This window comes from Prionailurus bengalensis, chromosome E1 (genome assembly GCF_016509475.1).
Source record: "Prionailurus bengalensis isolate Pbe53 chromosome E1, Fcat_Pben_1.1_paternal_pri, whole genome shotgun sequence".
Classification (NCBI taxonomy): Eukaryota; Metazoa; Chordata; class Mammalia; order Carnivora; family Felidae; genus Prionailurus; species Prionailurus bengalensis.
In genome coordinates, this window is record NC_057347.1 from 13,077,029 (window position 1) to 13,198,924 (window position 121,896).

The 121,896-nt window shown below is 52.1% G+C and overlaps 3 protein-coding genes across 9 annotated transcripts; all 3 read left to right on the forward strand.

Moving 5' to 3' along the window:
- Positions 1-26,094: 26,094 nt before the first annotated feature.
- Positions 26,095-60,597, forward strand: ATP2A3 (ATPase sarcoplasmic/endoplasmic reticulum Ca2+ transporting 3). 4 transcript variants are annotated; one of them, XM_043583373.1, is made up of 21 exons: positions 26,098-26,403; positions 36,258-36,275; positions 36,559-36,641; positions 38,150-38,254; positions 38,443-38,581; positions 38,873-38,953; positions 39,045-39,130; positions 40,714-41,178; positions 42,732-42,820; positions 42,995-43,097; positions 44,362-44,493; positions 44,887-45,012; positions 46,203-46,421; positions 46,537-46,872; positions 48,881-49,101; positions 50,021-50,223; positions 50,814-50,899; positions 54,774-54,907; positions 55,328-55,445; positions 55,951-56,068; positions 56,420-56,580. In XM_043583373.1, the coding sequence occupies exons 1-21, from the start codon at positions 26,286-26,288 to the stop codon at positions 56,563-56,565; spliced, it is 3,126 nt and encodes a 1,041-aa protein (XP_043439308.1). In that variant the 5' UTR covers positions 26,098-26,285; the 3' UTR covers positions 56,566-56,580. The 4 variants fall into 4 exon arrangements, with proteins under 4 accessions (XP_043439307.1, XP_043439308.1, XP_043439306.1 ...); XM_043583371.1 differs by lacking the exon at positions 56,420-56,580 and adding an exon at positions 59,123-60,597 and having other exon boundaries at positions 26,099-26,403; XM_043583370.1 differs by lacking the exon at positions 56,420-56,580 and adding an exon at positions 59,120-60,597 and having other exon boundaries at positions 26,100-26,403.
- A 5,289-nt stretch (positions 60,598-65,886) lies between these two features.
- On the forward strand, positions 65,887-82,147 carry P2RX1 (purinergic receptor P2X 1). The gene is made up of 12 exons (XM_043583374.1): positions 65,887-66,508; positions 75,356-75,503; positions 75,796-75,867; positions 76,310-76,379; positions 76,628-76,724; positions 77,025-77,105; positions 77,365-77,506; positions 79,245-79,372; positions 79,782-79,872; positions 80,300-80,365; positions 80,709-80,810; positions 80,922-82,147. Exons 1-12 carry the CDS (start codon positions 66,372-66,374, stop codon positions 80,985-80,987), a joined length of 1,200 nt encoding a protein of 399 aa, XP_043439309.1. The 5' UTR covers positions 65,887-66,371; the 3' UTR covers positions 80,988-82,147.
- A 4,111-nt stretch (positions 82,148-86,258) lies between these two features.
- CAMKK1 (calcium/calmodulin dependent protein kinase kinase 1) lies at positions 86,259-121,380 on the forward strand. Of its 4 annotated transcripts, none has more exons than XM_043583376.1 (16): positions 86,259-86,402; positions 93,767-94,168; positions 95,108-95,155; positions 95,603-95,656; positions 96,054-96,105; positions 96,361-96,494; positions 96,929-96,965; positions 97,760-97,781; positions 98,983-99,071; positions 102,278-102,477; positions 104,428-104,481; positions 105,263-105,336; positions 107,093-107,180; positions 107,402-107,530; positions 109,662-109,765; positions 112,659-121,380. In XM_043583376.1, the coding sequence occupies exons 2-16, from the start codon at positions 93,809-93,811 to the stop codon at positions 112,729-112,731; spliced, it is 1,518 nt and encodes a 505-aa protein (XP_043439311.1). In that variant the 5' UTR covers positions 86,259-86,402; positions 93,767-93,808; the 3' UTR covers positions 112,732-121,380. The 4 variants fall into 4 exon arrangements, with proteins under 4 accessions (XP_043439311.1, XP_043439310.1, XP_043439313.1 ...); XM_043583375.1 differs by lacking the exon at positions 112,659-121,380 and adding an exon at positions 110,433-111,411 and having other exon boundaries at positions 86,263-86,402; XM_043583378.1 differs by lacking the exons at positions 97,760-97,781; positions 102,278-102,477 and having other exon boundaries at positions 86,295-86,402.
- The last annotated feature ends 516 nt before the right edge of the window (positions 121,381-121,896 follow it).

Sequence of the window (121,896 nt, forward strand, 5' to 3'; positions counted from 1 at the left end):
AACTTATCAAACTCAACACCCCAAAAACAAATAATCTAGTGAAGAAATGGGCAAAAGACATGAATAGACACTTCTCCAAAGAAGACATCCAGGTGGCCAACTGGCACATGAAAAAATGCTCAATATCACTCATCATCAGGGATATACAAATCAAAACCACAATACCACCTTACACCTGTCAGAATGGCTAACATTAACAACTCAGGCAACAACAGATGTTGGCAAGGATGCAGAGAAAGAGGATCTCTTTTGCACTGCTGGTGGGAATGCAAGCTGGTGGAGCCACTCTGGAAAACAGTATGGAGGTTCCTCAAAAAACTAAAAACAGAGCTACCCTACGACCCAGCAGTTGCACTACTAGCCATTTATCCAAGGGATACAGGTGTGCTGTTTCGAAGGGACACATGCACCCCCATGTTTAGAGCAGCACCATCAACAATAGCCAAAGCATGGAAAAGAGCCCAAATGTCCATCAATGGATGAATAGATAAAGAAGGTGTGGTATGTATATATATATATATATATATATATATATATGTATACACACACACACACACACACACACACGATGGAGTATTACTCAGCAATCAAAAAGAATGAAATCTTGCCATTTGCAACTACGTGGATGGAACTGGAGGGTATTATGCTAAGTGAAATTAGTCAGAGAAAGACAAAAGTCATATGACTTCCCTCATATGAGGACTTTAAGAGACAAAACAGATGAACATAAGGGAAAGGAAACAAAAATAATATAATAGGGAGGGTAACAAAATAGAAGAGACTCATAAATATGGAGAACAAACAGAGGGTTACGGGAGGGGTTGTGTGAGGGGGGATGGGCTAAATGGGTAAGGGGCACCAAGGAATCTAGTCCTGAAATCATTGTTGCACTATATGCTAACTAATTTGGATGTAAATTCAAAAAAAAAGAAAAAAGAAAAAAGAAAACAACTTAAAATAAAAAAATAAATTCCACATATGAGTGAAATCATATGGCATTTATCTTTCTCTGACTAACTTATTTCACTTAGCATAATACTCTCTAGCTCCACCCATGTCATTGCAAATCGCAAGATTTCCTTTTTATGATGGCTAAGTAATATTCCATTGTATATATATCTACTACATCTTCTTTATCCATTCATTAGTCGATGGACATTTGGGCTCTCTCCAAAGTTTGGCTATTGTTGATTATGCTGCAATGAATATTGGGGTGTATGTACCTCTTTCAATCTATATTTTTGTATCCTTTGGGTAAATACCTCGTAGTACAATTGCTGGATCATAGGGTAGTTCAACCGTTTTTAGAATTGCACCAAAAAAAAAAAAAAGATACCTAGGAATAAACCTATCCAAAGATATGAAGTATCTGTACTCTGAAAACTATAAAACCCTGATCAAGAAATTGAAGATGACACAAAGAAATGAAAAGACATTCCATGCTTGAGTTGAAAGAACAAGTGTTTTTAAAATGCCTATACTATCCAAAGCAATCTACACATTTAATGCAATCTCTATGAAAATATCAACAGCATTTCTCACAGAGCTAGAACAAAGAATCCTAAAATTTGTATGGAACCACAAAAACCCTGAATAGCCAAAGCAACCTTGAAAAAGAAAAGCAAAGCTGGAGGTATTGCAATCCCAAATTTCAAGATATACTACAAAGCTGTATTAATGAAAACCATAGGGTACTGGCACAAAAATAGACACAGATCAGTGGAACAGAAGAGAAAATCCAGAGATAAACCCACAATTATAGGGTCAATTGCTCTTTGAAAAAGCTATAAATAATTTCTAGTGGGAAAAAGAATGTCCCTTCAACAAATGGTGTAGGGAAAACTGGACAGCAACATGCAAATGAATGAAACTGAACTTTCTTATACCATACACAAAAATAAATAAAAAATGGATTAAAGATCAAAATATGAGACTTGAAACCATAAAAATCCTAGAAGAGAACACAGGCAGTAACTTCTTTGATATTGGCCATAAAACTTCTTTCTAAATATGTCTCCTGAGGCAAGGGAAACAAAAGCAAAAGTAAACTATTGGGACTACATCAAAATAAAAAGCTCCTGCACAGAAAAGGAAACAATCAACAAAATTAAATGGCAACCTATGGAATAGAAGATATTTGCAAATGACATATTTGATAAAAGATTAGTATCCAAAATATACAAAGAACTTGTCAAACTCAACACCCAAAAAGTAAATAGTCCAGTTATATATGGGAAAAAGACCTAGCATTTTTAAAACTTTTAAAAAATGTGTATTTATTTATTTTGATGGGGGGAGGCAAAGAAAGAGAGAGGGAGGGAGAGAATCCCAAGCAGGCTCCACACTGTTGACCCAGAGCCTGACACAGGACTTGATCTCATGAACCATGAGATCATGACCTGATCCAAAATCAAGAGTTGGACACTAAATCAGCTGAGCCACCCAGGCACCCCTAAATAGACATTTTTCCAGAGAAGACATACAGATGGCCAACATATACATGAAAATATGCTCATCATAACTTATCATCAGGGAAATGCAACTTAAAACTACAATTAGATATCACCCCACACCTTTCATAATGGCTACAACCAACAACATAAGAAACAACAGGTGGGGCGCCTGGGTGGTTCAGTCAGTTGAGCAGCCGGCTTTGGCTCAGGTCATGATCTCGAGGTCCGTGAGTTTGAGCCCTGCGTTGGGCTCTGTGCTGACAGCTCAGAGCCTGTAGCCTATTTCGGATTCTGTGTCTCCCTCTCTCTGACCCTCCCCTGTTCATGCTCTGTCTCTCCCTGTCTCAAAAATAAATAAAACGTTAAAAAAATTTTTTTTAAAAAGAAACAACAGGTGTTGGCAAGGATGTAGAGAAAGGGTATCCTTCTTGCACTGTTGGTGGGAATGCCAACTGGTGCAGCCACTCTACAACACACTATGGAGATTCCTCAAAAAGTTAAAAATAGAACTACCCTGTGATTCAGCAATTGCACTGCTAGATATTTACCCAAAGAATACAAAAATACCAATTCAAAGGATACATGCACCCCAATGTTTATAGCAGCATTATCAATAATAGCCAGATTATGGAAAGAACCCAAATGTCCATTGACTGATGAACATATAAAGAAGATGTGGGAGATTATATTTATACATAACCGACTGAACCACCCAGGTGCCCCAAGAGACAGACTCTTAACTGTAGAGAAGAAAACTATGGTTACCAGAGGGAAGGGGGGGATGGGTGAAATAGGTTATGGAGTGCGTTTGGTGTGAGGAACAGCAGGTAATGCATGGAAGTATTGACTCACTATATTATACACCATCTGCAGCTAATATTACACTATATGTTAACCAATTGGAATTTAAATAAAAACTTAAAAAAAATTTTTTTACTGTTTATTTTTGAGAGAGAGAGAGACAGACAGACAGACCATGAGTGGGGTGGGGGATGGGTAGGGAGAGGGAGACCTCCAGGTTCTGAGCTGTCAGCACAGAGCCCGACCGACGCAGGGCTTGAACTCATGAACCGTGAGATCATGTCCTGAGCTGAAGTCGGATACTTAACTGACTGAGCCACCCAGGTGCCCCTAGATAAAAACTTTAAAAAAAAATAGGGGTTCCTGGGTGGCTTAGTCGGCTGAGCATCTGACTCTTGATTTTGGTTCAGGTCATGATCCCAGGAATGGAGCCCCATGTTGGAGTCCATACTGAGCATGGAGCCTACTTGGGATTCTGTCTCTCTCCCTCTGCCCCTCTCCCTCTCTCCCTCCCTCTCTCTCTCTAAAAGCAAACAAAAAAGGAAATCAGAAGAGATTAATTGTAAACTAGGAAAAAATTAATAAAACACAAAATGGAAATCAATAAAACTTATAATTAAAAAACTCCTAGTGCTGTTTCAAAAGTAGAAATTGACTTAAGGCACATTCTTGAGTTGTTTTTGCAGGACTAAAACTATGCCTCAGGGTTAATTAGGTTAAAATGTTCTCCAGGAAGACCCCCACTTACTCCCCATCTTCACAGGAATGTTAACCTTATATTTTAGAGGCAAACAGCAGAAAGAGCTCTGGAAAGCCTAGACCAGTTTGAGCTTGGCCACCAACCCACACCTGTAGGGGTGGATCATGGAGTGTCAGTTACCTGTTATTCATTATGGTGTTTAAATCTCTGTCCAAAATTTAACATAACATACAATGTGTGTATAGGCATGTTTCCTTAAGATGCATGTGCGACCTTATGCCTACCTCTATATATGATGACAAGGCCCCCCTTTCTGAATATTCACCATAACCTTAAATAAAAGAAACCCACTTGCCCCTGCTCAGGGAGTCATGGCTTTGGAGGTTATCCCTGGGATGTCTTTATTTGTTGCAAATAAAGTTTCCTTTGTGTGACAACTTCACCTGGTGTAGTCTCTACCTGTAACTCACCAAGGAACAAACTCATATTAGTTAGAAAACAGTTGGAGTAATTCCCACAGTGAACCAGTGTTAAGGACACTGTTGGCAATGACATAAACAGTCTGAGCATTAGGTGCCCCCCCGGCAAAACCAGACTTCAGGCAAAATATGTGCATCTGTGTAGGATTGTGTATCTGTGTAGGATATGCCTTGGATTTAGGCATATGCCAGGTGCCCCCAGTAGTCTGCTACTATATGCCCGGACCTCATCTAACGTTGCCCTGTTCCAGGTCCCTGGCTACTCTGACCTGTGAAACTGACACCTGTACAGACACACCCTGTCAACTGCCCATGAGCAGCCAGGGCCCTACAAGCCTACGGATATAGGGCCTATCTGCAAATACCTGCATTGCCTTAAATGTGAAGGGTGCTCACCCCTGAAATTCTCTTTGAGGCAGCCACTGAGATGGGCGGCAGTCAGTTCCCAAACAGTGCTTACTGTTCGCTGAAGTCCCAGGTTTTTGCATCAATGAAGGTTCCCAGATATCTCTTATTAAGGATACCATGGTCAGCACACTAGAATCAGCACTTGCAGGGCTTCTAAATTCCTCCAGCTCTGCCTTTGGAGGATATGTACATTTATGTGGATTAACACCTGTAAATAGGCATGTGCCATGTGTCCCCACTAGCTCTCTCCTTGTGAACCAGCCTCTCCAGAGAGACTCGCCCTATACCACACCCCTGGCTACACTCACCTACATGGCTCATGCATTGGCAAGAAACACCCTATCAACCTGCTGAGAGTACCTAGGAGGCCCTCCAAGCCTGTGGAGCTTAGGCTGGTCCCAAACCACCTGCATAGCCTCCAGGCCAGAGGGAGCTGTCCGCCCAAAAATCTTTCTGAGATGGCACCTTTCAACTGGCCAAGCTCAGTCCCCATTTTGAACGGCTACCTGAGGAGTCCAGGGCTTACCAGTAATCAAGGCTCCCAGGTATCTTTCAGTGAAGGATACGCATGTATCCCAACAAGCTGCATCCTGGCAAGGCAGAGCAGACTCATCCATCCACCTGTACCTTTAAAGAGAATATGAACTTTTGTGTTGGATAGGGCTTGGAATAGGCAAGTGCCTTGTACCCCCAACAGCCCACTCCCAAGACCCATCTTTTCAGGACACTTGCCCTGTTCAGGTCAGTTCTCCTACCTAGTGCCGACAAGGCAGTGCAGTTGCCTCTAGATTAGCCTGCAGGGGTAATATGTGCATTCGTATCAACCAAAGCTACAAATGAGACAGATATCAGGTACCCCCAAAGAACCTGCTCCTGTGACCCAGCCTCTTACTACAGCTTCCCGGTTTTAGGTCCCCATCTTCCCAGACCCTAGCCTCCCCGACATGGGTAGTCTGTGCTGTATCAGTTGGCCTTTGTCTGCCTGGGTCCTCCAACATGGTGGAGCATAAACCAGTCCTCAAATTTTGTAGAGCCTCCAGGGCACACCTCCCAAATCTCTCTCTTTTTTTTAATTTGTAAAATATTTGTGTGTGTGAGAGAGAGAGACAAAGTGTGAGTGGGAGAGGGGCAGAGAAAGAGTGAGAGACACAGAATCGGAAGCAGGCTCCAGGCTCTGAGCTGTCAGCACAGAGCCCCATGAGGGGTTCAAACTCAGACTGTGAGATCATGACCTGAGCTGAAGTCAGGTACTTAACTGACTGAGCCACTCAGGCACCCCTCAAGTATCTCTTTAAGGCAGCATTTCAAACTGGGTGTCTCTTATGGAGCAGGATAAAACTTGCAGTGAGGCAGTTGCCAGGTGCCCCACACAGCTTGCTCCTATATGTCAGCCTCCCCTTCCAGCTGCTCTGCTGCAGGTCCTCTGATGCTCTGATCTGGAGGACCTGGGATAGCCCTTGCCCTGAAGCCGGCCTTGGGCATTTGGGGCCCTCAAGGCCTGTGGAGCTTCAGCCTGTCCTCAACAACTAGGACAGCTTCCTGTGTGGAGAGATTCCACCCCCAAATTTTTTTCTGAGGCTTCAGCTTCAAACTAGCATGAAGTCAGTCCCGATTCGGACTGGTTCTCTGATGGGGTCCTGGGCTTACCATCGTTAAGGCTTTCAGGTCCCTTTTAGTGAAGGACACCCCTGTCAGCCTGCCTGGTGCCACCCTAGCAAGATGGCCCAGATGCCTCCATCTCTATCTGCACAGTAAATATGTGCATTTTTTATAGGTTAGGCAGATTCCATGGCCCCCAAGAGCCTGCCCATGAAACCTAGATTCCCTGAGAGGTTGCCAGTTCCAGGTCCATGGTTCCCATGACCTGCACAGACCACGCATGTACAGAGCACACTCTGTCAGATGGGCTTGGCTGGCAGGGGCCCTCCAGGCTTGTGGGGCTCAAGCCAGTCCCCAGTTTCTTACAGAACCTCCAGGATGGAAAGAGGACATTCCCAGGAAATCTTTCTGAGCCTAAATTTGAAACAGGACTGTCTCTTTTTGGACTGGCTGCCTGAAGGGGTCTCAGACTTCTCCAACAACTAAGTCTCCCTAAGTGTCTTTTAGTAAAGGCTACCCAGGCCATCTTTCCTGGCCCCAAGCTGACAAGGCAGTCAAGATTCCTCCAGCTCTGCCCTCAGGGGGGCATGTTCATTCATGTAGGCTAAGACTTAGAATTAGGTAGATGCCAGTCACTCCAGAGAGGTTGTGAGACCTGGTCTCTCCCTTCAACTGCCCTGTTCCAGGTTCCCTGGCTTCCCTGGCCTGTGCCACCTTTGCATGCTACCTAGGAACCTGAATTACTGGAAAAGCCTGGACCCCATCAGATAGCTGTCTGAATGGGGAATCAATGGTCCCCTATTTAAAACAAAGCCTCAGATTTTTCTGGGGGTGGGCTCTCTCTACCATAGAGGCCACGAAGGAGTCAGAGACTGGCCTGAGTTAGACTACCTAACTTAAGAGGCCAACACATGCACACATTGTCAGCTATCATTGGGCAGCATGGTCCCACAGGGTCATTGTAGAGCGAGGCTGGGTCACAGTAGCAAACTATATGAAGTACCTGGCGTATGACTAATTCCAAGAATTCTCATATCCAATAAAAGACGCCCATTTTAAAAAGTAGACTCAGAATGGCATCTGGGTGGCTTATTGAGTTGGGCATCTGACTTCAGCTCAGGTCTTGATCTCACAGATGGTGAGTTCAAACCCCACGTCGGGCTCTGTGCTGACAGCTCGGAGCCTAGGGCCGGCCTCGGATTCTGTCTCTCTCTCTCTCTCTCTCTCTCTGCCCTTCCCCCCCTCATGCTCTGTCTCATTCTCAAAAATAAAAATAAACATTAAAAAAAGTAGACTTAGATACTTAGATACTTAGATATCCGTGCCCTGAGTCCATTCAAGTGGTTAGGGTCAAGCTAGCACTCCACAGATTTAGAGTGCACCTGCAGCCCGAGGCCAACTGACAGGGCGCTAACTGCACATACCTGGGTACCCCAAGTCTAGATAACCATGGATATGGAAAAGGACAAGTGACTGAAGAGGAATAGTCAGAGTAGAAGGTTACTAAGGAAACACTTCAGAGCCTTGAGTACTGGAAAGCCCTCGCTCAACTCTTGACTGACACAGTGCAGTGGCACATGCATGGGCAGAATAGGTCAGGGGAGCCAGGGACCTAGAACATAGCAGCTGTAAGGAGAGACCAGGCCACAGTAGCAGGCAACTGGGTGTAGCTAGCATATGCCTAGTTCTAAGACTTAACCTACACAAATGTGCATATTTTCCCTGAAGGCAAAGCTGGCGGAATCTGGATCGCCTTCGCAGGGTGGGACCCCATGAGACAGTTAGGGGTAACCTCCAAGAAGAGACACCTAGGCAGCCTTGATTGCTGGAGAAGCCCTGGGCTCCATAGAGACAGCCAGTCCAAATGAGGCCTCACAATCCCTGGTGTAAAATAGCCCACAGAAAGTGGGCTGAAGAGTGTGGCTCTTTCCACCCTTGAAGCCATGCAGGTGGTTGGAAATTGACTCTGGCTCCACGGGCCTGGAGTGTCCCCCTGCAGCCAGCTCACAGGGTACAGACTGCACATGCACAAGCTGCACAGGTCAGGGAAGCCAGGAACCTGGAACAGGGAAATGTGGGGAGGGACTGGGTAACAAGAGGAAACTATTGGAGGTACCTGACATCTACATTTTTCCAGGACTTCACCTATACTATTGGGCCTATTCCCCCTTAGGGCAGATCTGGAGGACTCCAACTGCCCTGTCATGTCAGGGCCTGACCACTGGCCTGGTTAGCAGCCAAAGGAGACACCTGGGAGCCTTGAGTTCTGAAGAAGCTTGCCACCTATCAGGCAACCTGTCTACATGGTGAGTGACAGTCACAAGTTTAAAGCTGTCATGTCAGAATGATTTTTGGTATGTGAACTCCCTCCAACTCAAGAGCTCTGCAGGTGGTTGGGTCTCAGCTCAAGCCCCACACGCCTGGAGTGCCCTGGCTACCCAAGGTTGACGGACAGGGTCAGAATGAGCAGGCAGGTCCAGTAGGCCAAGGGACCCAGGCACCTAAATCAGGGTAACTGCAGGGAGAGGCAGGGTCACAGAAGCAGACACTCGGAGATACAGGACATCATCCTAATTTGAGTCCAAATCTGCACAATGGTATATATTGTCCCAGAAGAAAGAGATGGAGAAATGTGGACTGATAAGGCACAGGTGACGCATCTGTTCACTGCACAGGTCAGAGTAGCTGGGAGACTGGGACAGGGCAACTATACAGAGAGGCTGGGTCACAGGAGTAGGCTGTTTGGAGGTACCTGGCATCTGCCTCATTAGAAGCCTTCAGCCTATAAAAATGCACAAATTTCCACTGAATGCTAGTCTGGAGGCAACAACACTGCCTTGCAATGACAGGAGGGGGCAGCTGGCCAAGGTATCCCTTTGCAAGAGACTCCTGGGAGTCAACTGCTAGAGAAGCCAGGTACCCCATTAGCCAGGCAGTCCAAATGGGGACTGACTGTCACCACATTCAAGGTGCCACCTCTGAAAGATCCTTGGAGATGGGATCCTTCCACCCAGGAGGCTATCCAAATGGTTCAGCCCTGCCAGAGTTCCACAGGCCTGGAGGGCTCCGGCTTCCCCACACAGGGTGGAGGATGCCTATTGCACATGCTTGAGCTGCACAGGTAGCCAGGGACCCAGAACAGGGCATGTGTGCCCAGAGACCAGGCCACGAGAGCTGGACCTTGGCAGCCTAAGGCCCTTGCCTAATTCCAAACCCTATTCTATGCCAACATGCATATTTCTCCCAAGGTAAAGCTGGAGGTGTCTAGACTGCCTTGCCTGGATGGGGCCTATGTGGCTGCTAGGGTATCCTGCACTAAGAGACATCTGGGAGTTTTGATTCCTGGTAAGCCTAAGACCCCATCAGGAAGGTAGCCAGTTCTACTGGGGACTGTCACCTCAGAAAGATTTTTTTTTTAATTTTTTAATGTTTGTTCATATTTGAGAGAGAACAAGTGGCAGAGGGGCAGAGAGAAAGGGAGACAGAAACTGAAACAGGCTCCAGGCTCCAAGCTGCCAGCACAGAGCCCAATGTGAGGTTTGAACTCACGAGCTGTGAGATCATGACCTGAGCCGAAGTCAGACACTTAACTGACTGAGCCACCCAGGTACCTCTCAGAAAGATTTTTATGGGGAGGTCTCCTTCTGCCCTGGGCAGGGTTGGGGGTGCTCAGGTGGAGGTGGTTCAGGACCAACTCAAGGCTCCACCAGCTTGGAGGGCTCTGGCTGGCCCCGGCTGCCCTCAGCCTGCTGAAGAGGTACAAACTGTGCACTCCCAGGCTGCACAATTAAGGGGAGTCAGGGAGCTAGGGATAGGGCAGGGGTCTCAGGTAAGTTGTTAGGGGCACAAGGTATCTGCCTCATTCCCATCGTTAATTCGCGCAAATTAATGTGTTCCTCCGGAGGGCAGAGCTGGAGGAATCTGGTCAGCCTCAAGAGAGTGGGACAGTGTGGGATGGTCTAGCATAACCTCTGGCCACAGAACTCTGGGAGCCTTGGCTGTTTGAGAAGACTCTGGGCCCGATCGGGCATCCAGTCCAAAGGGGGAGTGTCTGTCACCAGTTCAAGCTGCACGAATAGATTTACATTGCATTTTTATTGCAAGGGAGATTCTCTACTTCCCCCAATAACCACATGCAGCATATGCATCTGAGGGTATGGGCTGTCCCTCCAGTATGGGCACTGGTCAAGCTGGTGCCAGATCCCAACACTGCCATATGTGAGCAAAAGTGTGTGACTGCTGCCACCCCATGTGCTTCCCGTTCTGTGGCTGTTTTCTTGGTATTTATGACAAAAAAAAAGTCATCACACAAAGTGTATTGTTTTCATTTGCCCTCATTTATCTGCTTGCTGATAACATTACCTGTTTTCTTCAATACTTGGATTCCTTTCCCCTTTGCCTGGCCTCACTGTTTCACCTTGGGAAAGTCCCTGACCTTTCCAGGCTTCATGTCTCACCTGTGCAAGGCAGAGGTGGGCAGAGATGACTCAGAGGCCCTTTCCAGGTCAGATATCCTGGGTTGTACAGTTTTGTCATATAATATGGGGCAAGGGACAGAGCCAGAGCCTCCTTCCCTCCTCCCTAAGGCAGCGATTCATCAGCACACCTTGCAGAGAAGGTGTGGTGCCTAGGACATCCTTCTTTATCTGTGCTCAAAGTGCCTTTTCCTGCATGATGGCAGGGCAACACCACTAACACTTAAGACATCTGGAGCAGTTATTTTTTTTAATTGAAAAAAAATTAAAAAAAATTTTTTTTTCGTGTTTATTTATTTTTGAGACAGAGAGAGAGCATGAATGGGGGAGGGGCAGAGAGAGAGGGAGACACAGAATCGGAAGCAGGCTCCAGGCTCTGAGCCATCAGCCCAGAGCCTGACTCGGGGCTCGAACTCATGAACCGTGAGATCGTGACCTGAGCTGAAGTCGGCCGCTCAACCGACTGAGCCACCCAGCCGCCCCTGAAAAAAAAATTTTTAACGTTTATTTATTTTTGAGAGAGAGACAGAGTGCGAGTGGGCGAAGGGCAGACATGGGGAGGAGACACAGAATTCAAAGCAGGGTCCAGGCTCTGAGTTGTCAGCACAAAGCCCGATGAAGGGCTCGAACTCATGAAGTGCAAGACCATGAACTGAACCAAAGTCAGACGTTTAACCGACTGAACCCTGCAGGGGCCCCTGGTGCAGTTCTTTATGCTGGGCCTTATGCTCAGGGCTGACACCTCACTTCATAGAGCTACATAACACCAGCTGAGATGGTTTTCTAGTATTATTCCCATTTCTCAGACAGAAAAACAGAGAGCAGAGCCTGTGGATTTTTTTTAATGTTTATTTCTTTTGAGAGAGAGATTGAGAAGGAGAGCACAGGCAGAGAAAGGGCAGAGAGAGGGGGAGAGAGAGAATCCCAAGCAGGCTCCAAGCTAACAGCACAGAGCCCAACACAGGGCTTGATCTCAGGAACAGTGAGATAATGACCTAAGCCAAAATCAAGAGTCGAGCCTTAACCTACTGAGCTACCCAGGTGCCCCTAGAATCTGTGTTTTTAACCTCTACACTGCACCACCTCCTGTTTAATAAATAAATAAATAAATAAAAACCTGGGGCACGTGGGTGACTCAGTCGGTTAAGTGTCCAATTTCTGCTCAGGTCATGAGCTCACAGTTCTTGAGTTTGAGCGGCTCATCGGACTCTCTGCTGTCAGCATAAAGCCTGCTTCCGATACTCTTTCCTCCCTGACTCTCTGCCCCTCCCCCGCGTGCACGTGTGCACTCTCTCTCTCTTTCTCTCTCTCACACACGCACACACACACACACACACACAAATAAATACACATTTAAAAATAAATAAAATAAATAGAAATTAAAAACCCAGTTTGTAGTATTTACAACCCAGGGAGCTAGCCAGAAAGGTTTGGGGGCCAAGATACCAAATGGGATTTTTCTTGCTTGGGTACCACCCATTATCACAAGTCCCAGACCATCCCCATCATCACAGAAATTTCATGTGAAAGGAGTCCAGCTCTTGAGACGTCAAATTGTTTCACTCCAAAGCCCTGTAAACTGGGATGTCACATAAAGTCCCAGGTAGGCCTGTTGTAGGGTACAGCATTCATTCATAAATTAAGACTGTAATTAATCACTTAGGTTCTAAGTGAGCTGTCTTTCTCCCTCTTCCTTTCTTTGTTCTCCCTGGGAAACCTCTGGAGAAGGAGTCAGGTCCTAGGTCTGCTGGCTTCTCTCCAGCTGTTCCATCCGCTGGGGTAACAGGCACCTCCATCAGTTCTGACTCAAAAACAAGGCCACCATTCCAAAGTTGGAGCATAAGGTAAAAACTGAAGATGAGTGAAATTACCCTTGAAACCCTTCTAGAAGGGGTGGGGAGCCAGGTGCCATCACTCATTGGTGATTCCTGCCTGCTAGTTTTCCTGCCAGGCCTAGAATAATCTTGGTTTCTCCAGTGGATCCCACAGCCAAGGCCATCTTTACATCCTGAGGTCCTGAGAGATACTCAGGAGACAGCAGATTCACCCTCTGAATGGCAAGGCAAGTGGAGTCACCCACACCATTTACACCCTTCCTTCCTCTTTCCCTCTCTGTCTACAGAGCACGTGTAAGTGAATGTGGAATATGCTGTGACTTCTCTGTAAGGTCACAGATAGCATTTATTGAATGCTTACCATGTGCTAAGCTTGGTGCTAAGATCCTGTATCAAAGGGTGCCTTCAGCTGAAAGGAGCAGATAACAGATTTCCCAACTGCTTTATATAAGGGCTTTTAAAATCATCTCTCAAAACAAGAAAGGTAGATGGTTAATCTCAGGCTGTTCTATAGCTTGATAATGCCTCCCCTGCCAATATCCTACTACTTAGCCATCCTCAATATGTGGGCTTCACATCCTCAAGCTAGATGCCTCATGGTCATGGATGCTGCAGTTCCAAGCATCCCAACTCTTCACAGGCAGGAAGCAGGAAAAGCAAAGGCTTCATCCTCTGTATTTTTTCAGGAAGCCCCCTGCCGACTTCCCCTCACACCTCATTGGCCTTAAATGAGTTGCATACCCATCCTCAGCTGCCAGGGAACTGGGAAAACCTTCTGGCAAAGAAGAAGGACATCACTGTGATTGGCTTAAACCATTCATGATTCATGCACTACACTGGGCCACTTTGCTACCTGAAACAAAGTCAGGGCTCTGTTAGCAAAAAGGGGACACCTTTGTGGGGTAGCTAACAATGCCATGTGTCTTCTCAGTGAAACTCACAGGAGTCCACTGTGGTGGGCCTTTTTTAAGTTCCCATTTTACAAATAGTGTAACTAAGACTCAGAGCCATTTAGTAACTTGCCCAAGATCCCATAACTGGTAACTAGCGGGGTTCAATCCCAGGTCTATCTCCTGAAAGCACGCTCTTAACTACTGTATACCCTTAGGTACCTGCTTCTTGGGTATATATCACCCTAGGCCATGACCCTATTGAGGGAAGGGACCATGTCTTCATCTTTGCATTTCTGCAGTGTCTTACGATTGACAGAAGCTTAATTGAATTGATTTAAATACAAAATTATTTTGTTTTGATACTTGCTGCTTTGTCGTGTGTTTTAAAACCAAGAATGCAAACTTGCCAATGCTACCTTTAAAAAATACACCTATCTCTTCTTCTGTATTGTTTTTCATTTACCCATACTGGGTTCCTGAAGTCCCGGGAAGAATTCCAATGTAAATATCACCCATGATGGAAATTTAGGGGAAGGAGAGGAGGGTGAAAGACTAATTGAGGCCCTAAAGAGAGTCAGTTCCTCATTAACTATGAAGCCATGGAAAATTCTTTGTTCCCGCCTGTTGGCCTCTTGCCTCCAGGATCTGGGTGGGTATTGCCCTTGGCCAGCTTCCTGGTCAGGTCACAGACAATTGGATTGGAGGGGTGTGTCTTGGGGAACAGGGCAGAACCAGGCTGGCTCTGGGTCCTTGGGAGTGAATGCAAGAAAAGATGGGCCCCGAGCATCTGCAGTCCAGAAGGACTAGGCTGGCCACTCCACATACACTGGCTCACTTAGCACTCCCGATGACCTGTGGGCTTAGGACTACTATCTTCCCCATTTTACAGCTGAGAAAGCTGGGGCTCAGAGAGGTGAGGTCACTTGCCCAAGGTCACACAGTGGAGCTTGGATTAAAAACTAAAGCCCGTGAACTTCTTAGGTGGGGTCCATTCTGCAGTCAAGAGTGACTACTATCCCAGGCACCCCAGAGAGAGTGCTGTTGGAGGCCAAGGAGGTCCCCGGCCCATCCTCGGAGCTTTCACCAGGCCAGTAGTCAGTAGTCACAAGCAGGGGCTTTGAATAAGAGCCAGGTTAGGATCCCAGCCTTACACTGCCTAGGGACTTTAGGCAAGCGACACACTACCTTTTTCTTTCTGTCCATAGTCCAGTGGTTAAAAGCCTGGGCTCTGGGGCCAGACAGCCTGGGTTCACATTCCTGCTCTCCCAGGTACCAATTTTGTGACCCTCACCCCATTGTGAAATTTTATAAAGAAGAGCATAAAGAACCTGCTCTAAAGGCAGCTTGTAAAGATTAAATGGTGTCCTCAGCTCAGTGCCTGGCACCGAGCCAGTTCTTGTTAGGTAGTTCTTTTATCCCCGCCCCAGTGTAGACAGTGCTGTGAGGGGCCCCAGGCAAAGGTCCCCAGCTAATCCCATCCTTCCCTCTGCCCCAGAAGCTGGCTTTGTGAATGAAAGACCCAGGAAGGCCTGGACTGATTTGGTTGCACAAATGAGGCAGGTGTGACTTCAGGGAATTAAACGCAAATGGAACCCCACTTGCAAATTTGGTCATTTTCATGGAGAATGGTTGTTAGAGGTCAAGAGATGGGGCCCAGCTGAAGCTCCCCTCCCATGCTCCCACTTTCACCGTGCAGAGGGTCATCCCGAGATCCAGAGAGTATGCCCAGCATACCCAGCCCCTTTGGAAGTAACCGCACTCACCATTCACACAGATTCCCTTAATCTGCAGGGCCTGGTCTGGGTCTGGGAGGGAGCCCAGAGAAGTAGAGGACATGCCAAGGTCACCTGTAGGGCTGGCGACAGGGCAGCGGGCCTTACCCATGTGTCTGCCCGGAGGCTGGCCACAGCCCAGGCGTCAGGTGTCTTGGGCACAGTGCCCGGTTCTGCCACACGGGAGATCTGGGTGCCTTTGCCAACTTCCCCAACCTCTCTGGGTTTGTGGTCCCCATCTGGGGATCTGGAAGGAACCCAGAGTACTGGGGCTGACTTGGCAGGATTCAATGCCTAGGCTTGGGGCCACAATGACAGGATATCCCCAGGGAGCTGGGCTGGTTGCCACACAGGGAACACTGGGGTGGAGGCTGGCACTGCCGACAAGAGGCCCAAAAAGCACACCGAGGAGACAAAGCCAGGACAGCTGGGCCCTGAGAGGGTAAAGGACAGGCTGGGAGTGCAATGGAAACCACAGCTACAGGCAGTGAGGGGCCCACAGATAAAGACCTAAGTTTCTCCTCAGCCCCTAGCCTGGGAACCAAGGGCAGGACCCAGTCTCCTGCCACTTTGTCCTGATTTTGGTCCTGGGTAGGCAGTGTGAGCAAGTTCCCACCAGGGTTCCTGTGAGCTCCAGATATCATCTGTCCCACCCCTATTGGGACAAAGACCCAGGGTCCTAAGGGAGAGAGGCCTTTTCAGACTCCTATGGCCAGGATGATATGAGGAGGGCCCAGCCTTGCTTGAGGACTTGGCTAGCCCCGCAGCTCAGCCCCAGGCCTGGGGACACCCTCTGGGAGAACCTAAACCAGCAGTCCCTGCTCTCTGCACACAAGTAGCAAGGCCGGGACCCCAGATCAAGGGACTGACTAAGACAAGCCTTGCCCCCAGATGCTCTAGGGCCAACGCCCTTTCCCCATACCAGGGAGCAGGTCTCAGCTTCCAAATTCCTTTCCTTTTGTCTTTTTTTTTTAACTTTTTAAAAATATTTATTTTTAAGAGACAGAGAGAGAGCGCGCGAGCAGGAAAAGGTCAGAGAGAGAGGGAGACACAGAATCTGCAGCAGGCTCCAGGCTCTGAGCCTGTCAGCACAGAACCCAACGCGGGGATGCGGGGCTCAATCCACGAACTGCAGAGACCATGACCTGAGCTGAAGTCGGATGCTTAACTGACTGAGCCACCCAGGCGCCCCCCCAAATTCTTTTCCAAGTTTGTACCTCAGGCTGATGAGCCTGGTTGAGTATAACAATTTACAAGGCAAATAAGGGTTTTGTGTTTTATCTTCTTACAACCCACTACCAGCTGAGTCCCTGCAGGCAGATTGGTCAGACGTGGCCTGGAACAGCTGGAGCCCCCTCCTTGCCAGGCAGGTCCTCTTGCCTCATTGGCCAAGGTGCTGATAGGCATTGCCAAAGACTAGCTGAGAGACTATGCATTTGTGCCAGACGGTGGAGCAAGGAAGGAAGCATACAGCTAGGCGGGAACCCAAGTCCCCATGTGACCCTGGTGGGCCTTAAACCCCTGTCCATACAATGGGAATGCTAACTCTGATACATCCCACCGTGAGAATATCACAGCTCATGAATGTTCTCTTTTACTTTCAACTTGTTTTGTTTCACATGGATTCATTCTTTTACTTTCCAGTATTTGTACCTCATTACTTTTATCTCTTATTGCATTGGCTAGAACCTTGTTCATTTAACCGCCATACATTTTTAAGTCTAGTGGGTACCAAACCAGATACGAGACACTGAGATGCAATGATGACTGCCATAGACTCAGCTTAGGCCTCAGGAGATTCTCAATGTAGAGGGCAACTTTATAATGACCTTCATGGACTGGGCCACCCTCTAGAGATCTTGAGATGATTCAGATACAGCTCCTGTTCTGGAGGGATACAGCTGGATGCTGCAGCTGCGAATTCAGGCAAAAGTGGAGGGGCACACAAACAGGTCACTCAGCAGGTACAAGGTCACTGACTCCCAAGAGGTCAAGGAGGAGTTCTTGGAGAAGGCATTTGAAGAGTGAGGAGGGTTCAGATAGGTAAAGATGAACGAGCTAGTTTCCCAGAACAGGTAACAACATGGGCAAATGCAGAAAGGGAGGAATTCTTGGAGCAAGAAAGGAGAAAATAAACCAATGTGATTAAGTTTAAGGTGTTGAGGGGGCAGGAAAACAAGATAAGGTTGGCAGGCTGAAGAGTTGATCTCTTTCTTTCTTTCTTTCTTTCTTTGAGAGACAGAGAGAGAGAGAGAGAGAGAGCAAGAGCGTGAGCAGGGGAGGGGCAGACAGAGGATCCCAAGTGGGCTCTGGGCTCACAGCAGCAGGCCCAATGTGGGGCTTAAACTCATGAGCCGCAAGATCACAACCTGAGGCAAAGTCAGACACTCAACTGACTGTGTCACCCAGGCGCCGCTGAGGAGTTGATCTTATTCCCCAATAAGACCATAGGAAGCCATGGAAGACACTTGAACAGGAGAGTGTTAGTTAGCATGACTTTTTTAGGAAGAGAAATCTGGTAACAGCAGCAAAAGGAGGCAGGCATACCCTCACATGATATGCTCCCCATTTCCTGAGGTCTGGGGTGTCTCTGCCCACCACTGGGAGAAAGTGGACAACTTCCTCTCCTCAGCCTGGCCAGGGAGATAAGGTGGCAAGGACAGGAAGTTGTCTCACGGAGCTGAGGAGTTGGCAGCCTGGCCAAAGCCCCCACCCCCACCCTGTGCAGGGTGTCCTTGTAGAGGTAAATTCAGGGGAAGGAGGCCAGGCCCCTCAGGCCAAAATGCAACGATCCAGGTGTCCTGGGCTGGGCTGGCTGAGGGGCCCTTGGGTGCCTGCTCTGTCCTGCTGCTGACAGGTCTGCACTTCCCGTGCCCTTGAAGACCAGGTATGCTCCTGTTCCAGGAAGAGGTTCTGGAGTTTTCCTACCTCAACTCTGTCATGCAAACACCCTCCCTGACACCTCCTGGAAACAAAGGTGAGTCAGACCAGATGTCTGCCCTCGAGGGTATCAACAGGCCAGGGAGCAGAGCAGACAATGGACACCAGGGTGCTGTGAGCCTGATGGGGTCATGCGGGCTACCAGAGCCCTGTTGGCCTCACCGATGAGAAGTGGCTTCCAAGCCTTAAGAACTAGTAGGGATCAGCACTAAAAGATGGACGGGTGTTCCAAGCAGAGGGGACGACTGAATAAACAAAGATTCAGAGGCAAGAAACTTCCTATTGTGTGCAATGACCTAGATGTGGCCCCCGTGTGGCAACCATGGGAGGCAGGAAGTAGTGCGGCTGAATGGGGGGCTGGGAAATCTAGATACCCTCTTAGAGGCAAGGTTGAGGGGAGATGACACGGTGAAGGTCCCCATCTTAGAGCACAGGGAGAGGCTGAAGGGAGAGGTTATACAAGTGGCTCCAGGCTAGGTGGGGCTCCGGCCCAGGAGGACTGGTGGGCGTGCTTACATGGGGTCCCCAAGCCCAAAAGATCAAAATAAAAGAACTTGGCATCAGAGAGAAGCTAGCAGACAGGAGCATCTCCCGGTCTGAACAGTTGCGAGCCAGTCTTTCCTGCCCCTCCAGAGGGGACTGTTCAAGTAGGTGGAGGTAGGAGGATAAGACAGTGGACTTAGAATTGGTGCTCAGCAGCAGGGTCTTAGGGAGCCTGGGACACCTGCTGGCTGGGCCTGGATGACGCTGGTGAAGAGGAAATGAGGTTCCCAGGTCTCTAGGGCTGTTTGCATTTTCAGTCAAACCATTTACAAACCAAAGTGGGGCAGTGGCAGGACAACCCCGGCCTCCCTGTCTTCTCAAAGGACTGCACTGCCTCAGTCCCTCCCACAGCCAGCACTGATGTGACAGACGGGAGCCTGAGGCCCAGAGACAGCAGGCACCTCCAAGGCCTCACAGAAAAGCCTACTTTACACAGGCTGTCCCTCAGCCCAGATCACTTTTCCCTCCCCTGTTCCTTCAGATTTCCCCTGTTCCTTCCTCTGGGAGATCTTCCCTGAGCTCCCTGATTGAGAGAACCCCCTCCTGACCATGTGTCAAGACTCTGATGGCCACCCTGCAGTCTGTTTCTATGTGTGGTTAGTTGGGATTAATGACTGAGGGAGCGACCTCAGGGAGAACAGGGGCCATCCCTCTAGGGCCTGGCACTGTCTCTGGTACATGCTGGGTCCTTGTTAAATATTTTAGAAGGAGGGAGGGAGGGAGGGAGAAAGGGAGGCCTTTCTCTGGCCTCATTCAGAGCCCATCAAAAGTGTGCAGGGAGGAGAGCAAATACACAGGACTGAGGTAGCCAAGGAAGTGAGTTTCCCAAGTGGAGAGAGATTTTAGGGAGAGGAGCCTAGGAGAGCAGTCCAGGCCAGGGGAACAGCGTGAACAAAGAGGTGGAGGTGGAATGCACAAGGCCAGTTTGAGGAATTTTGAGACCAGTTTACCTAGAGATGCCAACTGGTAAAGGGCTGTGATTGCTGGGTTGAAGAGTTTGGACTTTACTCTGAAGTAATAGGGAGCTAAGAAAGGTTCATAAGCAGAGGGATGAACTCATGAAACCACCAGCTCAGTCAGGCAATCTGTATATGCAGAGGTAGGTCTGGGAGCGGGGAGACCAGGGAGGAGGCTTGAGAGAGAAGGTGGGGCTTGAGCTCAGGCAGTGATAATAAAGTAGGAGGCAGGAAGAATAGAGCAGGCAGGAGACCACCCTTCTCCACTGGTCAAAGCTCCATTCACCTCGTGCTTTGGGAGGGGCTTCCAGGTAGGTAGACTGGTGGGGTGTTTAGGAGCCTGGGCTCTGGAGTCAGAGTAGCCCAGGTTTGAAACCCATCTGTGTGTCCTTGGGCAAGTCCCCTGGGCCCTCAGAGCCTCTCTTTGTCTAGGAAATGAGAACAGGGCTGGCAACATAATTTGTAAGGCCAGTGCAAAATGAAATGTGGAGCCCCTCTCTAAAAAAGAGGGTGAAGGGGCGCCTAGGTGGCTCAGTTGGTTAAGCATCCAACTTCAGCTCAGGTCATGATCTCGTGGTTTGTGAGTTCGAGCCCCATGTCGGGCTCTGTGCTGATACCTCACAGCCTGGAGCCTGCTTTGGGTTCTGTGTCTCCCTCTCTGTCCCTTGCTCTCTCTCTCTCTCAAAAATAAATAAACATTAAGAAAATTTTTTTATAAAAAAAAGAGGGGGGAATGTGCCATTGTACATTATACATTGTACAAAGCTTTTCCTTCTGCAATCTCTGCTTTACTGGTCATGATGGTTTTTTTTTTTTTTTTGATTTGCTATTTACTCTTCTAAGTAAAGGAAAATGCAAAATTTAAATTATTAGCCTGAATTGTACCATTCATCTTTATTTTGTGCAATGCCAGTTTTAAACGCAAAATTAAGAGCATTTCACTCATGTGTTCAATCACTAAAATGACACCAATTGTATTTCATAGCTGGTGTGTGCATATGTGGGCCCAGCACACTTCCACTGTGCAACTCTGCCGTGCATGCATATATATGTGGTTTGGACCAGAACAGCGGGAATGCTGCACAATACTTACTGTTTTCATTTCACTTCTTGACATGGGTGAATCCTAGCCCTTGGGCTTACAGATGAGTAAGGATATACTAAAAGAAAAGGGAGGGGCGCCTGGGTGGCGCAGTCGGTTAAGCGTCCGACTTCAGCCAGGTCACGATCTCGCGGTCCGTGAGTTCGAGCCCCGCGTCGGGCTCTGGGCTGATGGCTCAGAGCCTGGAGCCTGTTTCCGATTCTGTGTCTCCCTCTCTCTCTGCCCATCCCCCGTTCATGCTCTGTCTCTCTCTGTCCCAAAAATAAATAAACGTTGAAAAAAAAAAAAAAAAAGGGAACTCTGGGTTGCCCTCTCTTTCCCCTTTCTTCTATGGCTTTCTTTCTTTCTTTCTGTTGTTTTATTTATTTTGAGAGAAAGAGTGAGCAGGGGAGGAGCAGAGAGAATCCCATGCAGGCTCTGCACCATCAGCATGGAATAGGGCATCCTTTCTAATTTAAGTGGTTGGCAAATGCTGGGAAGTATCATGAGTGAGGAAGTGTTTCTTAGGATACTATTGCTTTCTTTTTGCTTTTGAAGCAAGTTCTGGTTCAAAGGCAAAGCATGGCCTATCAGGGCGGTCAGCACTCCCACTTACTCAGTTGTAGACATAACACGCTTGCTTTATACCCAGTTTGAGTCTCACTGAACTCCCATGCATCATGAGTCCACCAGAATTCTGAGCTGATAGAGCATCACAAACTCTATATTTGAATGGGACAGCATATTTGGCATAGCCTCTCGGCTTACATACATGCTCTGTTGACTTCATTTACAAAGTGTAAGTTCAGAGATAAAATTATGCAGAATTACGAGACAATGATAGCAGAGCATTAACCAAGCACCGGACCCTGCGTAATCATACACTTTATATGCCCATGTAGCCGGGAATAATTGTGTAGTACTTACCCCAGTGTTGTTGTGGGGATTAAATGAGATGATATGGGAAAAGAACTTAGCACAGGGCCTGGCACATGGTGACTCTTCACCTCAGGTGACAGGCAAGAGGCAAATCAGAGTGCTGGGGCATAGCCCTCAGGCCAGCCAATGAGGCTCTAGGACAAGGCCCAGAGGAGGGACATCTGGGAAACCTTCCTCTGTTGGTCCCATGTTTTTCATCTTCGTTTCTGGCTGCTCCTTCTCCATCTCCCCTGCAAGTCCCTATCCCACTCCTATAAGAGTAAGAGTAATGCTAGGAACCATTTATTGAGCACGTACTATTTCTGGACACCATATTTTACCAACATTCATCAGTTAGTTCCCAGAGCAGCTCTTTAAGGCCATTTCCAAATGGCAGAAGCCCTTACTAAGAAAGGAATTTACTGACTCACGCAACCGAAAAAAAAACAAAAACAAAAACAAAAAACCTAGGGATGGACTGATTGCAGGTAGATGTCATCAGAAATTTGCCTTTCTCCATCTCTCTACTTCTCTTTGTGGTAATTTCATGGGGTGAAAATTCTACTCTCATGGTAGCAATATGGCTGCCAGCAACACCAAACTTACATTGCACCAGATTCACCACCACTTTAGGGACATAATAACAATATTTTCCCTAATATTCTAATAAAAATCCAAGTCAATGGCTCTGATTGGCCGACTTCTGGTCACATGCTTGTCCTGAACCAATCAGTCTCTATGGCCAGGGAGTTATAGGCCCCTCCTTGGCTAGAACAGAGTCAAAGGCCACCCCTAGATCTAGGAAATGGGATCAGTTCTAAGGGAACCACAAGGAATGAGGGAGGAGCAGGGAAGATTCTCATAAAGAAAACCAAGCAAGGAGGATGGATGCTGGGTTTCATCAATCCTGGAAGTGGGTCATCATTATCTCCATATATGGCTAAGACTACCTATTCACCAGACTAGTTTTCTCTTCTTTCTTAAATATATGTATTTTTTATTTGAGAGAAAGAGAGAGAGACAGCACACACGAGTGGGGGAGAGAAGCAGAGGAAGATAGAGAGAATCATAAGCAACCTGCAGGCCCAGCGCAAGCCTGATGCAGGGCTCCATCTTACGATCCTGGGATCATGACCTGACAGGAAATCGAGGTGGACGCTCAACAAACTGAGCCACCCAGGCCCCCCCCCCCCACTTCTTTCTAAGCACAGGTAGACTACATTTCCCAGCTCCCCCTGTAGTTAGATGTGGCCATATGACTGAATTCTGATCAATGGAACTTGACAGAAAATGAGGTCCTCACCTCCTGGACTGCCTCATACACTGATCACCACCCTCCTTCCTCTTTCTCCTTTTGCTGACTGGATGCATGTGAGTGTGGTAACCTTGGAACCACATTGGAGATGGCAGAATCACAGAGCAGAAAGAGCCTGGGCCTCAGTGTCGCCACTCCACCAAGCAGAACACCTGCTTCAGAGTTAACAGGACCGAGAAATAAACTTCCATGTTGCTTAAGTCTTTACACATTTTGGAGTGACCTCGTTACAGCAGTTGACTTACCCTAATAATTACAGATGAACAAGGTGAGGTTCAGAGGGGTGAAGTGCCTTGCCCAAGGCCACACAGCCTGCAAGAAGCAGAGCCCAGATTCAAAGCCGAGCCTACCAGACTCTAGTCACAGCCCTTTGGCTGCAATAGACAAAAACCTGCTCAAACTGTGACAAATAAAGGCAGGTCTATGCAAAGTGCACAGAATTGTGCCTCGTGGAATCTCGGGGAGCCAAGGGCAGAAGTACGGTAGAGGCTCTGAGGAACTTGGATGCCATTAAGCAGTCTCTGGCTCTGCCTCTCTCTCCCTCTCTCTGACACCACATGGGATCTTGTCTCAATATCTTGCTTTGTGTAGACTTGGTTTTCCCTCTACTCTCCCATTGCTGTACTTCACATGATTTTAACTCCTGCCCTCTAACTGTAGTCCAAGCGCCTATGGTCATAGGTCTGGATATAACCTCTGGCTCAACATTTAAACTCTTCGAGAGAGACTTTGATTGGCTCAGTTCACCTGCCTATGGCTGAGTGACTCCTGGCTCAGAGCCCTCCCCTGGTCACTCAGCTGGGAAGGGGGATTACATGAACAGTTCAGGCTGCCTCCCAGGTATCCCTCTTCAGCCCCAAACCACAGCTGCCTTAAGACATCTCTACCTGGAGTCTCCCAGACCCCTCATACCCCTTGGTACCCCACTTGGTGCCAATACACCCCTTGATTCCTCTCCCCACATCAATCTGCTGCTCCCTTACGTCAAGGCTGAACCTCTCTCCCACCCAGCTACTGATGCCAGAAACTTGGGGATTAGCTGGGACTCCTCACTATCTCTCATCACTGAATCTAATCCATTACTAGGTTCAGTCCATTGCAGCCCTGTCTGTCTTGGTTCACACTGCCTCACTTCTTGTCAGGAGCATTGCAGGGTCCCTTCAGCCGCTGCTCTCCCCTTCAAAAGCTCCATCTCTTAATGCTTAAAAAGCCTTCAGTCCAAAATCCAGGCCATTATATGGACAATCAAGGTTCTCAGCATCATAGCCCTGTCTCTCTGACCTACCTTCCTAATCCTGGTGCTCATGCTCCTTATGATCCAGCCATGCTGAAGGATTGAATCACTACCCCTGGCAGACAGCTGAGGTGTCCCACCTTCAACACTGGCTGTTTTTTTCTGACTGCAACACCCTTTTTTTCTCATGTGTCTAAGTCCTTCTAAGGAAGACCTACCTTTTCCCCCATGCTCCAGCCTGGTCTCCTCAGGTGAAGTGAGGTAGGCATGTCTGTTGCCAGAGAGGCAGTAAATTCTGCCAACCATCTATCCTGTGAGAGAGTTCGAAAGAGCTGGGCCCAGATGCCAGGACCGAAGTTCTCAGTACCCGGCAGCTGGGAGGTGGGGAGGATAGACCTGCCCTTTGGACAGCATGCCTGTGACCATGTCACTTTGGCCACCAGCTGTTTGTCCAAGTGCAGATAAAGCATACACTCACTGAGTGTCTCAATGCTTAAGGAGGCATAGTGAAGATCAGACAGAGGAGGAGGACCACATTCTATCCGGGCAGGGAGAGATCAGGAGCTGGGGGGTACACACGGTCGGATAGGGGTCAGCAACCAGGGCCAGGCTGAAAGCTTCTGCTTGTGTGTGCAGTTGCAGTATCTGGAAAGGCTTTCTGGCTGCACAGGAACTCACTGTAGGGTTTAGGGTTTGAACAGCTGGCTGGGTGAGCTCAATCTGGAATCTATGACCTTGTGCAGCCAAGGTGGATCCCAGAGGCTGAAGACAGCAGACGCCGAGGGGGTGGGGCGTAAGAGGGCAGATGGATGAGACTGGATGGCTCTTAAGCTGAAGGGGGTGCCTGGAGTAGACTGCTCTCTGCTCCTTCTTTTGATGGGGTGAGTGGTTTCTGCCTTCCCACAGCTCGATTCTCTGACCTGCAACTCCTTCTCTTGGCACCCCTTAGAGAGGCTAGAACTCAGGGAGGGCTGGAGTGGGGGTTCCTAGGTCCCTCCCCATCCCTGACTCTGGGTCACTCTCCCTGGGGACCCTGGCCAGAGGCCTCCACCCCAGCCCCTCAGGCCTCTAGGGAGCCCCACCCCCACCTTGGCAGATACATTTCCTGCTGGGGTAAGACTGTGAGTCTAAGGTAATGAGACTGATTTTCTTTCTCATACACTGGTTCATCGTTAGAGGTTCGGTTGTATGAGGAATAACCATGCATCGCTGACCATTTGGAAGCGATAAAGAAAGCACAGACATCAAAAGAAGAAAACATCAAGTAATCTCCGCAGTAGTTGCGCTTTTTCACAGGCTTTTGGGTTCTCTCTAGACCCAGGGTCCTCCTTTGCATAGTTCAAGTTCAGGGATAGGAAGCCATTCTATGGACACCTCCATTTTGCAACCCCCCAGGACCCAGGAAGGCTCAAAAGAGGACAGCCCTGAGAATCGTGCTCCGCAGCCCGCCGCAGCTCTCGGCCCTTGGTGGCACCCAGAGCCCTGAGGACAGGGGCTGCGGCCCCTCCCGGACACGCCAGGCGCGCTCCCCGCAGGAGGCCTCAGTTCCCCCTTCCGCAGAATGGGCTGGCGGCCCAGCCTCTGCGCCCCGGGGCGCTGCGGGGGCGGGGCGGGGAGGCAGCGGGCTCCTGGGGCTGCCGGAAGGGGTGTGAGTGCGGGGGCGGGCTCCACGCCGCCCCGCCCCGGGGAGGGAGCCCGGGGCGCTGCATCCTGGCGGGGGCCTCCGCCGCCGCTGCAGCCACTGCCTTCGGGAAAGGTCCCGACGCGGACATGACCTCGCGCGCCGCTCTCCTGGGCGGGAGCTCCCGGCGCCCAGCGCAGTAGCCCCGCGAAGAGGCGGCGGACTCGACGGTGCAGACCGCGCAGAAAACCAGGCGGGCGGCATGGAGGCGGCGCACCTGCTCTCGGCAGCCGACGTGCTGCGCCGCTTCTCGGTGACGGTCGAGGGCGGCCTGAGGCCAGAGCAGGTGACTAGCGCCCGAGAGCGCTACGGCCCCAACGGTGAGAGCGTCGGCCTGGCCAGGGAAGCGGGGACCGCAGTTTCAGTTTACTCCCCTGCGCCGCAAAGGGGAGCGGACCTCTCCGGTTCCAACCCTCGGTTACCGCAGGCGGGCCGGAAGCGAGGGCTCCAGAAACTTCTGCAGATGCTCTTGGGGCACTCGGACGGGCTGCGCGGCCACCTTCGCGTGGGGGTGCAGGGCGGGTTCCGGGTTTAGAGACCTGACTCCTGGCTCCCCGTCCCCAAGCCCAGGGATCTGTCCGGACCTTACAGGCTTTCCACAGCCACTCCCCACCCCATCCACTCCCGCAAGCTTTAATCCACCCCCCTCCGCGGTCAGCGCTGGGTTCCGGTCCCGCACTGCAACCTGCCCCCATTGTGCAAAGGCATTCGCCGACCTCAGCTGACCAGGGACCAACAGGGACTCTAAGACCCAGCCTCCCAGCTGGCCCAAAGGGTCTCCCCTGAGGGCTCAATAAACACCCAGAAGGTGCAATTTGTCAGCTGGCAGCCTTGGTGCCCCCACCCCCACCTTCAGGTCTTCCTCTTTCTGCAACCCAAGGCGGATGTGGCTGGCGGGAGGGAGTCGGTGGGGGCTTTGAACTGCTTAGGCGGGAGACCTACCTCCCTGGGGGTGGCAGATTCAAGGCCTCGCTCAGGGAGTTGCCAGGATAGGCCTTTCCCTCCTGCGTGACCGTGACCGTGACCGGGAGCAGCACCTGACTGCCGCTGGGCAGGGAGGGAGCGTTTATGCTGTTGCTGTTTGGGTGGAAGTGGTATCATTTCTTCTTATCCTCTAAGGAGTTTGGGATTCTCCATCTGCCAAAAGGCACAAGTACCAGGTACTACCCAGATGTGACCCAGGCACACAGGTGGAAGATGGAGGGATCCCCTCCTCAAGTCACTTCCAGTCAGGACTTGCCACCCTCTTCATTCACCCCCAGGGTACTGTGCACAATTTTTGGGATCCAGATGGAAATATACCCCCACTCCCCCAAGTGCAACCTGGACCCACTTTGTTTTAGGACTTGGGGCCTCACCCTTTCAGGGATCCCGGCCAGCCAGAAGGGAAGGTGCTCTGGCCTGAGTGTCTTACTGCTCAGGGATGGCTTGAAAATTACAAAGAGCTGTCAGAAAGGGAGCTTTGGGTTTTGTATTGGCTTATGAAAACCACCTCTTATATAAATATTATCTTTCTGGAGCAGAAATCCTTTTCCAAAAAAATTAGTTGCTATATTTAGTTGAGCTGTGGGAGGAACTAGGGAGATAAATATTATTTAATATCCTCCATTAGTGACTTGGCAGCGAGGGTGTCATTGCTGCAAGAGGACAGGGCAGCAGGACTTTTCCCCCAGCCCTGGGGTGGGGGTGGGGATGGGGGTCAGGGCAGCAGGTCTGGGGTTTCACAGCCTCTTTTGTGCCACTGTGGCCTCCAGCTTGGGAGTCCTGATTCCCAAGGAAAACTGGAGATCTAGCCCTTGGTTCTGCCTCCAGAAGCCCTGTGTGGCCCTAGTCTACATCCCTCTTCTTTCTGGCTCCCATGTGTTCATTGATCCAGGAGAGGAGAGGCTGCTTAAGAAGGAGGGAGCCTTAGTTCTCCCCCATATTATTTTGTCTAGTGAGGGGCTTTGGGAGTGACCAGTCCACTGAGCATCTGTGTGAAGTGATAGATAAGGATGTTGATGTGGTGTGTAGGTCCACAAAGAGGTGGATGTGCTTTTGGGGGGTGGTAAGTAGGAAAAGTTGGGGGGGGCACTGATGGGGTCCCTGGTTCCCTTGTGCTTTGATAGTGGTAATAATAAAAGGTAATGTTCACCGAGCACTTACTATGTGCCAGGCACTATTACCACTTTTCATCTCTTATTTCTTCCCCAAAACAATTCTGTGAAAACAGCTGTTGTCATTCCCATTTTGCAGAGGAGGTAACTGAGTCACCAGAAGGTTAGACAACTTGCCCAAGGTCAGATAATATTTGGTGGAGCTGGTCCTGGGTACCTGTCCCTCTCTAGCCTCCCTTTTTCTGTCTGTAGAAGGGAGTCACTGGTTCTACAGGCCTTGGGCCCCTGATGGTGGCTGTGCTAGGAGGTGGGTCAATTAGGCAGGAGCTATCCCAGCAATGCCCCCAGCCCTCACAGGGCCCTAGAGATCCCTCAGATCACTGATTGGCTTCTTCTTCAGGAAGCATTCTGGGACTCTGGAAGTCCTCAGGTTAGGAGAGGGGAGCCAGCTGCCCCTTCCCGCATCATGCTCTCTCCAACCAGCCCCAGCTGAGGAGGAGTCATCTGTGTTCTGCAGTTTCTATGGGCACTGGGGAGGTCTTTCCCTCTTGGGTAACCTGGAGTGGTGTCTACTCGTGTCTGGGATTGGGCTGACAGAATTTTGAACCTTAGCTCTGCCCCATTCACAGCTGTGCAATCCTGGATAAGCCACTTTTCTTCTCTGTGCCTTGGTTTCTTCATGAGGCCGTAATAGGACCCATGTCTTGGAGTTGCTTGCGAGTGTTTGTGTGCACCAAGCCATCCCTCCTGGTAGCAGAAGAGTCTGGGCCAGGATCTGGGCCGGCTGGGTGGTGGGGTGGGCTAAACCTACAGGTGGAGGGAAACACCCCAGGGACAAGTGTCTTCCCCCACCCCAGGAGTCTGTGCACCTGCAAGGTCGTTAGTGCTGGAAACCACAAGGAAGTCATTTGCTTAAGTCCTGAAGTTTGCAAATTCTGCTGGTAGAGGGAGGAAGGGAGGCTGGAAAGCAGGGGCTGGGGATCCTGTCCTCCTACCTTCTCTAACTCCTCCCTCCTCAGAGCTGGGGGATGGGCCTCAGCAGTGCTGAGTCTGCCAGCTGGGAATGCCCCATACACACAGAACACAGCCTCTCCCAACCCCAGTGAACAGATGTGTCCTCTGAAACCCCAACAGGGGAGTGCACAGGAGGCCCCTGGCCCAGCACCTCTCGAGAGTGTGCCCTTCCCAGCAGGTCCCAGAGGTGCCCAGGACTCCATTTCTTTGGGGGGCTTTCTACATCCTTTCAGTTTATTTTTTGAATAAAAATGTACACACAGTACAACATTCAAAGGGTTAAAAGGTACAGTAAAGTCTCCCCAGACCTGTCCAGCCACCCAGTATTCCCAGGGTCTTGTGTCTCCTTCCCAAGGTATGCTGGGTACATACTCCTTTGGACCCTTATGATCTTTTTCACACAAAAGGGAGTGGATCGTGAGTGCTGTTCTGCCCCTGCTTTCCACGTGATAATCACTCTCGGAGATGGTGCCTTGTGGAGCATCCTGGGGCTTCCTAGTAGCTATGCAGGGTTTCATGTGGCTCTTCCGGTATTTCTTCACCTGGCTTTTGGAGGGCACTGCGATTGTTTATAGCCTCTCCTGTCACACGTCACAAGGCATATTGTTGTCCCCACATCACTTCACACACTTGTCAATATTGCCAAAGGATACATTCCTAGAAGCGGAGTTGCTGCGTAAAACAGCATGTGTACTTTACATTTTGACAGCTATTGCTGAATTGTTCTCCATAAAGTTGCACCTGTTGACCTGCCTGTTTCGTCACCCCTGCACCATTGCCATGCATCACCAGACATTTTGATCTGTGCCAATCTGATGGAAAAGTGTCCTGTCATAGTTTTACTTTGCATTTCTCTGGTTACCAGTCATGTTGGGCATTTTTCCATGTATTTTGGAGCCATTTGATTTTCTTGTGTCCGTGAATGGGCTGCCCATCACCTTTGCTGGATGTGAGCCAAGGCAAGAGGCAGGACTGTGTTGGGCATGTCCTACCAAGCAGGCCAACACCTGAGGGCCCTGGAGAGCCCAGTGATGCGGAAGTCGGGCAAGATCCCAGAAGGTCTGGGGTGGTTCCTGTTCAAGGGAGCTAGGGAAAGGGCTGTAACAGGAACTGGAGCCTTCCATCTGTACACTGGATACAGCGGCCCCAGAGCTGCAGGTGGGAGGGGTGGCTAGATTTAGATTATTGCCAGTCGTGTCTGGGCTGTGACCTTATCTCCTGCCTTCAGCCCGGGCCCCAGTTGGCTGCTGGAACTCAGGAAACCCATGTGTGTGGCCGTAGGAAACTTGGCCAAGGGGTATGGGGCCAGGCAGGAGGAGGGGGTGAGGTCTGAGTGGTCCACCTTGCTGGGTGGCCTCAGGAAGACTTGTCCTTCCTTGGCCTCAGTGCCCTCCTCAGTGCAGACATGGGATCCTGAGATTCCCCTGAAGGCCTTGCAGGATATGAAACGATTCTTGGATCTGAGGAAAGTGTGGTTTCCCTACAGGCATGGGAAGTTCCAGGTCTCTTAGGTCCACCCTAGATTTCATGCCCACTGGCCCCCTTGGGCAGCCTTGGCACTCCCCTGCCCCCACCCCAGGAACAGCATCCCCTCACACCAGGAGCTCCCTGAGGCAGGACCGAGTCTGTCCACACCATGCTGGCATACAGACGTTAAGCAGACCCTTTGCCAGGGTTTTCTACTGCCAGATCAGCCAGGTAGTCTGTAGGCCTCTGCATTTGGGGAGCTGCTTCCCAAGGCCCCCTGGAGGGCAGGACCATGTTGTCCACTCTAGATAGGTCCTAGAGACCCGGACAGGGCCAGGTGAACTGGGTGCGGTCTGCCCAGTGAAGGCGTCTCCCCGATTCTGCAAGTGATAACTTAATTGCCCTGTAAACTTACTTTTGAGGAAGACCTTGGCGAGCTCTTGCCTCTCCAGGCTGGAATCAACAATTTAGAAGTTGAAATACCAGTTTCCAATGTTTTGAGATGAGAAAAAGGAGTCAAGAGGGAAGATCAGGGGAGCAGGTGATGCATGCAGCCTGGGGTAGCCTTGGCCGTATACCCCACTTCTCCTGGGTTCCAGGCTGTGGGTCCAGGGCCTTGACCTGAACAATGGGGCGACTGAGTAAACAATTCTGTGCGGCTCTTTATGGACCCAGGGGTGACTCATTCCCTCCCCGCCCTGGAAGGGCTCCCATCAGGTGGCGGTGACCACAATACTGATGACTAGTAAGAGAAGAGCGGAGGGATGGGTGGACGGGCTTTTCCAAGAAGGCTTCCTGGAAGGCTGGGGTTTAGATGAGGAGCTGCGGAAAGGTAGTCTGCACAGAAAGAATGGCCCAAGCAAAACTTTGGAGGGGAAGAAGCTTTAGCAAAACCAGGGAAGGTAGTGGCAATTCTAAGGCATCTCACTTGGCTGGCAGATGTCCAGGATATAGGAGGATTCTGAAAGGTCAGCTTGGGGCAGATCCAGGAAGGCCCTGAAGGCCATGCTAAGGTCGGTCTTTATTCCTCAGGCCAAGGGGAGCCACCATTGGTCTGTGAGCAGGACAGAGGCAGGGTCATTCACTCATTTCCAAATCTTTATCGAGCACCTTCTTTGTGCCAGGCACTGCTCTAGGTGCTGAAGACACTGCACTTGACAAATTACTACTGGCATGGAGCTTACGTTTTAATAACCAATATTATAGCTAATATTTACTGAGCATTTACCATGTGCCGTGCATGTTGTTTAATCTTCACAGTGACTTCAGAAGTAGTTACTATCATTATCCCCATTTTGCAGATGGGGAAACTGAGGCACAGAGGGGGTTAATTGACTTGTCCATAGCCAAAGAACTATCAAGAGATAGAGCATGACTTGAACTTAGCCCTCTGGACCAGACTCCTTGCCCCAAGCCATGAAGCTTCTCTGATCATATACTCCCTTTTGTCCTCCAGGGCCCACAGGCTATCTTCCAGGCCCCTTCAGGCCAGCCCCACATTGGGCATCTGGGGGCGTGGGCCAGCTCACTGACAGTAGTGACCTAGGGAAGGGGTTGTCTGGGAGAGTCCACCACGTACACTATTTCAGAAGAATAGTGGGGGACTGCATGCCACCGGGCTGACCCAGCTGGGATGCGGAAGGGAATAGCACTTCCTGTTACTGTCTTTGGCTGCAGCCTGCTGAATGGCACCAAGAGGTGGGCAGGGCTGGGGCATTCTCCCCATTTAACAAATGGAGCATCTGACACTGTTGAGGGCTCAGCGCACCACCCCCTCTACATGCAGCCTGAGGATAGCAAGGGGGAACCAGCATCTTCCAGGGATGCCTGGGGAGAGGCTGGGACAGTGCTTTCCTAGCCCCTGGGTTCCCTCCGTGGCCCTAGGACCCGGTCACGTGAAGGGACAGCCCCAGGGTTGTCTGGGGTCTTGGCAGGATTAGAATTTGAAGTAGACCAGGCCTGAGCAGACGGAGCCTAGTAACCATCAAAACACCACCTGTGAGGACAGCAGAGCCTTTGTGGGCAGGGACGATTTTGGCTAGTGGCTCTGGGATCACGACGAAGGGGTGAGCTAGTCGATGGAATCAGGGCACCCAGCCTAACAATCAGGACATAGGATGCCAAGTTTTTTCAGGTGACTTTGGCTAGCGAAGGCAGTGCAACAGGGATGGGAAGGCAGAGCAGCTTAGGAGTCAGCGCAGGAGGTGCTGAGCAGGGGGTCAAGAGCCAGACTACCCGAGTTTAAAATTTTTTTGCTTATTTATTTTTGAGAGAGAGAGACAGAGCGTGAGCAGGGGAGGGGCAGAGAGAGAGGGAGACACAGAACCTGAAGCAGGCTCCAGGCTCTGAGCTGTCAGCACAGAGCCTGATGTGGGGCTCGAACTCACGGACCGCGAGATCATGACCTGAGCCGAAGTCGGATGCTTAACCGACTGAGCCCCCCAGGCGCCCCTGGACTACCCAAGTTTAAAGCTGCCACTTCGCAGCTGTATGACCATAAAGTAGTCATTCAACCTCTCTGTGCTTCAGTTATTTACTCTGTAAAAGGAGAATAATAATGGTATCTTCCTTCTCAGGTTGTTTGAGCATCACAAGAGAGTTAATGCCCAAGAGGATGCATGGCATTTGGCACGCCCAACACTAATAATTCTGCTATAATTATTCTGCTGTGGAGTACCTTCTTATATGGTCAGCATATAGTACCCACCCCATAAAGCACTTGGCACACTGCTTGGTACATAATAGGCGCTCAGTAAATGTGGTTCTTACTAATGTTAATAATGACAGCAGCCCTTCAGGGTGGGAGTGGGTACCCCATCTTCCAAAGAGGCTCAGGATCCCACAGGGAGCCAGCTGCTCGGACAAAACTAGAAGCATGTGCACTGCATGTACAGGGACGGGCAGGGCATCTTCTGTGACCTCGTGGCTGGCTGAGCCTCCCCCAAGGGCAGTGGGTAGGTTAGAAGGGGAACCTTGTGGTAGAGGCCAGGTCTGGGGAGAAGGGGGTATCAGTCAGGATCAGCTAGGTTATGCTGCAGTAACAAACCCCGTATCTCAGTGGCTGAAAACAGTACAGGTCATTTCTTGCTCACGCTGTAGATCTGTATGTCAGTGGCAGATCGTCTGGGGGCTTTGTGTCTCCTGTACTCTGTGATTCTGATTCACAGAGCAGACACGTCTCACGGGTTGCTGGTTGTTGTAGCAGAAGGACAAAGAGCTCCGGATCTTCACTGTCCAATGCTATAGCCACTAGCCTTGTTTGGCTGTTTAAATGTAAATGAATGAAAATTAAGTGAAATTTAAAATTCACCTACTCAGCCACACTAGCCACATTCCCAATGCTCAATAGTTACATGTGGTTAGTGGCTACTGTATGGGACAGTGCAGCTAGAGGACGCTTCCATCATCACAGAAAGTTCCACTAGACAGTACCCTTCTAAATAGAGAGTCTCCTGCCACCAATTTAATGCCCCCGCCCAGAACTAACATGCATCCTTCTTTTTGTAACTTGCACAGGGCCAGAAAGTGCAGTCATACTATGTGCCCGCAAGGTGGGGACAATCAGAAGCATTTGGAGAACAAACGGCCACCAAAGAGTGGATCCTGAGTCGGATGTTGGGTCAGAGAGCAGAAGGGGAGAACTTGACAGATGACTGAGGCAGGCAGAGGGCAGCTTGGGGGGAATTCGAGCTGGTACGTGTGCCCCGGGACAATGCTTCCCAACCCCAGGCCTTGACCCTGCCCAGAAAAAATGCCCTAAGGAGTATGGTAGCCTAAGGGCTACATGCCTGACAGAGGGAGGGGTTAGGGAGACAGCAGGAGGGATTCGGGTGAGACTTATGGATAAACTCCCATTGGTCAGGAACCCTGAACATCCCCACAGAGGCGGGGGGTTCAGGAGTCTCCTGAGTAGAGCACAGCTGAAGCAGGCTGAGGTGTGCCATGAGGTTGGAAATATTCTGTGCCAAGGCTGGGGCATGGCAGACATGACCTCTAATGGACCCCGCTGGATTGGAGAACTGGCCCAGAAAACTAGGCCTGGCCCTCCCCCTGCCTTTCCTGTTCACTTCAGCTAAATAGATCAGAAGGAAAAAGTCTGTTTGATTTTAATCTCAACGCAGGACACTGGAGATTACATTTTCCACGGAAAATGTCAGCCGTTGCCTAAAATAGGACCAGAAAATATATTTTTAGGTTATGTGTTTCCCTCCTGGATTTCTGCATCCCAGTGGGCTGCTTGATACTCTCCACGGTTCAGCTGCCGGATGCCCCAGATCCTCCGAACAGGTGGTCTGGGGAGAGGCCTCCCACAGGGAGAATGGTTGCGGGTATTCGAGCTCAAAACAGGTGGACAGATACAAGGACCTGTGCCAAGAAGGAAGAAGAGGAAGGGAGAGCCAGCCTAGGTTAGAGCCTCAGAGTCCGCGTTGTTGACAAGCTCCCAGGTGATGCCAGCGCTGCTAGCCCAGAGACAGGCCAATGAGTAGCAGGGCTCAGGGAGGCTCAGTCTGGGAGGAGCCTCAGGCCTCAACAGAGCCTGACTTCAGCCCTTAGGGGGAAGCCCATTGGACTCCACCCTTTGAGTCCCAGCTCCTGTCCCTTCCCCTAGACTTACCTACTTGCTCTGTGACCTTGTTCAAGCCACTTTTCCACTCTGGATCTCAGTTCTTGTACCTGCGGAACAGGGTGAGCATTCCTGCCCTGTCTCCCTTTAGACTGTTGGGAAGATTCAAAGACTCCAGGTACTGAGGCAGCCGGCTCGCCTGGAATAAAAGGTCCTTCAGGAAATGGAGGAGATAAAAATAGAGCTTGTAAAGTGACAGCAGGTCCTGGTGGTGTTTGGGAACATCATTCCTCAAACTGTTCTACGGGTCATAGACCAGGTGTGTGGGATGGATCTTCATGGAGTTTGCCCAGAGTGGAGGGTTTGGGGGTGGGGGGGTGGGGGACAAGGTGAGACTCAGCCTCTAGGAACTTAACCATGGCAGGGTGCCTGGGGTGCTGGCTGCTGAGGTTGTGTCCAAGGGAACCCCCAGGTATGGGGGACTCAGCAGGCTGGCTGTGCTATAGACCTTGTCCAAGTATTCCCGGGGGAGCAGGTAAGTCAGATGTAGCCTGAGCTAAAATCAAGTAAAATTTTAAATTTTACTTAATTTCCATTCATTTAAATTTGAGGGAGGGGCTACCTTGCCATGGCCATAGAGGACATTGAACAGGATTGGGCAGCCGTCTGAGAAAGAGCAGTGCAGGGGAGCTATCAACTCACTGGTGACCTTTGGGGTCCCTTCTCTTCAACAGTTTGCTCAGTTTCTCTGTGCAGTGGAGGAGGGTCTAGAAGGACCCATGTCCCAAGGTGAGCCATGCCATACCAGATCTTCCTCAACCAGAGTGGGATGAAGCGAGGGGAGCAATGGAAGCCTCTGTGCTCAGACCATCCATTCTGTGACCTCAGAGAGCAGTGGGGACATCTCTCGACCATCATGGTGGTCTGGGTAGGCATAGTGGGGAGGGACTGCTGAGACTCCTCCACGGCCCCACTGCATAACCCGATTATCTCTTGTCTCCTCATGGCTCCTGTGACTGCCTGGATCCCACAGAGCTCCCAACTGAAGAAGGTAAGGGTTGGGCCAGGGTGGGCTGCAAGGCCACCAGGCAACATTCTTGGGCCATTCACTGTCAGGTTGTAGCCTTCCCTCTCCCCAACAGAGTGAGGCTTTGCCAAGCACCGCCCCCCCCCCCCCCCAGTATTACCCACCTGTGCCTGTAGGGCCTCAGGCTCTCAGTCTTTAAATAGTATGGAGGGAGTGGGCCAGGTGGTCTCTGAGGCGGTGCCAGCTCTGAATGGGGGCAAGTCACTTGGTAAGGAATCCAGGCTTCACCTAGTACTCTGGTTCTCAGGGAAGTCCCTGTGGGAGCTGGTGCTGGAGCAGTTTGAAGACCTCCTGGTGCGCATCCTGCTGTTGGCTGCCCTGGTCTCCTTCGTAAGTAAGGCCCCCGTCCCACAGCATCAGTCTTCCTGGAAGGGAAGGCCAGGTCGGGGCAGTGCTCAGAGGCCCAGGCTCTGAATCACAGGTCTATCCTCTTAGCCATGGGCATCCCTGGACCCCTACACACCTCTTGCCTTGCTCAGACTTCAGCTTCCCTCAAAGCCTGCCTCCCCAGTGGTATTCCCTAGTTGTGACAATCAAATGTCTCTCGGGGTACCTAGGTGGCTCAGTTGGTTAAGCGTCTGACTCTTGGTTTCAGCTCAAGTCATGATGTCACAGGTTCATGGGATCAAGCCCCGCATTGGGCTCTGTGCTGACAGGACAGAGCCTGCTTGGGATTCTTTCTCTCTCTCTCTCTGCCCCTACCCCCTCATGCACATGCATGAGTGCACACATGTGCTGTCTCTCAAAATAAATAAATAAAACATTTAAAAAAAAGTCTCCCTATGTTGCCAAATTATCCCTGGTGGTGGAGAGCCCTTTCCATGGTTCCCAATGCCCCACAGAAGAATTTGGACCTTAACCTCTTACAGCTTCTCTGTGGCTGCTTCTCCCTTTACTCTTCCGCTATTTTCACTGCCTGAAACCCTCCTGGACCTGTAGGATCAGGGGCCCAGGGTGGAGCTGTGGGGGGCGGGGGGGGGGACGGTGATTGTCACTGGTGGCTGAGCAGCAGAAACCCAAGGGTAATGCAGGGAAATGGCCCCCTGGGAGTGGACACAGTTCCTGCTGTTGGCCTTGTGCCCAGCAGGGCCTGGGGAGGAGACCTCATGTAGGTAACATGGAGTGCGGGGCAGCGGGGGCCCAGCTGTATCTGGCCTTCCTGGCAACTGTCCTTGTAGAAACTGAGGACTCCTCCAGAGAAAAAAAACCCTATCTATGCAGGTGCCTACAACAGCTTAGCCAAAAGGGTGCTGATACTCCTCTACAGTACAGATGGACACACTGAGACCCGTGGAGGGGAGTAACAAGTACCCACTTGGGCCAAGAGGTGGGAATGGGACTTTAACCAGGTCTTTTGCCTCCAGGCCTGAACGCTGACTGAAATTATGCTTCTCTGGCCAGTGGACTTCAGGCATTAGTCCGCAATGGGATCAGCTGGGTTTGTTCAAACATAGACTGTTGGGGCCTCACCCCAGGCTTTCTGACTCAGGAGAACTGAGATGGACCCTGAGAATTGCATTTCTAACAAGTTCCCAGATGCTGCTGCTGCTGCCAGTCTGGCATCCCACTTGGAGAACCACAGCTGGGCACGCTGGCAGCTGTATAACCGCCCCTTGTCCTGAAAGTCGGCTGGGTGGGATGTGGGCCATGACAGTCACTAACTGCAAGAGCTGAGTGTTCTAAGCCAGAGCCTCAGAGCAGCCCTCTCCAAGCCCAGGGTGCCCTGGGGGGATCTCTCCCAAAGCAGGAGAGCAGACAGGAGATCTGGGGTGTGAAGGAAACGGTGAGCAGACCCCGGCGCACAGCGTAGCCCCAGCTCACCAACTCTCACTCCATAGGTCCTGGCCTGGTTTGAGGAGGGCGAGGAGACCACAACAGCCTTCGTGGAGCCTCTGGTCATCATGCTGATCCTCGTGGCCAATGCCATCGTGGGCGTATGGCAGGTGGGAGGTAGAGGTGGGCTGGACCCTGGGGTGTCCCAGCTGCTGGATGTGACCGCCACTTGGTGTTAGAGTCCCACTGCAGGTCCTTCTGCTCCTAGCTGTATCCCAGGCCCCAAGGGTGTCATTACAAGGGGTCAGCCAGCTAGGGCCAGTGGGGACAGACCACCTACCTGCCTCATATTCTGCAGGAACGCAATGCTGAGAGTGCCATTGAGGCCCTGAAAGAGTATGAGCCTGAGATGGGTAAGGTGATCCGCTCGGACCGCAAGGGCGTGCAGAGGGTCCGCGCCCGGGACATCGTCCCTGGAGACATCGTGGAAGTAGCAGGTACACTGGGGGCCTCTTTTCATCATGTGATGCTGGCGAGCCCATCCCTCCCTTTGTCCCCATCTTTCTGGCTGTATACACAGAGCAGGGTGGCCGCTGGATCCCTCCAAAGCTTTTTGGCCAAAACCCCGTTGGACAGATATGGAGACTGTAGGCCAGGGAGCAGCACCTATCTCAGGGATCACAGCTCAGGCCCTTGCCTCTCAGCCCCAGCCTTGGTTCCTGGCAGCTCTCCTGGCTTTGCTAGGGGGTGGTGCCGAAAGCCACACTCAGCCAACTCTCTCCCCACAGTGGGAGACAAAGTGCCCGCTGACCTCCGCCTCCTCGAGATCAAGTCCACCACTCTGAGAGTGGACCAGTCCATCCTGACAGGTGAGGCCTGGAGGCTGGGGCTGAGCAGGGGCTAGGTCAGGGGGTGGGGGTGTCTTCACATAAGGCTTCTCATTTCTGATTCCACAACCAGGTGAATCTGTGTCTGTGACCAAACACACAGATGCTATCCTGGATCCCAGAGCTGTGAACCAGGACAAGAAGAACATGCTATTCTCTGTAAGTCCCTGGGGTGGCTGGACACTACTAATAAAAACAGTAACATTTAGATGAATCAGTTAAAGCCCTACAAAAAGAACTTTGTCGATTATTGACAATATGTACAAATTTATGGTATTAGTGATAGCTTGTGTTTACTGAAGGCTGTGTGCCTGGCACTATTCTAAGCCCTTTACGTGTATTTATTCCTCACACTGCTTTTGAAATGAGTACTCTTATTCTTCACGTTTTCCACCAAGGAAACAGGCACAGAGAGGGTAAGTAAATTGCCCAAGGTCACACAGCCAGTGAATGGCAGAGCTGGGATGTGAACTCAGACGCTCGGAGTCCAGAGCTTTTCCTCTTACCTGCTAGGCTTTACCCTGCCTTAATCTATAGAGGGACAGAGCTAGCCTATAATTTCCCAGTGGAGATGCCTCTAGAGAGAAGATGGTTGCCAAAGTGGTGGAGTATGGCAGAAACAGTTCATATCTCAGATGGGAAAACTGACCCCCTAAGGCAAGATGCCAGGGCCCGGTGGTTCTTTTCAGGGAGAGTGGTGGGTTCAGCCATGGTGGGAATGATATGGCCCTGTGGCCTCAGAGGTACTTAACCAGCGAAGGTTACAGGCCGCCCAGAAACAGCCAGAAGCTGAACACAGAAGCCACGATAGGTCAGGCCATTTGGCCATGTCCCAGGGCACCAAGTTATAGGGCTAGAAGACTTCCCCAGAAGTGAACAGAAATGGAGAACACAACATTTGCTCTGAGTTCTTTTTAAGAACTGCCTGCCTAGATGCATGGAAGCCTTGGACAAGCTGCTTTGAGATGGGGAGGGACTTTACAAGGCATGCTCCAGCATCAGCAGCTGTCACTAAGCAGCCTTCTGAGGTGCACGCTCTGGCTAACTGCAGGTCATTTCCTTAGCTGAGGGGCCTGCAAATTGTGTGGGCAGGGGGATGGGAGAGTAGAAGCTGCAATGCTCAGGACAAGAGAAAAGAAACTGAGGTTGCTACTGGCACCTACCTTTTCTCCAGCCTCAGCCCAGGACACCTGTCTGAAGGTGTTTTTAGCCCCCTCAGAGAAGCTCCTTTGTGGGACCATTTTATCAAAGAGGACACAGAGGCTCAAGGCTAGCTAGCCTTTACATCAGGACTTAAGGATTTTACCAGGGCCCTGGGAGTGGATGGACGTAAACTTGTTTTCTGGATTCTTCAGTAAATATTTACAGATTATTTACCTAGGATCACAGTCAGCTTTGGCACTCCTACATGGCCACATTGGCTTTTTATGAATCACATTTTGGGGGATTGGTGTTGTGCTGTGCTGGTTGATCCTATTGTCAATATTGGCCTGGTGCTTCCCCATGCTGGTCACTGGGGACGTGGTGCTGAACCAAGCCCTTGCCTTCATAGAGCTGACACCGTCATCAAGATGACAGCGATAGCTTGGTCCTACATAGCTGCATAATTCTGAGAGCACTAAGGGACACGGAGACGAAAAGCCTAGTAGGGGGATAAGCACCTTACGCCAGCCCGAAGGAGTCAGGGGTCCTCAGCCCTAACCAGGGTGCTAAGCAGCCCTTCTCACCTCTCCCTTGGCCAGGGTACCAACATCGCATCGGGCAAGGCACTGGGGGTGGCAGTGGCCACAGGCCTGCACACAGAGCTGGGTAAGATCCGGAGTCAGATGGCGGCAGTGGAGCCAGAGCGGACACCGCTGCAGCACAAGCTGGATGAGTTCGGGCGGCAGCTGTCCCGTGCCATCTCTGTGATCTGTGTGGCCGTGTGGGTCATCAACATCAGCCACTTCGCTGACCCAGCCCATGGTGGCTCCTGGCTTCGTGGTGCCGTCTACTACTTCAAGATTGCCGTGGCTCTGGCTGTGGCTGCCATCCCTGAGGGCCTCCCAGCTGTTATCACTACATGCCTGGCTCTGGGCACACGGCGCATGGCACGCAAGAATGCCATTGTGCGGAGTCTGCCCTCTGTGGAGACGCTGGGCTGCACCTCGGTCATCTGCTCCGACAAGACAGGCACACTCACCACCAATCAGATGTCTGTCTGCCGGGTGAGTGGCTGCGGCCAGCTTGGGGCCCCACCGGTGTTGCCGTGTGGCGTTCAGCTGGCCGAATTCCCTCTTTGGGCTGCCCCTTGACTGCTCTTTGGCAGCGGATGGAGGAGAGAGCCTGTGGGCTGCCCCATGGTGGGGAGCAGATCCAGGTTTTCCCGGGGCAGAGCAGCTAAGTCTGGCTGGACACGTGTCACTAGAGCCCACATGTCACTGTGGCAGGTCATTGCCTATGAAGCTCAGTTTCTTCACCTGCAGTTTGGGTTTGCAAGCTTTGGTAGACAACCATAAAGGACACGGGAGGGGGTCAAGTGCAGCCTTGGCATCTGAGCCAGGTTCTGTCCTGCTCCACTGTGACTCTGCAGTCAACGCCTGTCACCAGATATGTCAGCTCCAGTGACCTGGGAAGGGCCAGGGCAGGAATTATTCATTTCCTGGCACTCAGTCCCAGATCCTGGGCCTGCTGCCTGCATGCTCCAGGGATTCTGGCTGAGACTCCAGCAGGCCCATGGGGCAGAGGGGTGGGTGGGGTAATGGTGCAGGTTGTGGGCTTCCCACCCCTCTCAGATTCTCCCATCCCCCTTCTCTCACCTCTGCTCCATAATCTGCCCACTGGGAAACTCAGGCTCTGTATCCGAGAACTTGAAGCCCATCAGAGGTTGTCACAGGGGAAGGGGCACCAGCAAGCTTTATATCCTGAGGCCCCTGACCTTTAAAATCTCTAGTAGGACTTCATTTGAACAGAGGGTTCCTTAACTGAAATAAAGATTTGAAAAACACACTATGGGGAAGTTGTAGAGGCCATACATGCTGGACAGGGGGCTGAGAAACGACTTCTCAAGAGTTATGCTGGCTGGAGGGCTGCCCCCTAGGAGCAGGGAGGAGAGCTCAAAGGAAAGGGCATTTAGTGAGCACCTCCTGGGTGCTGAGCTGGCCATTGGCTTGGGAATGTACGGCAAAGCAGTTTCCAGAAAGCAAGAGCTCTCCCTGGCACAGCTGGCTGGCAGACAAGAAAATGGGCTGCCCTGGGAGGGGTGAACCCCCTGACCCTGAAGTGCACACAGGTAGGGGCTGGGTGACCCGGCAGGCCTAAGAGCACACTCTCTAGGAACACCTTTGGGCAGGAGGGTCTCTGCCTCAGAGCAGGCTGTGGGTTTCCTCCCTTGGAGGCCAGGAACTCCTCCTTTCAAAGGGAAGAGAGGGGCAGCTCTAGTGTGACCCCACTCTCTTCTCATGTTACTGGTGGAGAAACTAATGCTCAGGTTCTCAGCCAGGAATCGCATAACAAAATGGGCAAGGACCCAGGCTTTCTGCCGCTCCTTCCAGAACATTAAAGAACCAGCCATAAACCCGTCAGGGGTCCAGAGCAGAGGCCCTGCCTCAGCCTGAACCCTACCCTTAACACTGTATCTCTCAGACCTTGGCAAGAGGGAAGGCCAGTGGCTTTTCTGGGGGCCCAGAGAACCCCACCCTGTTATCAGGCTTTATTCAGACCGGTTGCCCAAGGAGGAGAGAGGTGAGGGCTTGCCTGAGCATGCTTCTACGCTCCCCAGATGTTCGTGGTAGCCGAAGCTGAAGCAAGCTCCTGCCGTTTGCACGAGTTCACCATCTCCGGCACCACTTACGCCCCGGAGGGCGAAGTGTGAGTGCTGGGCGAGGGAGAGCGGGTGGGCGTGGTTTCCTGGTGAGCTGGGCTACACCGGACAGACGGCTCGAGAGTCGTCAGTGGGCGAGGCTTCCTGGGGGCGGGATCAAGAAGCTGTGCGCCTCCCAGGGGCCGGGCCAAATGCCCCGGTACTGAGACCCAGCCCCACAGGAGGCAGGCGGAGCAGCTCGTGCGCTGTGGGCAGTTCGATGGGCTGGTGGAGCTGGCGACAATCTGTGCCCTGTGCAACGACTCAGCGCTGGACTACAATGAGGTGGGCCCCAGCTCCCTTTCGTGACCTCCCTAGTATCCAGGTGCCCAGGACAGACGCTTCTCTGAGTCTCAGAACTCCCAGGATTGGTAGTCCCTTACCCTTTGGAGTACCACACCCCAGGGGCACTGCCACCCCTGCACAATCCCCCACTGCCATTCCTTCCTCAGACTGGCTTTAGAACCAGTGCCCTAAGTGCCTTAGGGCTCTTGGACTGTGGGGGACTGTAATGTAAGGGACTGTAGTGCCAGGGTACCTAGAGGAAGAAATTAGGGGAGCAGGGCTAGGGAGGGTGTTTAAAGTAGAAGGCACAGCCCGAAAAAGGCCCATAGGTCATAACAGCCTGATGTGATGTAGGCATTGAATGCCCTTGACTGCAGCTGGAGCAGTAGAATGGAACATGCAGGAAGACACTCCTACCTGAGGGAAGGACTTGACCACACCAAGTCAGGTCCCATAACAAGCTGAGGACAATAGTGAGCCACCAAAGGGTTTTGAGCAGGAGAGTGATAATGGTGAGATCTGCATTTACGAAAGATCAGACTTCTATGTGAAGGATGGAACAGATAGGGCAAGACTGGATTCAGGAAGTCCTGTGTGGTCCTCCGGGTCAGAGGGTTGCTGGCTGGGGCTTCAGGGAAAGGGGAGAAGGCATAGGTTGGAGAGAGAATTAGGAACAAAACTCCTGGGACTTGGTGACTGGTTAGGTGAAAGAGTTGGAGGATAGCTCCTGGTTGGTGTCCGGGCTGGGACTGTCACTGGAATGGCAAATACAGGGGGAAGGGGAGGTGGCCTGAGGGTCAGTAAGGAACCAAGTCCAACAGGCAGCTTGGAGTTCAGGGGAAAGGTCACTGCCAGGCTGGGCACTGGAAGTCAAGCACATGAAAGGTGGGGGGAGCAGGGAGCGTAGGAGGCCTCAGGGAGAGAAGATGGGAGGGGAGAAGCAGGGACCGGACAGCAGGGTTTAGAAAGAGGAATCTGGGGAAGGAGGCTGGGAAGGAGCATGCGGAGCATGAGGTAGCCGGCCGGGAGAACACATGTTCACTGATGTCAGGGAAGGGTCAGAAGGGAAGGGAAGCATCAGTGTCGGATGCTACCCAGACCTCATGTCAGCTGGGCTGGGAAGGGTCCAGAGGCCTGATGCAAAGGAGGTTTAAGGTAACTGGCCAAGGGAGCTCTAGGGGTCAGGGAGTGAGTGGGAGGTGAGGCTTGGGGGTCCACTGGAGGCTTTCCTGCTCTTCACGCCCTGTACTCTGGGCCCCACCAGGCTAAGGGCGTATATGAGAAAGTGGGAGAGGCCACGGAGACAGCCCTGACTTGCCTGGTGGAGAAAATGAACGTGTTTGACACCAACCTCCAGGCCCTGTCCCGAGTGGAACGAGCCAGTGCCTGCAATGCGGTGAGTAGAGTGAGAGCTCTGGCCACAGGCCTCATAGCGGGGGCTTCTGGGCATCTAGAGAAGGGAGAGAGGAAGGTGAAATCTTGGGAGGCTTCTGGGAGGAGGAGGGACTTCAGACGCTAGTAAGACTTGGCTAGGAAGAAAAGACAGGAAAAGACTGAGTGAGGGCGAGGATTCAGAGTTGGGAAGTGCACAGCATGGTCAGGAAGTGGCAACCTTTTGGCATTTCTCAAGCTGGAGAGGGAGATGGGGGCTTCCAATGCCAGGCTCAGAGGAGGATAGGCACCATCCCACAGGGAGCAGGAGGCTCTTCGTAGGATCGGGCAGCTGGAAAGAAAGCAGTGAGACTTGCTGGCTCTGCCTCTCACATCCTGACCCTCCTGGGCCCCGTAGGTCATCAAGCAGCTGATGCGGAAGGAGTTTACTTTGGAGTTCTCCCGGGACCGGAAGTCCATGTCAGTGTACTGCACGCCCACTCGCCCTGGCCTGGCAGCCCAGGGCAGCAAGATGTTTGTGAAGGTGGGGCCTGCCTAACTGGCCTAGGGCCGCTGCCCATGTGGAGTCCCTGGGAGATCCGATCTCCAGTGTTCTAAAGAGCCAGTGACTGCAGCTGTGGGAGACCAAGGGAGCTGTGAGGCCCACGGTCAAAGCAGCGGATCCAGAACGAGGGTGGTCAGCCTGCCGTGGGGCACTGGGAGCAGGATCTGGTCTTGGTGGAGATAAAGCCGGGGCTAGGCACCAAGGCCTGCCCCTCACCATGGTCCCAGCCCTGGGCTGAGAGGCACTGCCTCACCACATGACCTTGGGGTCACCTTTGCTCTTCCATGGGCCTCAGTCTCCCCATCCAAATGGCAGGATCAAGCTGGAAGGTCTCGGAAGCCTTTCACCTCTGATGAGGGGCATTGAGGTAGTTGGTGCCCATCTTTGGTGCTTCATGTTTTGGCAACTGAGTCCTAGAGAGGGAAGTCTCCCATCCAGACTTTTGCCCATAGCACTGTTACTGTCACTCCTTTTCAACCTAAAGTAGGAATCACAGCCCTAACTTCATGCTGAAGTGGAAGTTTTAACTTCTTTTGAAATGAAAAGGCTTCTGTATTGGGATTCAGGCTACTTTGAAAACTTAGCCACTTTGAAAACTCTCCTCTCTTTTGGGGAGAGGGAGAAGGCATGACAAAGGGCTCAGAAGCTATTCCCAGGCCCGGGGTGAGACCCAAGGTGAGACCCCAAGGCTACTGAGGAGCCTGTCACTCCGTCACATTTTCCCAGGGCCACACCCGCCACCCCTCAGCATGGCTGTGTCTCTGGTCCCCAGGCAGGGCTCAGCCTGCTTCCCGTTGCTGAACCCCCCTACAGAATTGGGATCCTGGTAGCACCAGGTTGGCAGGGAAACAGGGCATGTAGGAGGACTGCCAATCCTATTCCCACCCCCTGCCCCAGAGGCTGTAGCAGACCTTCTCAGCTCTGGATTGGTGGGGGGAGGGGGCCTCCCCACAGGCAGCTACTACCCCCCATTCCTTTTGGGTTTTTCCCAGTGGGGCCCCCTTGGTTTCCACTCTGAGCTTCCAGAGAATGGATTCTGGTCCATGCCTTGCTGTGTGTCCCCTTGGATGCCCTTTTCCCGTTTCTGGGCCTCAACTTCCTCTGTTGGGCAAGAGGGAAAGGAGGGGTCCTAACTGACAGAGTTACCTCTCCCCTCCCCCGTGACGCAGGGGGCTCCTGAGAGTGTGATCGAGCGCTGCAGCTCAGTCCGAGTGGGAAGCCGCACAGTACCCCTGAACGCCACCTCCAGGGAGCAGATCCTCGCCAAGATCCGGGATTGGGGCTCCGGCTCAGACACACTGCGTTGCCTGGCACTGGCCACTCGGGATGCACCCCCAAGGAAGGAGGACATGCAGCTGGATGACTGCAGCAAATTTGCGCAGTACGAGGTGCGTGCCAGGGCAGGGCCCAGGGCTGGGAGCCACGTGTCTCCCTGCCAGGGCCGGGTAGGTAGCAGCTTGAGCGTGGGCCCAGGCCCCACTTGCATCTGCGCCCTCCCTACAGATGGACCTGACTTTTGTGGGCTGCGTGGGCATGCTGGACCCTCCAAGGCCCGAGGTGGCTGCTTGCATCGCACGCTGCCACCAGGCCGGCATCCGTGTGGTCATGATCACAGGGGACAACAAAGGCACAGCTGTGGCCATCTGCCGCCGGCTTGGCATCTTCAAGGACACAGAGGATGTGGTGGGCAAGGCCTACACGGGTCGCGAATTCGATGACCTCAGCCCTGAGCAGCAACGCCAGGCCTGCCGCACAGCGTGCTGCTTCGCCCGTGTGGAACCTGCACACAAGTCCCGAATTGTAGAGAACCTACAGTCCTTCAATGAGATCACCGCCATGGTGAGGCCACAAGATGGGAGCCTAGTGGAGGTGGTGAGGAGTCGGGAGGGGGAGGAGGGTCACTGACCGTAGAGCTTGGAAAGAGCAACCCGTACAACATCTGCCCCTGCTTCATTCTTATTTTTTCGGCATTTTATTATAAAAAGTCTCAAGCACAAAAAGAAATTAAAATAGTTTTTTAGTAAACATCTATAATATCCACAATCTACACTCTACAAGTAACGTTCTGTTATATTTGCTTTGCACATACCTATCCATCTATCCATCCTTAATCCAGCTTTTCTTAAGTAAATTTCGAAGTAAATTGCAGGCATCAGTACACTTCACCCTCACATAATTTAGAATGCATACTCTATCTAGAGAGCAGCATTTCTTCGTGGTTCTATTTTTTTTCCTTTTTGAGGTAAAACTAACATGCAATGAAATGCACAAGTCTTAAGCATAGCATTCACTTGACATGTTTTGATAAATGCAGACACACCTTTGGGTGTCATCCAAACTCTTATCAAGATAAGGAATATTACCATGGAGACATGAAGTTCCCTCATGCACCTTCCCCATCAGGACCCTCTCCCACGACAGGCCATTTTTCCACCATAGATTGTCTGTCCTAGATTTTCACATGAATGGAATCATATAGTATGTATTCTTGTGTGTGGCTTCTTTGTTTTGAAATTTATCCACGTGGCTTTGGGTATCAGTAGATGATTGCTTTTTTTTTTTTTTTAAGCATTGAGTAGCGTTCCACTGTGAGTCAGTTTACTTATCTATTCACCTTTCAATGGACATTTTGTTTGGGCCCAGTTTTTGTTTTGTCTCATTCTTGATTACTAACCTATTCATCAACACTCAGCTGACTCTTGAACCCAGTCTCACCCCTGACCTGGCCTCTGTTGACCTCCAGCCCCCAGTTCTTTACTTTAATGCTGACCTGTGATCCAGTCTTGACCTTGATACTGAGCTGGGCACCGATCTTGACTTGACCATAATTATAATCTGGTTCTTGACTTTATTTTGACCTTCATATTGACTTGGTCCCTGACCTTGAACTTGACCATCTTAATCTGATTTTTACTTTGGGTCAGCCCTAAATGGGCTGCAGTCTTGACCTGCACCCTCACCTGATCCTTGACATTGACCTTGACCTCCAACCCAATACTTTTTGTAGACCTCAACTTTATGTGGCCTCTAATCTTCACCTTGACTGCAATTCCAACCTTGTCTGTGACATCACTCCTGATGTGGGCCATAACCTTGATTTGACGTTTGACTTTGACTTGACCTTTGCCTTAGTCTAGTTTTTTTTTTTTTTTTTCAACGTTTATTTATTTTTGGGACAGAGAGAGACAGAGCATGAACGGGGGAGGGGCAGAGAGAGAGGGAGACACAGAATCGGAAACAGGTTCCAGGCTCTGAGCCATCAGCCCAGAGCCCGACGCGGGGCTCAAACTCACGGACCGCGAGATCGTGACCTGGCTGAAGTCGGACGCTTAACCGACTGCGCCACCCAGGCGACCCGCCTTAGTCTAGTTTTTAATTTTGAGTCTGAGTCCAGTGTTGACCCTGACCTTCACTTTGGCTCCAGCCTTTACCTTAACTATAACACCCACCTGATCCTTTGCCTGGGCCACAACCTTGACCTCATCCCTGACTTAACCTTAACTTTGCCCTTAACCTCAGCTTTGTATTTTATACCACATCCAACCTGAATTTCATCTCTATCCTCATCAGTGACCCACTGTCATCCCCAACTCCACCCTCACCATCTTCTCTGACCTTAGAATTGACCTTCTCTTCAAATTTGTCCTTGTCTGCAATGCTTGGCTTCCCCCTCAGCCTCATACCCCAGCCCAATCTCTGAGCTCATTCTCAACCTCACCATTTGTTTTGTTCAGCTGTCTGCTTCCTTGGGGACATCCCCTGAGCTTAGGGATAGGCTTAGTTGAGAGGAGTCAAGGAGGTGGAAGAGAAGTTTCTCAGGCATGGTCCTACCTACCTTGGCCCCTAGACTGGAGACGGGGTGAATGATGCCCCGGCTCTGAAGAAAGCAGAGATTGGCATTGCCATGGGCTCCGGCACAGCTGTGGCCAAGTCGGCAGCTGAGATGGTGCTGTCAGATGACAACTTTGCCTCAATTGTGGCTGCAGTGGAGGAGGGCCGGGCCATCTACAACAACATGAAGCAATTCATCCGCTACCTCATCTCCTCCAATGTCGGCGAGGTTGTCTGGTGAGGCCCTGCATTTCCTGTTCCCAGCCCTCTGGACCAGCTCTAGGTCACTAAGGAAAATGCCTGTTGCTCGGATGGGGCTGTAGGTATAGAGGAACACATGCCCTGCCCTGGAGACGGCCTTCTAGGACCTCATCTCAAGGAGGGCAGGGCCTTGTCATTCTTCCAGAGGCCTTGGTGCTTCCCGGCCCCCAAGGAGATACCTAAAAAGTCCCTGTCATCCCTCTAGCCATAATCCCCACATTCACAGTTGCCAAGATGGGAGAACTAGCACTGCTCTGGGGCAGTAACGTGTTCACGTGTGTGTGTGAGTGTGTGCACACAGGTGTGTGCAAACATGGCGTGTGTACCCAAATGAAAGGTGTGGGTAGCCATGTGCATGTGTGCTCTTGTGCATCTTGAGGCAGAAGCAGAAGCACAGAGGATTTGTGCCAGCATCTAATTTGTACACATTTAGGTTCACGTGTGAGAGATGCCTGTGGGGGATGGTGAGCACATGTTTGCTTGGACACATGTGACTTCTGTCACCTCTGCTTGTCCGGGCAAGCATGTAGGTGTTTGCTTGTGTTTGTGCGATTGTATGGCCTGTGCTGTATTTACTTCTGTCTGTGAACAAATTGTATGTGCTCAGGCATGCATTGTCCACATGTGTACATGCCCTAGAGAGTAGTTCTGGCCTAAACAGGAGAGGCCTAAAGAGCAGAATCATCCAGCCTCCAGAGCTGAGATTAGGAGGCACGAGTGGTCCAGTGTGAAGCAGAGCCATGTATATGCAAGTCTCACTTGTGCACACACATAAGAACTAGAAAAGTGAGGTGGGGCTCCTGTGAAGACAGTAGGTGAGCTTCCCAGTCTAGAGTGTGAGGAGGAGCTGGGCTCTCCAGTTGCTGGGCCCTAGAGCCTCTGACCCTGGTTCCAGCATCTTCCTCACGGCAATTCTGGGCCTGCCGGAAGCCCTGATCCCTGTGCAGCTGCTCTGGGTGAACCTGGTGACGGATGGCTTACCTGCCACAGCCCTGGGTTTCAACCCACCAGACCTGGACATCATGGAGAAGCTGCCCCGGAACCCTCGTGAGGCCCTCATCAGTGGCTGGCTCTTTTTTCGATATCTGGCTATTGGAGGTGAGTGGGGCCCCAGCCCTCAGTGGGGTTTCAGGAGCTTCCTGAGAGCTTCTATCAGGGATCCTTGCAAACTGCAGACAGTATGACTCAGCCTGGCATAGGCCAAAGGAAGCTGTGTGGGCTCATCTAATGGAAAATACTAGAGCATTCCTCAGGCATGGCTGGATCCAGGCCTCAGTATCACTGGCCTATTTTGGCTCTGCCTCAGCTCCATTCTCGGACAGGTGCTCCTTGAGATGGAAAGATGGCTGCTGCAGCTGTAGCCCTCATGTTTACTCTCTTACAACCCCCAATTCAGCAGAAGAGAGAGTGTCCGTCAGTAATATGATCAAAGTCTCAGGCCTGTTCTTGGCCCACATTGGGCCACCTGCTTATCTCCTAGCCAGTCACCGTGGCCAGGGGTGTGGCAGATGTTGATTGCCAATCAGGGCCCACCACTGTCACTAAGGGTAGGTGCTATAAACCACATGGCTCAGAGAGGGAGAGGGCGGTTCCCTGACAGAAACTCAGGGCATTTTTAGGAAGGGGAAATGGATGCCAGAAAACCACAGCTATCCACTATAGCCAGCTTCCTCCTGCCCTCCTTGCAGTGTACGTAGGCCTGGCCACGGTGGCTGCCGCCACCTGGTGGTTCCTATATGATGCCGAGGGACCTCACGTCACCTTCTACCAGCTGGTAAGCAAGGATGGCCAGGGACTCTGTTGGGGTTATTTCTGAGGTAGAACTCACTGCCCAAGTTGTTGGAGCTCCAGGGGAAAGGGATCCGGAACTCAACGGTTGGCCAATGGCTGTCCCTCCTTACCCCCATACACTTACATAGACATCCACCATCTAAGGAGCAAAGCTCAGAAGCCACTGGAAACCTAGAGATAGCAGCCCAGCCCCAGAGCCAGAGAAGTGGTTACTGCTTCTCCCAGTCATTTGGTTAGGGGGCTGCCAAGGGGCATAAATGCCCAGAAGGATCTTGCCTTTATCAGGGAACCCCCAAAACATTGAGGGTTCAGAGATATGTAGAACTTCAGGTGGAGGGTCAATAAGGAGATTAAGAGGGGCACCTGGGTGGCTCAGTTAGTTAAGTGTCCGACTTTGGCTCAGGTCATGATCTCATGGTTCGTGAGTTCAGGCCCTGCGTTGGGCTCTGTGCTAACAGCTCAGAGATTGGAGCCTGCTTTGGATTCTGTGTCTCCCCCTTCACTGCCCCTCCCCCACCCATGTGCTCTCTCTGTCTCTCTCTCTCTCTCTCTCTCTCTTCAGAAATAAATATACATTAAATTTTTTTTAAATAAGGAGATTAAGAATGGAGGGAAGAATCTGCCAGGCTCTCCCTCCCCACCCCACCCCTATAACAACATGCTTCTCAAGAAAGGGATCCACTGACCTCTTGAAGTCACCTAGCTGGTACATGCCCACCACAGGGCTGGCTTAGCTCAGCACAGCTCTGAACTGAGCAAGCAAGGAGACCCCTCAGCTCTGTCTGTCAATCTGACCCTCTGTCTGGGCATCTCCTTTGCTTGAAAGAACCTTTGCAGTGAATCTGGCAATGTCAGTTTTGGAATTCTCATGTAAAGCTGAGAGCTGCAGGGATTTGGGATCTTTTTCCTCTGAGAGTGTCTGTCTTCATTACCTTCTTGTAGATAGAAGAGCTCAAAAGAGGGACCTGACTCATTGCCCCATCCTGCCTGGGGAGGCTCTGTGATGATTTCAGGCATTCTCGCAGTGTTCGTATCTAGGTACAGTCAGCTCAGGGACGCTTTTCTTGTACCCACCAGCCCTGAAGCTCATGGGCTCTCCTTTCTTGCAGCAGTGCAGAGCATAGGCCCATGCCCTCATCCCAAAGGCTCGTGCCCCCGAGCCCTTGGCAGAAGGCTCGGGCCAACCTCAGGCACCTCTGCTCATTTAGCTCCTGTGGGAGCAGCAAGATGCAGAGCAAGGGCGTGCTCACCATCCCGCTGCTGCCTTCTTCCAGCATTGTCTCAATTAACCTTCTTTATCTATAGATCTCAAATCTCCCAGGATCCCCCTCTCCCCCGCCACTGCGCTGTCACAATGTTTCTTCTGAGCCCAGTCCCAAAATTCCAGCTGGATACCTCCCCTGGGATGTCCCACAGGCCCATTGTATTCACTAAGTCCAAGATCAGATCTATCACCTTTCCCCAGATAATCCCTTTCCTTCATCCCCATCTCAGTTCTACTGCCTCCCTGGTCACCCATGCCAGCCAGACAGCTGGGGGTCATGGTCGACACATACCCCACGCCCACTACGAATTAGTCCCCAGTCCCCTTGGTGCCAACTTCCCAACTGTCCTCAGGTCATTCCATTTCTCATTTATCCATCTGGTTAAGAAATGGCTATTGAGCACCAACTGTATGCCAGGCACAAATTAGTAGTGACCAAGCAGGCAAAGTCTCTGGAAAGAGCTGGGAAGAGCATGGCAGTGGGCGTTCACATTTTAAGGTGAGAAGTGCTGCAGCAGAGAATGCAGGTGTCTCTGAGACTTGGAGGTGGTCAAAGGTTAGACCTAAGGTAGAACTTTCAGCTTCAGATGCTGGAATTTCAGCAGAACTGACTAGAGCCCTCTCCCCCTCCCCCGCCTGCTTGGTTCCTGAAGAAAGCTGTCAAAAATGCAGCAGTGACTAAGAGCACAGAGTATGGAGCCTGGATCCAGGCTGCCCGGGGTTCAAACCCTAGTTCCACCACACACCAGCTGTGTAACTCTGGACAGGCTACTTAACCTCTCTGTATTAGTTTCCTTATCTACAAAATGGATAATAATAGAACTGCCTCAGCCTCATAAGGCTATCAGGAGGATTAACTGAATCAATGCTTGTCAAGTGCTTAGACCAACATCTGGCACATAGCAAGAGCTACGTACAGATGAATTAAGTTAATGAAACACAGAGGAGGCCTTGCAGCATAAGGTAAATAGGAAATAGCCAGAGAGGCAAAGGGAAGGAATAGGCAGAACAGTGGCTTCACCCAAAGAAACAGGCCCCCACCACCACAAGGCTCATGATGAAACTAGGAGACTGAAGTTTCAGCCCGATGTACCTTCTAATCAATTCAGGAGGCCACTCTATGACCCATGACCTGGGGCATAATGTACGCATGTGGCAGAGGCACACAGGTAAAACCCAGAAGGTTTAAACTGGACAGTGTATTTATCTATTGAAACCTCTTAGTGTGATCCTTTTTGTATTTTTTCCCTCTGCACATGCATAAGGATCTAGGCGTGCACATGCCTGAGTGGGAGGTGTGTATACGGCATTTGTATGTACATGTGTACACAGGCCATTGAGATCTGGAAAGGCGGGGGGGTGGGGGGGTGCTGACCACAGTGGCACAGCAGGCAGGGGCATTTGGTCTTCTTGCTCTATGATCAGTGCCAAATAAAAACATGCCAAATAAAAACGGAGCTCGATTTGGGGAGAAAATCCCACTGCTGGCTTAAATGAGATAAGAACCTCCATCTCTTTGTTAAAATAAGAAATCTGACCAAGCCTTAGTCTTTTGTAATTTTTTATCCTGCGTGAGGGAGAAAAGGAAAGTGCTAGCGGCCCCTTCTGGCTGAAAGTCACCTTACCCATATTTATGCAGTGTGGGAAAACAGGGATGTATTTACTGGACAGGAGCTCAGACAGCCGGTCATTTTACAGGCTTCTCTTTGAGGGTTATTTTTACAGCATGTGATTCCAGTTTCTGAACCTTTAGCTTAAAAGATCTCTGTGTTCAGAGGAGAGTCCAGAGAACAAACTTATATTACTAGAGAACAGAGCTGTTTAACAGTTATGAACATTCACACTCATCCCAGTAATGCAAAAGAGAACAAGCCAGAAGTTCTCATACATGGCCTCAGCTCAGCATCTTATCACAGAAGAATCTGTGAGCAAAGTTTATGAACAGGAAGAAAACTCTCCCCCGGGGCCGCAGGGGCAAGAGCCACTTCCCTTATCAAGCCCCGAGAGCTTCTTCTTAATTACGAAGAAGCTGTGTAGTAAGCCTGCACCTAGCAATTCATTAATCCATGTTGTAAGCAAAAGGCAAGTGTGGTAGAGCTCAATTTCAGTGGCAGAATTGGAGGGAAGTATGAGTGGAATCTTATTTAATGGTGATTGGGAGTACATGCAGCCTTTGTCTACCCACCAAAGGTGAATTCTATTCAAACAATTTGGCTGATTGGTTTTCATATGCATTTATTTATTCTGTGGTCTCAGGTAATCACCACCCTCAGTCCTGCATCCCCAGTATTCAGGACTCCCCAAGCACCTTCAGGGTAATGCCTGCATCCTCCCTCTGATCCCAGGGCCCTCTGCTGTCCTCCCCATCCTAATGCTAGCTTCTCCTTTCTCTGGAACAGCGTAGTCCCTCTGACCCCATCCTGGGTAGGCACCCCTCCTTGGGCCCACCCCATGGCAGCACCCTGCCCACTGGTTGTATTATGTCCTCAGATATAGGCTGAGGACGGAGTGAGGCTTCCCTCTTCCCCCACACTGGCCCCTCCATGACCACTGTTCTCCCCAACCCCACCCAACCCCACCTTGGTGCCCTCAGAGGAACTTCCTGAAGTGCTCCGAGGACAACCCACTCTTTGCTGACATTGACTGCGAGGTCTTCGAGTCACGCTTCCCCACAACCATGGCCTTGTCTGTGCTGGTGACCATTGAAATGTGCAATGCCCTCAACAGGTGGGCTGGGCTGAGGGGCCCGGAGTGGGTTGAGGGATGGGGGGTGAGGCCTAAGTGTGGGGGCTGAGGATCAGAGGGGTCCAGAAGAGGGTTTTGAGGATGAGTGGGGCCAGAATTGAGATCTAGGGAACAATGAGGGCCAAGATTGGGGTCTAAAGAAACGGAGGGGCCAGGATTGGGTCTGAGGGACAGAGAAAGGAGGTTCAAGCTCTAAGGACAGGCTGCTGGGGGGCTGAACAGACAACTGTGACACATCCCTCCCAGCTGCACTGGCCTCCCAGAAGCACTCCAGTCTACAGGCCCAATTAGGGAAATTCTGAGGCTCAGGCCACTCCCTGCACCTCCACATGGGTGGATGGGTGCCCACCGCAGGGCCTGCTCCCATCCTGGCCCAAGATGAGTATCCTGTACCATTGGCAGTGTCTCGGAGAACCAGTCGCTGCTGCGGATGCCACCCTGGCTGAACCCTTGGCTGCTGGCAGCTGTGGCCATGTCCATGGCCCTGCACTTCCTCATCCTGCTGGTGCCACCCCTGCCCGTGAGTTTCTGCCCCACTCCAAACCCCTTCTGCAACAGGGTCCAAACCTTCCTTTAACATTTCTGGCCCTGGGTTGGTCACTGGGCCTCTGTGGACCCTTTTGCTATGGAAAGCCTGGAGGACTGGGAGTGGGGAGATCTGAAGGTGCTTGGTGCACACAGCCTGTGCTTCAGGAGCCCTCAGACTTGGGGAACAGAAGAGGTGGAGACCAGACTTCTTGTTCTGGGGAATTTCCCAAGGCTAGGGCAGGAGGAAATACTATGCTCTTCCCCAGTACAGAATGCCTCCCACTTCTCAACAGGACCAACAGGATTTGGTCCTTGGCTAAGGGCAGGGGAGGGCACTTCTGGCAGGGGAAACAGAGTGGACAAAGATCTGGAGGTGGGACCTCAAGGAGCATCTTGGAGTTGCTCATGTCGGGTCCATTGCAGCCCAGGTGTATGAAGCAGGTGGATCACGGGGACATGAGAAGTCCTTCCCTTAACCAAACCTCCCCACTCCCCAGCTTATTTTCCAGGTGACCCCACTGAGTGGGCGCCAGTGGGTAGTGGTGCTCCAGATATCTCTGCCTGTCATCCTGCTTGATGAGGCCCTCAAGTACCTGTCCCGGAACCACGTGGATGGTGAGTAGGAAGCCCCAGACCCTCCCCACCCTGCTTGCCTCTAGCCTGTTTCCCTGCCCACTTCCCTGCCTGCCTCTGCTCCCAGGCGGCAACGGGCTGGTGCCAACTTCAGCCTCCCTGTCTATACAGAGAAAGAAGTATTCTTGGATCACCAAGTAGAGGACAAGAAGGGGCTCTGCTCTGGTGGCTATGACTCACGATACCTGCAGGGTCTTGTGCTACAAGGGCACAGCCAGCAGGATCACTACTCAGGGCCATGCTGCCTCCCTCTCCTCACTTGCCATCCACCCTGCATGGCCAGGCCCAGTGTGCCCTTCTCTGGGCCTTGGCCTCTGACTTCTCTGAACCCAGCCTGTCTTAATGCAGATATTCTCAGGGCAGTCTCCCAGGCATGGAGTGAGCAGCCACTGACCACCTCCAGGATCCCAGACCACACTGGATTGGCCTCTTTGGTGTTACCTTGTAGGAGGGTGGAAGAGGGGGTTCTCTGTTTCTAAGCTCACAGCTCTGGGTCTGCCTTGATCCAGTAATAGAGGAAGAATGGCAGGGTCAGCATTGGAGGCAGTGTTTAGAGGAGGGGGCTGGGGCATGGCATCCATCTGCCAGCTTCTGCTGGTGGAGGAGCCTGAGAGAGTAGGTGATTCTAACCTCCCAAGGACGAGGGAGGCACCATCTTCTCACTGCCAGAGCTGCCTAGAAATGGAAGAAGGCAGGGATGAGAAACTCCCTGTTCCTGGGAGTTTGAGCCAAGGCAGTAGCCCCGTGGCCAGATTGCTAGGGAGGGTCTGGATTAGTCCCAGCCATAGCCCAAGGCCTGCACTGGAGCAGCTGGGTCCTTGAGGGTCATCTCAGGCAGGAATGTGTCACGGCCCCAGGGGAGGAAGCCTGGAGTTGGGGGGAGGGCTATAAATAGATCACGTGCTTGTCATTCCATAGGGGCCAAGGCGATCAATTGGCTTCTGTCTCACACTGGCCAACCCTCCTAGACGCTGTAAACATTTTATCTTATTAAAGGGACTAAAACAAGTTGGCCTTCTTTCTCTGGAGAAGCTGGCCCACCACAGGTCTGTCCATAGTGTGACCAGACCATTTAGAGGTAGAAGTAGGTACTCAGCCAAAGCAAGGCCTTGTTGGGACCCACGGGTGAGGTAGCGGGAGCCAGACAAGGCATTTTGCCCCCAGTATGGTTCTTTCTGACCCACCCACCGTGGACACTCCTAGGGAGCTGAAGAAGGAAATAGGACTGTCACCTAAAACTCCACCCTTGGGGGCCCAGGGCTTCTCCATTTCTGGCTGAAGCACAGAGGTGACCTACCAGGAATTCTGCTGGCCGGCCTTGATCACGCTAACTCACCTGGGAAGTCAGGCCTCATTGGCAGCTGGGGCAGTTTCTCTGTCTTCCCTGAGAGCCTTCCCTAGCAGCCATATCTACTAAGGAGTTCAGCACATTTTCTTGAGAAAACTTAGAACTGAGAAAATTTCTCAGCCAATGGGGAAAAGCCTATGTTCGGGACTGGCTGGCACATGGTAGAAGCTTCCTGGCCTGAGAGGAGGGAAGGCACCTAACAGGACAGGGCAGGTTGGAAGGGCTAGGCAAGAAGCAATCCCTGCTGGCTAAGGGTTGCAGGTGATTTCCAGAAGAGACAAGATCTAAGCAGAGGTTCAAACGGGGAGGATGGAACTTGGGGGTGAAAGGGCTGGGCTAGCATGGCTTGGCGTCTCTAGTGGGGCTGGGGCTCAGAGTGCAGGGTAGAGAAGTGAGGCTCCAGTGTGGAAAGGGCCTCGAATGCCAAGGTAAGGACCCTGGGCATTATCCTCATGGCAGTGTGAGCCACAGAAGGGTAGAAGCATGGAAGGGACTGGGGTAACCATGGAGGACAGATGGGAGGGTCAAAGCAGGGAGGCTGATGAGCTGTGTTGAGCTGGTCTAGGGGGAGACACTGAGTCCCAGCCCAGGGCGAACTGGTCCTGGGCAACACCTCCATCTCCACCATTAACCTGAGATGTTGACTATGGTTCTGGTGAGGCGTGGCTTGAAAGGGCGGTACCCTGCTGTAGGGAGTGGCTATGGGGCCCACGGGAAAGCCTCAGGCTGGGCACCTGCAGCCACATCTGAGAGGTGGCCTGGTGTGTGCCTGCCACAAGCCCAGACAGCTCTGCCCTGTGTGGCTGCAGAGTCCCTTGGGCCTTCTAAAGCCGGATGGGGCGGGGGTGAGAGAGGGGACCCTGTTACATTCCCAGCCAGCCTGGTGGCCTTTTAGGGAAGTTTTACTGAGGCCTGATACTTATAAGCTTCCCTATGATTTATGAGGGATGTGTCCTGGGGAGAATTGCAGATGCTGGGTCATCCGCAGGGGGTAGGCGAGGGGGGGTGGTCCTCTTGCCCCATCTCTTGGCCATACCTAGGTGTGACTGAGCAGCTGTCAGGCAGAAGCCAAAGGGCCAGACCGAGGGGAAGGGAGGCCTAGAGGAGCTGATCTGGGAGAGTCCAGAATGCGAGGGGGGCTTGCACTTTATTCTGAAGGCAATGGAGAGCCATCAAAGGGGATGACAGGCTGGATTTGTAATGTGATGCCAGGGGCAGGAGGGTGATGGTGAGGTAAGATGGGGGCTAAGAGCAGGGCTGAGAGGACTTGAGGCATGGGGCAGCAGGAGGAAGAGAACTCGAGAGACATCGGTGGTAGACTCAGCAAGCCTGAGTCTATGGGATGAACAAAGAGTTAATGCCACCAGTTTCTGGATGTCGTCATGCTAGGTAGTGGTTCCCCAAACTGAAAACTGAGAGGAAAATATGCCCTGGAGTGGGCTGGAGGTGTTGATAGAACATGTGGAGTGAAGGAGGCCCAGGGGGCATCAGGGAAATGTGCCCGGGCAGCAGCTGGATATGTGGAGCTGCATCAGAAGACTCAGTGGAACTGGGTCCCCTGACTGATACCGTGGGAGAATGCAGCTGTCCCGAGAGAAATGGAGGGTGGGAGGGGCCATACAGAACCAGTCTGGCTGTGTACCGTCACACATACATCTCAGCATACTCTTGGGTCTTTCTTCCAGAAGAAAAGGACAAGAAGTGAGTGCTGGGAACAGAGTGGAGTCTCCAGTGCGTACCTCAGCCTGATGATGCCCAAGCGTTCACTCCTACTCCCCACACTGCCGTCACGCTCACCGCTTGCTCACTGGGCCCTGCCGAGGGTCTCTGTCCTTGCTTCCATATGCATGGGGGCTGTGCAACTCATGCCTCTGGGACTCTCCTGGGAAGTTCACCCCTGACGTTCCAGCTCCAGAGCAGCAGCCTAGGAGGGGCCTGCCCAGAAGCCAGAGCTGGAAGCAGATCCAGACATGCAGAGGCCTCTACCCCCAAATCTATGAGCACATTCTGGAGCAGGCACCCCCTTGCTTGGAGGCTGGGCATTTTACTTGGTCACTGGTGCTTCTGTACTGATGGAGGACTCCTGGAGTTCCTGCTAGCTCTGACCTCTCACTTAGTGCCTGGTCTGGGGCCTGGTCAGCGGGACGGGGGGCGGTGAAGGGGAGGACATCTGGGCCCAGCTGTGCACAGTGAGGGCAGACAACCCCCCTCCACTTTGCTCTTTTCCCACAAAGTTGGCACGTGAGGGTTTGAGCCTCTTACTGTTTATATGTGCAGGGGGTTGAAGGGTCAGTGGGAGGGAGATGGTAGTGGGGGGGGGTTGCTGGGTAAGGATCCCCTTCCCAGGAGACAGCTGGCTTGGCTGCCTCAGTTCTGGACACTCCCAGACTGAGATTTCCCTGTCCTAAGCAAATGAGACATGCCAAGTCTCGTTGCTGTCCAGTCTGCCAAGCAGAGGCTGGATTTGCCCTCCATGTCCCTGGTGCCTAAGACCCCAGACATCCTTGGGTACCTGATCACTGTGCCCTCTCAGCTCAACCCTGTGTGCACCATCCCACAGTCTGCATGGCTGGGTGATTCTGAGTCTTCTAGACTCTTGGCCTCACTCTTCACCTCCAACCCCACATATCCGTGAGCTGAAAGGATGTCACTAAGAATGGCTAGTTACCCAACAGCACTTACTCTCCCTCCCTCATTGCTGGAAGAATGTGTGTCCATTGTGGATCATGTTGGATGATGGGAAAAGAGCGTTTGATGGACATAAATGTTCTTTTAATTCGGCTCTTGCCCCTCTGGCGAAAATTAGGCATGGAAGAAAACAGTGGGTCAATGTACATCCTCACCCCTCCTGGAGAGTATACCAAGTGATTCTTTTATGTGTAAATCAAGACTCACATCCCTGTCCTGGTCCCCAGAATCAAAAAGCCCCCTTAGCCTGCCTTGCAGACAAATGGGCTCCGGGCTCTGTGGCCTCTTACCACACCTTTCTTCCCTCCCCTCTCTCAGTCAGGCGGGGCTCCCCTGGGCACTAGCCCACAGAGATTCTCTGCTTCTGTCCTGCTGAAGGGAAGGGAGATCTTGAGGTGGGGGATGGTGGGAGGGCCCTGAACCCACCTGTTGACGTGAAGTTGGTAGAGAAATAAAGGCTGAGTGCCGGGGGCAATGGAGGGTCATCACCATCTGTTTTCCTAATGAGGCTCCACCATCTGCCCGTGTGTCTACCTGAGCTGTCACCAGCTATACCCACCTCACCTCTGGGAACAAGAGTCGAGGTCTGGGGTTCCCACATTGCCAGCCAGGGATTGCCCTCTTCCTCTGAGATAAGGCACTGACTTCCCCAGCCACTCCCAAATGGCAGAGACACAACTCTGCTCCTCACAGGGACAGCACTTGATAGTTGGTGCATGTGTTCAAACCCCCTGCACATGTTAAGACTCACATGTCATCAGTGAGGAAACAGGCTGGGAGGGGTTTACGACTTGGTCTGGGGCAGGGCTAGGCCTGGAACCTAAATATCAGGGGCCTCCAGCCCTGACTATTCTGTGGGTCCTGAATCTCTCCCTGAGGTTTCTCGCTCTGCTTCCTTGCCCTCCTTGAACCCCAAGGATGCCTTCAATTTCTGACCCTTCCAAGCCCAGCTCAAAGGCACCTCTCCATGGCTTCCTTCAGCTCACATTGTCCAAGACCCTTTGAGAGGCTGCTTGATATTAACTCCTGACTCACCCAGGTGACCCTGCCCTCTGGGAGCAGGGGCTCTGCAAAAGGAATAGCTGTGCATCCCCATCTCCCTGATTCTCTTCCTCTGTAGGGAAGATTCATTCATGAAGTTTCTGTATCTAATCCTTTGCCCAGCTGCCTTGGGAAGGGAAATCAGGCCCTGCCCACAGAGCCAGAGACAGGACTGACTTTGGAATTTGCAAGCTGAGTACAAAATGAAAATGCGGAGCCCTTTGTTTAAAAAGTAAGAGTTTCATAACAGTGACAGCAGAGCATTAAAACCAAGACCAGGGCCTTTCTGAGCATGGGGTCCAGTGCACCTTCATAGAGCACACATCCATGAAGCCAGCCATGACTGGAAGAGACAGAACTCGCCCTTAGGAGCTCCTAGACTTTATGTGGGGGGAAGGGCAAGATTTGGCACACGGCTCACAGCTGGAGCCAAGGAGGGGCAGGATGCTTCCTTCTGCGTGGTCCATCACTAGGACCTCTCAGATCCCCAAACCTCTGCATACTCTGCATCTCCCTCGGTGCCCAGCCAGCTCCTTGAGATGGGCCAAGCCAGGGGTTAGGGCTCCATTTTACGGATAAAAGATCCCCAAGACTCTGAGAGCCTGACTATGTAGCTGATTTCCTCATGATGTATAGGCAGAGCGTGGAGCTAAGATGGACTTGGGGGGCTTGCTTAGGAGACAGGGCAGCTCCAGGACTTCCATCAGCTGCTGGAGGTCATGGGCAGGCCGGCTTCACCTCTGCCCCCACCCAAGCCTGCACAAACCCAGCCTTGCCAGCTCACAGCATGGAGCCTGGCAGGTCAGGATGGAGCAGCCAAGGTAAACAGAGGTTTCCTACCTCACAGCCACTCACCCAAGAGGGAGTTCTGGGGCAAGCCCCGGCTCACTTTGCACTGGCTCAGGGATGGCAGCTGCCAAAATGTCCGTGGCCTTGTCCTGCCCCCTCCATTGGCCCATGTTATGCTCCCCATGCCTCCCATGCTACACCCCTCACAGGGGTAGGAGAGACCTCATTGGGGCCGCACCGGGAGAAATGGAGGTACAAAATCAGAAAATGACCTAATGTCCACACAAAGAACTGAACTCAACTGTCTATGGTAGCTTTACTCATCACAGCCCCAAACCGAACACAACCCAAATGACCATCAACGGGGGAAGGACAACAAGCTGTGGTATGTCCATACGACAAGAATACTTCTCAGTGAAAAAAAGGAGCAAGCTATTGATATATGCCACAGCATGGATGAAGCTTAAAACCCTTGTGCTGAGTGAAAGAAGCTCATACTGTGCAATTCCACCTCCATGAAATTCTAGAAAAAGCAAAACAAATCTAGTGACAAAACAGATCAGTAATTGGCTGGGGGTTGGGGAGAGATTGACAGCAAAAGAACAGGAGGGAACATTCTAAGGTGAGAGATGACGGGTGGGGGTGGGGGTGACATGCATTTGTCAAAACTCATCAAACTCTGTGCCTAAAATGGGTACATTTTATTGTATGTCAGTTACTCCTCAATACAGTTGGATTTAGAAGAAAAGATAGAGGTAGGAGCCCGAGGAGGTGGGTGGGCACGTGGCTGCCACGTGGGTGTAAAAGTTTCAGCAACATCAGGAGGCAAGGAGACAAGCCTCCCAAGGAGCGCTCAGTGTTTAGGGGGCAGGGACCTAGGTCGGCCCAAGGAGTCCCCATATTCCAGGGGCAGGAAGTGGATGGGGACCAAGAGGAAATGACTCAAAAGGATGGAGGAGAACCAGGGGGTTGTGATGCCTCAGATGCTGGGGAGAAGGGGCTCCGGCCAGGTCATGGCCCACAGCTGGGGAGGTTAGAAGAGGCCAGAGAAGCAGTGCAAGGTCTGGGAGAGGCCGACCATGAGGACCCCTGCTGTGGCCTCCCCATAAATGCCTGCCCCTACAACCTCCCCTTGACAGTGTCTGTACACTGGCCCAGGGCCCTGTGCTGGCCATCATCTAAGGAGTCGAGTGGCGTTGAGCGAGCCCTGGGACACCGACGGGCCCGGTGTGGGGGACTGGCCTGAACTCTTCAAGCAGAGGTGTTATCCCTGCAAGTCAGGGACCCTGAATGGCTAAGGAGACCATTGGAATCTGTGCTGACCCCCTTGAGGGCCTGGGCTGGCCTCCAGGACGGACACAGGCCCCCTCTACACTCCATAGAGCGGCTAAATTTAGCCAGGCAGAGGAGGCTGTCCTGGGGCTGAGGGCTTGGCAGCACTGCTTTGTCTCCCTACAAGGTCTGGCCCAATACCAGAGCCAGCCACTTGGCCTTTGGGCTTATAAGGTCTGGCAGCTCTCAAATACTGGAGTCTCAGGGTGGGCTCTGGGCCAAGCTCTCAGACTTTGGGGAGCCTCCTCTCCAGCCACTGGCCGGCACGGGAGCTACTTAGGCAAGGCACTCAATTTCTAGAGCCTCAGTTTCCTTATCTGTAAAATGGGGGGTTTCGGTGCTTACATCACAGGGCTGTTTTCAATAAAATCTGTGGAGTGTGAAAGCACCACGTCCCCTGTAAACTCTGATCCCTGCCCTGCCCACCCCTGCTCCCCACAATGCCTAGAACAATCACAGATGTCTGTCCCTGGGGATGCTGGAGTGGGGGCAAGGGCGGGAAAACATAGTCCTGGATGGAAAGATGCATTTTAGAACCAGTGAAAGATGCATTGATCCTATCAGGTGCCTCTCTTACTCTGGCAAAGTTACTAGGAAAAAAGAGATCTGGGAAGAGAAATGCAATTGCTTTTACTTCTTTTTCTTTGGGGCGTGCTCTAGATATGAAAACCTCAAGTGAAATAATCCTCCATGACAGTCTGTTTTCTGAATGTCAGGGTCAGAACTGAGGCTCTAACAGGAGCAGATGTGTGTGCTCCAAGCAAGGGTGTCTGAGCAGCTAAGGAGACCCATTGGAGCCTTGTGCCAAAACCCCTTGAGGGCCTGGGCTGGCCTCCAGGATGAGCAGAGGCCCCCTCTGCACCCCACCGGCCACTAAATTTAGCCAGGCAAAGGAAGCCATCTGTCCATTGGTCCATCTGTCTGTCAGCAAGCCTGGCTCCTTGGAACGGGGGAGAGGGGAGAAGAAGGAGGAGGAGGTGGAGGAGGTCACGGTGATGGTATCCAAAGGGCAGATACAGATTGGAGGATGACTGCCTGAATTCCTTTGCCCCCTCCTCCTCCCCTCACCTAAGTGCCGGCTGCCCTCCTTAATATCCAGGAATCATGGGAGGAGAGGGACACAAAGATGGCTCAGGTGATGCCAGCATCCACCCCGGCTCTTCATCACAAGCAATTCATGTCCTGGGACCTGCTATTCCAAGAGCCACGGGATCAGCTGGAAAGAGAATAGGCCCTTTTGTGTGGGATCAAGACCAGGCCGAGGGGATGTGATCCCCTTAGGTCTGGCTCCCAGCATCTCTGGATTTTTTGCTTAGAAAATCCCAGGACATGGTTCTGGCCTGCCCTGCTTGACGGTGGCATTGGACACACAGTTGAGTCTGAGACTGGCGAGACTGATCTGTCTGAAAGGGGGATTGGCCCAGGGTGCTGCAAGAGGCCACGGACCTGCCCTCGGTTGGGGCCTTTGCCATCCAGAGAGCAGCTCTGCTCAGGCACACCTGGGATTTCCAGCCCTTGGGTCTGGTTCCCTGACTAGAGCAATTTCCCAGCTAATTTCCCAGCCATGAAGAAGACTCTTATCAGCCCTCAGGGTGAGGCAGTTTGGACTGCAGGGGAGCGCCCTACACCCCTGGGACACCCAGCCTCCACCTCCCACCTCTAGAGGAAGACCCAAGGACACCTGGCCTGGTTTGAGGGGCAGCCAGCAAGGCCTTCCTGCTTCAAGCTGAAGCCTCCAGTACCACCCAGGGTGAGCTTGGGCAATTCATTTCTCTTCTCTGAGCTCATTTCTTCATCTGCAAAACAAGGCATGGGGTTGGAGGAGGCCTCTGGCTCTAGGGCTCCAAAAGCGAACATGAGGCCTCTGCCCCATCCCAGTCCCCGGGGCCTTGCATTCCTGCCCTGAGCTGGGGTTGAAGACAGGGATACAGAGGGGCTCTACCCCAAGATCAATAGTGGCCTCTGGTTTTTGTTTTTGTTTTCTTTTTTTGTCCTCAGCATTATTGGGACTCACCTGGCTAGGGCCTCTACCTATGAAAGAAATCCATTATCATCCCCATTTCACAGATAAGGACACAAGCTCAGACAGGTGAGGCAAATAACCCAAGCCCTCACAGGCAGCTAGTGGCAAAGCCAAGGGTATTAACCAAGGCCATCTGCTGTTAGGCTTACCCGGATGCATCTGAGGGAGCCCAGTGGCAATGTGTAACTGATGTGGCCCTTGACTCTTCTAGGCACTTGCCTCCCTCTGCTTGTTTCAGGGAGGTGGAGGCCTGGCTAGGACAGGACAGGGCAGGTGATGGGAGAGGAGAGGTAAGCTATAGAGATGCCAGCCCAATGCTAAGGTTGATTGGGCACAGGCCAGCCTTGGACTCGGACAGGTGGATGGAAGGTGGTCTACAAGGACAGAGGTGGGGGTCCTGTCACAGGCTCTGGAAGTATCAGGTAGCTGGACCAGAAATGTCCTACGTCCTCTTCTGCTCTCCTGGCCGCAAACCTCCCAGGGACTGAGCTCCCCACCTGGGGGCACAGGTAGAGTGAGAAGGATGTTTGGATATGGGGATGGATCCCCGGTTAGGGGAGGGCTTCAGCCTGAGGCCACTCCACCCAAGCCCTTGGCCCTGTTCTGTTCTGTTCTGCCAGGTTCGTTGGGGGTTGACAGCTTTATCTTTGCCTTGTGACGAGTGGCCTGTGGTTTTCCTGCCAACAGCTTCTGTTTCCGGAGGCTCAGCAGGGCTGAGGCGGAGCCAGGAGGGGCAGTGGGGCTGGGCCTGGGTGGCCCCACTAGCCCCGCCCCCATCCATCTTTGGGAATTTATTTGTCCACAGACAGGGCTGGCCCACAGTCCATTGCCTGCCAGGGGCCAAGAGCTGCTCTGACCACCCAAGGATTCTCTTTCTCAATCCAAATGCCTTCAACTAACCCCTGACTCCTGACCTCTGGCCCCAAGCTGCCTTGCCCTACCCTTCCTAAGGGACCAGGAAACCCCTAGAAGCTCCATTGTAGACGTGGGCGTTGACGCTGGTCTCACCTCAAGAGCAAAGGCTGTGCAAGGCGCTCAGTTCTCAGCCCCTAGCCTGGTCCACCATGGCACAGAGGCTCCAGGATGAGCTGTCTGCTTTCTTCTTTGAGTATGACACTCCCCGAATGGTGCTCGTGCGCAACAAGAAGGTGGGCGTCGTCTTCCGCCTGATCCAGTTCGTGGTTCTGGTCTACGTCATCGGGTGAGTCTGGGCCCCCTAACTGCCACCCTCTTGCACCAGCTCCCAACCTGGGCCTTTTCTCCAGGCTCGGGGATGCCCCCCAGGATCCCAACGAGCCCCTCTTTCTCTCCATCGGTTGTCATCCTCCGTGACAAACTGTAGTGCTATTCAGACAGAATGGAAGCCTGGTAACTCACTGTCAAGATGGGGACACTAAGGTAGAGAAGGGAAGCCTTGCTCTGGGTCATATGGTGAACAAGAAGCAAAGCCGTTGGGTTCTAAGGAACTGACTCACTGTTAACAGTCTCTCAAGTGGTGAGTGGCGCTGGAGGCCAGGGCCCCAGCAAACCACATCCAAGTCTTACTTCTGACCACCCAGCCAAGCTAGCCACTACTAAGAGATGGAGGCCGCACCCCATTTTATAGGCCAAAGAGGGAAAGGCCCTGCTTCCACCTGCCCCGCCTAAATTAGAGGCATCCTGCAATATTTGAGACCCCCAGAGCAAAGAAACTTCCAAATTCAGAACACCTGACACCTAAACGGTGGCATGTCAGGCAGAGGTTGGAGGTCAGTTCAGGTTGCAGGGATGACTCCTCCTTTATGGGCATCTTGAGACCTGTCCCGCTGAGACAGAAGTAAGGTGGGAGTCCCCTGCAGTCTGACTGTCCTGGGAACCGTGCAAAGGCCATCTTCTTAAGATCAGCCTTGCTGTCCCAGAAGCCAAGACAGGCCTGGCAGGGGCTTACCCATGTGTGTGCTTATGTGAGCACGTGTGTGTGTGTGTGTGTGTGTGTGTGTGTGTGGTGTATGTATCTGTGTTGTACCTAGAGCTCTGTGTGGATGCACGTGTTCTCATGTGTCTGGGCATGTGCCTACTGGGTGTGTCCCTGGGGTTGGGTATCCACATGATGCATGTCCTGTGGCTGAAGTGGCTAGGTACCTTACGTGTTCATCCCTGCATGTGTGTGGAGGTGGGGAGATCACCATGTCCACTCACAGTGATGCTGCAAAGGGTTCTTGAAGGCCCCAGGGCCACTGAAAGGGTTTCAGCTCCTGCTGAGGGGTTGAGGGATGGCCGGCAGAATCATTTTGCTCTGTGATTCTGAGGTCCCTGCCCCTCTGCTCTCCATATCCCCATTTTTGTTGTGGGACCAAACCAGGACTGCTGACTGGAGCCCAGGGCAGGCTGACCAGGAGGCCAAACAGTGACCATATCTCTCTGGTCCCTCCAGGGCCTCTGTTATCCAAAACAGCCTTCCCTCTACCCCCATCTGGCCCCCAAGGTCTCAGAGCTGGTCAGGTGGAGTCAGAGCCAGGACCTAGGCCTCTGATACCTTCAGCCCCTGCCTCCCCGCTGCTCACAGACCAGTTTGACATCTGCAATGTCATGTGAGCTCCTCCAGAAAGGAGCAGTGGGTCCCAGCTAGAACTGAGACCTCCTGCCCCCAAGACTTAGTGCTGCCTTCTCCTTTCCCACCTCACACGGGCTCTGAGAACTTTGCAGTGAGGCACTGATGGTATGATGCCAGGCACAGGACAGGCTTAAAAGTTCATCCTTAGCTGCACTCCTGATCCTCCAGGGAAAAGAGAGGTTGCCCACCCAGGCCCAGCCCATTCTTCACCCAAAGAGATGGGAGACGGTTGTCCTCACTGTGACCCCCGTGGCTCCCTATTTCTGCTTTCAGGTCAGCACTGGGACCAGCGCCAGGACCCTCTTGTGTGTTGGTCACAGCCTGTCAGAGGGAAAGGGACAGTCCTCCCCTCCCACCACCCCACCCCTAGCTGCACCGTATGCCCCAAGCCACCATTCAGTCCTGAACACATACTTCCAGTAACAGGCACCTGCCTACTTCCCTCCTTCCTTTCCTCCCTCCCAAGGACAGTCTACTCAGTTTCCAAATGGATGTGGCCTCCTCAGTGTTGGTGATGCTCAGAGACAATGAGTGATTTAGTGTGGATCTCACAACTAGAAAGAGGCTGAACCAGCTCTGAATCCAGCTGCAAGTTTCCAAAGTTGGCCTTGAGATCCTGGAAAGGAAACATCCACAGAGAGGGGTACCGACTTGCCCGAGCGTATAGCAGAGAGAGGAAGGCAGGGTGTCCTACAATACCCACCCCCCCACAACCCCACCCACAAGCCCAGACGTCCAACTCCTGCTGTCTCTGGCACCCTCATCTGGCCACTGCCCACTGCTTTGCTAACCACTCAGCTGGAGATGGAAACCAGCCTGGACTTGGTCTTACTATCTCAGGTTTCAAGTTCCCAGCTGTTCCACAAAACAAGGGCGGGGAGATCCCCTCTAAAGATATTGTACACAGGCGCATTCCTGAGGAGGAATGGCCTTTCTTTACTTACCGCCCCCCCTTCCCAAGGCCGCTGTCTGTCTGGTCCTGTGGTTGCTGCAGGGTACAAAAGGGAGCATGGGAGAAGAGCCAGACTCCTGCATTCCAGAGACAAGGGCACAAACAAGATGGGGGATGGACGGACAGAGAGACAGAACTGGACAGAGGGACAGACATTGGAGCACAACCATTCTGATGAAGAGACAGGTCCTGAGACTTAGAGATGGAGAATTACTGAGATGGAGGCAGAGAGGCTGAGATGCTGAGAACCCGAACAGACTCTGAGGAGGGAAACTGAGGCTGTGTTCTCTATCAGTCACACTCTTCTGGGAAATCCATGGCAAGTGGAGCGAGCAAGTGGGCCTGAGGCCCCAGTGGGCTGAGCTAAGCTGTTACTCTTTTTGGCTCAAATTAAAATGGTTAATTTGTGGGGCGCCTGGGTCACTTAGTTGGTTAAGCATCCAACTCTTGATTTTGACTCAGGTCATGATCTTGCAGTCTGAGATCAAGCCCCGGGTTGGTCTCTGCACTGAGTGTGGAGCCTGCTTGGGATTCTCTCTCTCCCTGTCTCTCTGCCCCTCCCCTGCTGTGTTCTCTCTCTCTCTCTCTCTCTCTCTCACACACACACACACACACACACAAAGTAAATAAATAAACATTAAAATATTTTTAAACGGTTAATTTGCAGTTAGAACTATCTCCTGGGTGGTGATGCACTCTCTGGAACTCAGCATATAGGCTGTGGGCTGTCATCCATGACCTATCAGGCCCATCCATACAAGGAGCGTACTGGGATATGTCCCTGCCTGGAGGGCTCTGGTTTGGAGAAGAGAGAGGTCTGGCTGCAGCTCACAGGAGAGTCCCAGTGGGATTTGTGAATGCTGCTTGGTAAGAGGAGTGTGGGAAGGCTTCCTGAAAGAGGCAACACAGTGGCGGAACCGCCTTGAGCAAAAAAGCCTAGGGGCTATAGTCCAGGAAAGCCTGTTCTTGGCTTTCCTAACCCCCTGTGCACCTCCACACAGAGTGCTTGAGAATTTCACATGCTTCTAAGATTTTCATATGAATCCTGGAACACACCAATCAGGGATTAGGATAGATACAAATTATTGCTGGGAAAAATGGATTCAGGGACATTTCTACAGCATCTTCTCTGTGCCTATTTCTGTGTTGGGCTCCATGAGAAAAAGGTGGGGTACAGGGTAGGCAAAGGAAAAATGAGGAGTGAAGAATGAGTTGGCCAGGACTTCTTTGGTTCCTAGTGAAGAGTGGGGCTATTGAGTGGTTTATATAACTGGAAAAAAAAATCAAAACAGGCTTTGGGCCTGGCTGGATCCTCCATGATGAGAGCACAGGAAGAGAAAGTTCCACAGGGAAATGGTGGGGAGTTCAGGTTGGTCCCACTTAGGTTCTCCAAAGAAGCCAGGATCTTCTCCCCTTCCCCACTCTGCCATCCTCTGGGCTTCATTCTTAGGCAGTCTCTCTGTCCTCATGGTGGGAAAATGTCCCCCAGCAACTCCAGGCTGATGTCCCACCAGCTTAGCCATCCTTGGGGCATAAGACTGTATCATTTTCCAGAGTTCCAGCAAAAGTCCCAGATCCAACTCTTACTGGCAGGGGTTAGGTCAAGGGCCTACCACAAAACCAATTGTTATGGTCAAGGAAATGAGATACTCTGATTAGTAGAGTCTAGTTGTGTGACTACATGGTCCAGGCACTCATGCTGGAAAGCAAGGTATGGTCAAAGGTCCTGGGGCAGGAAAGGAACAGCAAAAGAGTCACTAGGATTAGGCTGTGGATAATGGAGAACTGAAGGGAAAGGAAGTGGAGGATGAGAACAGCCACTGATCCAGGCCTCTGAACGCCAGGCTGAGGAACATGGGGAGCCATAGAGGGTAGTGGGGAGCCATTGAAGGATGTCTATCAGGGGAAGGTCCAGGGCAGGCAGGTGTTGGGGTGGGGGTGGAGGCCAGAAGTGGGCAGCTGTAAAGAGGCAGCAGTGATAAGAGGACAGGATTACACCATGCCCAGGAAGAAGCAGTGACCAGAAAGACAGAAGTGGTCACCCTAGTGGGCCCCACACCAGGGAGGTATGTGTGGAGGGAGCACCCACTGCTTAGTTTCTGCACATCATCGCTGCAGGGGGACATGGGCCCAGATCATCCAGAGTTTTTGACTTCTCAAGAGCAGGGGAGATTGGAATTTATGGGCAAAAGGAACCTCTTGGTGTTTAGAAGTTGGTGACTCATTAAAACTGTTTAAAAACACAAATTGTCAGCCTGACTTATCTGCAGACTGCAGGTTGATTAACCTCTGAACACTCAGCATGGGTCCCAGCTGTGAATTCAGTCCTTCTCATGCCTGGAGTCTGGTCTTAGCCCTCCCCAAGGCTTCTGTGCCCCATAGCATGTGCCTGGGCTGGTCAACTGCTGCCTACAGTCCATGGGTACACCTTGTGTCCCACCAGCCACAACCTACCCTCCCATCCCATGCCCAAGTTCCCTTGGCATCTGCCCCAAAGAATGTGGGGATAATGGAGAACGAGGGTGTGAGGATGATACCTGGGCTTTGAGGGGGATACAGTAGGTATGGTGCCATCCTCCAAGATGAAGGCACCAGAGGGGCAAGTTCTGTGGGGACATGAGGCATTCAGGTTGGTCCCACTGAATTTTTGTTTTGAGATAGAAGTCAAATGCCATAACATTCACCCTTTAAAAATATACAACTCCGTGGTTTTAGTATAATCACACAGTTGTACAACCACCACTATCTAGGTCCACAAAATATTCACGAGTCCAAAAAAGAAAGCCTACACTTCTTAGCAATCACCCTCCATTCTTTCTCTCTCTACAGCCTATTTTGCCTACTCTGGACATTTCATATAAGTAAAATCATATAATATGTGGCCTTTCCCGTCTGGCTTCTTTCACTTAACACAATATTTATTAGGTTCATCCATGTTGGTTGTAACATGTATCAGTAGTTCATTCCTTTTTCTGGCTGAATAATATTCCACTGTATGGACATACCACATTTGGTTTGTTTATTCATCAGTGTATGGTCATGTGGGTTGTTTCCGCTTTTGCCTCTTATGAATAATGTTGCTGTAAACACTTGTATACAAGTGTTCATACAGCCATATTTTCAGTTCTGTTGGGCACATACCTAGGGGTGGAATTGCTGAGTCAATGGTAATTCCATGTTTAACTTTTTGAGGAAATGCCAGCCTGTTTTGAAAAGGGTTGAGTTTGAGTTTGAGGTGCCTGTGTGATATCTGGGGCGAGGGACCAAGAAACAGGGAAGGAATGTGTGTCACAAAGCAGTGGGCCATGTAGACATGTATGTAAGTTCCTTGAGTGCAGAATTTTGGTTTGTTTTGCTCACTTCTGTATTTTTAGTGCCTAGAACAGTAAGTAAATAACAAATAAGTATTTGTTGAATCACTAAATGAATGTGTGGAATTAGATCTCTCAGGAGAGGTGCAGAAGTAGGGATAAAAATCTGGGAACACAATGTATCTGTGACAGCTCGCACGAGGTTCTGTCTGGGCTGAGGATGGCAGCCAGGGCCATGGGGGCAGGTGGACATTTAGAGAGAAATCACTGACTCGAGACAGTGAAAATAAGAGAATTATTTATTACATGCCTACTGCATGGTCATTTCCTTAAAGAGAACTCATGGGAACATCCCCTAGTCACCTAGACTTGTTTTCTTCCTGGGGCCCAGCCCACAGTTGAGTGCATGGTAGGGCCTTGCTCATATTTGTTGAATGAACAGCATTTTTGAGGTAGGTGCCACCAACTCTGTTTTACTGAGAAAGCCAGGACTCAGAGAGGTTTTGTCCTTAGCCTGGTGAGGCTAAAGTCACACAGCTGCCAAGCAGCAGTGCCGATACCCTAATCTTGGCTTCTATTCCCTGGGGGGGGGGGGGGCACTTGGCCAGTCCCTCTTGGCCAGTCCACCATGTGCCGTCTTCCATGAGGGGCTGTTTGAGAAAAGACTCAGGACAGGGTATTGCTGAGGATGAGGTGGAAAGAATGAGAAAGATAATGTCTGGAAAAGGAGGGATTTCTGAAGATGTTCATGTCTTTGGCATCAGACCCCCTTGATGGTGACAGCTAGGCCAGGTCAAGGTAATCATGGGGGCGGGGGGCTGATGCCATGGTTAATCCATTATTATCAGAACCGAGGTCATTGATGTCAGATTGACTTTACCATTTTACCCCCAGGATTGACAGTCCACGGGGGCGGGCATAGCCGAGAGTGACTGTATCAGCCCCTGCACACAGCCGTGGTGTGGCTCCACTCTCCTGCCTCCTAGCAGACATGCTGATGCTGGGCTGTTCAGTGGAGAGGGGCAGAGACCTGGGCCGGGACCTCAAGCCTGGGGTCTGCCCCTGACTCGGGAAGGACACTCCCTCAGACCTCCGTATCCCCATCTATACTGTAAGGAGTTGGTATTGGACCCAGAGAGAGATTCTATCGAGATGTTGGATGGGGGCGGCAGAGAGGGAGGCCTGTGACCCTCTTATAGGGGATCAGGACATGGAGCAGCTCCCCATCACCCCCAACAGCTCCTCTGAGCTTGGGCATGAATCCAGAATCGTCCCTGGAGGAAAGAGGTTAAGGAGGGTGGCAGTAGGTGATGTCCCCAACTCTCCTTGATGAGGCTGGAAGCACTGAGGACTCGAGGCCTTTGTCATGCCTCACCTGTTTCCATCTGGGACCTGCAGGGGGCAGCAGTGACCATGCTTAGGCTTGGGGGCACCTCCAGAGCCAGGCTGAGGGAGGGACTTAGAGAAGATGAAGAATGGACTATGGGACGGGAGAGGGATGGACGGGTGTGATGACTTCTGGGCCCTGGGGCAGGAAGACAGCCCCCAAAAAGCTAGCACTGACTCTGGGACTAAGATGCCCAGAGAATTGCTATCAGGCCTGAGCTTTGGGACGCAGGAGAGAGGCTTTGAGCTCTGCTTGGACAGGTGGGCTGAGGGTAGGGTGAGGGATGAAGGGGATATAAGCATACCTGCCTACAGTCAGACACAGCCACAGGTGTGCTTACAGATTTCCCCTGGAGATACATAGCTACACACTCTGACGGGCACCACACATGGACAAACACACACACACAGAGTTACCCTGAATCTCCATGCAGTCTCTCCTGAAAGAAATGGGGCATACCCAGGATCCTCGGTTGTTAAGTAACAGAAACCAAACCCAAATTGGCTTAAATAAAGAAAGGGAATTTATTAGCTAATGTAACAGAAAAGTCCAGAAGTAAATTTTTTTAACATGCCTCAGGCATGGCTAGATCCAGGAGCTCAACCATTATCAGGAGGCTGCCCTCTCCATCTCCTGGCCTGACTTCCCTCTAAGTTGGTTTCATTCTCAGGTTTACTCTCTCTGTGAGGCAGCAAAATGCCTAACCTTAGTTTTGGTCTTATAGCTACATTGTTTTGCTATCCTGCAGAAAGGATGTCTCTTTCCCAGTAATTCCCAGAAAAACCCTGGCCTCATTGCTGAAACTCCCCAGGTTGTGTGTCCATCTTTAGACCCATCACTGTTGCTAGGGCGATGGAACATTGATTGGCAAGCCTTGGTCGTGTGCCCCACCCTCCAGCCCCCAAGGTTAGGACGGAGGTAAATTTCACTGAACCTCCCAGATAGAAAGTGAAGAACCTAAAGCAACAGGGGTTCTTCATGCTGGAAGGGAAGGCCAGAATGTCCCAAGACAGCTGGGAGGCCTCCAGCCTGAGTCACTCCCACAAAGGCCTCAAATGGAGCCAGATAACACAAGCTCTTCAGAGGGCCACTTGCCCCCCTCTGTTTCTCTTCCAGTCCCCCTTGCCAGGGGCTCCCAGCATGGCTGAGATAATCATAGCTAATGTCTCTACAGCACTTACCGCACCTGCCAGTCCCCACTCTAAGTGATCTATGTGCATTAAGTAACAACAAGTACTATTGGTACTATTATTATTATTCCCATTTTACAGATGAGGAAACTGAGGCATAGAGGGATTGAAGAGTTTATCCCAAATCACACAGCCATGGGTAGTGTAGCTGGGGTTCCAATGCAGGCTCTTGGGCACCAAATACCAGGTTCTCAGCCATCATGCTCTGCTAGGTCTCAGTGGGAGAATCTTAGGAAGGAAGGAGAACTCTGGCATAAGGATTATGGTCTCAGAAGCTTGGCCTCCAGGCTCCAGAAAATCCTGCTTCTTGGAAAAGGATCTGAGAGAGTCCTTCAGCGGTTCTTCTCCCTGGGAATTAGTATTTTCCTGGGGAAAAGCAGGGTGGAACTTCAGGTACAGGCCAGCTCAGGGAGGCAGGTGAGGCTCTCCTGCACCCAGCCCAAGATGTTAGCTTTAGGAGCAAAGAGTGGCTCAGAGATGCCTCTGGAGACAGGAGGGCAAAGGATTTGACATGTCTAGCCGGTGCCAGCAAGGGCCGCAGCCCATGTAACCTCATGCCATCTTTGAATGGTTCTGCCCAGCTCTGGTCGTTTTAACCCCCAAAATACTCCACAGGTGGGTGTTTGTCTACGAGAAAGGCTACCAGACCTCAAGTGGCCTCATCAGCAGCGTGTCTGTGAAACTCAAGGGTCTGGCCGTGACACAGCTCCCAGGCCTGGGCCCCCAAGTCTGGGATGTAGCTGACTACGTCTTCCCAGCCCAGGTGAGCTGGCTCAGGGATACACCTTCCACCCACACGGCCTGGCTCAGAGCAGGATTGGACTCTGTCCAATAACAGATGGGACCAGTTCAGCTCCTAGCTCCCCTCTGGGCCTCAGCTTCCCTAACCAGCAAAAACAGGTTGTTATATCATCCCACTCTGCCATCATCGGTTATGGAGGCTGCTGGGTATCATGTGGATTCTGGGGGTTTGTTGGGGCAGTGCTTGGGTTCTGGGGGGTGCTGTTCTCCCAACTCAGAGCCCTGGTCTCCCCTCCCCTGCCCCTCACTTCCAGGGGGACAGCTCCTTTGTGATCATGACGAATTTCATTGCAACCCCCCGGCAGGCTCAAGGCTACTGTGCAGAGGTGAGGACTGCTACCCGTCCCCTCTCCCCGCTTCCTGGACCCAGGGAAAAATAACATGGAAGAGAAGGTCCCCCTGGGGTTGAAGATAGGATTCCCAAGGAGACTGCAGTGGTGAAATTTTAGGCATAGACTCACACGAAGTAACAATCCGAGATTTCCCTCCCAGCTGTGTGTCAAGCAAGATGCTGAGCCTCAGTGCCCACCCAATCCCCAAACCCTAACGTCCCTGTTCCCTGCCAGCTGACACTGGTAATAGGGCAGCTGGACATGAGCCCAGAAGGGTCCTGGGAGGGGTCTGGGGGGAGGAGGAAGCTGTAAGCAAAGTTCACCCCAAGGTGCTGCAAGATTGCCCCACGACTTCCCTAGGGCCCTGGGGGTGAGAGGAGAGTTTCTTAGAACCCTACCCAAGGGGCCTAGGACCAGCAACTCTCCCTTCCCTTAGCACCCGGAAGGGGGCATATGCACAAATGACACTGGCTGCACCCCAGGGAAGGCAGAAAGGAAGGCCCAAGGTAAGCTCAGCCTCCTCCTGTCCCCCTGCACAGCCCTGAAGCTCCAAGCTTCCTCCACCAGCAGATCCTTCCTGCTCTCTCCCTTGCTGCCATCCTAGCCTTGGCCTACCCTGTCCCAGACCCAGACACATTTCTGTCCTCAGGTTTCTGCTCTCGGGTGTCCCATCACTGGGGGCTCTTGTGGATGAGGGGCCTCCTCTGTATCCCCAGCTTGGGATGAGCACCCACGGGTTCCTTCCTTGCTCCAGGTATCCGCACAGGCAAGTGTGTGGCCTTCAACGACACTGTGCAGACATGTGAGATCTTTGGCTGGTGTCCCGTGGAGGTGGACGACAACGTCCCACGGTAATGCCTTATCCATCCAGGGAGCTAGAAGCAGGTTCCCTAACCCAGACAGAGGGGCATCCGGATCCAGTTCTGGAAACGATCTGTCCTGCCTTCTTCCAACCCCACCCTTACCCCATCTGTATGGCCCAAGCCAATGATCCCCCTGGCCCCTGGTCATTACAGCACACCCATCCCCCACAAAGCCAAGGCCACAGGAAGATCCCATAGGTTATCACACCCCCACACCCGTGACAAACTCTGGTGGGCGCACGGGGGACACCTGGGGAGGGGGCAGTGAGTGAGTGCAGTCTCCTCCAGCCCTGCCCTTCTCCAAGAAGCCGAGAACTTCACTCTCTTCATCAAGAACAGCATCAGCTTTCCACGCTTCAAGGTCAACAGGTTTGTGGGAAAAGGGGGCAGAAATGCAGGAGCCCCTCGAAGCTGTTCCAGCTGGTCTTGACTGTCTCTGTCACCTTCTACTCTTGCTGATTTCACTCTGGAGACAGAAGCCTGAGCTGGGCCCCTCGGGTGGGCTGCTTTTAGTCTCCAAGGGCGGGGTTTAGTGGAATTTGTGACGGATCCCCAGAGCTTTGGGGCATGGTGGGCAACCTCCCAGCTGGCATTCTGCGGCCACTGATGCTCTCCACTCCCATTATAGGCGCAACCTGGTGGAAGAGGTGGATGCGGCCTACATGAGGACCTGCCTCTATCACAAGGCCTTGCACCCACTGTGCCCCGTCTTCAAGCTTGGCTATGTGGTACAAGAGTCAGGACAGAATTTTAGCACCCTGGCTGAAAAGGTATGGTGCCAGGCGAGTGAGGAAGGCTGGGTCCTGGGATCATCAGGTCAACGAAGGCTTTTAAGTCCCAGGTGATGCCCCCCTCCAGCCTCTCTGGTGAGGGCTGAGTATATATATGCATCTATTCCCTAATATTGGGCACTCCTGAGGGTCAGGCCTGAGTCCTCAGCCAGCCTGGCATGGACCTGACACGGAGGAGGCACGCAGAATGATTGGATGTGGGCAGATCTTATCACATGGATGTTTGCTGAGGTCACACTGTTTTTTAAATATTAGATAAAAGCAGCTTGAATTCCATGACCCATGGCCCTGAGAAATCCTGCACCCTGCCCAGGATTCCTGGGAATTCCAGAAGCTGGAATTTGCACAGTCACCTGGGGCTCCGAGAGAAGCAGTACCTTATAAGGAGCGCAGACCTATCTGACTGGGTTCAAATCCTGTCTCTGCCCCTAACGAGCAATGTGACCTCAGACTAGTCTTTACCTTGAGTGTGACTGAACTTTTGCACCTACACAGTGGGTACAATAACAGTACCAGGCTCAGGGGGGTTGTCTTGAGGATCAAGTGAGCTCACGCGTGGGACAGCCCTTCAGTGCTGCCTGGCATGTGGCAACCCACCCCCCCCCCCCGCCCCGTACATGTTCCCACGTGACCATTATCATCCTTCTCCTGCAGGTGCCCATTTAGGGCAGGAAATCAGCTTCTTTTCTGTGATATCACACACACACACACAACACGTCTAGCACAGGGGCCAGCAAACTTTTTCTTTAAAGGGCCAGAGAGTAAGTATTTTCAGCGTCGCAGGCTGTATGGACCGTGTTGCAATCACTCAAGTCAGCTGCTGTAGGGCAAAAGCAGCCACGGACGATACGCAGACAGACTCGGCCCTCTGGCCTCAGCTTGCCAAACCCTGGAGGGGGTTACACTGTAGCAACACATGCCACCCGAAAGCTGAATGTTGGCCCTCCCTGTCCCTAAAATCTCCCCGTCACCTGCACTTCTTACCCCTCCCCATCATCTACAGATGCCTGCGTACCTGCCTCCTGCTTAGTTGCCCAGCTCTCCTCTCACTCTGACCCCTTCCCAGCACTCCTGTTGCTCAGCCTAACCCCGCGAGTCCCTGATTCTTGCCTTGCCCAGAGGAGCTTTACTTGTTCAAGTTTTCTCTTCCTAGCCCAGGTCTTGACAGACTCACTATTCAACACGGTTGCCTTCCATGCTGTGACTTTCACTAGGAACTCAGGAGTCAGTGACAAATGAGACAGCCAGCACCACCTTCATGGAGCATACAGTCTTAGAGGAGATGGGCTAATAATCACACGAAATAAATATATGATTTCAAAGTGGCAAATGTTCCAGGAGAAAACACAGAGGGAATAACAGGCACACATTTGAGACTGGAAGGTGTGGTTAGGGAAGACCCCTCAGAGAAGGTGACCACAAGATAAGAAAGAGCCAGCCTTTTGGAACTAAGGGAACTTTATGTGCAAAGGCCCTGAGGTAGAAAGAACTTGGTGTGTTCTAGAAACCATCGGAAAGTTGAAGTGTGATGGATGGGAGGGGGGCCAGGGAAACTGACAGGACCTTCACCCTGAAGCAGCTTCTCGAAGTCTCTTCCCGAACAAACAAAAAATGCTCCCCCCACACCCCGCCCCACTCAAGAGATTGCTGGCATCGGCATAAGACAGGAGTTTCTTGATCCCAAAATCCTGGATCTTAAACACCCGTGTCCCTGCAGGGCGGCGTGGTAGGCATCACCATTGACTGGAACTGTGACCTGGACTGGCAGGTACAGCACTGCAAGCCCATCTACGAGTTCCACGGACTGTATGAGGAGAAAAACCTGTCTCCAGGCTTCAATTTCAGGTGCCTGTCCCCCTGAACAGGTGCACCCAATTTCAGGTGCAGGACCCCACCGGTGCACCCTTCCTTGGGGTCCCAGAACCCCTTGAGGCCAAGCGAGTGTGCCCAGGAAGGAAGCAGAGGAAGCCGGGCAGCTCCCGTTCTCCTGGGACTGGCCAAGCAGGGAGCCCGCAGGGAACAGGACCCTGGCAGCCTGAGCTCCGCCCTTTGAGGCCCGCCTGGCCAGGGCTGGCAGGGGAAATTGCCGACCTCAGGAGTTAGGGTGAAGGTTGAACACAGCATTCCTGGAATGAATGTTGGGGGGCATGGGACTGTCCTCACAAACCTCTGAGGGCTCCTGCTGAGCTCTGAGAACACTGGACCTGAAACTATTCTCCATCACTCATTTCTGCAACCTCACCCTTTCCCCAAGGTTTGCCAGGCACTTCGTGGAAAACGGGACCAACCACCGGCACCTCTTCAAGGTGTTTGGGATTCGCTTTGACATTCTCGTGGATGGCAAGGTGAGTGTCCGGTGCGAGGGACAGCCAGAGACACAATCTCAGTTCCCGTGAGTGCTTGTTGGGTGTCCACAGTTATGGACAACGGGAAGTTGACTGGGCTTCATTCAGTATTTTTACTTCTAATAACAGATGGACCCGGATACCTGCTGAGGGCAGGTCTTTCCAGTCTGTGACCTCACCTCCTCCACTACCTCCCTGTATCCAGGGAGGCAGAGCCAAGGTCAATACCCAGTGCTTCTAACCAGCAGCTGGGTCCCCATGTAGAGCTAGAGCTGTGGGGAGCAGTCTGTGGGGCCAGCTGATGGCGGGGGTGGGGGCAGATGGGGAGCCCCTTGCCCCAGGTCTGGCCTTAGGGTTTCTGAGAAAGGCCGCTTCTACCTGGCTCCTTCTGACTGTTAATTCTTCTCTCCCTGGGCCCTGCCACCAGGCTGGGAAGTTTGACATCATCCCCACAATGACGACCATCGGCTCTGGAATTGGCATCTTTGGAGTGGTAAGTGTTAGAATCACGGGGCCACTGTGCCAGGGGTTAGTCCCTCCTCCACATCTCGGTGGCAGCCAAGTCTCTCACCCCTACTGTGCCTATCCCACTGCCTCAGACCCACAGTATGTCTGCAGAAACTGAGGCCCAGAGCTGGGGCAGGACAGAGGTGGGCTGGGGTGATCTTGATGCCCTGAGGGAACAACAGAGCATCATCACCCCCCCCCCCCTTCAAAACCTAAGGTGTGGATAGGGCAGGACTAAGCCAGGCCCCCACAGCCAGTAGGGACCGATGTGGGCTGTGGAGGGCTCGGTCCTCGCCACCATGTTATATCCACCGTCTCGCTACCCTCAGGCCACGGTTCTCTGTGACCTGCTGCTGCTCCACATCCTGCCCAAGAGGCACTACTACAAGCAGAAGAAGTTCAAGTATGCGGAGGACATGGGGCCGGGGGCGGTAAGAGAATCCCTGAGTTGGGCCTATCTGAGGTCTTAGGCCCACGTGTCTGTGTTGGGGGGCCAGCTGCTTCCCTGGGGCTGACTTTTTATCCCCTCAATGCTTACACAGGGGGAGCATGACCCCGCGGCCACCAGCTCCACCCTGGGCCTGCAGGACAACATGAAGACATCCTGACCCTCGGCCCCTGACTCCTAACCGGACACAGCATGACACTTCAGGCGGGGGCCCTGGTGGGGTCCCAGCCAGGACACAGAGGTCTCCTCAGGAGCTCTCCAACCTCTTAGCCAGGCAGACACTAGGTTGCCTGCGGCTCAGCGTGGACACTGGGAGAGACCTGTGCAATTCTGGGCTCTTGCCCCAACTCCACAACATCCAAGGGAGCTTCACCCAGCCTCAGCCACTCCTGGTCTAGAGCAGCTGGGGCTGGGCAAGGCTCCTCTCACACTCCTGTGTCAGAGAAGTGTGCTTCTCTCTCTGGGCCCTCACGCTACCCCACTGCCTCACGTCTCTAGATCCATGCTTTCCCATATGGCAGACACTAGCCATGATGACAATTTAAATTTATATTAACTTAAATTGAATAAAATACAAAATTCAGTTCCTAAAACTAGCCACATCACAACTGCTAAATAGACACATGTGTCTAGCGGCTGCCATATTGAACCACATAGAATATTGCAGAAAGTTCCATTGGACAGCTCTGCGTAAGCCCCATTTCTTACTGGCCCCAGATTTTCCTAGGGAGCTTATCGACAGTGCAGGCACCTGGGGCCACCTCAGACCTCCTCAACCGGAATCTGTAGGGCTGGCCACAGATCTGTAAGGATGGAAAACTCCAGACCATTTTCAGGATATAAGTTCAAGAACTGCCTCTGATTAGGTATCAGATTTAGCCTGGGCCTGCATGGCCTCGCAGATGCAGGTACTGAGCAGGTGTGCGGTGTGTTTATAAGCCACATGGTGTCTCACGTACACACCCCCATACACACACTCATCCACATGCACACCCCCTTCTCATCCACACTCTGTTTTTGAACAGCTAGAGCCCTGCAAACACAACCATCTAAACATACCTATGCCCTCGAGTACAGACACATGGTCCATGCCACAGCACCTCTATGGGGATATGCTTCTCCCCAAGTGTGTCAGGCTGAGACCGTCCCTTCTAGCCATGAATCCTTACTCAGCTACCTCGGGTTGGGGTGGAGACCTGGCCAAATCCTGGGCTTCCTACTCCTGTCCCAGCCTCAGCGCCTAAGGCCTGCCCAGTTCTGTTTGAACACAACGTCTGGGGAAAGTGAGGGGCGGAGTACAATAAAAGGAATGAGGACAAACCTCTGCCTTCTGTACTTTTCCCCACTTTTCCCTCACTGAAACTAGGTGTCCCCATCTGTGAAATGTGGGGGGCCGAGTTGAGAGATCTCTGAGGTCCTCTGCATCTCTTGGTAGACAGTGGTGAGCCAATATTTACGTCTTCAGTCCTCCAGTCCAGTACTGGAGGTCGGCTCACCTCTGTCCATGGGCCACTGTACCCGAACATTGGAGCTCTTCCTGGTCCTCCATATGCCCCTCCCACAGCTTTGAGAGGTCTGGCACTCAGACAAGCTGATACCCTCAGAAGTGGCCTCATGACAGCAAGGATAAGAATGGGGCTGGCTGTCCCAGGAGGGAGGTCTGAGAGAATCCCAAAGAGAGGAGGAAGGTCTTGAATGGAGGCAGTGTGGAGGGATTCTCCAGGGGCTCTGCTGTGACAACACCTGCACGCTAGACTTATGGCCAGGCAGCATCTCTGGGAACCGCCCCCCCCCCCCCATCACCGTGCTCTATCTAGACCCATGCTGTCCAATAGCAATGATGGAAACATTATCTGTGCAGCCCAAAATAGTATTCGCTAACCACATGTGGCCACGGGATACTTAAAACGTGCCTAGTACAACCAAGGAACTTAATTTTTAATTGTATTCACTATTTTTTAAGTTTACTTATTTATTTTGAGAGAGTGTGCGCGTGAGCATGCAAGCAGGGGGAGGCGCAGAGAGAGAGGGAGAGAGAACATCCCAAGCAGGCTCTGCACTGTCAGCGCAAGCCAGACGTGGGCTTGATCTCACGAACCATAAGGTCATGACCTGAGACGAAATCAGGATTTGGACACTTAACCGACTGAGCGACCCAGGAGCCTCTCATTTTATTCACTTTTAATTACTTTAAATCACCACACGTGGCTAGCGGCAGTAAGAAATGATATTGGATGGCACAGGCTAGCCCCTTCCCTGTCCTTCAGGCCCTTGGCTTTCTACCCTCTTCCCCAGCCAAGAACCATCCCTCAGTTTTTACAAGACAGGAATTCCTTCTTCTTCCCTCCGTTCCTTCTCCAGTCCTACCTGCTTTTGCAACTCCTGCCCTCTTCCCTCCTGAATGAGCAGAGGATTCCTCCTTTGTATCCAACCCTTCTATCTAACCCAGAGGCCTCCCGGTAGAGGCTGCCTCTCTTTTCTGCCAATACCTGCATTTGCTCCTCCTTTCTGCCTCCTCCGGGCCCTTGTTCTTCTGCAGCTCTGCGTGCTCTCCCTTCACTGCCACTGTTCCAGAAAGACCCACATTTCTACACTTCCTTCTGCATCCCACCCTGTGCAGCTGGTCTCCAGCGGCCACCCCCACTTCTCCTAAATGCCCTTGGCAAAGTTACCAACAGCGTCCTTGCTGCCAAATCCAAGCAGACACTTCAGCCCGTATCCTGCTTGGCCTGTCAGCCTCTGACACTGTTGACCAAGCCCTCCTTTGTTAAAAGATTTCCTTCCAACAGCTCCTAGGACCCACCCTCTCCTGAATTTCCAGCCAGACCAGTACACAAAGAAAAGACGGTTTTCAATTGCAGCTTTGCCAAGGGTCACTGTATGTCCTTAGGCAAGTTGCTTAACTCTCCAAGCTCCTCTACAAGGCAGGGATAATAATAGCCTCTACTCAGGTTGGGGTAAGATAAGATATGTAAGGTGCCTAGCACAGAGCCTGGCACACCAGTAGTGCTCTGCCTCTCCATCTAGCCTTGTTATGCCCAGAATTCGTGATCCCCAAAGACCACTAGGGAGCCGAGTCCGATGCAAAAGCAAAGAGCCTTTATTCGAGCTAGCTCGAGCTCAATCCCCTACCTGCACCGACGCAGCGGTGAGATACCAGGGAAAGAGAGCGAGTTTCAAAAGGACAAAGGTTTTATTGGGGCCTGGGGGCAGTTGGTGAGGTAATGGCTATGGCCTCAGCCGATTGGCTGGGGAGGGGTCCTGGGGAAGGGTCCGGCAGGTGAGGGAGGGTTTACTCCAGGGGAGGAGGTGTGGTCAAGGTGAAGGACACAGAACAAGATGGAGTCGAGGGGAGGAGGTGTGGTCAAGGTGAAGGACACAGAACAAGATGGAGTCGGCTGGCGTAGGCCCGCCCTTTCAGCCTCTCTTTCAATAGTGGGGTCAACTAGTTGTCCCTGGATATCTAGTCTACAGTGATGCTACCTTTGGTTCTTAGTTGGGTATGTGGCTGCCTAGAATGGAAACTGCATTTCCCAGACTCCTCTTGCACCTGGGTCTGGCCATGTGACTGTTTTAGCTAATGGGATCAAAGTGGAAGTATCACGTGACACCTTTTGGGACCTTTCCTTAAAAGAGAGCTGGTGCAGATCCTTCGCCCTCTTCTTCATCCTTGTCTTCATCCACTGCAAGGGATGCATATGTGACAACTGGAGCTCTAGCCATTATCCTGAACCATGAGGACGAGAGTCATACCAAGGGGTTGCTGGAGTGGAAAGGGCGTGGAAAGAGCCACATCTGGAAGGTCTTTGTGGAACAGAGCTGACATACTAGCCTTGGACAATCTTCTCTGAGGCTTATATGGGGATTTCTGTTACCTAAGTCAAAACTGATCCTACTTGGTAACAGAAATCTTTCCCCCTTAAAAGCAACTGCTCCGTCCTTGGCGTCTGCTTTATTTGCTCTGAGTTATCTCACCCTTTCCCATGGCTCTACTTACCATCAGGGGTCTTTTCTGACAACTTCCAAAAGTGTCTTTCTGGTCCAGCCCTCTTTCCTAAACTCTACTCTCACATATCCAACCCAAGTGCCATATCTAATTATTCATTAGACAAACATCTTTTGAGCACCTACATGCTCACGATGTGTCAGACAGTATGCGGGGTGAATCAGACACAGACCCTGTCCAGAGGGGGAATAGGCAGGTAAATGAATGCTGAGTACAGGGCAGTCCCTAGGAGGGGCTGCTAAGCCATGCTGGGCAGTGAGGAGGTCATAGGGAAGAGCTCCTGGCAGAAGGGACATTGAACCAAGCCCTGAAAGGAGTTAGACAGGCAGGTGGTTAGGACTGAGGTCATGGAGGTCTTGTTGAGACCTATTCTCAGAATACCGGTGAGCCACAGAAGATTCCTAAGCAGGAGCTGAATGGAGAAAGGCTAGTCGGAGGAGTGAGACTGGAGGTCAAAGAAGAGGCTGCTGCAGCAATCCAGGTGCAGCAAGATGGTGGCCTGAGCTAACATAGAGGCAGAGAGCCGGTGAGAAGTGGATGGTTTCCAGCCATGTTTACGAGGCAGCGTCAACAGGACTGGTTGCCGGGAGGGGTAGGCTAGGGTGACTCCCAGCTTTCTGGCTCCCGACTGAGACAGGGACACAAGAGGCCAGGTTTGGGGGAGTGACATGGGGCTCTGTCTTGGGCAGGTGGTGGGGGGAGGTGCCAGAGGATTCACAAGGGAACTTTGCATGATTGAACCAAGAATTGGTGAGCAATCCCGAGGAGAGGTATGGGGGTGGGCGGAATCCCCAGGAATTGCCCCTGTGAAGGTCAGGACGTCCTGTTGAGTTCTTTCCATCCCGTCTGCTCCAGCTAGGCCATTCCTGCCGCCTGTTCATAGAGCCCTTCCCCAAACATGAATCCAACTATGACCCCAACACTCTGTGATAAACCACTTCGCGTTTCCCCTGCCCCCCACCCAGCAGAAGGCTCAAGTCCTGAGTCTCCCATTCTTGGCCTTTTTCCCTGGCGCCCAACCTCTGCCGCATCCCTCAGTCGCGGATCCCACTTTGCCCCTCACCTAGTAAGCACCGCGCATCTCCACCCCCAACTCCCCACCCGCGAAGCGCCCATGCCCCAGCCAGGTCGAGACGGGAGGAGACAAAAGGTTTGGGGAGGTAAGCACTCGGACCTCGCAGGCCCGGCTTAGAGGCCCAGACCGCGGCTTGGAGGGATTTGGGGGGAGCCCAGGCGGCCTTAATTGGGGCGACGGGGGCGTGAAGAGGTCCAGCCCCGCCGCAGGGGGAGGGGCCCCTCTTGAGCCCTTACCCGCCGTGGCCCCTCCCCTCCAGGAGCCGGGCAGGAGTCCCCGGCACTGATTGGGCGGCACCGCGGGCGGCGGAGCCGGACCAATGAGCGAGGGCCGGGCGCGGCGGCGAGCGAGGGAGGGAGCGCTGTCTGGAGGAGCGGCGCCGGCAGTCTGAGCTCCGCGATCCCAGCCCTGGCGAGGCGGGTGGGGCGGGGCGCGAGCCGCGGGAGCGAGCCTGGTCGCCCGCCGGGCCGCGGAGACTGTCGCCGGGCGCCGAGGTAGGGGTCGGTGGGGAGGGGACCAGGGGCAGGGAGCGGGAGGGGACGAACACCTGAACGTCAGCTCGGCGGAGCCTGCAGGGAAGAGGGACGGTCTATGAGGCCGCGTCTAACGAGGGCAGCTGGGACCGCATCGGTGCGGGGATCCTTCCCCCTTTTGGGGGGCCGGATCTACTGGGTGCTTTCCGGAGCCTGCTTCTGTCGGCGCCGGCAGCCGGGACCGCATCTATGCGGGCGCCCCGCCGTCTGCGTCCCTTCCCCAGCTCTAGTCTGCGGGACTGCGTTCATAACCCGGCGCACTACCCACCCCCGCCCCAGCTGTGGGTGGGAGGCCGTATCTATGCGGAGTGGGCCCAGATCTGTGCACCCACGTGTGGATCTGCGCTGAGTGCTCCTCCTACACGGCCCTCCGCCGAGTCTTCCCTGCAAGAGCTGGGGAGAGGCAGAGAGGGGGTGGATGAATGGGACAGATGTGGCGGGTGGCTTTAGCTGCGCAGTCCTCCCCTGGATGGAGCGGGGTGGAGGGGGGCGGCGAAAGCGGGCGCTGCGGCCTCAGGGGCCTGATAGGCACAGAACTGGTGGCTGGAAGGGTGCACACGTGCGCAGGGACCTGTGTGTGGTGTTTGGAGGTGGGTGTGTGTGTCACGTGGACACGAGTGTGCCTGTGTGTGTGAGGGGAGTGCATGACTGGATGGAGTGGTGTGTGAGGGCCGATCACATGGATGTGGACGTCGGCGTGCGCCTATCTGGGGAGGCGTCTGTGTGTGCCTTGAGGGTACAGAGGTGTGTAGAAAAGGTTGTGTCCCAGGTCACAGGACTATGTCTTGGTGGGTGCATATGCGGCTGTATATCTGCCAAATGGGCTGGGGAGTTGGGAGGAGTACGCAGCTTGTGTCCTTGAGGATGCACTGGCCCCCACACGGCCCTCACTCTTTATTGGGCAGATACAGATTGAACACCCACTGTGTGTCAGACTGTGTCCTAGGCCCACAGACTCTGGGGACCTCTGCCTCCTCCTTCGCCTCTCTCTCTCAGTACCCACAGTAGGCAGGGGGATCATTTTAAACCTCATCCAACTGAGTCATTCCCCTGCTCAAAAGCATCTTCCGGTTTTTGAGGCCTCCCGGTCTCTGTCCACGAACCCCTCCAAGGCCAAGCCCTGAGTCTCAGCCAGAAAATGGCTTTCTGTCATGCATAGTGAGAACTTCCATCCACTCCCCCTCTGAAATCCTTACTCAGTGGTCATGAAAGAGCTTACATGCCACCTCCTCCAGGAAGCCATCCCTGGGACCAGGCACGGCAAATGGCTGGGCCCTCTCCTCTGGGTGTAACTCTGCTCGCCTGGGTACCTCTCACATGCAGAATCCCAGTCCAGCAACATTAGCCTTCTTGCTGTTCCTCAGACAGTGCGAGCACCATCCCACCTCACAGCCTTTGCAGTGGCCGGTTTCTCTGCCAGAAATGCCCTTCCCAGATGTGCACACTGCTTGCTCCCTCACTTTCTTCAGATTCTACTCAAACCTGCAGAAAGGCCTTTCTGACCACACTGTAAATAGTACCCCCCCCCCAGCCCCTCACTCTTGATCCCCCTTACATGACTGTATTTTTCTCCATTGCACATACCACTTGACATATCATCTGTTAATTATTGCCTTTCTTGTTTGTTGCTTCTTGCCCTAACTAGAAATTAAACTGCATGAGAGCATGGACTTTATGGTTCACTGCTTTATCTCCCAACACCTAGCACAGTCCCTGGACACATATATAGCAGGTACTTACTGAATATTTGTTGCATGAATGAGTGACTCTGGATTTGGATCCCAGAAGTCTGTGTCTCTGGCTGTTCCCTAGCCTATGAGCCCCCAGTATGAGGCTAGGTCTCCTCCTCTTCTGTCCTCCAGATTCCAAGTTCCTGGAAGGCCAGGTGTGGGAGAACTGTGACCATATTTGCATGTTAGAAATCTTCCCTCTAGCGACTGATGTGGAGGAGGGCTTGGGGTGGGTTCAGGGTATGAGCCTGGAGGTGGGGAGACTGTGTGGCAGAAGCAGTGGGAAAGAAAAGCAGAGATCTAAATCCTGATTTTGTAGGGGGTCCGACTTAGTAACCTCACCCAGCAGTGGGGAGATGAAGGAGGGCTCCCGGAGGAGGAGATATCTGAGCTATCCTCCAGCAGCAAAATAGAGGGAGGTGTGTTCCTGGCAGAAGGCACAACTTGTACAAAGCCCTGGCAGCGGAACAGAGTCTGCAGTTTGGGAAGCCGTGAGTGGTGTGGTGCAGCCAGAGGAGAGAGTAAGTGTGGGGCTAAGGGAGCAAGGATGAGCAAAAGGGAGAAGATGGGTGATACGGAGGGCTCCCGGGTTTCTGGAGAATTGGGAGGATGATGGCATCCACCTCTGCGACAGGCACAGAGGAAGAGCAGACTTGGGGGAAGTGCCAAGTGGAATGGGGACTCTGTGGGTCTGAAACGCCCAGGAACATTGCAGAAAGGAGGCAGCTGGCTGGAAAGAGTGGGGCTGGAGGTGCAGACCTGGTGTGGAAGATGAGGAGGGGCAGAGATAGAAGGTGATGCCTGGAGACCATCAGCCAAGATGTGCTGAGGAAGCGCTGAGGGTTGCCGTGCGAAATTGGGTGCAGGGCCCACCGCGGTGCTTGGGGCCTCTCCGGGGATGATGGGAGGGGACATCCTCACGGTAGGCATCCTCAAGCATGACTTGGCACTAGATGCCTGGGCCTCCCTCAAGGAGGACTGAGTCATCCCGGGCGGAGGCAGGAACTGCAGAGGGCACCCGTTGCCAGGGCCATCCAGACACTTGTCAGGAGCATAAACACGGCTCCTGTGAGGCAGCCTGGCGATGTCAGGGCCACCTTCTGAGTCTGGCCTGGGTGGCCTGACCACCTCCTTGCAGCTTTCCTTTCTGGACAGTGTTTGGATGGCCAGGGCCGTGTCTTCTCTGCCTGCATGGTAGCTGCTCAACCTAGCCCTGAGATTCTCAGCAGCCTTCCAGAACTCACAGTGAGGTCTGAGTGGTGCCTGAAGTCATCCCAAGAGGGGCTGCTCGAACATTTGGACAAAAGCGGGATCTGCCTGCTCTCTGGTACTCTGGGTCTCGTTTGAGAGACCCAGGTGGACGGGGAACATCCTGAGGAGGAAGCCAGGCCAAGTAGGCATCTGGGGCCAGGGTCTGCATGTTGGAAGTAGCCAGATGCCTGGGGGTGGGGGGATTCCCTGAGGGGTTTATGTGCCAGGCCCTCCTGGAGCCAGGGGGCAGATATGGGGTTGTACGTTGTACATCAAGGCTCTCTTTCAGCGGCTTCTACATGTAGATACATCTTAGTTCCATATCACTCAGGCACAAATTGCTTCTCTAGCCACAATCTCATCTACTTCTATAGCCCTGGGAGTTGGCAGGATGGCAGCCTCTTGTCTGATTCACATATGAGGAAACTGAGGCTCCAAGAGTCTCAATGACTTTTCCAAGGCAACATGACCCAAGTCTGGGAGGACAGGATTACAGTAGCTTTTCCCAGTGAGAGAGGGCCTGAGTCTAGTCATTCTTGGCTACCAGACTAAGCTGGTTCCTGGGGGACTCTCCATGCCCATAGAGTCCTTGCTGAGCCTTGGACCTCGGTCCTAGCCTGTCTGTCCTTTTGTTTTGTTTTGTTTTAAGTTTATTTATTTTGAGGGAGAGACAGCGAGCGAGCGAGCATGTGTGTGCTTGTGCTCACACAGAAGTGGGGGAGGGGCAGAGAGCGAGAGGGGGAGAGAGAGAATCCCAAGCAGGCTCTGCACTGTCAGCACAGAGACCGACATGGGGCTCAAACTCACGAACTGGGAGATCATGACCTGAGCCCAAGTAAGACACTTAACAACTGAGACACCCAGGTGCCCATGTCTGTCCTTCTATTTGCCCACATAGCCCCCATTTGCCTCCACAGTCAGTTGCAATCAAGTCACTACTGAGGCCTCAGCTTGGGGAGGGCCTTGAGAGACCTTCTCGGTGGCCCCTCAGAGAGGGGTGGCGCCTGCCCAGGACACACAGCCCAGCCTGGTGGACAGGTGACCGTGTGGGAAGTTCAGACTTGACCTTCTAAGATCAGGTTCCCATGGTCCCCGTGCAGCCACCGCCCCCCCACCCCAATTCTGGAGCACGCGTACACGAGGACCTAAAGGCACCCGGTGCACATTAACACATTTATCCACCTGTGTAGAGTTCTATCTCCATGCAGATGTGCTTCTATGTGTGGACTCCCTCCCCACCCACCCCAGACATACACATAACCCCGGCCCACATCCCTGCCCGTACAAGTTCTCTCACATGTGGCCGCACATTCTCTCACGTGTGGACACATGCCCTCAGATGCATAGCCTCAGGTGCCAGGCGCTGTTCCCCGGACATGAGGCTGGAACCTGGGGCCTCCCCAGTGCCTCCTGCGCAGACATGCTTAGTCACCTGAATTTGATCCAGGGAGGAGGGAGGGTGGAGGGCCTGACGTCAGCCCTCATAGCCGCCTTGTGCCGCCTGCACATCCATCTGGGCCACAGCGTGTCCTAGGCAATCACAACAACAGCAGCACAACAACTCACTTTTACGGAGCTTCCGCAGTGACAGGCTCGGTTCTGAGACCGGTACGGACAGGATTCACACGTTTATGCCTCACAACTACCCAGGGAGGTGAGACTGCTATTAGCCCCATTCTGTAGATGAGGAAAACTGGGGCACAGAGGTGAAGTCACCTGCCCGTGGACCCAGACCAGGAAGAGATGGGGCCAGCAGCCTGGCATCAGAGCCTGGACCCTTAACCAGGTAATAGGGCCCCAGGGTGGAGCAGAGAGACTTCTGCCTTGGCTTTCTGTGTGAGCCCTTCCCTGGCCCTTGCTGGACCTCACTTTCCCCTGGAGAAAAGAAAAGGAAGGGCATTAGAGGAAGCTGGCTTCCTGCTGGGATAACAGCCTCAGGGAAATCATATGCAAATTTTATGGGCCAGGGCCACCTGTGGCCACTGCTCTTCAGGGGGCTGCAGACCTAGGGCTGGAGCTCCTGACGTTGATTCATTCCCTACGAGAGACTGGGGCCCCGGGCTTGTTGGGGTCCCGTTTCTGACGCTGCTTTCCCGTGTCGACTGGGGACAGCGCTCTAATGATCCCTATGGCTACCCCTCGTTCATTCAACACACATTTATTGAGCTTCTACCATGTGCCAGGCACTGCTGCAGATCCCGATGATCTCATGGAGACGAGGCAGACAAGAGCCCTCATCTATGGACCTTATATTCTAGTAGGAGGAAAGAGGCCTACAGGGTGAGGGTGACGGGCAACAGAGTGGGCCATCTACACGGAGTGGGCTAGGCCAGCCAAGCTCGGAGGGCTCCTTTCATCCTTGGCTTCCTCCTTCCCACAAGTGGCCTGGTTCCTGAAGCCTCCCTGATACTTCCTTCAATTGCATACACTGTCCCTCTCATCTTTCCCAGGGAGGACCCCTTAACGCTTCATCCCTACTCACCTTCCTCACCTCTTTCAGAGAGGCCTTCCTGATGTTCCAGCGCTACCTGCCTCCCTCACCTCCTCCAGGGAAGTCTCCCTGATGTTCCAGTCCTACTCATTCTCTCACTTCTTCCAGGGAGGCATCCTTGATTCTCTGGGCTCACCAACTGCTTCCTCATTCCTCTAGGTCCAGCCTCCATGTCTTTTCCTATTGCCAGTCTGGATTCCCTTCCCCCTTCCTTTCTGCATGTCAGCATCAGCGATACCACCTCTGGGTTTCCACTCATTCAGCGCACCGTACCAAGCACAGGGCTTCTGGATGACACCCTTGCCCACAGTCCATCTCTAGGGAATCTGGGAAGATTGGCCCTAGGGAATCTGGGAAGATCCTGTGTTCATGGTACAGATGGAGAGGCTGAGGCTCAGACTCAGGAAGGAGCCCACCCAGGACCCCACAGTAGGCTGACAGGCAGGATTAGAACCCAGCCCAGGCTCCTCTGTGGCCAGTGGGCTCCAGTGAGCCCTACCTGCTTGACATCTCTCAAAGCAAGATGATGGGGGCACAAGGGGTGACTTACGTTCTTAAAGTCATTGTGTGGGTAGAGAGGAGGTTACCACCAAACAGGAAGGGCAGAGGGTCAGGAGTCCACTCACTTCCTTTTCCTGAGAAGATGCTGAGTCTGGCCCAGGAAGGGGGAAGGGCACTGGGCTGGAGTGGGGCCACTGCTCAGCCTAGAGCAGATCAGAGATGGAGGCCCAGTCTGAGGGTCAGGGTTTAGCCTGGGGTCAGGGTTCAGCCCAGGGTTGTGGTAGAAGGTGAGGGCTGGGTTAGAGGTCAGTTTGGGGTTCAAGCTGGGGTCAGCCTTTGGCCCCGAGCCTGGTTTGGGGCTCAGAATGTAGTGGGGTCAGGGTGGGTGTAAGGTCAGGCCACGGAGAACATCTCAGTCTGAGTAGCTGTGACAAATATTTGGGGCACACAAATAAACTGGAAGGAAAAACCAGGAAAAATAAGGAGTGACCTTTTAAATATTTATTTTTGAGAGAGAGAGAAAAAGAGAGTGTGTGCACATGAGCAAGGAAGGGGCAGAGAGAGAGAATCCCAAGTAGGCTCCTCACTGTTAGCACAGAGCCCCAAGTGGGGCTCAAACTCACAAACTGTGAGATTATGACCTGAGCCAAAGTTGGACACTTAATCAACTGAGCCACCCAGGCACCCCGGGAGTGACCTTTTAGTTTAGTGAATTCTCTCTTGACAGCCACCAAAGCAGCAGGCCCTCCCCCTAAAGGACCCTCTCCTAGGCTTCAGGCTCTGCTGAGGCAGGGAAGGGAGTAATGGGGGATGGGAAACTCGCTCTGTGGTCCTGGAGAGGCCTTCCTGGAGGGTAAGTGACTGGTTTGGAGTATCAGGGAGGCCTTTGCATTACCAGTGCCCAGCTCAGCTTCCAGGCAGCAGCACTGGAATGCTCTGCAGTCCAGGGTGGGGCTGGTGACTCACTGGACTGTCTGCTGGAAGGGGCCTGAGCTGACCCTGGACTCTGTTTCTCCCATTCCTGCTGGGCCTCCAGTATTCTGCCCATGTCAGTCTGTCCTGACTCCAGAATCTCGGATTCTCCCTGCTTCCCTGTGAAGCCAGCAAGGCAGATGTGACTATGCCCATTTCACCAATGGGGATACTGAGGTCTAGAGGGCTGCTGTGCAGCAGAGCCAGATGAGTTCCTGGAACTCCTTCAGCTGGCAGGGGCAGACCTGACTTCGGATGCTGGCAACTCAGGCAGGGGGAACAAGGAGGGCAAAGTCATGAAGGTGGGACCAAAGGGCCTGGAAATCTGACCTCCTTAGTCCATGCTCAGGATTGAAGCCTTCTCTGTCCTCTTTTTTCAGGTTCCCAGTAAGGCTGCACAGAGGACCCCCTTAACTGTGGCAATGGAAGGGGGCCCAGCAGTCTGCTGCCAGGACCCTCGGGCAGAGTTGGTGGAGCGAGTGGCAGCCATTGATGTGGCCCACTTGGAGGAGGCAGGTGGTGGTCCAGAGCCTGCCAGGAATGGCGTGGACCCTCCGCCAAGGACCAGAGCTGCCTCTGTGATCCCTGGTGGTGCTTCAAGACCCCCACTAGCCCGGCCCAGCCTTTCAGCCAGGAAGTTCTCCCTGCAAGAGCGGCCAGCAGGAAGCTGCCTGGAGGCCCAGGCTGGGCCTTATGCCACAGGGCCTGCCAGCCACATCTCCCCACGGGTCTGGCGGAGGCCCACCATTGAGTCCCACCATGTGGCTATCTCAGACACAGAGGTTGGTGGGGCAGAGCTAGGGGGTGCTCACAAGCTTTTAATAGTCCTAAATGAAGATGTTTTTCTTTCCGTGCCCCTGCTGCACAGCTGTTTAGCCTTTGCTTTGCATACCCCCAGAGTTGAGGAGCCTGCTACCTCACAATATGGCTCTTCCCACCAGGGAGCTCCTTCTGAGCCAATCACTGTTAAGTCCCACCATTCCTATCCCTAGGCCAGGCCTCAGAAATAGGCCCTCCCCTTGTCCCCCAAGAAGTTCTCTTAGCAATTTGAAGATCGATAGTATGTCCACCCTCCCCACCACAAGTCAAACCTAGCTTTAGCCCCCACTTCTAATCCTGCTTCTTAGAGTCTCCTCTGACTCAGAAGCTGCCAGCATGCTTCCAGTCTCTGTTCTTACTTCTGCCCCTCTATCCCACTGGCTCTGTTTTCCACTTAGATCTGACAGTGAACCCTAGTACCGAGCAATCTACCGATTGCAGAGGCTGAGCTTCTTATGCCTGAGCCAGGGCTGTGGTCTCCTGTCCCCAAGGCTCTCTTCATCTTTCTTGTCCATGCAGCCAAGACCTTGCATTCAGCTACTTCTAGAAATACTTGCTTATGCATTTCTCACAGACTTAGGTCTCCCAGACCCCAGCATCCAGGCAGGAATCAGTGTATTTTTCCTTCACCACTTCCTAGGGAGTAAAGTACAGCCATGGCTCACCATTCATGTTTGCAGACATGAGTGTGCAAGCCCTCTTGTCCTTTTTCGTGGCATAGAGACCACCAAGTTTCCCCATCCAAACATGAAAGCTTGATGAGTTGGGGGGGGGGGGTCTGGGATTGAGGGGCCCAGAGCCAGGATTGGGCCCTGAACAGGCTGCTGAGGTGGGATCAATACTGCCTCTGGATTAAGCTTCACCTGATGCTTCCCTTTCCCCTCCCCCCCTCCCCTCCCCAGGACTGTGTGCAGCTGAACCAATACAAGCTACAGAGTGAGATTGGCAAGGTAGGACTGGGACAGGCAGTGGGGACTGTTCTCTTGAGGCTTTGGGTAGGCAGCCTATCAGGATCCTCTGCTTGGCAGTTCTTTCTCCCTGGGAATGTAAGGCAGAGCCGGGAAGGCCCCAGCTTAGAAATGAAGACAGTTTTGTCCTCTAGGAAATACCTGAGGTGGGATGGGAAATGATTCTCCATTCCTGATTCCATAGTTTTTGATGGAAGACAAAGAGGGTCTGAGGCAGCATAGAGCTGCATTGAGCCAAGCAGAGGCAATTACCAGGAACAGCAGTCCTCTTCTGTCTGCCTGAAATGTATGCCTGCTGGTGGCCAGCTGGTGGGGGTGGAGATAGGATGAGGGGGGAGGGAGCCGGAGCTGTTCAGGCTCCCCATTCCCTGAGCTAGTCCTGGAGGAGGTTGCCCTGTCCAGGCAGGGCTGACCGGTGCCTATTTCCAGGGTGCCTACGGCGTGGTGAGACTGGCCTACAACGAAAGTGAAGACAGGCACTATGTGAGTCTGGGGATGGGAGGGAGGTGTTGCCCCAGCCAGGCCCCAGAAGCCTGGGAGGTGGGCAGTGGCTGTGCTGGGAAGACAGAGGACAAGGCTGCCTCTAGAGGGAGTGGGCTCCTGTCCCTAAGGGAATGCAAAAGGAGTAAGCTTCTTGAGAATATGCAAGCAGAGGCTGGACCTTCTGAGAGGAGAGCTCCAGAAAGGCTTGTTGGAGAAATAGGGTAAGGCTTAGACTCAGATATGGTCACCTCCTAACCCAGCTTAACCACACCTAGGCCATACTTTCAGTTCTGGTGGCAGTCACCCACTGGTGATTGGACCTCCATCCACATGTAACCAGCCTGTTCTAGCTCCTGGTGGCTGCACACAAATGACATTTCTACCCCTCCCTCCTCAGGCAATGAAAGTTCTTTCCAAAAAGAAGTTACTGAAGCAGTATGGCTTTCCACGTATGTATCTATTGGGTCCTATGCTTGGGAGCTCCTTGCTTGGGGGCAGAAGAGGAGGACACCTCAGTCCCTCACTATTTTTTGTTAGGACTGGGGGTAGAGGTGGGGAAAGCATGAGCAAAGGCCTGGTAGTGGGGATGTGTTTGGTGGGTTGGGGACAAGACCATTGCAAGATTCTTGCTTGAGGCTGGTTGTGGGGCCAAGGTGAGGCCCAGCCTCCTGCAATACGGGCTCGACTCCCCTTCCTGGTCACAGGTCGCCCTCCCCCAAGGGGGTCCCAAGCTACTCAAGGAGGACCAGCCAAGCAGCTGCTGCCGCTGGAGCGAGTGTACCAGGAGATTGCCATCCTGAAGAAGCTGGACCATGTGAATGTGGTCAAGCTGATTGAGGTAGGAGGCAGTGGTGAGTGGGTGGGAGCTCAAGTCCTGTGAAGCAACCCGTGGTGCTTGGGGACACTCAGCACAGACCTAGGGTTCCCACCAGATACTCCTCCCAAAGTATCTGTGGCTAAGGCCTCCAAAGACAGAGCTAGACTTGGGGTGGCAGCTATAGGGAGGCTTTAGGGTTCAGTTCAGGCTGGTCTGCAATATTCTCAAGGTCTCAGTGAGGATAAGGGGCTGCCCAGAAGCAAGAAGTGAGCCCCCAGTCATGGCAGGAGGAGAGAACAGCTGGATGTCACTTGGTGGGCCAGGGTTGGGGGTCAGTGATTTTCGAGGCCTCATCTGTCTGGGGCCTACACCGTTCCTGCTCCATTGTCCAGGGAGGCTGCACAGCATACTGGGGGTCCTCAAGCCCTACCACCATGTCTGTTCCCTCTGACTAGGTTTTGGATGACCCAGCTGAGGACAATCTCTATTTAGGTGAGTGACCCAGCTCTTCCCAAAGCAGCTTACCTAGGGTCAGTCCAAGGGCTCCCCAGGGACACATGTGACCTTCAAATGGGCTGTATGAGCATGTTCTCAAGCCCTGGATTCCCTTGCCCAGCCCTGCCAATCCAAACTTAGAATACCCACATAGATTCAATAAATATTCCCAAGCTCCCACTCCACTGATCAGAGAGACAGTGGATCAAGAACGTGCACGAAGCAGGCTATGTGATATGGGTTCCCAGACCCTGTATGATAGCTCTGTGCCTCAGTTTCCTCACCTGTAAAATGGGGGATAATATATCTAACTCATAGGGTTGATATGAGGAGTAAATGAGTCATTATATACAAGATTGTTATTAATGTTGTTATTATTTAAGTTCACGGTGCCTGATTCATGAGTTTAGAGGCCCTCCAGAAACGGGACAGAAAAAACACTGGGCTTAGAAATTAAGGTCAAGGCTTTAGTCTTCACTCCCTGTCCTACTTGCCTATCTGCTGTGACCCTCAGGGAAATTCCTGCCCCTTCTGCAAGCCTCAGTTACCCACCTCCTTCCCAAGAAAGGAATCCATGGTGAATCAGGATGAGGCAGATCCATAGTAGATCAAAGTAGACCATACTTTCACCCATTTATTTCCTCTGATACCCTTGTCCCATCCATCCCTCAAGTATGCCTGAATGCCTGACCCTCTCCTACCTTCCAGAACAGGGAGGGACCTTGGCATCACCTGCTTTACAAGCCTGGCTGCATCTTAACTTACTTTACTTTTCTTTTCTTTTCTTTCAGTGTTTGACCTCCTGAGAAAGGGGTGAGTTCCCCATCCCAATCAGGCAGGTCAAGTCTAATCCAGGCCTTCTTTTCCCTCCCTGTGCCCTTAGTCCCAGGGTCAGCTACTCTAGGAGAAAGCGGAGACCCAGGCCCTGCCCTTGGGGAGCTCTGATCTGGGGGGAAATGAGAGACAAATAGGGCAATTCTTTGAAGTCTGTTGGGGGTCAGTGAGGTTGGAATATTCAGAGAGTTCTCTGGAAGAGGGGGTGGGTTTTGAGCCAGGCCTTGAAGAACTGGAAAGATTTTGAGGGAGGAGTGGGAGAAGAAAGGAGTGTTTCTCAAGCAAATATGTAGAGATGGGGCTCTCACCTGGATTCAAATCACAAAGAGTTCTTTCAGCTTTACAAGTTTATGAGTTGGGTGGGTGGGACTCCATTTGCTCCCATTTACAAGAGGGGAAGCTGAGGTTCAGAGGGGGTAAGTGGCTTGCCCAAGGTCACACAGTGAGTCTAATTCATGTCTGCTCTATTTGGCCTTCTCACAGTATTAGCAAAGCAGCAGACTTGGGGTAGTGGGCATAGGCCTGGGTGGACCACAGGCCCTAACTGTCAGGACCTTAAATACAGGGTATGGCTTGTGATTGCCTCTCTGCGGGGAGTAGGGGGCTGGGAGTAGTATCCCTTTAAGACTCAGAGCTTTTCAAACGTTTTTGACCTTCATCGAAGTAAGAAATATAAGTTTTACATTGTCATCCATCTCTGTAATTGAAACCTAAGTTTTACAAAACATTACATGTCTTTATCACATATGATGTACTCTGATAAATCCTACTTCATTAGAAATTTTTAAAAAAAGCATTAGCCAACCAGTAAATTAATTTCATGACCCTCTATTAGGTCTGGACCTACAGTTTGAAAAACACTGAGGTAAATGGCATCTTTGCAACAGTTTGGTAATAGAGAAGTACTTAGTAGAAGGAATACCAAGCCAATCAGAAATTAAGATAAAGCTAATTTGAAATTATAATGATTGTAAGGGGATATCTGTGTCTATGTGTTTTCAATGTTTCATTATACGGGAGAAAAAGCTAATGTCTTGAGTTCTGGGTTGGTGTTTGAGCATAGAGGGCTCCCGGGAAGTCCTGAGGGGCCTAAATGGCTCAGCCCCTGTCACCCTACCAGCTGTCTGCTTTTACTCATTATGATTCAGCTGAACACTCCTCCTCCCCTCCCTTTCTGTAGGCCGGTCATGGAGGTGCCCAGCGACAAGCCCTTCCCCGAAGAGCAAGCTCGCCTCTACTTGCGGGACATCATCTTGGGCCTTGAGTACTGTGAGCGAGGGTCTGCTTGCCCCTTGGAACGGGGGACGGGGGGGCGGGGGGGGGGGGCGGGCACCGGAAGGGTAGAGCCCGGGCTGAGCTAGCTCTTAGCAGTCCTATCAGTCAGCGCTGATCTACCAATCATCTTCGTTTGGGGGCGTGGTGTGGACTGTGGGAGGGGCCAGAACCTCCCGGATTGGAAAAGGGAAGGGAGTGGTGGCCGATTTCGCTGGGTTTGCACCAGGTTGTTCAAGTGGAGCTGCGCCTTGGTTGTTCTCTGTATCTCTTCTGCTGAGTTATTAGTCAAGCTCAACCTTTCCGCAGGGCCTCAAGAGATGTAGGAAGGAAGAGATTTATGTCCAGCTGCTTGAAGAATAGTCTGTCATGTCATGCGTCCTGTGGATGAGGAAGGGTGGGTTTACTGTGAGGGCTCAAAGGTGATGAGAGCTCAGGAGGGAGGATGTTAACTTAGCCTCTATCCCTGGAATTCACTTATTTACTCATTCATTTACTTATTTTTTTTTTCACTTGCTTCTTTCATATATGAGTACCTACTAAGCGCCAGCTAGACGCCAGGAGATTGACAAAGACCCAAATGTGACCTCGAGAATCTCAGTGTAGCAGAAGGGACAGGAACCTAAGCAGGCAGATACAGTGCAGTGCTGGCTAAGGCTGGGGTGGCACAGGGCTGTCAGATACTGAAGGGAGGCTTCCCAGAGGAGACCATTTTGACCAGGGTCCTTAAGGATAAGTAGGAGTTCATCGGCCAGGCTTGAGGGATGGATGGGAGAGAGTATGTCAAGCAGAGAGAACTGCATAGCAGGGGCACAGAGGGGAGTGGGCATGTCCTATTTAAGAATGGGGAGACGTAAAATCTGGTTGAAGCATGGGGTGGAGAGTGGTGAAACACAAAGCTGGAAAGCTACTCAGGCCATACCAGGAGGGCTGGGAATACCTCCACGGAGGACTTTCATGACTTCATTCTGTCAGCATTGTAAACCGCCGAGGGCTTTGAGAAGGGAGGGGCGTGATAGGATTTGCATCTCAGAAAGCTCGGCAGCTGTGTAGTGGCTGAATGAAGGGCAAGAGGTGAGGAAGGAGGCTTTTTCTACAGCCCAAGTGACAGATGGTGAGGCCTGGATTAGGGCAGTGGCAGTGGGGAGGAGACATGAAGGAGGTGGGGGGGGGGGCAGCACTGGATGACTGGCTGGTCATGGGGAGGGGAGGTTCCTCAGACATTGAGGGTTCTGGCCTGGTTTGGGGAACAGGAGTGGTGCCCATCTCTCTCAAATCTTAACTGGATTTATCAGGAGCATATTCTCTTCCTAGGGGAACAGGGTGAGGACCTATCTGAGGTATCAGGAGCCAGGATTGTCTTTATCTCATTTGAGCCACTCCACTGCCCTCTAATACTCTCTTTGCACATATGGGGAAACTGAGGCACACAGAGAGGAGGGCTTTGCAGAAACTCTCAAGGGTTTAGAGTTATGGGAAGGGGGCATTTCACCCTGGGTGTGATGAGTGGTGGACACAACCCTGTACCAGGTTGGCTTCCACCCCTTCCTGTCCTGGGCCCTTTTCTTCAGCTCAGTGCCTTTTGTTTCCCATCCTCTGTTTCCCCCATCCCAAAACAAGCTAATCCCATCTGGCTTTGGAGTAAAGTCTTGTCAAGACCCAGCTAATCACAGTGAAGGGCTTCCCAGAGCCCACTGGTCAGAACCACAGGTTGGACAGGCAAATGAATGGAGGCATCAGGTGCTGAAGACCTTCCTTGTCATTCTGGTCCTCAGAAGGGAAGATGAAGGCTGCCTGGGGAAGGCTCCATGGTCAGGGGCCCAGACCTGATTCTTGTAGATGGGCAAGTGTAGCAATGCAGGTATGAGAAGCAGTCACATCTGGAATATATCTTAGAAGTTGAGCCCATAGGACTTGTTGATTGAATAGGATGTGGTGTCTGAAAGAGAGAGGAGTTGGAGATGATCCTGAGGTTTTTGGCCTGAGCAACTGGTAATGTGCCATTAACCCGATAGGAAAGACTAGAGGAGAAGCAGAGGTCTTCTGTTTTGTTTGTTTGGTGAGGGGTGGGGAGGGGGTTGCAGACAGCACAATCAAGTTCTGAATTAGATGTGTTGTTGAGAAATTTTGAGAAATACATTAGATGTCTGCCGGATATCCATGTGGATAAATATCCCGGAGTTCAGGGGAGAGGCCAGGGTTTGAGATAAGAATTTGGGACCACTTTCTGTGGTCAAATACACAGTCCCTTGAGCCTCTGCACTCTGATGGGTATTGTGTCAAATCTCTTGAGTGCATCAGGCACATAAGAGGCAGTCACTAGAGGAACATTGGTTTGGTTGTTATTGTTGTGTGACACTCACTCCCTTTGCCCTTCATCTCCGCCTCTCCTCTCTTCTTTCCTCCTGCCCTTTCCATCTTCCCTCCTCTCCAACATCTTGGGGACTTCTGATCCAGAGGAAAGTATTTGCTGAGGTAGAGCCTGTAAGTGGGTGACTGTGGGGTAGAGTCAGTGCCTTCTCTAAGCTGGGATGTCTCTGGCCATCTCAGCCTGAGCTTCCCATCTTTTCCTGGCACTGCTGAACCCAGGAAGCAAGGTGAGCTCTCAGTCCACTGGAGAAGGCTGACCCTTACCCCAGCCATGTTCATCCTAGCAGTCCCAAGGCTTGGGATGCCCTCTCCCCCTGATGCTCTTCAGCCCAGAATCCCTAAGCCTGAGGCAGTACTTCTGCAGGATACCCCACTATTCCACCCTAAGTCCGAGGAGGAGGAACATTTCCGACCTGGCTGGGTGGGAGAAGAGACTGAGAAAAGGTTTTGACAGGCTTTGGGACTGCAGACAACATGGGGAGGGCCAGAGATGGCCTCTGGAGAGGCTCCCTTCCCAATTTCCTCTGACAGCCCCTTCAGCAACAAGGTGTGTTGATTGCCACAGGGAGCACTGCACTTGGAGTCCAAGGACTCCAGTCCTAGCTCTGCTTCTGACAGCCTGGGCTGGCTGTGATGTCACTACTGCATAGTGGAGCAGAGGGCCCTGAATTCTTTTGAGGTCCTCATGAGATGAGTGTGTGCATGGGCTAGGATAGCCCCGCTCCTTTCTCGCCTAGAGTTTAAGATGGGCTTCCCTGGCCAGGCGAGGGCAGGTGGGGGGGGTTCCAGGCAGTGGCCCCCCAGGCCAGCACTCAAGCTGCCTCTTTCTGCAGTGCACTGCCAGAAGATCATCCACCGGGACATCAAGCCGTCCAACCTGCTCCTGGGCGATGATGGGCATGTGAAAATTGCCGACTTTGGCGTCAGCAACCAGTTTGAGGGGAACGACGCTCAGCTGTCCAGCACTGCTGGGACTCCAGCGTTCATGGCCCCCGAAGCCATTTCTGATTCCGGCCAGAGCTTCAGTGGGAAGGTGGCTTCTAGGACCTAGGCTGAGTTGGCATTCAGGTGGAGGGGTGGAATGGTTTGCAGTGGAGCCTCATTTCCAACCTGAGGGTATCAGAGTCCTTATGTCTCAGGCGCGAACACTGAACACAGTCCTCTCCTTCCTGTTTGCCTCCTGAAGTCTGAGAAACTCCCCATCTTTGGCTTCCTGTCATTTTCCAGCAGGATGGCCCCGGGTCTCCACTGCAGATATTTCCTGCCAGCTTCTCTGTACGGAGCACTGGGCTGGGCTGTGGAACAGACAGAGCCCAGATGGCCCAGTTCTCTGTCCTTCTGGAGATGGTGAAAAGAACAGGAGAGCTCGTGTTTGGGAAGAAGTTGGAGGCTCCTCTCAGACTTTTTGGAGACGGCAGGGTTTGAACTAGGCCTTGAAGAATGGGGAGGATTTGAGCAAGAGATGGAGACCATAGAATGTACAAGAGCACTGAGGAGCATTGGGAAGGGGGCATGATGGGTCTGGGGCAGAGTTTAGAAGGCCTGGAAGTTTGTGCTTCCTCCTAACTGACAGAGGCAGTGGACAAAGCTTTCTGAGCAGAGGGCTGCAGTTCCGTTTGTTCCCCTGGCCACATGCCTGTTCCCACCTGTGGAGTGCTGGCTGCCTCACTGTGCCTCTGCCAGGGAGCCAATGGTCAGGAGGCATTTGGACATGTGTGTGGGTGTGGAGCTCAAGAGAGGTCAGGGATGTAGATAGAGATTGTTTTCAAGAATTTCTAATTTTGATGTAATTCCAAATTTACAAAAAATTACAGCAATAGTACAAAAAAAAAACCCTCCCATGTATCTTTTTACCCATGTCACCAATTATTGACATTTTATCTCATTGACCTTTTCACCGTCTCTCCCTATATTTATTATACACGTATTACATTTTTCTGAACTGTACGAGAGTTAAGTTGGAGACCTTACCCTCCTTTATCACAGTATAGTTTGGCAGATATTTTCTAAGAACAAGGACATTCTCTTACATAACCTCAGTACAATTATCAAAATTAGGAAGCTAATCATTGATAAAAGACTGTTATCTAATCGACCTTATTCAGATTTCATCAGTTGTCTGGATACTGTTCTTTAATGCCTTTTTTTTTTTCTTTCTGGTCTAAGATCTGATTCAAAGTTAGTCACTGCGTTCACTTGTCACATCTCTTTGGGGTCCCTTCATCTGGAAGAGTTCCTCAGCCTTTCTTTGTCTATTCTGACCTTGACATTTTTGAAGAGAACAGTCCTGTTACCTTGTAGAATGATATCAGTTTGCATTTGTCTGGTGTTCCCTGGTTGGATTCAGATTGAATCATCTGTGGCAGGAATATGTAGGTAGACATTTGAGAATCATTCACATAGGAGAGAAAGTGGAAACCAGGAGAGGAGGTGGGGTTCCAGAGGGGGAAGATGTAGAGAGAGCACATGTTAGAACCCAGGATATGGGGAAGCCGTGAGGAGCTGTAGAGGTGGCCAAGGGCCAGGGCCTTGGGGTGGGCAGGGGCTGTTTCTGGTGTCAGAAGAAAGGTGGATGGTGGCTTCTCCAATGGAATATCAGGAAAAGGGATGACGAGCTAATTTAGTGAGTATAAGGTCAATACATAGCATGGTTTCTGGGGTGCATCTGTGTCACAGGTATAGCAATGTGACCCTGTAGGTGAAGGGAGTTTTGCACCTATTGAGTTGGAACTGTATCTGGTTTGGGTATGTGACAAGGGGACATGGAAACCCTGAGAGGCCGGGACCTTGTTCTTGTCAGCCCTGTGTCCCTAGTGCTCAGCACAGGGTCAGGCATGGAACGAGTGCCTGGGAGTGTTTGTTGAGTGAATGTATGACTGAGGAAGGAGGGTCCCAGCATGCCCTCTTCCATAGCCCATGGGAGCTAGGTGAGCAAGGGGTGTTGGTTCCTTTTGGGGAACTGATGCGAGCTGTTTCTTCCTAGGCCTTGGACGTGTGGGCCACTGGGGTCACATTATACTGCTTTGTCTATGGCAAGGTGAGTGTTGGGTGGGGTGGCAGAGCTGGGTGGGCCCAGCCCCTTGGCGCCATGGGCGGGGCCAAGCTGAACCAGCATGAATGATAGCTGCAGGCTATCATTTCCTTTGTGTCCTAAAGTAAAGCGACTTTTGAAAGGAGCCACCTGACCCAGAGAAGGCTGAGGGAAAAGAGGCTTTTTTCTTTTTTCTCCTGACCCTTGGAAGGAGATCCATATGAAGGAGTCCCGGACAGCAGACATCCCAATGGGAGGTGTAGATGGCGGTATTGCCATCTTCCCGCCAGAGTGCTCCCTGTCCTTCTGGCCCTGATGCCATTCATTCTTTTGTTCATTCGGATGTTCATTCATTCATTCATTCTGCAAATTGTCCTTGACTCTTGCTCTGGGTCAGGATGGGCCTTGGGAACACTCAACATTGACTTAGCCAAAATCCCTGTCCACAGGTGCTCCTACTCTAGTGACTGCACTGAGAGCCAGGAGGGAATCTCAGTGAACATGTTCGCAAACTCCAAGCCCTGGAGTGGAAGCCTTTCTGCAGGTGGCTCTATGGCCAGTGGGTACACCCAGCCTCATAGTTCCCTCAATGACTCATTTGTTCAGTTAGTGTTTCTTGAGCACCTACTGTATGCTGAGCCCTGAACAAGTTAGACAGGGTTCTTCCTTTCTACTAAGGAGTCCAGAGCTGCCCCCCACTTCTGGCCACACCAAGAAATGGGGTCAGTCCCCCAAGGCAAGTCGAGGCCCTGGGCCTGCATCCTTTGTCTGTTTTTACACCCCACAGTGCCCGTTCATCGACGATTACATCCTGGCCCTGCATAGGAAGATCAAGAATGAGGCCGTGGTGTTTCCCGAGGAGTGAGTTGCCCGTGAAAGGGGGCTCCTGCCCACCCCCAGGGAGGCATGTCTGAGTTGTAGCAGAGCATTTGCCTTTTGAAGGCCCCACCCCAACTTTCTGGGGGTGCTGTTCCCTGGGAGGGGCTCCTGAGCGGATGGAGGGGTGGGACTGTAGAGCAAGGTCTCAGAGACATCTAATCGGATTCCACTGTACAAATGGAACTCTGAGGCTGGGAGTTGGGCAAGAATGACCCCAGGTCACACATTCACACGACTCCTTCACTAAAGGCCTGTGTGGGGTCAATGGGCATCAACTTTACACGGACCCTGGAATCATGGGGAACCCCTGTCTTTCCCACATGGGGTAGGAGGGCTTTAAGATCCCAGTTTCCTTCCCCATTTCATAGATGGAAAAGTGGAGGCTCCAGAAGAGAGTTATCAGTGGGTCTGGGATTTGAAGCCACTCCCTCCTCCCCATCCCTTCATTTGTAACTGGGGTCTCTGAGCTGAGAGGGACTATTTGGAGAGGTCTCCCTGCTCATCTGTGGTTCTTCTGGTTATGATATTGGCTACCATGGCTCCTTATTTTTCAGACCCTTCTGCCATCTGATCAAAGTGCCCTGGGAAGGTCAGAAACCAACCTGGGCATTGTCCTCAATGATTCCTGCTCCCTCGTTCCCACTCCCTGTCTGGTCCCCGAGCCCTATTGAGTCCACCTCTTCTGTATCTCTTGACTCCATTGCCACCTGTGCCCCTGACTGTTTCTGTCCTTGGATTTATCTAGCTACCTTCTCTTTGGTCTCCCTGCTGCCAGCCTCCCTCCAGTCCAGCCGCCAGTCAGGCCAGGGTGACCCTGATGAAGTACAACAAATCTCACCATATCTCCTGCTTAAAGTTTTTCCAAGGCTTCCCAAAAGCCTGCATGAAGAGGCCATTCCCTGACCCTGGCATTCAAGGACACCTGGGTTCCCTGACCCTGGCATTCAAGGATACCTGTTCCCCCACAGCACTAGCCAACTAGACTCCACCCCTTTTTGCCTGTCTCTGTACCTTTCCTCCTGCTGTACCCCCTGCCGGAGGTCTCTTTCTTCCCATCCCAAGAGTTATAAATGGGATTAAATATCTAGGACAGCAGAGGGAACCAAGGTCAACAGTCCCAAGAGTGAGTTCCTTCTCTGCAGGCTTGGATGGATGGGCTCCCCCAAAATGTTGGTAGCAAAGAAGCCTGGAGTTTGGGCAGAAACAGTCAGGCTAATGTGGGGCTGAGTGTCCTGCTCCCCCTTCCCCTGAATCTCTCATCCCTGTCCTCACTCTTGTGGGTAGCAATGTGCCAACCCGCTAACCTCTCTGGGCCTAAGTTTCCTCCTCTGTCAAATGAGAGTATTTCTTGGCTACCTCCCAGGCAGAGGAGAGGATAAGATGGTGAGTGGGGTAAAGGCCCCTGGTGTCCCATAAAATGACTTTTCTCACTATCCTCACCATCTCTGCACTGAGAGGGTATCCAGTACCCCTGGACCGCATTTGTATTTGTGGCCCCTGCCTCTGGAGGAGATGGCTTTACTTCCTATTCAGGAAAGAAGGATATCCATCTACTTATTCTGAAACTCTTTGCTTCTGCCTCAGTACCTTCCTGCTCTCTGAGAAGTGAGGGTTGGGTGTGTCTCTGACCTGGCATGTACTATTCAGGGAATCCCAGAGCAGGTGGGGATGGAGAGGTGGGCAAGAAAGAATCCTCACTGACTGTCTCTCCCTCATCTCCTTCCTTCCCCACTTTTAGGCCAAACATCAGTGAGGAGCTCAAGGACCTAATCCTGAAGATGCTAGACAAGAATCCTGAAACAAGGATTGGGGTGCCAGACATCAAGGTTGGGGAACCAGAGGTCTTGAGCTGGGCTGGCCTTGGACACAGCAAACAGGCCTCAGTATCTCCTTCTAGAGAGCCCTATACCAAGTCATATGTATATTGGGTTTGGATTGGGAGTTTATGGGTGTTGGGTCCCCTCAAGGCGATTGCTGATAGAATGCCCGTGGTATTCTTTGCTGACTGGGTGTCTGTCTGACCTCTCTCTGTCCTCCCACTCCACAGTTGCACCCCTGGGTGACCAAGAGTGGGGAGGAGCCCCTTCCCTCAGAGGAGGAACACTGCAGTGTGGTGGAGGTGACCGAGGAGGAAGTGAAGAACTCGGTCAAGCTCATCCCCAGCTGGACCACGGTGGTAAGAGGGTGATGGGCCAAAGACTCCCTTATCCTGGGAGGGCCTGAGGAGGTCATAGTCATTGCCTGAGACTTGCTCTATGTGGGCCCTGTCAGGGGACAGAGGGCCTTCTGGTCAGTCATCCCCAGTGCTGATCTACTGGGGCGCTGCTGGAAGGCAGTGGGGAAAGAGGCCATGTTATTCAGCCTTGCAGTAGGGAGACCAGGAGGCTTGGTGAGGAGAGTGAGTGATTTAAAAAATATACTGCCCTCACCGAGGATCTTTCACCATGACTGGAAGAAATATTTTCTTCCTTCCCTCCTTCCTTCCTTCCTTCCTTCCTTCCTTCCTTCCTTCCTTCCCTCCCTCCCTCCCTTCCCTCCCTCCCTCCCTCCCTCCCTCCCTCCCTCCCTCCCTCCCTCCTTGCTTCCAAGCGCTGTACTTTGTGTCAAGGACATGACGCTAAGAAGGCATAGGAAGCGTTTGAATTGGAGAGGTGGCCCTGAGCTCTTTGGACCGCACCCATGTGCTCCCTCCACTCTCCTCTCACATTTTACTTTTTCTCATCTTTCTCTGGACATCTTCCATGTTAACTGTTGGAAGTTATTCATGTAGCCCCTCGTGGCCACATGGGGTTTTGTGGAGGACACTGAGAACCATGACCTGCCCTGCACTGAGGTATCACAGCAAGTCAGAGTAAGCACAAGGCAAAGAGAGAGCTGGTACCTGTGCTGTGGGTACATCAGGCCTGTGTGCATTAGCCCTCCCTGCTTGGTCCAGGCCCAGCTAGGGACAGGTGGCCAGAGTCCTGCTTATTCCTGTGTTCCATAGAGCTCCAGGGCTCTGTGGTCTCTGGAACCAGTCAGCTCCCATAGGGTCTCTGCTGCTCCTTCCTTTGTCTTAGCCACCATTAACCACTGGAATAGCCTCCCAAGTTGTCTCCTGCTTCCACCGTCACCTGCATGACAGTTAGTGCTCAGCTCAGCAGCCAGGGTGGGTCCCAGTGACTGTTCATGTCACTTTTCATGTCTACCCTGCTCACGTAGGCTCCCATGTCACTCGGAATAGGAGCCACAACCTTGACTGCCTGCACAGTCCGCATACCTTCCGCCCCCATCTCCCTGTGGACCTCGTCTCTCCTCTCCTCTCTCCATTTGCTCAGCTCCAACCATGTGCTGCATAAGCTGCTGCTCCAGAACCTTTGCACTTCCCTTTCCTCCTGGGGGGTGCTCCTGCCCAGAAAACTGCAGGGCTCGCTTCCTCACTCCCTTCAGACCTTTACTCCAAAGTTACCTCAGTGAGAAGTGGGCCTTCCCTGGCCCCTTATCAAAAGTTCCCATCTCCTCCTGCCTTGTTTTACCGTTTTCTCCTTAGCCCGTATCACTAACTCATGTATTTTACTGATTTGTCTTATTTACTACTTGTCCCCCTAACTAGAACATAAGCTCCATAAAGGGCAAGAATTTTTGCCTCAGTGTGGCCCCAGCACCTAGAATAGTGTCTGGAATATGCTAGGCACTTGATAAATAGTTGTTGATTGAATGAATGAATGAATGAATGAAGTAAACGAATGACTGAATGCACCCCCATGCCAGGCATGTGTTTGTGAGTGTGTGAGTGTGTGTGTGTGTGTGTGTGTGTGTGTGTGTGTAGGCAACAGCCTAGAACTGTCCTTGCTGCAGGAGGAGGGACAAAGACAGAGAGCTGGGGTGCAGCAGCCTCTACCTGTCCAGGCATCTCCCCCAGGCTGCTGTGCGCTTCCTCTCTGCTCTGTCTGGCACAACCTCTCCTCCACTCCATGCTCCCCACCTTAGCTGTAAAGCATTTCCTGATTGCACGCCCCATGTCTTCAAGATAAAGCCCCCTTTCAGCCTGGCATTCCAGACCCTTCGTAGTCTGTTCCTGGCCTCTGGGCACCCCCACCAGTTGTGCCAAGCTCCTCACCATTCCCAGAATTCACCTTTCAACATCACCACTCATGCTCTTGCCATTTCCTCTGCTTGGAATTCTCTTCCTTTCTCTGCTGACTGAAAGGGAGCCTCAGCAGGGCCACCTGGAAGCTGTGCCCTTAGGGAATCAGAGTAGAGGCTGCCAATGTGTCCGGGAGCCTGGGTTTCTGTGTTCCTCACTCTGACATGTGTGTCCTCCCCAGATCCTGGTTAAGTCCATGCTGAGAAAGCGTTCCTTTGGGAACCCATTTGAGCCCCAAGCTCGGAGGGAAGAGCGATCTATGTCTGCTCCAGGAAACTTACTGTCGTAAGTATCTGTGGGCTGAGGCCTGCAGGGTGCTCCCTGGGGTAGAGTGGGGGCTGTGTTATATCCCCGAGACTCTCACTGTCACTGGGCTGTGCAGGCTGAGCCTGGAGCCTGGGGACTCGCCAGGTCTCAGAGGAGGGCCCTGTTTACACCTCTGTCCTCAGCCCACGGCAGCCTGGTAGAGGTTTGCGGATAGGCCTCGTATCCGCTCCTTGTAGAAGGTTGCTTGTCTGTGGAAGGAGGGGCACTTCTGCTGACTCTTCCTGGCCCGGGGGGATTGTTAGCTGCCTTCCTGAGTGGCTCATGCTACCTCCAGCCATTGCTGAGGCCATGTGCTCAGTCATCACTTTGTAAATGTTTGTCCAGCAAGTATGGATGGGTTGGCTGATAGGGCCAGGGAAGAGATTCTCGTTTGTTGAAGGCTCCCTACTGTGACCCAGGCATGTACATTCACCACCTCCTAGGAGAGGTCAGAGAAGCAATTCCCCAAACCTCTGTGAGCCTCGTCCTCAGCTTTTCCGCCTTCTTCCATTAAAATAAAAGTCAGTTTGGGATGCCAACAAGGCCTGCTGGAGTTTGTGCGCAGACCTGCAGAGAGAAAACCCTGAGGGGTCCTAGACCAGAAGGTGGTCCTGGGACATTGGTTGCTTTCCTCTGGCCCATGAAGGATGCTGCAGGGAGGAGATGTTGTGCACCCCCACCCCCATCTTCCGCCCCTTCCACCTGCTGTGTGGAAAAGGCGTGCTCCCTAGAGAGGTGAGTGCCAGATGTTGTCTGCGTACCTCAGCCTGTCCGGAAAGAGTAGCACCACTTGTGCTGTGCAGGGGCCCACACGCTGGCTTCGTGTGAGGCCACCCTTTTGTAAGTGGGCTCTTCAGAAGTGTCAAGTCCCATCACAGTGGGTGAGCTGGGGTCTGCTCCAGCCAGAGGTTGCTTGCACTCAGTAATGTCCATATACCAACTTCCTGCCCTCCAGCTGACAAATTTCCTGGCCAATGGAAGTTGAGTTGGGGGGGGGCTTTGGAGAGGCCTTGACGGTACTGAGCTTATTTTCAGTTCCCTGTCTCTTCAGTGAGGTGGGCAGGACTGGAAGAAGGGGTTCCCTGGGTTCCTCTAGGTCTGCAGGCCTCGAGGCTGGAATTGGGTTTAGTGTAGGGGATTACATATTTAACATCTAAATGGAGCCACTTTTGAGAGTGAAAGAGGAATCTGTTACTAATTATGGCAGGACAAAAGGCATAAGTAGGACCGTAATGAACAAATCTGGACATCTGGTAACTCTAGCTCAGTGCCTGTGATTCAGTGCCCCCTAGGGGTGTGAAAAGGCAGTCACAGGCTAAAGACCTCTAGTCTATATCTGGCACAGAACTGGGACCCAGGAATACAACTGAGCAAGGTTGTACTAGTCATTGTCCTTTTATGGACACGTTAATGGCGAGAAAGGCCCGTTTCCTCATCTGGACTGTGAAAGGATTGGGCTTAATCCTTTTCAGCTATAAAATTCTATAATTCTGTGACCCAAGTTGAATTTTGAAAAGTAGGTTTTACTTCATCAGAGTCCCAACATTTATCCTTGACAGACTCTGTTTTTTTTTTTTTTAATTTTTAAGTTTATTTATTATTTTTTTATTTTTAAGTTTATCTTGAGAGAGAGCAAGTGGGGTAGGGTCAGAGAGAGGGTAGAGATTGAATCCCAAGCAGGCTCTGTGAGTGCAGAGCCCAATGTGGGGCTCGAACTCATTAACTGTGAGTGAGATCATGACCTGAGCTGAAATCAAGAGTTGCATGCTTAACCGACTGAGCCACCCAGGTGCCCCGACTCTGTGTTTTTTTTTGTTTTTGTTTTTGTTTTTGTTTTTGTTTTTGTTTTTGTTTTTTTGTTTTTAATGTTTTATTTTATTAAAAAAATGTTTTTAACATTTATTCTTTTTGAGAGGCAGAGAGAGAGACACGAGTATGAGCGGGGCAGGGGCAGAGAGAGATAGAGACACAGAATCCAAAGCAGGCTCCAGGCTCTGAGCTGTCAGCACAGAGCCCAACGCGGGGCTCGAACCCACGGACTGTGAGATCATGACCTGAGCTGAAGTTGGACGCTCAACCAACTGAGCCACCCAGGCGCCCCTATTTTATTTTTATTTTTAAGAGAGAGAGGCAGACATAGAATCCAAAGCAGGCTCCAGGCTCTGAGCTGTCAGCATAGAGCCCGACGCAGGACTTAAACCCGTGAACCATGAGATCATGACCTGAGCCAAACTCAGACTCTTAACTAACTGAGCCACCTAGGCTCCCCAACAGACTCTGTTTTTTATGCTTTGGGATAACTGGTGAAACTCTATAGTAGAGTTAGATGGGATTGATTTTTTTTTTTTTTTTTTTAAATATCAGAACCTATTCATTGGTGATTTAAAAAGAAAGATCTTAGGGGAATAATCAGATACAGGAAGCTATTCGCTACATGACAAAATTCCAAAACTGGTAGGTAGACTCTTCCCTGTGAACAAAGCAAAGGAAATTCAAAACCAAAGCTCCTCTACCCAGGACCATGGGGGCTGAGCTAGGTCAACATGGAGAGCCTGTGACCTGGGTCAGGTTGTGAGCCAGCCGGGTCAGGTTGTGAGAAGCTCTGAAAGCCGGGCTGGGAAGTGTGGACTTCATCTCCAGGCAACAAGGAATGGTGGAGGGTTGTGGGCCGACGCTAGGGGTAGGGAGACTGGCAAGGGGCCACAGTGCGGGGGCGGGGGGGGCGAGGCTGAGGTGAGCTTGGGGAAATGGGTAGGGGGACGTGGCTGAGAAATTGTGGAAAGGAATGGCTGTGTGAGTATGTGTGAGAGTGTTTTCCTGAGTGCGTGTTCTGACCCCTGAGGTCCCTCTGCCCGTGGTGTCCCCTGAACAGGAAAGACAGGTGTGGCGAAGGGGGCAAGAGCCTGGAGCTCCCCGGCGTTCAAGAAGATGAGGCTGCATCCTGAGCCCCTGCATGCGCCCAGGGCCGCCGGCAGCACGCTCATCCCACGCCTCCAAAGGCCCACTGCCCTCATGCCGACAGTCGCCCCTGCGGGCAGGGGGCTGAGGACTGTGGCCCCTCTTCCGGCCCTCCTCCTTCTATCATGCTGCATGACCTCAGCGCGCAAGTCCAGGGACAGGACTGGAATGTTTGTCATCTGGGGCTTGGGGGGCAGGGCTCCCATAAGGCCTTTCTCCTTGTCCTGGCTCTCCCTGATGGGATCCATCCTCTGGGAAAGAGAGGTACCCATGGTGCCTTAGAAACGCCACCTGGCTGCTTGGCAAGGCAGGAGGTAGGAAACCAAGGTAGCAGGTGGAGTCCTGGCTTACCACCATAGCAGAGACCGCCCACGGGGAGCCAGGCGGGCCTGGCTCACTGCCTCATGCGCATGGAGAGCTGTACCTTGCCCACCTCAGAGGGGGTCCTGCCGGAGCTCTTGTCTACTGAGAATGCTGACATGGAGGCTCTGAGCCCTCAGTGGGTATTCCTAGGCCTCAGGGAGGCAGGGGCCAGCATTGGAGAATTCAGATTCCTTTTTTGCTGTCTTTTACTTTTGTTTTTAATGTCAGGAGTGGAATGGTGTAAAGGCCTGCTTGGGAACACCTAGAAAGCTCTCCTACAGCTTTGGGTGGTTCCCGGCACACTCCTCATTATTTGGCAGCCAGGTGGGATGGACTGACCTTCCTTGATTTTGTCACACTCGGCGCCACCGGGAGAATGGGTTAAATGAAAGCTTCCGGCAGGGGCCTGAGCCAGGAGCACCCACCTTCCCTGCCCACTTTACTCCCTCCCCGTGTGGCTCCCCTGTAGGAGAGACACCAGGGGCTGGCCGACCAAAGGCCCTGGACTCACAGGGCTGTGGCCTTGCAGATGCTGATGTAACTGGAATCCAATCTCCGACCCTACACTGGCCTACCCATCTGGCCCCAGAAGCTGCCCTCACGTTCCTACAATGAAGGACAAACTGCCCAGGTTGGAGGCAGCACTGGAAGCGGGACCCTGGTGGGGTGTGCATGCTGGCAAGTGGCCACAGAGAGGTGGGCCTCCTGCCACTGCCTCACCCCAAAGACGGTTGACATTCGGCCTGCTCAGAGCTGGTGCGCTGGAGCATGTGTGTGGACCTGGCCATGCTGGGGCAGACTTTATCTTCTCCCTGGGATCTGTGCCTGGTTGGCTTGGCACTTACTGACCAAATGCTCAAGAGATTGACCCCAAAGGAAAATAAAGCAGGACTCAGATACCTCCCCTGAAAACATGGGCTAAACACGGGATTTCAGTTGCCTCCGTGGGGTTCCTACTGCAGGAAGGCGGGCACTGAGAAGGAAAGGGAGGCTGGGCTGGAGGAGTGTCTGTGTCCTGTTCATCTTTGTGCCTGTGGGTATGTGTCGCGCCTCCACGCACACACGCATGTGCGTGCCCATCTGCTGCACACAGCACACCTGCATGTCTCGCACTGGCACGTGCATCTGTAATATAGTTTCTATGTGTCTTTAAGGCTATGAGCAGAATGTGGCCCATTGTCAATGGGCCCACATTTCTCCCTGGCCCCTCTGCACTAAGGCATTGTAACCCAGGGCTTAAACAATAATTCGATACTGTTTTTAAGAACACTTTTTCAGAGTTCATGGGAGGCTAATCACAGATCCACAAGTTTCCTTGAGCATCTCTACACTGGGGCCCGGAGGGTGGGAGTTTCAGGGGCCTACATCGATTGGACCTGCCCTCGCAGACCTCAAAGGTGGGCCTGGCTTCATTGCCCACGTGAGCCTGGATGGGGTGCTTACCGCATCACTGAAGGTTTGGGTTGGCATTATTGCTTTTGAATGTAGCACAAATGATAAACAAACTCCATAAGAGTGTTTAAAAAATTAACTTCCCAGGAAGTGAGTTAAAAACAATAAAAGCCCTTTCTTGAGTTAAACAACAACAACAACAACAAACTGTGTGTACATTTTCAACATCGGGATGTGTGCTCTTTCTCACCAGCTGGATCGCTGGCTTTGCTAGTTTTTCTGCAAGGGTCTGAAAAGGACAGTGGTGAGAGGCGCTCTGGAGGGAGGCGAGAAAGAGGAAAGGAGGGAGAGGGAGGGAGAAAGACTGGCTCTGGAGGGTGAGGAGCTACAGTCCAGGATGTGGCTCAGGCTCTGGAGCAGGTTCTGTGGCCCCTCCTTGGGAAGAACACGATGTTTAGGAGCCAATGGGCTGCCCATGTTTCACAGGGGCCCAGGGAGCCCAAGGTCGGGTCCTTGGGAGCCATCCCACTCCTCATAGAGCAAAAGTCCCAGTGGAGCATCACGGAGTCTCTGTGACATGAGCCTAGTGTCTTTACTGTGGCCCCTTGGCCTTGAGCACTGCTATGGGCTCTCTGGACCCTGCAGCCTCCTGCTCATAGTAGCCCCCCATGGCCATCATGAACAGTCATCATTGAGGCCAGACAGCCTTGAGCTTGAATCCAAGCTTTTGTTTTAATAGCTCTGTGTGACCTTTGGCAAGCCATCGGAGGAGAGGAGTCTCGGTTGTCTTATTGGTAGAATGTGGAGAACAGCAGCACCTCCTCGGGGGGTTCTTGTGACATTAGATGAAGTCCTGGTGCCAAGCATCTGATACAGTGCTGTGTATCTAGTAAGGACTCAGCAAGGGAGGGTCTTAAAAAGAACTTTCTGTCTCTGGAGCTGCCCGGAACCAGCCTTCATGACTATGGGCTCAGCATATCCTGCATGATTGGTATTTACCCGTCTGTGGAGTTCCCAGCTGGGTAAAACTGGAGCCCACCAGGAGACCAAGCCAAAGGCTACCCAGCCTGGGGATCAGTTTTTCCGTCTGAGGAATGGATACCAAAGTTTCTCCTGCATGTGTCCCGGTCATCCTGTGACGGTCCCATGAGGGACTGTACCAAGCCCTCTACGAGAGGGACACTGGTAGCCAGGCAGAAGTTTCCCAAATGCCGAGACCAGTAAGTAGATCTGTTCCCAGTTCTTCCCCACCATCTCTCACTTCCTCACTGATCTGGCTTTGGTCCTTAGGACTCCAATCCATCCTCTCATTGCCTGCCAGAGCAATCTTCAGGCACCAACCTGGCCATACTCCTCCCTCTCAGAACCCTACCATGCTCCTCCAGTTTGAGGCCCCTGCCATCAACCCTGCTACCCTCTCTGGATGGTTTCCTAACCATGCCCCACACTCCATTGAGTCCTTACTCCCCACAGCTCTCCAGACCCACCCACTCCTCTAGCACACCGCCTTCCCTCATCCCTGCCTTTGTTTGTCAAAGTCAGTCCCACCTTCAAGGGGTTGGTTCATCCCTGGCATTGGTCACCAAGCCCTGGGCCTGGGTATGACAGGCCAAATCATGCATAAGAGCTTTGAATAGGACCACAGGTGCATGACACCATTTCCCCACAAGGACAACCACTCTAGGAGGCACACCGTGGTAGGGAAACTGAGGCTCAGGAAATAGTGTCTCGCTCCGTCACATGGCAAGCCAGAGAAGAGCCAGACTAGAGCCCAGGTCCCCAGCCCACCCACCCCACCCAGGTCTTCCCACATCAGCTGCCAGGAAAATGGAGAACCCTGCACAGGGTAAGGACATCTAGGAAAACCAGAGACAGAGGCTGTACTTCTAAGCCTAAACACAGGGGAGCTGAGCTGAGGCCAGTGGTGTCCGACTGAAGGCTCGGGGCCAGTCTGGGGTTTGCCCTTGGAGTGCCCTGATTACGTGCAGAGAATCTCTTTGGGCTCTGGGACCCATGGGCACTTTGTTTGGTATCTGATCTCCCCAATACTTATCCTATGTGGTCTCAGTCTAAGGTAGAAGAGGGAGGAGTGCTCAAGGCTACTGCGGGTTCCAATTTTCCCAGGGGGACACCCAGACATATACTGGGACCCATATAAACACCCCACAGATAATGGAGTCTCTTACACACAAACACACACATGCCTGCACACCCCTTGGGCAAACAAGCAGGCCTGCTTCCTGGGCCATTGGGACCCTGCCGAGAGCGGCCAGGGGAGCCATGCAGTGGGTGGCACTGGACTCTGGGGATCAACTGAGGCCCAGAAGGTTCTGGAGAAAGGCTTGTTCTCCCTCTCACCGGCAGTACAGAGCCCTGGTCTGCAAGGACTCCCTGCACCACTCCAGCCCCCTGGTGGACTGGGTGGCCATGGCTTAAATGACCATCTTCTTCCCAGGTCCCCTCCCCCATACATACACAGACCTGGCTTTGCCCTCTGGGATCTCAGACCCATTTATTTCTCCAGCTAGGACAACCCAGGGAACAAAGTCCATATCCTCTCATTCTCCAGGGCAGCTGCCAATCCCCTCCCAGGTTAAGCTGACCAGTTTGTCATTAGCCCATCCCAGCTTTGTGGCCAGCCTCCCTGCCCTCCCCACTGCCTGGGCCCCCACCATCTCCAAGTCACCTCCTCTAGGAATCCATCCCTGGTCCATAGCCCCTGAGACACCCTTGGTATGTGGTCTGGTGTCCAGTCCTTCTCCCACAAGACTGGAATCAGGGCCCAGGAATTGCAACCTCATCCACTGGCTGAGTCACTTTCTCAACTTCTATCTGCCCATTGACTGTTTCACCATGATGAAGACCGTTCAAAAAGCATCTCTCAGCTGAATCACAAGATGGGGCCTTCCCTCTGGGAGCCCCATTCTCTCCACCTGATCTGTAATGAGGCCTTTCTCTGGCCTGTATATCTCTGGCTTTTTCCAGTTCCCTGTTCCTGCTCCTCAGCCTAGCAAACTAGCTCAGGACTCCCCTGTAGCTATAACCCAGATTTCCACCCCTTTGGCTTTCCAAAGGCTACTGCCCCACACTCCAGGATATGTGGGAGGAAGCCCCTCCTGCTTTCTCTCTCAGATGCCCTCTGCTGTGGCTCTTTCTTTCCTGTTACTGACTGGCTCACTCTGCTCCATCCCCTGCAAGATCAGTCACTTTCCTAGCCGTAGTCCTTGCAATTGGCTGCTGCTGTCTGCATTGAGGATCTTGTGACATTCCCCTCCCTGCCCCCCACCCCCCGCCCGCAGACCTTTGGTCTCCTCAAGAGCCCCCCCCACCCCCCATGGCCTGGACAGGGCTCTATGCTGAAGGAACAGAAAGGGAACAATGGGGAGCTGCAACACAGGAAGAAGCTGGTTAAACCTGTACACTTGGTCTCCCCCAGAGTCCAAGGGACCATCCCTAAGGTTCTGGGGCCTTCACAAAAGAGGATCCCCTCGCCGTTCCCATCTCCTTTTAGGCAAGGCGTGCCAATATCCACCCACCTTCCTGGGAAACCTGCCTCAGAGCTGAGAGAGGGCTCCCAGCTGCCGTCTCCCCCTTCCATGCCCAATTCAGTCTAGATAGTAGTTATCAACATGCCTACATGCCAGGATCTCCTAGGGAGCTTTGAAAACACCCTGATGCCTGGGCTCAACCCTCAGAGATCTGATTTAACTGGTCTGGGAGTCATGATTTTTTTTTTTTTTTAATTAATAGATTTTATTTTTTGGAACGTTTTAGGCTTACAGAAACTTCGAAAGGAAAGTACAAAGAGAGTCCCCTGTTATACCCTCTCAACCTCCTCTCTGGCCTCCCAGTTTCCCCTGTTAGTAACATCTTGCTTTAGTGTGGTACATTTGTCACAAATGGTGAGGCAGTACGGACACATCGTCATTAACTAAAGACCACAGTTGAGAGTTTACTCTGTGTTGTACATTGTATGAGTTTTGACAAATGTATAATATCACGTCTCCATCCTTATGGTTTGGTACAGAATAGTTTCACTGCCCTAAGAATCCCCCATGTTCCACCTGTCTATCCCTCCCTCCCCCCACCCTCACCCCTTACAAATCCCCAACCCCTGGCGACCACTGTCTTTTTACTGTATCCATACTTTTGCTTTTTCCAGAATGTCAGAGAGTTGGAATCATACAGTATGTAATCTTTTCAGCTTCCTAGCTTCCAATCTTTTCAGTTGATTTTTAAGTTTCTTCATCAGCTTTAATTGAGATGTAATTGCCATTTAATATAGTATGTTTAAGGTGTACAACATATTGATTTGATACATTTGTACTACAATATGATTGCCATTGTAGCATTAGCTGACACCTCTGTCTCTTCACATACTTATCATTTCTTCTAGTGGTGGGAACAATTAAGATCTAGTCTCTTAGAAAGTTTAATATTTATAATAGTTTTGTTTTCTATAATCACTGTACCATGTATTACATCTCCAAAACTTATTTATCTACCAGTTACAAGTATGTATCCTTACCTAGGTGATTTTAACAAACAGTGATGGTTGACATGGATAGCCCTGGTCTAGAATTTGGTAAAGATGGGTAGTAGATCTGTGGCTCCATGCTTCTAAATATATGTGGACAAAAGTCTCACTTTCTTTAGGTATGTCCAACCATTCACCCATCCATCCATCCATCAATCCATCCATCGTTTCAGTATATGTCCAGGGCCTTCTATAACTAGACACTGACTTAGACACTCAGCTAAATCAACACTATTCCTGCTCTCATGGCTCTCACAGTCTATTGCAGGCAACAGACATTAATCAAGTTGCCACACATGTGTGTGGATGATTTTGAACTGACATGAGTGCTGTATAGGAAAGGCTTGTTGTGGTGGCTTTCTAAGAGTAGTTAGGGAGGTTTCCCAGAGAAAAGGAGGTTCCAGCTGAGATCTGAAGTTGGGGAAGAACTAACTAGGCCAAGGGGGAGGAAAGAAAGCTCCAAACAGAGATCCGGTTGTGCAAGAATCCTGTGGTAAGAGGGAGCATGGTGCTTACCAACTGAAGCGGAGATGTTGGGAGTGAGGAGAACAGTGCAAAGTGAAGCTGGAGGGGAGGCAGACCTGGATAATGTGTATTGAAAGGATCAGTCTGGCTACAGTGTAGAGGAGGCATAAGGGTGAAGGAATCAGAAAAACAGAGAAATCGGGGTGGGGGGGAGGGGGGAAGGCCACTGCAGTGTCCAGACAAGATAGGATACAATGATAGCTGGGATGGAAATAAGCTGAGGCGCAGTAGCCAAGAGGATGCAAAGAAGCAGACGGACATGAGGGAGACGTAGGAAGCAGAGGTTCCTTGAGATATTCAAGGGAAGATGTGTGGTAGGTAGTTAGACATGTGGATCTGGAGCTTGGAGGAGAGGGGAGAACCAGAGATGGAGATGTGGGTGTCCTTGGAGTATGGTTGGCAGTGGAATTGGAAGCCATGGATGTGATAAGATGGCCTAGAGTGTGAGCATGGGGTGAGAAGAAAGAGGGTCTAGGATTGACCCATGGAGGACTGGATAAAGAGGAATAACCCAAAAAGGCATTGGAGCAGGAGGGGCAGGGAAGGTGAAAAAGAAAAACCAAGTGTGGCTTTATAATGGAAGAGTGTGTGCAGTTTCAAGAATTAGGGAGTTGCCATCAGTGTCCATGAGGCTGAATGGTCAAGTCAGATGGAGAAAATGAGGGATGATAGTCCTTTCAAGAGTTCAGCTGTGTAGCAGGTTGGGGAACATGGATACAACCCCCTCACCAGGGCCAGCTGCCTCATAACCTTTCTTTTAACCGTTGAAATTTTTCCTTAACTAACAACCTGTACATGTTCCAAGGATAGACATGAACTTGGGGGTGTGGAGCATGAGGTTATGTTTGCCCAGTTTAAAACAGCATTAAAGAATATCTCTGAATAGGCATCACATCAGGTCAGTGGGCCATGTTACCAGTTCTCGGGTAGCATTTGATTTCACCTTAGAAGCTTATATTGCCTTTTAATGGCTTTTCCTTTTGTTACCCTAGGAGAGGTATGCTTCTATTATTTTTATTCCCCTCATCCCTGAATGGGAGAGAAAGAAAGGAAAGGGTGTGGCCAACTTCAGTCAAAGAAAAAAAAGAAAGTGAATTCTATAGAACACCCTGTTAATATCCTCCCTTGTCTCCTAGCCTCTATCTTCACAAACTTTTCAAAAGAGTCGTCCATAACTTCTCACATTGCACCATTAATGTACCTTCCCCTTCATGGACATTGGTCTCCTCAAGGTCACCAACAGTCAATAAACCTCTAGACCCAAGCCAAGTTCCACCACATTTGCCACTTGATCACTTCCTTCGTGGAACTCCCTATCCTGTCTGTCCCAATGTCCCACTTCCCTGGTTTCCTCTGTTAATAAAAAATCATCCAGACTTGGACATAGGAAAAAGGAATAGGAAAAAGAACTACACTGATGTCCTCTCAGTGTAGTGTCAGGTGTTGTCCAACCTGCCAGTTCCAGCTGGGGATCACCTGATTTTCTAGGGATGTGTATCTTTGCTTGACTTCTGACTTATTATTGATTAGTATTTTACAACTCTGTAAGTGTAGAGGCTAATTTATAGGAGACTTATAATGAGTAAATAATTCTTGTCCAATAGCAATGTAGATATTTTCTGCCTGGTAGAAAATGGAACCCCAAAGGTTGCACTTTCTTGCCTTGTGGGGCATTAACCTGTCTTGTTAAGTTCATTTCAGTATTCCTTTGACCAACTCTGTATTCATTCTCAAATTCTCTTTTGAACTAGTCTTAATATCTTATTGATGTCCTCATTCATTAACCAGTGAATAAAAACTTTGACATATGTTCATTTTATATGTAAGTCATGTTTTTTGACTTTTTTGAAAATTATTCTTTACCCCTCCTAATTCTGTGGCTCCACCACAGCAGGCTAACACTGAGGACAGAAGTGAAGGTGGTGAGGTGGGGATAAATTATGTGAACCCAAAAAGGATAGGCACAAAGGGCTTTCCTGGTAGGAGTCTAGGAACCTTGATGTTTGCCTAATGCCCTGGCTTGCTCTGGATTACTAATTCTCCTGCCAGCTAGAGCTCCGTCAGGGGACTGGTTTTCCTCTGAACTGTGCTGAACTGCAATGCCTGGATCCTCAAGCAAGAAGACTCCTATGCTGAGGGGAGAGGGCCTACCCAGCTTTATGTGCTGGCCTCCTGAGGCCAAAGTTGAGGAAGGATTGCTTCCTCCTCTCCCCATCCCTCTCCCCTTCAGGCCTAAAAATAAGTGTAACGGTGGGGTCTGTAACTGTCACCCAAAGCTGGCCACTCCAAGCAAAAAATGTCTTTGAAATGTTCTTAAAAATGCATGCATATGCAT

Excerpts from the sequence above, each read along its gene's own strand:
- ATP2A3 (XM_043583373.1), top strand. The coding sequence starts at position 26,286 with ATGGAGGCGGCGCACCTGCTCTCGGCAGCCGACGTGCTGCGCCGCTTC. Across the intron at positions 54,908-55,327 it reads ATGTGCAATGCCCTCAACAG|TGTCTCGGAGAACCAGTCGC; the intron begins GTGGGCTGGGCT and ends TACCATTGGCAG. Across the intron at positions 56,069-56,419 it reads GTCCCGGAACCACGTGGATG|CCTGTCTTAATGCAGATATT; the intron begins GTGAGTAGGAAG and ends CTCTGAACCCAG.
- P2RX1 (XM_043583374.1), top strand. The coding sequence starts at position 66,372 with ATGGCACAGAGGCTCCAGGATGAGCTGTCTGCTTTCTTCTTTGAGTAT. Across the intron at positions 75,504-75,795 it reads ACTACGTCTTCCCAGCCCAG|GGGGACAGCTCCTTTGTGAT; the intron begins GTGAGCTGGCTC and ends CCTCACTTCCAG. Across the intron at positions 76,725-77,024 it reads GTGGACGACAACGTCCCACG|CCCTGCCCTTCTCCAAGAAG; the intron begins GTAATGCCTTAT and ends AGTCTCCTCCAG.
- CAMKK1 (XM_043583375.1), top strand. The coding sequence starts at position 93,809 with ATGGAAGGGGGCCCAGCAGTCTGCTGCCAGGACCCTCGGGCAGAGTTG. Across the intron at positions 97,782-98,982 it reads TTTGACCTCCTGAGAAAGGG|GCCGGTCATGGAGGTGCCCA; the intron begins GTGAGTTCCCCA and ends CCCTTTCTGTAG. Across the intron at positions 99,072-102,277 it reads CATCTTGGGCCTTGAGTACT|TGCACTGCCAGAAGATCATC; the intron begins GTGAGCGAGGGT and ends CTCTTTCTGCAG.